This window comes from Bos javanicus, chromosome 14 (assembly GCF_032452875.1).
Source record: "Bos javanicus breed banteng chromosome 14, ARS-OSU_banteng_1.0, whole genome shotgun sequence".
Classification (NCBI taxonomy): Eukaryota; Metazoa; Chordata; class Mammalia; order Artiodactyla; family Bovidae; genus Bos; species Bos javanicus.
The window spans coordinates 2,292,487-2,414,465 of NC_083881.1; the positions used below are offsets into that span (position 1 = coordinate 2,292,487).

General features: G+C 57.3%; 2 protein-coding genes and 1 long non-coding RNA gene across 7 annotated transcripts; 1 reads left to right on the forward strand and 2 right to left on the reverse strand.

Annotated features, from left to right (window-relative positions):
* Positions 1 to 48,320: 48,320 nt before the first annotated feature.
* On the reverse strand, positions 48,321 to 54,076 carry C14H8orf90 (chromosome 14 C8orf90 homolog). The gene is made up of 2 exons (XM_061438504.1): positions 53,214 to 54,076; positions 48,321 to 48,839 (listed from the first exon to the last, which is right to left on the reverse strand). The coding sequence occupies exons 1-2, from the start codon at positions 53,278 to 53,280 to the stop codon at positions 48,364 to 48,366; spliced, it is 543 nt and encodes a 180-aa protein (XP_061294488.1). The 5' UTR covers positions 53,281 to 54,076; the 3' UTR covers positions 48,321 to 48,363.
* Positions 54,077 to 60,626: 6,550 nt separating this feature from the next.
* On the reverse strand, positions 60,627 to 61,462 carry LOC133260292 (uncharacterized). Its single transcript, XR_009740722.1, has 2 exons — positions 61,241 to 61,462; positions 60,627 to 60,763 (listed from the first exon to the last, which is right to left on the reverse strand). It is a non-coding gene; the product is annotated as an uncharacterized LOC133260292 (long non-coding RNA).
* On the forward strand, positions 60,763 to 121,599 carry LOC133260282 (maestro heat-like repeat family member 5). Of its 5 annotated transcripts, none has more exons than XM_061438464.1 (30): positions 60,763 to 61,103; positions 66,308 to 66,489; positions 67,764 to 67,909; positions 68,519 to 68,647; positions 70,934 to 71,093; positions 72,558 to 72,610; positions 80,026 to 80,133; positions 80,415 to 80,531; positions 81,346 to 81,465; positions 82,446 to 82,592; positions 83,296 to 83,418; positions 84,465 to 84,544; positions 84,755 to 84,890; positions 86,451 to 86,546; positions 88,017 to 88,121; positions 89,601 to 89,736; positions 90,042 to 90,214; positions 95,557 to 95,712; positions 96,592 to 96,746; positions 107,615 to 107,771; positions 108,984 to 109,165; positions 114,971 to 115,111; positions 115,550 to 115,664; positions 116,335 to 116,478; positions 117,423 to 117,599; positions 118,652 to 118,807; positions 119,353 to 119,475; positions 119,574 to 119,676; positions 119,995 to 120,069; positions 120,303 to 121,599. In XM_061438464.1, the coding sequence occupies exons 1-30, from the start codon at positions 61,024 to 61,026 to the stop codon at positions 120,398 to 120,400; spliced, it is 3,873 nt and encodes a 1,290-aa protein (XP_061294448.1). In that variant the 5' UTR covers positions 60,763 to 61,023; the 3' UTR covers positions 120,401 to 121,599. The 5 variants fall into 5 exon arrangements, with proteins under 5 accessions (XP_061294448.1, XP_061294449.1, XP_061294451.1 ...); XM_061438465.1 differs by having other exon boundaries at positions 114,974 to 115,111; XM_061438467.1 differs by having other exon boundaries at positions 115,016 to 115,111.
* Positions 121,600 to 121,979: the final 380 nt, after the last annotated feature.

Genomic DNA, 121,979 nt, shown 5'->3' on the forward strand with positions numbered 1-121,979 from the left:
TTTAGTGGCCCATCTCTCTCCCTCTGGAATTCTGCAGGGACAAGAGTGCCTGGGAGACTCCTCGGGGAGTTCCAACCTCAGGACCCAAGAATCTACCCAAGAATCCACCCCTGACTGCTGGGAACCCTCTGGCAGTCCTGAGGTCGGTCTGGAGCCCGGTGGCCTGAGCCAAGCCAGGGGACCCTAAGACTCCATCCTGACCCCTCCTGACACTCGGACCAGGGACCCAGGTGACAAGCAGGGGACCCAGCATGCAGGACACCCTGGAGGGACAAGTCCTCAGTGAAGCTGCCTTCAGGGCCCAAGACAATTCCAGGCATTTTGCCTGGATCTGTTTGTTGGAATTGTCTTAAATGCCTGCAGCTAGGGCCTTTATGAAATCGGCATGCATATTCATGCAAATCATATGCAAATCACACCACCCCCAGATCAGCTGGAGGAAAATGTCGCTGCCTCATCCTTCCCCCTCGCGGGTGGGAGGAGGGTCAGCTCCAGCAGAGCAGCTGTGAAGACGGAAGTCCAGGAGGGACCTCCCCATCCGCCCTCACACCCCACAGATGGGGAGACCGAGGCCCGAAGGAGGGGTGGACCCGGCATGTCCAGGCAGAGCATTGCAGCATCTCCCAAGCCGGGGCTTCCTCCTTCCCTGAGAGAGCGAGCAAGGCAGGACTGCCAAGCGGGCAAGGCCTAGAATTCTTGATAGAAGGGAGGGGCCTTGGCCGAGGCTCCGAGATGCCTCTGATAAGAAATGGTAATATTTGCTTCTTAAATCAACTCCCTGGGGCCAAAGCCAACAATACCCTCCCCAAATAAAAAGCCAGCTCCAAAAATAAAGCATCCGCCAGCCCCTGCACGGATTAAATGTCATGGCAAAGAAGCGGAGGCATAGGGAATCTTTCTCCGGGGCACCGAGTGCAGGGTGCTGACCGGCCGCACCCCTGCTGTAGGCACCCCTGGAGACTCCCTGGGCCCGACGCCTGCTCCAGGCTGGGCCTGTGTGGACGCTTAATGGCCTTGAGTCTCTTCCCCACAGGCAGGCAGGCAGATCCCAGCAGCCCCACTGTGCAGATGAGGCGCCCGAGGCTTGGGGACATGAAGGGTTCATGGTGCAGGGCTGAGACTGGAACCCGGGTCCCACGGAGGATGTGCGGACCCCCGGGTCTGCCCCTCTGAGTTCCAGAAAGCGTGTGTGCTACGGGCAGGTCCGTGGCCCCTCCAGTGTGGACCCTGGGGGTCCCACGATACACTGACACAGGCCTATAGATGGAACTCAAGCTTCTCCCTGTGCTGGCCGCACGCAGGCCCTCTAAGACCCTCGCCAGGGCAGGGAGCCAAGCGCAGGACTCACAGCCTCATGCAGGCGCCCGTCTGCAAAACGGGGTAGGAGCAGGACTTCCCACACTGGGTGAACATGCAGTTGTGGTGAGTCCAGACATGGAACATTAGTGCTAGAAAGAACCAATCAGGAGGAAGGGCTCGGAAAATTCCAGCGGCTGTGGCAGCCAGCTCCTCTGTGAGTGAGAACAGGAGGCCAGCCAAGCCACCAGCTCTGGCCTCCAAGGCTCCCCTTCCAGGCCCTCCAGGGCCCACGTGGAAGCCCACCCACACACCACCACAACCATCACCACCCCCACCAGCCCCCCTAAACACACACACACACACATACACGCCGGTTCCCAGCTGGCCCCCAGGCACTTCTGGGGACAAAGAGAGACAGAGGCGGGAGGTCTAGGTCAGGCCAGGCTGAGCCCGGACCTCAAGCTGGTCTCCTGCAGGCTCCTCCCTCCGCCCCTGCCCCCACTCCTCCCCCGCCCCTGCCAGTGGACCCCGCTGAAACCACTGTCGCGTCTGCCCTGCCCAGCAGCTCCTCCCTCCCTGAGGTCCACCCAGAGGGGCAAGCCGTCCTGCTGCCACTCACCGATGCCCCCGGGGCCGTCCTGCAGTGGCTGCTGCTTCACGACCGAGGATGGACACACGCTATGTCCAGCAGCCCCCATCCTTGCCTTTGCTCACACTGGTCCTTCGGCCTGCATTGCCCTCTCCCCGTTGACAGAGCAAATGCCTACAGTGCTGAATCCCTGCTGGGTGCCTGGGATGGGGGGCTCCCCACCACGTGCTCCCACACCTGGCCTGCCCTCCCTGCATGAGCTGTCCGGGGATGAGCTGGAGTCTCCTGGAGGTCCACGCCTGGCACCCGGGAGCAGCAATGCCCACGTGGCCATGAGCACAGGCTTTGACCTTCACAGTCCTTCCCCCATGTGCCCATCCAGTGTGGTCACTTCAGGAGCTGCCTGCTACCAGAGGGCAACATGGTGGCACCGCCCAGTCCTGATGATTAATGACCTGCTGGGTCCCCAGGGTTCCCAGAGAGGAGGTCGCCATGGAGGCAGCGAGGCTGCCTGGGAGGAGGGGGAGAATCAGGTTTATGAAATGGTGAGAAGACATCACAGCGGTGGGTCCCCGGAAGGTGTGAGCCCATAGGTCTCGCCACCGGGGCTGGTGTGAGAGGAATCACTCGCCATCTCCGCAGGAAGGCGGCACGGCCAACCCCAGAGCTTCCCGGGGCGGAGAGAAGACAGAGCTGGCAGGTGGACGTGTGGGGACGGGGACAGCAGACGCCTGGGACTCAGACACACACCAGGGCAGGCACTGTCCCCAGACACACGCTCGGCCGAGCCAAGCAGCACACACACACGCATCGGGGGTGCAGAGCTCGGGCTCCGAGCGGGAGGTGGGGAAGGAGGAGGAGGAACAGGTGGGGCCCGGACTCACCCCACCCCCCAAAAGGCCAAGTCGTCTCTGTGCCAGTGGCCAGCCAGGGGCGAAGGGCCACCTCCATGCGATCCTGTGAAGATTCTAGTCTTGCCAAGATGGGGTGATGGGAAAGTGGGGTGAACCCCTGGGAGGAAGGGATAGGAGCACCTGCGTCTTCATTGGGCTGGGAGGGAGCTGGGCTACTCTCAAAGGAGAGGGAGCCAGGATGCCCCCAGAGTGGGGAGGGGCTGGGGCACCCCAGAGGAGAGGGAGCTGGGGTCCCCCCAAAGGAGAGGGAGCCAGGGTGTCCCCAGAGTGGGGAGGGGCTGGGGCACCCCAGAGGAGAGGGAGCTGGGGTGCCCCTTGGAGGAGCTGGGCTGCACATGGACAAGAGGACTGGGCCCCCAGTGGTCCACTCCTGACCCCACAGGTCTCAGAGATGAGGCTGTGGGCACCAGCCAGGCAGCTCTAGCTGGGTCCCTGGGACAGGCAGCCCCCTGGACATGAGGTGGATGAGGGAAGGGCCTGCCAGATCGACAGCAAGGACTCGGGAAAGAGGGTGGTCACAGAGATGGAGCCAGTCTACGCCCCGACCATAGCAGCCCAACCAGCCCCCAGCAGCCCCACTCCCCGCGGAGAACGACTGTTGTTTCACATCCGTGGCCCCTGGGAGGCAGACCCTGAAACACACAGTGTCAGAGAGAGCTGGGTCCACCCATAGCCCCAGGCAGGGCACAAGGCAGAGTGGACTCAGAGGGGCCATCCAGCGGGGGTCTCCAGGGGTGGGCAGCCGGCTCTGCGGGGACCAACCTCATGCTCCGCTGACCGCCAAGTGTACTCCTTGCTGTCCAAACTCAAAAAGCAAAGAAGTGACCGCGGGGCAGGCAGGCGTGGACACCACAGTAGAATGGTCGTAGGTGAGGGTGACACCACGTGCCCCTTCTCAACTGGGGCGAGGACGGGGCCTTGGAAGCCCGGGCATCAGCATCGTCTGACCCCACACTAACGCCCTCCAGCTCCTGTGCCGTCCTTAGTGAGGGTCTTCCCAACTGAGTCTGGCCAGCAGAAGCGTGTCTGCATGTGCTTGCGTGTGAGCGAGCGAGTGTGTGCAGGCCCTCTGGGAAGAGTGGGCACTCCACCATAGACATCAGCGGTGTGTGACACTGTTCAGCGCGGGGGACCCACCGCTCTTACAGGAGCGGGCTTTGGGTCTCCTCAGAGATGAGCAGTCCGGGTTAGTGTGGGGAGGGGCCCACGGGCTTCCGGTGCTCTGGTACGGCCCCACCCAGCCTGCCCACCTCCCCAGGGCTCACGATCCCTCCCTCCTGGTTCACCGCGGGGCTCTGGCACCTGCAGCTCACTTAACAGGAAGCTTCCAAGAGCCATGCAGGAACACGGGAGTCTGGTCTGGCCAGGGGGGTGAATCCGAAGTCATGGGAGGCCTCTCATCCAGTTCACGCCCGCCTCCCCATTTCCGCGGCCCTGCAGCTGCCTGGCCGGTACCGTCTCCTCATGTGTCATCATTCCCACCCCCAGCAGGGCCCGCAAGCCCAGGCTGGCTCCTCCGAGTCGTGACCCGGCCTTGGGACTGGTGGGCAGATCCGAGGGGTGGCCCTCGGCGCCTCTGAGTAACCTGCTGGCAGGGGCAGGTCTGGGGCTCGGGTTCCCCAACACAGGGTGCGGAAACCCCCATGGCAGGGCCGCCCCCCCAACCGCATCATGTCCCGCGAGACGCGGGACCCGCGGCCTGAGAATTTGGCCATCAGCGTTCCTCCGCCTCCTACTAAGCTTCCAAACTCGTTCTGCCCCCGACCACAGGAAATGAGTTTCTCTTCCAGTGCTTCCAAGGAGGCCTCTGACCCTCACTACTCGCCTGAAATTGGTGATTAACAGACCCCAGCCTGTCATTTTCTCTCTTCGGTGCGTCAGCGGCTCTTAGCAACAGCTGCCTGTCTGCTCGTCCTCGAAGCTATATGAGTCTGGCCGGCTCCCGGCCAGGGGCTCGCCCCGCTCCCGCCCCTCCCGCCCCCTCCCGCCCCCTCCCGCTGCCACAGCCCGCTAGCCATCCACACCCCGCCTCCCGCCCCCCCACACCGCACCGCCCCCAGGAGGCCCTGCTGACACGCCCGGAAGCCCCCTCCCTCCCAGCCACTTCCTCGCCTCTTCTGGTCTGGTTCCCTGGAGTGGGAATCCACGCGGGAGAGCGCTCAGAGGAGGGGCTGGGGGTAGGGCCGGAGGAAGCGCCAGACACACACACCTGGCCTGAGCCCTCGGAGCTGGGGTGCCCGCGGCTCCCGCGCTGGCCCCTCTCGGCCGGGAGGCCGGCCTTCTGGGCTGTTGCCCACCTGTTGGCTGGGGGAAGTGATGGGGACAGTTTCCAGGCCAGGGGAGCCTGGCCTCCCAGATGAGGAGGGGACCTGGTCGGGGGAGAGGAGGGCCACCTGTGGGCAGCAGGGCTCTCCACTGCTCAGGGGCCCTGTGAGCGGGGGTGAAGGCGCGAGGGAAGTCTATCACTGCAGCCCTGGAGGGATCCTTCCCCAAAGCCCCCAGGGAGCCAGGACGGAGGTCATGCAAAGGCGTAAAGAGCCGAGCCCAAGACCCCCAAGAAAACGGTTCTGGGGCCACTGACAGAAGGTTCCTGCAGACCCCTCAGGACACAGAGCCTGTTGCCCCCCTGGACTGGCCAGGAGGCTGCCTCAGCAGATGGAAGGAAGGGGTGCCCTTGCCGTCTGCAGAGCGGGGGACCATTCCCCTGGGGATGGGAAGCGAGACACCTGCTGAACCTGGAAGCCAGACCCAGCCTTCCCGAGCCCCCAGGGAAGCTCCTGCCGGGGGGTCTGCACCCTCCTCACCTCGGCTCCCTGGACCAGCCCGCCCTGCACCCCAGATTCTACCAGTGTACTGACACCTGTGAGAGCCAAGGAGGGTAAGTCGCCCAGCCTTCCCTCACCTGGTCAGAAAAATGACCTGAAGTTTTTAATCCCTTCCGAGTGGGAGGAGCCTTCGAGGCCGGAGCCCAAAAGGCAGGGTGGTGATGCTGGGAGGTGACAGAGGAGGGAGCATGGACCCCACAGACGTGCACCACCTCAGGGTGCAGATCCCCACTCCCGCCGCCAGAGAGGCTTCATCTGCCCCACTGGGTGGGACAGTGGCAGGACACCAGCTGCCCCAGGAGCCGTCCTGAGGTGGAGCGAAGCCCGCAGGGGTCGAGCGATGGGGCTGGGGTCTAGCCCCTCATCATTCCCTTCCTCCCCCTGAAGCCCAGCCTCTACGCAGGACCCACAGAGTCCTCGACTCAAGGACAACAGTACTGGAATATGTGCCTGGATCATAGAATAAAGTAATGGGATCGCGGGAACCAAAACGGAGCCCTAGACGCCCAGAATAGAATCACCGCACACTTAGGTCTAACCACGGAGCTGAGTCATAGAACTGCGGAACAGGCCCAGAGGAGGTGCCACTCCGGGGACCCCCGTCTGAGCCCCTCCATTTGCAGTGAGGAGGCGTGCAGGGAGCCACAGGGCTGGGGTTTGGGGATCTCAGAGAAACGGCTGGACTGCGATGGGCTCCCTGCAGTTCCATCCAACAAGTGACTTCTGAGCACCCCGAGGGCTCACCCCCGGGGCCCCAAGCAGGAAAGCGAGAAGGAGGGGGAGACTGTGTTCTGGGACAGCCTGGGGTCCAGCCAGGGCCGCCTCTCAGCAGTACAAACACCTGGCAAGGCAACTGGGGGCCCAGTCACCCCGGGAGGTGGCACGTCCCAGGGTCTTCGTAAACTCATTCTCTGGCCACCTTCGGTTTTGCTTGTTCTGTTATGTGATTCTCTTTTTTATTTTTTATTTCTTCCTTGCAAGATGAGATCAAGGAAAGGTCTTTGAAACAAAATGCAACATTTTTCTTCCGTGACAGATCCTGTATTGATGGGCTCAGCAATGAACCCCACTCTGGGACGTCCCTGTAATTAGTGCTACACGGAGCGGCAACAGACAGGCAGGCATGCTCCTTCTCTGGTTCCAGGGGGCAGCCAGGCACCCCCCCCTTCTCCCGTCCACACCCGCCAGCCCCAACTCCTGCACCTCTGGGCCCAGCGCTCCTGGCTGCTTGAATCACACCTGGTAACCTTGGAGTGGAGCCAGGTCTGAAGGTGAGTCCCAGGCACCAGGACTGCACTTGGGGGTTCAGATCCAGGGCGGAGCCTGGGACACAAGACCTGTATCTCACACCCACCCACGTGGGAGAAGATGGGATTAACTAAACACTAGGCTGGACATTGCTGAGTCCAACCGCCCGATTACAAAGTGGGGCCAGGGAGGGGGAGGAGTTCTCCCAAAGCTCCCAGAGCCGGGAAAAGGGCCAGGATCCTATGCCAGCCATGTGCCCCTCAGCCCCCACCACGCCAGCTCACAGAGAGGGGGGCCAGCTGCAGAGTAGGGCTGGAGGCCTCTCCTCCTGGAGCCGCAGGACTGGAGGTGGACGGGGTGGGGCTACGGCTCTGAGGTTCGAGGCAGGCTGGTGGATGCAGGGTGGCGCTGTCCAAGGGACTGACAGAGTTCGTGTGGCTCTCCTTCCCTCAGTGGTGCTAGTGGTAAAGAACCCGCCTGCCAATGCAGGAGACGCAAGAGATGCGGGCTCGATGCCTGGGTCGACAAGAGCCCCTGGAGAAGGGCATGGCAACCCACTCCAGTATCCCTGCCTGGAGAATCCCATGGACAGAGGAGCCTGGCGGGCTACAGTCCACGGGGTCTCAAAGAGTCCCACAAAGGACACGACTGAAGCAGCTTCCCACTTGCACTCACACTCCCTCCCTCAGCCTGACATCTGGGGACCAGAAACCCCCGTCTGTGCAACCTCCATATTCACAAATGCTTCTCACCACCAAGCTGGCTGTTCTCCGTGACTGTCAAGGCCCAGCTTCAACGTCACTGATCCTCCTCCTCCAGGAAAACTTCGTGGATTGTCCTGAGTGGATGGCTTCCCGGACTTGCTGAGCACAGATTAACCGAGTCTTGTGTTATAATTAGCTATGTCTGGAACGTCCACCTCATCCCTGGGGCCAGACTGTGATCTCTTCAGTGGGGGCGGAGGTAGAGAGAAGGGATCAAGACACAGCCTGTGACCAGGGGCAGTGCTCAGCATGGGGCTTAGATCGGAGCTCAGAGTGTGACCAGGTTCAGGAGCTAGTGACCTCAGCACCTCCTATAGGGGAAACTTCCACAAAACTGGGAGAAAGTTTGGTACAGGCCCTCCCAACAGCCCCCCACCATTGGCTCTGTGTCCACTCGAGGGGCCCTTCCTGCAGGCCCCCCACTTTCAGCCCCTAGTCCCTCCTAGCCCCCTCCGCTGGAGCAGCCTTCTCTGGGGGCCCACAAGAGGAGGAGACAGGAGCTGCCCGCCCCCTCAACACCCCGCCCCTGCCATGCCCCACTGCAAACTCTGACTCCTTTTTTCTCCATCCTGGGGCTTGAATTCAAATAGCCAGCTCGTCAGGATTCTCACAGCACCCTGAGCTGTCTCCAGAGCCACTTGACCAAAGGGAAGAACCCAGCGCCTTGCTCATGGCGGCAGCTGAGGCCCAGAAACTGGGGTCCAGGCCAGACCACCACCCCGAGACCACAGTCTTTGGTTTGCCCATCATCAGAACGGGGCTGACCCAGGCGTCCTGAGAAGGCCAAAGGCGTGGCTCCCCTTCCTGGGGAGTGACCAGTCCATCCCTGGGGCTCTCACCTCCAGCCTGGCCCACCCCACCAGCTTCCAGACCCAGACGGCCCCACTCCTGGGGATCTCACGAGCCCCTCAAACTCAGCCTGTCCACCCCTACAGCTCTTCTGATTCCCCTTGGGGCGACCTTAATAAGAACTGCTTTAGGGGATGCGGAGCATTCAAGACAACAGTGACAAGTGTCCAGGGAGATGCTGGACACACAGCAGGCTCTCGAGACGGGGTCACAGCCTGGCACCCGCTAACTCACTGGAGAGAAGGGGTGCCTGTGGAACCACAAGTCAAGGTGATGGGATCCTAACGGTGGGGCATGAGGCTGGAAGTCTGCGGAGGACAGATCCCAGAACGTGTCCCCGAGAAGTCAGGCCCCGTCTGAGAGGAGATGTGGGGCCCCAGTGGGCTGTGCCACCGGGTCTAAGACTGGGAGCCGCCCCAGCAGCTGTGCCAACATGGACAGGCTCCTGGCGGTGTCCGCCTGTCCCTCCAGGGCCAGCCCTCCCTGCGCTCACCCCCTTACCCCCTCCTTGGGGCTCGGGGCTGACACCCTCCTTGTCCCCTCTCCAGCACACCCTCCTGGCAGGGCCTTTCTGCTTGGGGCCCCTTCTGTCCGGAGCTCTCTGCCCCCTTTCAGAGGGGCTCATGTTTTCACTTTATCAGGGTCTCGGCTCAAAGGCTCCCTCCCTTGAGAGCCACTGCAGCACCCGCCAGGCCAGCAGAGCCACATAGCATCTCTGCCCCTGTGTCTTAGAGCTTCTGGGGGCCAGGTTCCTATTTGCTTTCTGCCTGCATCCCATGGGGTTTGGGAGCAGGGGCTTCCGAACCAGCCTGCCTAGGTTCACAGGACAGCTCCCTGACTTCCCAGCTTCTTTACCCATGAAGTGGAGACTGCATTCTTGTTTCGAGAGTCGTCACCGGGACTGATTGCCTACGTATCCTCAAAGCGCTTGCTTCCCTGGTGGCTCAGATGGTAAAGAATCCGCCTGCAATGCGGGAGGCCTGGGTTCGATCCCTGGGTTGGGAAGATCCCCGAGAGGAGGGCATGGCAACCCACTCCAGTATTCTCACCTAGAGAGTCTGCAAGGACAGAGGAGCCTAGTGGGCTGCAGTCTATGGGGTCTCCAAGAGTCAGACACGACTGAGCAACTCAGCACAGCACAGCACACCCCAGGCTGGGCACAGGGGAAGGGCTGAGCGAAATGGAAAGGACAGTCCTCTCTCTGCTGCAGTGACGGCTGTCAGGGCAGAACAGTGTCTGGTTCCCAGAGTCCCCAGGAACCGTTTCTCAAATGAGTGGACAAACCTGGATTCTCAGAATCCTGAGACCATAAGCCCCAGCTCATGAGGAAAAGCTCCAGCTAGCCACGGGGCAGGAGCCACAGGGCCCCTGGGCCAACTTCGCCCCTGGCAGACACGTCCCAGGCTGCTGCCCTGCCTGAGGGTCCCCAGCTGTCAAAGCAAGTGGGTCAGTGAAAGGGGGAGCTTCTGGGCTGTACCCCCAGCAGTGATGGCAACCAGGACCCATCAGGGGGCCAGCAGCTGAAACCCCGCTGCAACACCATCCTAGCAGCCTCAGGAGACACGGCAACACTCTGGCATTCGAGAGGCGTCTGTGGAGCCTAGAGAGACCACTTCTGCCCAACACGCTGCCTGATACACCTTCCTAATGGGGCCTCAAGCTGTTTAATGTGACGTCTGCTAAAAAGTGATCGGGCCCTAATTTATTCAACTTGTCAGCTTCCATCTGCCACCCACGACTCCAGGCAAGTGTGCCAGGATTTTTGGAAGCAAGAGCAGAGCCTTCTCCCCGCCCCAGGGCAGGTTCCTGGAGGGAGTTTGGGGTGCCTGTTCTCCTCCGGGGGACGCAGAGGCCCAGGCAGGAGGCCAGCCTGGGTTCTGGAGGCAGAGGGACACTGCCAGCTGCGCGGGGACCAGGCTCTGGCTGAGGGGCACAGACAGGGCCTGCCCAGGGTGTGAGGGCAGATGGGCCCTGGCAAGGGGCCCAGAGAGCAACCAGGTCACCCCCTCCCCCTTGACAGGTGGGGAAACCAAGGCCCGGGATGAGAGGTCATAGTGCATGACCCACTCCACCCAGGAGCCTGGAAGCAACATGGCATCTGGCCCCAGAGAACCGGATTCAGGTCCTGACACTCCCGCTCAGTGCGACTGGCACCTCAGCTGGCCACTCAATCTCATCCAGCCTCCTCTGCATCTTAGGACTCCAGTTATCGAGGATCAGAGAGAGTGGGGACCGCAGAGTCCCCGGGCCCAGGGCCCAGCGCGCGCTCTAGAGGCACGTCGCCTCACTGGTTTCAGTGGTTGCTCAGTCAGGTATCTGCGGACAGAGCCAGCTGTGGTCGCTGGGCCATGCACCCCTCTAAGAGACGGTGGCGTCCCATGGTCCGTCCATAGGCCTGGACCCCCGCAGCTGAGCCACAGGGTGTTAGCACACCAGCTGAGGGGGGGAAACCCCTCTGTTTCCTGGGCAGGATGTGCATAATTCCACGAGGTCTCAGCTGCCTCTGATGTGGTCCCACCAGGGTGGGTTTAGGCTGTGTTGCAAAGACAAAGCAAGTGAGATGCTATGGTGAGCCTGTGGGAAGACAAACCTGGAGGGAAAGGGATCTGGGGAAAAGCCATGCAGTCCCTCAGCTGGAAGATCCACCAATAACACTCCCAACCCTTCTGTGCCTTGAATCAGAGTCGCCTCCGCCAGGAAGCCTTCTCAGATACACACCCTCTTCCCAGATACACGCCTCTCATCCCGCTCTGGACTCCCTCAGTGCACTTGCCCCCTATCAGTTCCTCCGTGGGGTTATTTGGAGCTCCACACAGCTGGACGGTGCCTCTGCCCACTGCACAGGCATGTCAATATGTACTGAATGCCCTTCCTTGTCCCTTCCTGTCAAACTCCTACTCATCCCTCAACACCCATTTCCAGAGTCCCCTCTGGGTTCCCATGAGCCCCAGGGCTTCCCCCATCATAGGAAATCCCCCTCTGGGCCGGGGCTGTCCATTGTGGCTCCTCTCTCCCTCCAGGACAGACACGTCCCCTACTCATTGCCTCCTGTCACCAGGTCTATCACACAGGCAGTGGCTAATGGAAGCTCGCTACATGAAGGAAAGGAGGAGGGAGCCCATGGGGCACCTTGGAGCTGCCTCCCTGAGCCTGATCCATGCCCCCCGGAGGTTGGATGAGGGTCTGTCCCCTCCTCAGGAAACAGCGTTAGCCCAGGCCAAGTGGATTGAGGCAGGTCCACTCCAGGCTCCGTGAACCAGCAGGTCAAGGTCACCAGAAACAGAGCTGGGAGGCTGGTATGGGGAGACAGATGGACACCACCAGGGTCTGGAAGGAGCAGGTGACCCCAGGGCCCCAAAGCCATCCCTCCCCTATTTATGAATCACCCCTGTCAGGAGCTGTGGGTTCACTCCAGGAGTCTCCTTGCTCAGAGGGGCCCCCATGTCCATGGGGAGGAACAGAACTAGCAAGCAGCTTTGCCGCTTCCTGTCGTCATGAAAGGAGTGCTCACCTCTGCCCAGACTCGGGGCTGCCTCACTCCGCGGGGCAGGGGTGGGGAGAGGACCCCATGTGATTGTGTGTCTGATATGCGGGCCCACTGGGCACCGAAGTCTGCTATCACAGCGATGTGACCCGCACCCGTTCGCGGTCCCTCGGAGCCTGCGCTTCCCGCACGCATATGGGAGGAGGTTCCTCCCCGGCCCCTGTGGAGGCTAGGAGGAGCTGCTGGGCACAGTGAGCCTGGGCAGGAGCTGCCACCCCCGGGGGACCACTGGCTCTGCCCACCTGCCTCCTGACAGACTTCCCCAGGCACTGAAGACTGGACCACCTGCCCAGCCCTGCTCGAAGCAACAGTGGCCAGCAGGGAGGCCCAGAACCAGCTTCCCCATCTGTGGCTTGGGGCCAAGTTCAGCCCACCTGGTCCCAGCATCCCTGCAGGAGGCCCTGGCACCTTCAGACCCCCTGCTGGCCTCAGGCCAGACACCTCTAGGGGGTGGCTTGGGCTCAGACACCTGCTCCCATGCTCACGACCAGGCTATGAAGCAGGCAGTGAAGTTTAATACCCAGAAAACGGCTTTAAATTGATTGAACTTTATGAGCAGTGCCAGCTCCATAATAATCAGGCCACTGCCTCCCTCTTGCCCTCCCTGCCCTGCCCCCACCCTGCACACGCCTGCATTGTTCTCAGACCTCAGCGCGTCACCCGTCCCCAACGCAGGCCTGGAGGCCACGGAAAGGCCAAGAGGCAGCACGCTGGCAGACGGAGCAGGGCAGTGCCTCCCGGAGGCGGTCGATGCATTCCACTGACCCGTGCCCCGGAAAAGCCGAGAAGGCCTGTCTGCAGTGTGTTTCAGGGCAGACTGGGCATTACCCACTGGGGAGGGACCCAGAAACCCTGGAGCCCTCCGCCAACACACTTCTGGCAAATAGGCCCCAGCAGTGAACTCAGGCCTGACTCCAGTCCTGAGACCGTACCTGTCTGCCTAGAAGGCTGTGGGGACCCCCAGTCAAGTGCCTGGAGGTTTCCACAAGCTGTCTGGAACTCCGGCACTCACGCTGGGCAGTGGGCTGGGGGTCTGCCCTGGCGTCAGGGGCTTGGGCAGGACAGTGGCCATTGAAGACACAGGTGTGGGTGCGCCCACCTGGGCCAGCGGACAGAACAAGGATGCTTGGTCCTCTCTCAGCGTGGGCCCCTCTGAGCTCCTGCTGAGATCTGGGAACCTCCCCTGGAGACAGTACACACAGGAAATCGACAGACGATTTCAGGTGGTCCTGGATGCTCTGAACCATCTGTGAGCCACTCAGATGAGAGCTCCGGAAGGCTGATAGCCCAAGAATTCAGGTTGAGGGTCCCTGGGCTCTGGGCCCTGCGGCCAAGAAAGGGGTTCTTAGGGGCTCAAGAGAGCATGTCCCAGTTGCCGTGGAGCCTACGCTCTGGACCCAGCCTGTGCCTGGCTCGTAGTAGGTCTGCAGTCTGAGGCTGTCGATGCTGCTGTGGTTGAACTGTCTTAGGAGAGGAGAACTGTCTTAGGAGATGGAGGGCAAAGTCCTGGGAAGAGCAGCATTTGGGCCAACAGCAGAAAGGGCAAGCAGAACGAGACAGGCAGGAGCAGCCACGGAGGTGAGGAAGTGCCAAAGGAGAGCAGACGCTGGATCTCGCGCCCACAGGGCACCTGCGAGATCCCCGCCTCCCCACAGCGGGGGATCGAGGAGGCCGCGTCCACTGGGGACTTGAGCCCAACACATCCAGCAGCTGCTCAGTCAGGAAGTCAGACGCCCGGGCACCGGCCTCCTGGGTCAAGGCCTCAGTGCAGGCAGGTCTGCATCGAGAGTGTGGTCTCGGGACTTCCCTGGCGGTCCAGTGGTCAAGACTTCGCCTTTCAATGCACACTGTGAGTGTTCGCCTCCTGGTGGGGGTAGCTAAGATCCCACATGCCTTGGGGCCAAAAAACCAAAACATAAAACAGAAGCAAAGTTGTAACAAATTCAATAAAGACTTTTAAAATGGTCCACATCAAATAATCTTAAAAAAAAAAAAGAGTGGTCTTTATAATCAGGACAGAGCCAGGCTTCCAACTTAGACCTGACATATTGCAGCCCTGCTGCTGAGGCCATCACGCTTGGCCGCCCCACCTCACCACCACCACCCCCGACCTTGCCAAACCTAGTCCATGGTGTGAGTAACCCTTCTCTTCCATAAAAACAGGCTGAGAGGGGCCTCTTGGAGGTATTGGGTAAACTGGTGGGGCCTCCCTGCTTCCACAGGCGAATCCCACCCCTTCCAGGGCCCCTGACCCAGTGGCCACACCCAGGTCAGCACTTGGTCCTGGCAGGGGCTTCTGCCCCAGACCCCTGGCCACCTCTCCTGGCTCTGCTTGGCCAGTGGGCCAGCTGGGCCCCTCCACACTCCTAGGGGATGCTGGCCCCTTCCCTTGCCTTGGTTCTGCCTGGGCACGTCTGGAGCCTCTGCCCGGGGTCGAGCCTGGCTGCCCCTGCCCCATGGCTCCCCTGGCCCCCAGGTGGTAGCGATGGGGCAAGGAAGAGAGCATGACTTTGCACAGGTTCAGCCACCCCTCTGAGTAACTGCATCATCAAACGGTGCGCGAAGAACAATGCCTCCCAAGCACAGACTCCAGGGCACTCCAGGTTGAGACGGGCTCAGACGACGCTGCCTCCCATCTCCTCTCCTGGACAGACGCGTGGGCATAAACCATCTGCTCCAACATGTCTGACCTGGGGACGCCAGCACCCCACACCCCTGTGAGACCACACGGCGCTCGGACTCCTCCTGGGTCAGGGCAGGACCACCCCCCCACTCCGCAACCTGGCACTGAAGGTGTACCCCAGAACCCCGGGCACCGAGCTGCACTGTCAGACCCCAGACACACCTGAGCACGGCAGGGAGGGGCCAGGCCCTGGGCCATGCAGCAGGAGCAGGTTTGCTGTCCCCTCTGTGGTTTTTCCCAGCCCCGCTGGCTAAGCCGACCACACACCCCTCGGGTCCTCAGCACACCCCTTGTCTGTCCCCACTGGACAACCCCCTTGGCCTCAGCAGACCCTCCCCCTCACTGACACTGCCATCCCCTGGGAGGACATTACTTTCCAGGCCACTCGGCTCCAAGGAGGAATCATGTCCCCCAGAAGTGACCGAGAGCACGCGCGGTCCCCGAGGCTGCACCAGGCAGTGACGGGAGAGAATTACAGCCCCTGTTTTATGAGGGCACATAAAGAGCCTGCGTGGTCGGCGCGCCCTGCTGCAGCCACGCGGTCATTAAGAGGGGAGGCCATATTTCTCTCCGTCTCCCCACAGGCCCCACTCCATACGCAGCACAGCCGAGTAATCCATCCAAGCCAGCCCGCCCTCCCAGACGGCACTTGCAAGCAGCTCTGCCCAGAGCAGGGCCCACTTCCCAGACTGACCAGGCAGTACGGGCAGCGGGCAGTGGCGAGGAGGAGGAGGAAACGGCAGGGCAGAGGCTGTTACCTCCATGGTACAGTTGCTGGGAGACTTTGAGGGGAGCCTGAGAATAAGGGCCCCCTAGCAAAACAGATGCCGGGGCTGAATAAGCACTGTGGTCAGCCCTCACCCGCCCCGCACACAGCACTCAAACTGCAGAGTCTCTTGTTCATCCGGTCTTATCTTGTTCTTTACCAACTGAACTATCAGCGAAGCCCCTTACCTTGTTCATCCTTCAGCAAAGCCCAGGGTGTGAGGTGTCACTGCCTCAATGCACGGATGTGGAAAGTGAGGCTCAGACAGGCCAAGAGCAGGCTCAGATCACCCAGCTGGTGCATTCGCACTTAGACTATCTACAGTCTGACTGTCACCCATGCCATGAGTAAGGGACTGGCCAAGCTCAGCAGAGATGTCACCATGGATGCACAAGGTCTCAGAGGCTATAACTCAGGAGTTGAGCAACCCTCAGAAGTGTCCCCTGGAGACAGGATGCTGGACATTTGTCTGCCCATAGATGGAGCCCCACCCAGGAGCAATGACCCCTCCATCCTCCAGGTTGCCCATGTGAAGGCTGGGTGTCCTGGGGGCTTCCAGGGACAAGCATGACCAAGCTGGTACAGTGCAGGGCAAGAAAGTCCCCTCCAAGGGGTCCCATGGAGCCTGCCTCTGACCGACAGTGCATGTTCCAGCGAGGGGGTCCCCCTCTCTGCTTCTCTGCACACAGACACTGCCCTTGCAGGCCACTGAGCCAGGGCATCCACCCACCTTCCCCCACTAGTCCTGCCCTGGGCCTCCAGCCTCAGAGTAACTGTGCTCACGGAGTCCTAGGAGGGTGCAGGATACTCTGCCTGCCCCAGTGGTCATCCGACCAGAAATCGGTCGCCCAGCATCTCTACACTTGCGACAACCCTCAAGCGACCTGCACATTCAGTGCCACCCTTTGCTGCCCCGGGCATCTTGTCCCCCTCTGAGGCAGCCGGCTCCCAGCCAGCAGCAAGTTCCGGCTTCTGGTGGTGCTGTCCATGGTGCTGACTCGTCTAACCCTGCCTTCTTTCTGAGGCTATCCGGTGGCCGATGTCCACCCTGCCCGGACCACCAGTGAGAGGTGGCGGCCTCCACAATTGCTCCCTGGTGTTCTGGAAGAGGGCTTGGCAGCAGCCACCCTCAAAAGCACTGGAACCTGACCCTCTTTACAGGGTCAAAGAGACGACTCAGAACACAAGACAGGCGATCAGGTGGGGCTTTCATCTCCCTCCTCAGGGGCTCTCACTGCAGAGAGCTGCCTGCTGCCAGCCTGCGTGTCTGACAGATCGATACCCCTTTGAGACTATCAGGGCCTCACGGTTTGATCTTAGAAAGCCTTGTTCTTCTGCAAAAGGATAGCAAGGTCCCTTTCCTTTGCAAAGCCCCAAAGGGAGGCTATGACCACAGCTCTTAGAAGAGGGCATGAAAACACCAGGCCTGGCCCTGGTGGCTCGGACCACATCACACTTGGGGATGGAACCCAGAAGCCCCACCAACAGAACTAGTTAAATCCAAGAGCCTTTTATAAGCACCTTGAACCTGTTATAAAGTCACAACAAATGTAGAGATTCCCAGCTAGGGAAACAGATTCCCTGCAGCTAGGGAAACAGGCTCAGAGAGACTAAGTAACTTAGCAAAAGCCGCACAGTAGTGATTGGAGGACCCAGGGCTTGAACCCAGGCAGCCAGGCTCTTGGTCTGGGTGTCTGTCACACCAGGGATAGGTCAGATCTGGGACCTGGCCCTCCAGCAGCACCCTAGAACGCCTCTGACAAAGCCAGCACCAAAAGGACCTTTGTCTCTCTCAAAGACAGGCTTCCTAGCTCAGGCCTAGAACATCTTTGGTACAGTGGGAAAACTCCTAGCTAAGAGACACCCTCGCCCACTTTCAAGGGCCAGAGTATCAACCCCTGTGGCCAGTGGGCACATTCCTCCTCAGACAGGAATGTGAAGGACTCAATTCTTGAGATGATTCAGCTACAGACAAGGACTCTCTGGGGGCCTCCAACAGGTGACCCCAGGAGTCCCCTGGCAACCATTTGGGGAGAGAAGGGAGCCCAGGAATATGGACACAGGAATGTATGTAGGTCTGAGGGCCACAAGTCACCCCCTATGCTAGGAGAGAAATGCCCTAAGCTCAGGATTTCAAGGTCTGGAACATACTGACTCCGGTGGGACTCCTACTGCAGGCCTGGCAGGGCCGCACCAGGCTGATAGCACTTGAATTCCCAGGAGGCAGTGATTCCCAGCTTACCTGCCCCTCCTTCCCTGCCTCCTCCCACCCAGAGCACAGTTTGAGGAACCTGCTGTGGTAGGGTCTGGGGGCAGAGGCAGCTGATGGGGGATGGGGCTGAAGCACTGAGGGCCTTTCACCTGAGTCCCTCCAGTCCAGTCTGAGGACCAAGGCGCTAGGGAGCTATAGATGACTCAGATCTGCTCCCACAGGACAGAGAAAGGGGCTTCAGGAGTGCATGAGGGAGCTGGGGGCCCAGCATCAGGGCAGGGCACTGGGGAAGGCCGGGGAGGAAGTGGCTGGAAGAGGAGAGCGGCTCCAGAAACCCACACCTTCAGATGCCACCAGGTTGGGAGCAAGCAGCCGCTGGTGGTCTCAGACCAGGGAGGGACGACAGTACAGTGGAGCTTTGAGATGGTAAAGATGGTAAAGGTGAAGATGACTGTGGCTGCGGGTGGAGGGGGCAGACAAGGCTGCAGGCGGGGGACCACTGAGGAAGCCACAGCGGTTGTCCTCATAGAGGAAACTGAGGCAGAGCCCCAGAGGTGGAGGGGAGGGACTGCATGCGTCAGACCACCCACCGGCCCCATGGAGCAAAGCTGTCCCAGAAGGCCTGCTCCACGGACCCCAAGAGGCATCACCCAGTGGGGGGTGCGTGAAGCAGGCTATTGGGAGAAGCCCAGGGGGCCTGCCCAGCAAGGCTCAGGGAGCCTCAGCTCCACGCCTGCTGACCCCTCAACCACGGCTTCTTGCCGCTGTTGCTGTTGTTCAGTCGCTCAGTCATATCTGACTCTTTGCGACCCCATGGACTGCTCCTCACTACCTCCCAGAATTTTCTCAAACTCATGTCCATTGAGTTGACGATGCCATCCAACCATCTCATTCTCTGTTGCCCCTTCTCTCCTGGCTCCTGGGGGCCATCAGCCTAACCACCCTGGCTCCCAAGGAGGTCAGCTGAGGGGTCTAGCCAGCACCCAGCCAGTCTGGTCTCAGCCTGGAGAGCCGGCTGGATGTGGGAAACTTCTCACCCAGAAATACAAATCCGGTTTCCTTCTCTCTGCTCCTATTAACCCCCCGCCCAGCCTCTGTGGCCCAGGAAGAGAACACAGAAGTCTGAGTGAACCCAGGAGGGGCTCAGGATGGGTAGGGTCTACACCCTGCAAAGACCTGGCATCTCTGATGCTGATGTGTGTGTGTGAGTGCCTGGCAGAGCCATGAAGGAATTAATAACATGGGCACACTCTGGGCTGCTTGTTAATTGCATGGGGTTCATTTGTCTTTCCCACACATGCCATCATTTCATCACAAACACAACACTGACGACGATGCCAGACACACTTCTCCGCAGGACTCACTGCCCCTGGACCCCAGGTCCCATTCTGGGCTGTGTCCTGGGTCCCTCTCAGGGGTGAGGAGGCTGAGGGGGAGTTTCACCATCTGGACAGTATTAATACGATTCTCACTTTGCAGCGAGAGCAGACTCCAGAGCCGGTCTGACCACAGGGGCTGTAATCAGGGGGACCTGGGGTCCATGTCACCTGCCCAGCTGCATGACCTTGTGGGGAGGGGGGCTCTGCTTCTCCACCTGTCTCCCTGCAGAAACAGATCAGTGCTGTGCAGAGAATCTTGAAGACGAGGTCTCTGACACCCCGGCCAGGCTTGGCCGGCCACAGCCCCGGTCCAGAGCCATCCCCTGCCTGCCACCCCCCACCCACCCACACGCCCACCTGCCCACCCTGTGCACAGGCCCTGGCTCTGGCCACATGCCCGGAGTGAGCAGGGTGGCCAGGAATAACAGATAATACCATTAGGGGCCAGGATGGCTCTATCCTTCCAGGGGAGAGAAATGAGGTTGTCAGGAGAGGGGCCTGGGGCCGCAGACCATGATTAACGGGACTGGGCGGCCCACATGCTGAGGCAGAAGGTGCCAGCAGATGATTGCTTACAAAATGTACCAATTACCGCCGGGCCTTCTCGCCCACCCCCGCCACCAGGCAAATAAACACATCAGCTGCCAGCCTGTGCCAGCCCAGGCTTGGCGAGGGCCCAGGGGCCGGCAGCCGGGTGGGGAAAGGCTGGAAAGGCCAGCTCGGAGGGTTCAGGAGCCCTTCCTGCCCTTGGCAACAGGAGGGACAGTCAGCTGGCACGGGAGGTGGCCTCTTGGCCCAGGAAATGTTCAAGCAGGTGTGCCTGGGAGAGGCCAGAGGCAAATTCAGGGCCCCTCACCCCACGAACCTCACGGGAAAGGCTGCCCCCAAGACTACGAGGTGGGCTCACGTGCTGTGTACACATGCCAGGCACTGCAAGGCTGCATTCTGGCTCTCCACGGCCACCAACTGTGCTCACATAACAGCGCGTGTTTCTGTACGTGTGATTACGTATGTGTGTATCTGAATCTATGAGTACATGTGTGTGTGCAAATGCATTTTCTGCACCACCAGCCCAGATCCAAGCGTGCAGGTGGGTGAAGGCTAAGTGCAAGCCACAGGGTACCACCCCATCCAACAGGAACTGCAACCAAAGTCAGAGGTCATGACACAAGAGCAGTGGTAACAGCGACAGGCCTGAGCCCTCGACCTCCAGCCAGGCTGCACAGACTGACTCGGGCCCGGGATTCAGTGATGCACAGGCTGGCGTGGCCGCCGTGGACAGGTGGTGCACGCACGCCGGGCTCCCCAAGCCAGGCGTCATCGTGCCAGTCTAAGAGGCTTATCTGCCTCCAGTAGCTGGTCCCCTGCAGACCAGCGCCTGCCACCCCTCATCCCCACCCGATGCAGGCATGCCTGACGGTACCCAGAGGTAGAACTGAATTTACAGCGAGGGAGGCAAGTCACCCCTGGGTCCTGGAGACGGGACATTCATCTTGTCTGACTGTTCTTGGAATGTCAACCATAAATGCCAAGATGAACGAAGAATAAAAGTCTTCCCAGAAATCCTGGGACAGCAGCTCGCCCTGGACGGGTGAGTCCCTGGGGTGTGGGGGAAGGGGCCTCAGAGGAGCAAGGATATTTGAGCCTTGGGTGTTCTTGGCACAGCACCCCTATGGGCAGACAAGGCCCTGCCTGTCCAGGTCCCAGAGACCATGGGACGAGCCATGAGGGGAGGATACTAGCTGCTGACCGTGTGCTAAGACTGCAACTTCTTCCTAAGTCTGACCATTGCAACGGCCAGTGAGCTTGGGGTCTCGTGTTTCTAGTCCTCATTTTCAGATGAGGAATCTAAGTCTCAGAGACGTTAATTCACATATTCAGGCCACAGACCAGGAATCATCAGAACTGAAGCTTGTTCTTTTAACCACGATGATGTCACTATCACAGGGATTATCCAAGCAGTAATAGTGACGTGGGAATAAAGTGCAGTGGGAACTCAGATGTACCAGTCAGCTGCTGCTGCTGCTGCTAAGTCACGTCAGTCGTGTCAAACTCTGTACGACCCCATCGACGGCAGCCCACCAGGCTCCGCCATCCCTGGGATTCTTCAGGCAAGAACACTGGAGTGGGTTGCCATTTCCTTCTCCAATGCGTGAAAGTGAAAAGGGAAAGTGAAGTGCTGCTTTAAAACTATCCCCAAATTAAGTCGCTTAAAACAACAATCAGTCGTTTGTTCACCATCCTGTGAGTGGGCCGTGTGAACAGGACTCCACCGAAGGCCCGTCTCTGCACCACTGACGCTGTCTGGGCTCAGGTGTGCGCGTGCCATCGGCTGGCCACACTCCTGTGTTCCGCATCTGGCTGGCTGTCCACAGGGGAAGTAGAGGTAACTGGTCCGTGTGCTGTTCACCAGCCGGCAGACTAACCCAGGCTCATTCACGTGGTCATCCCTGGCTTCCCAAGAGCTGCATGATACACGCATTCCAAAGCTGAAGCACTTTTCAAGCCTCTTTCAGGTCACGTGTCCCATTGGCCAAAGCAGGTCAAAGAGCCCAAACCATCAAAGGGTGGAAAACTGACTCTGCCTCTCGATGGGAAGACTTTCAAGCTCAGTTGCAAAGGGACAGGGACACAGAAAAGGAGAAACTCCAGGGATATTTGCAGCCTGTCACAATGAAAAAGGCAGCAATTAGCTTTACCCGGGGCAGGGGGTGGGGGGACACTCTGAGAAGGTTCTGGGCAGACCTACAGGAGGAGTAACATCAGCATTCACTGGCATAGCTGGGAAGAGCAAGAACCTGGGCCAGCCCTCAGTTTCAAACCTCACACAAAATAAAGTCACATGGTCCAGGGGTCACTATTCACATTAAAACTGTGAGATGTGAAACCTGAGCAGCTGTACATGGCAGTCCTGCACAAGGTCACCAAGACTCTGTTGATGGCACAAACACTGCCCGTGTGCTAATCCAGCATCTAATCCTGAGAGAGAGATAGGGTGTCTCCCCACACTCATCCAGCCCCAGCACCAAACAGGAGCCTTTCTGGCTGTGCTGTCAGGCCATCTTCCCCTCCGGGCTTGCTCACACTCCACGAGTTGAAGTTAGGGTTTTACAAAGATCCCTGTGGGTGCTGGATGGGCCAGCCCCTAGGCCAACTGTGTCCCAGGGAATCTGCCGCCATCTGCAAGGAGCAGGCAGATCTTCCTCCTGGCATCTCACAGGGGCATCTCCTCCCTCCCTCATCAGGGCAGCTGCGGGCACCGGGCTGCGTGACCAGCAGGCTCCTGGCTCCTCCTCTCACTCCAGCCAGCTTGCTCCAGGCACCCAGATCAACACCTCCGCTGGCCCTTCCTGTGATGCCACGGCCCCACTGTCCACAGCCGACACCCAGCCCCTTGGCTGGCCCCGCCACCTCACCCAAGAAGGGTCAGAGTCAGGTCAGGGATGAGGCTGGGCCTCACATCAGGGTCATTCTGCTCACCTGTGGTACATCCTGCCCACCGCAGGGTGCCCTCCCCAGTCTCCAGGTCACTGCCCGACATGGGGTTTGAAGGATAAAGACGGCTCTGCGCCCCTAGCCCCTTCCCCTCCCCCAGCCCTCCCCCTCCCCCGTCCCTCCCCCTCCCCGCTCCCCCTGCCCCCACGGCATGTATGAGGTGTCTGCTGGCATACTGCACAGGGCGGGTCCCCAGGCGTGGGGCTCCAGTGTGGCTTGGGGTGGGGAAGGGGCTGAGGCGTGATGCTGCTGCAGTCACGGGGGTCACTGGGGTCACTGGGGGTGGGGGAGACTGCAGAGGGATTGCCCTGCTCCTCAGAATCAGAGCACGGGATGGGGGGCGGGATGTGGAGCCAGCCCCCGACTCTGGGTCCCCACACCAGCCGTCCTCGTCAGAGCCTGTGGGGCTGCAGCGCAGACCACCCCTAGGCCCCCAGTGCTTAGGCCGGGTGGGTGAGGGGGGCAGATAACCCAGGGGTGGAGGAGGGAGGGGGCCCGTAGGAGAGGCCAGGCTGGGTGACAGCTGGCGAGGTGAGGGGTGGAACCAGCCCTGACCCAGTATGTGGTCCAGTCTGGGGCCTGAGGGCCAGAGCTGCAGGAAGGGCAGAGGGCCAGACCCCAGGCCGTTGTCTTGGCCCGCCTCCTTCCCTCCCTCCCCACAGGTGCCGGAGGACAAAGAAGCCTCGCGCTAAGCCCCCTCTGGACCCCTAAATCCTGCCTGTGCGTCTGCGCCAACTCCTGCATCCTGCTAATTTGCTGCCAGCCGCCCCCGGGAGCACTCAGCAGTGGCACTCAAATGTTAAGTGAGCCCCAGGCCCACCTCCTTCCAAATGTCACTTTCTGGAGAGGAGCTCCGAGCCTCAGGGCCCAGCCCGCCCCCAGTGACGCAGGCTGCTGCAGAACTGCCCCCCACAGCCCCTTCCCCACCCCAAGTTCCACAGGGCACAGGGTCCCCCAGCCCCCAAGTCCAGGCCCAGGGCTGGGCTTGACGCATGTATCAAGCGCCCTCTGACTCCACCATGACTGTGTTTCAGGTCCACACAGCTCAGCCATAGATGGGACCCGCCAATCCACGCAGCTAAGGAAACGGACCGGCTGGAGGTTCTGTCTTCCCTGCTGTGCTGCTCCCTTCAGAGCATTCTAGAAGGCGGAGCTCTGTCGTCCTGGGGCACTGGCTGACTCCGTGGAGCAGCCCCCAGCCTCACCCCTGCCAGTCTGCAGCAACTCTGAGTGAAAATAAACAGAGCTTTTCTTTGTTACATCACTGAGGCTGGGCCATCCACAGCCTGTGCTGCGAAATCATCCACCAGAGGTAAGAACTGGCTGAAAGGCAACAGGAAGGACCCAAAGTGCTCCCCTTGTGCTCGCCTGCCTTCGATCTCCACATCCAGAAAATGGGTGCAAGAGTAGGTCCTGCTCTACCCTGCTTCTCCCCCTGCAGAGGCTGCAGGAAACGGAGTGTGAAGGCTGCCCTTGAGAAAACACCCCTCCGATGGTCCACGTTGGCACCTGAAACTCCACCACTGCCGCCTTCCTGGGATTACACACTCCCGTCGCCGCTGCACCAAATGCTCGCTGCCCCTTCGGGCCCCCGAAGGAATGACGAGCACCCCCATCACCAACCTACAGAGCCTGCTTCTCAGGGAAGCCAACCAAGGAGCTGGGGAAACAGAAGCAGAGTGGCCAGGACTGCGCACCCAGGAATCCTCAGGGCCCTGCGGCTCTCAGCCACTCTCCAGGGTCTCCCAGGCCATGTCCAGCACCGTGCTCCTTCCAGCCTCAGGAGGCCGTGTGGAAACGCAAGCCCGCCCCAGTTCACCCTCTTGCTTGCTCATTCCTGGGTTTACTTAACACTAAGCACCGCCCCACGCAGGCCCTGGGTGCCAACTCACAAGGTCACACCCACTGCCAGCAGCCCTGTGCCAGGCCAGCGTGTCCCGAGGGGCGAAAGGGGGCCACACCCTGTTCTACACCCTGGGTCCTCAGAGTGGGGCTCAGGGCTCAAGCAGGTTTGTGAAAGTTTGGCTTAATTGTTAAACGCGCAATGAGATGCCACATGACACCCTTTAGGATGGCCAGAATCAAACAACGGATGGTAAGTGCTGGGCAGGAGGTGAAAAGTGGACCCTCACACACAGCTGGTGGGGGTGGAAAATGATGCAGCCGCTTTGGGAAAGCCTGGTAAAGTGGAGTTACCCTGTGACCAGCAATGCCACTCCGAGGTGTATACCCAAGAGAAGCGAAAGCACAGATCCATCCAAACACATGTACACGGATGTTCATAGCAGCCGTATCCACCGCAGACAAAGCTGCAAATGGCCCGAAGGCCCGTCCCCTGATGCTGGTGGAGACGTGGTCCAGCCACACGGTGGGATGTGATTTGGCCATAAAGACAGGACGAAGCCCTGACCCAGGCTACCACGTGGATGGACCTTGACAGCAAGAGGTTCGGTGAGAGGAGCGTACACAGGAGACCACACGCGTGTGACTCCATTTGTAGGAAACGCCCGGAACCGGAAATGCTCAGAGCCGAGGACAGGCTTGTGGCTGCGAAGGGAATGGGGTGGGGATTGAGGGGTGGCGGTGATAAGGTTTCTTAGTGAGGTGACGAAAGTGTTCTAAAAACGGCAGCACGCCTGTGAACATACTTAAAATCGTGAGTTGTGCATTGCAAGTGGACGGATTGTATGGTATGTGAACTATGAAAGTGAAAGTCGCTCAGTCGTGTCCGACTCTTTGCAACCCCGTGGACTATACAGTCCATGGAATTCTCCAGGCCAGGATACTGGAGTGGGTAGCCTTTCCCTTCTCCAAGGGATCTTCCCAACCCAGGAATCAAACCAGGGTCTCCCACATTGCAGGCGGATTCTTTACCAGCTCAGCCACCAGGGAAGCCCAAGAATCCTGAAGTAAGGTAGCCTTTCCCTTCTCCAGGGGATCTTCCCAACCCAGGAATCGAACCAGGTCTCCTGCATTGCAGGCAGATTCTTTACCAGCTGAGCCACCAGAGAAGCCCATAAACTATATCTCATTGTGAACTATATCTCAATAAATTATTTGGGGTTAAAAGTTTTCTTCAGAGTTAACTGGTTTTCCTCACGGGGATCCCTCTGGCCGTCTACGTGACCCACTGTGACTCTGAGGTGGCAGCCCAGTGGGCCCCTCACATTTGACCTCTTCCACATTCCAGACCACCTGACCTGCCTCTTGAGAAACCTGTATGCAGGTCAGGAAGCAACAGTTAGAACTGGACATGGAACAACAGACTAGTTCCAAATAGGAAAAAGAGTACATCAAGGCTGTATATTGTCACCCTGCTTATTTAACTTCTATGCAGAGTACATCATGAGAAATGCTGGGCTGGAGGAAGCACAAGCTGGAATCAAGATTGCCGGGAGAAATATCAATAGCCTCAGATATGCAGATGATACCACCCTAATGGCAGAAAGTGAAGAGGAACTCAAAAGCCTCTTGATGAAGGTGAAAGAGGAGAGTGAAAAAGTTGGCTTAAAGCTCAACATTCAGAAAACGAAGATCATGGCATCCGGTCCCATCACTTCATGGGAAATAGATGGGGAAACAGTGGAAACAGTGGCTAACTTTATTTTTCTGGGCTCCAAAATCACTGCAGATGGTGACTGCAGCCATGAAATTAAAAAGACGCTTACTCTTTGGAAGGAAAGTTATGACCAACCTAGACAGCATATTAAAAAGCAGAGACATTACTTTGCCACCAAAGGTCCGTCTAGTCAAGGCTATGGTTTTTCCAGTGGTCATGTATGGATGTGAGAGTTGGACTGTGAAGAAAGCTGAGCGCCAAAGAATTGAACTGTGGTGTTGGAGAAGACTCTTGAGAATCCCTTGGATGGCAAGGAGATCCAACCAGTCCATCCTAAAGGAGATAAGTCCTGGGTGTTCATTGGAAGGACTGATGCTGAAGCTGAAACACCAATACTTTGGCCACCTGATGCGAAGAGTTGACTCATTTGAAAAGACCCTGATGCTGGGAAAGATTGAGGGCAGGAGGAGAAGGGGACGACAGAGGATGAGATGGTTGGATGGCATCACCGACTCGATAGACATGGGTCTGGGTGGACTCCAGGAGTTGGTGATGGACAGGGAGGCCTGGCGTGCTGAGGTTCATGGGGTTGCAAAGAGTTGGACACAACTGAGCGACTGAACTGAACTGAACTGAACTTCCACACCCAGGCATCTACAGAACCACTTCCCAAAGCTCAGAACCAGGTATCTGAGCTTCAGAAATGGGCTCCAGGCTCCTCAAACAACTCAGGTGGGTCTGCCCCTGAGAAGAGCCCCCTCAGGGAGGTACAAAGGTGCTCATGGGGTGTGGGGTCACCGTGCAAACAGTCACATCCCTGCCACAGCTTCCACCAAAAAAAAGAGACTTTCCAGACGCCCTGCGTGTCAGCGAGGTTTTCTTGGAGACAGTGATGGGTGAGCTGCCTCTGCTGTCACTTGCTCAAAGGTGTCATTCAGTCTTTCCTTGTTGAATTGGTCAAAAAAATAAAATAGTATAATTTTTAAAAGAGGAAAGAAAAAGAACTCTATCTCTCTGCCCCTTTAGGATATTTTTACCATTTTATGATGCTTGTGCTAAGCATTCTAAGTCGCTTCAGTTGTGTCCAACTCTTTGTGACCCCATGGACTGTAGCTTGCCAGGCTCCTCTGTCCACGGGATCCTCTAGCAAAAACACTGGAGTGGGTTGCCGTGCCCTCCTCCAGGGGATCTTCCCCACCCAGGGATCAAGCCCATGTCTCTGAGGTCTCCTGCTTTGGCAGTCGAGTGCTTCACCACTAGGGACACCTGTAAACCCTTGTGAAGCCAGGAGGCAAATTTTGTAGAATTTTGTTTCTTGGCAGACCCTAGGTGGGGGATGAGAACCCCTGGGGCCCTCACTGGGGCAGGGAGGGGCCAGGCCATCAGAGCCAGAACCACCTTGACGACAGCATCCTGGGGCCCAACCGGGAGGAGAAGGCAGAGCGGCAGATGGGGGTAGGGGCGCTTCCTAGCTGATCTCCTTTCCTCCCCCTTTCACGACTGATTTCCGCCTCAATTTGGGTAATTACTCTCCACTCAGCATCATTTCTTTCCTTCATTCAAGGAGGGAGAAAAAAACACACCCCAATCTCTCTGGGGGCAGGACACTCTTTTAGACTCTGGCAGCTGCTCTCTGCACCGGTGGGGCTGGCGGGGAGGGGGTTTCTTCAAAGTCAGGCTGACTTTTGTGTCCCCTGAGAGAAACCCTGTCCTTTCTCACCTGCCCTGGGCTCTTCAGAAGCCCTGGCCTCACATCAGGGTGACATCTGATCCCAGATGCAGGCTGCCTGGTGGGAGGGGATGGTCATGGTCAGGCCTCCCCCTGCCAGGCAGTAGATGACAGACGGGGAGGCCTGGTGTGCTGCAGTCCATGGGGCCGCAGTCAGACACGACTGAGCTACTGAACTGAACTGATCTGGGACGGGGGACGGGCGCACGGTCAAGGCCCCACGGCCGCTCAGTGCTGCCCAAGGCCTCCCCGCGGTGTCAGCTGCTACGTTAGCCCTGAGCCACGTGAGGCCCTGGAGCGGAAGCGGATTCCGCAAAGCCCAGTGCTCAGACGTGGGGAGAGCCAGGCTGGCACCCAAGGGTGCCCTGTGCTCCAGCGCCCACCAGAGGGGGCGGGGCCCCGTCGGAGAGTCTGACCAACCTTTGCCAGGCACTTGTGGGAGGGGGACAGACAGGGGACACAGTGTAGAGTGAGTCCCCGAGGAGCTTCAGGTCTGGTAGCGGGAGGAAGCAGGAGCACCAGCCCGGTGGCTGGAGAGGGAGGACACTGAAGGGTGGAGCGGAGAGCTGGGTGCCCAGAGGCCCTCCCAGGACCACGGGCAGAGCCACGGGCGGGGTTACCAGGTGGACTTGGACCTCCAAGGTGGGAATCAGTGGAAGGGCGGCCAGGTCACAGGGTGGCAGAGGCAGAGGTGTGGGGCTGGGGCGCTGGGCAGAAACCACCAGCCTGAGCCCCCAACTGACTGCCAGCACCCAGCCTCAGCCCAGCCTCCCCTCCTCCAGGAAGCCCTCCTTGACCCCCAGGCTGGAGCAGGCGTCCTGCACTCCTCCGCCCATCCCAGAAGACTCCTGATGCTTCCGGGAGTATTGACTGTCTGTCTGTCTGTCTCTCTGTCTCCTGCTCCAGACAGGGAACTCTGCAGAGCTGTGTTGGTTTCCTAGGACAGTCTGGGTGGGTTCATGTAACAGAAACTCATCCCCACCCAGGCTGGAGACACAAGTCTGGAAACTCAGTGTTAGAAGGCAGACCTCTGAAGCCCTGGGGGAGGGAGGGCCCGTTCCTTCTTCCAGCCCCCTTGGCGTGAAGTCCTGGCTTGAGTCTCCACCTCTTCCCGCAGACTCTATGTCTCCACGGAGCCGACCCTCCTTGGTGTCTGTCTCCAGCCTTCCCTCTTCTGAGAGGTCACCCCACTCCACTATGACCTCACCTTGAATCCATCTGCTGAGACCCCATTTCCTAAAAAAGATCATACCCACAGGGCCGACCATATGAGCAGGGGTCCCCAAACCCCAGGGCCGCAGACCGATCCATCAGTGGCCTGTTGGGAACCGGGCCGCACAGCAGGAAGTGAGCTGTGGGCAAGCAAAGCTTCAGCCGCTCCCCATCGCTCCGCACGCTCACATTACCTCCTGAACCATCCCCTGCACCCCGCCCCATCCGTGAAAAAGTTGTCCTCCACGAAGCCAGTCCCTGGGGCCAAAAAGGCTGAGACCACTGATCCAGAGCACAGTCCTCCAAGTTGTCTGATGACTGACTGTCACACCAACTTCACGGCTCCCACACAGGACAACTCATAATATTTTATGCCAGTCTCCAGTCAACAGGCAGCCTGTTAGAATGAGTCTCCGTTTCCTCAGGGTAAAGGAACAGTTGAGTGGGGTCCTCGACACAGCCCTGGAGGGACGAAACCTCCAGCCCAGGGGTCAGAACGTCCTGCCCCATGTATCTTGGCTGCTCCTTCCCTCAGGGGACCCCCAGATGTGGACCCTGCAGGGAGGCGACTGAAGGTGCAGTCACCAAACAGACTCAAACCTCCCCCCAAACCATGCCAAATGCCAGAGCAGTTGCTGTGATTTATTAATCTGCCAGGATCTTTGCAAGATTTTAATGTGGTATTTGGAGTCTATTTAACTGGGTAACAAAAACACCCAAAGCCAGAAACCGTAAATAATTATCACATCCATCGGGCCTTTCATATGAAGACTGGTACTGGCTTCCCCTCCAAGCTGCTCAATTTTCAACTTTTTCTCTCTCCATTTGGAACAAGCTCCCACTCATCAAAGAAGGAGCCAACCCAGGGGTTTCGGGGAGCACCAAAGAGGAACGCTGCAAGTCTGTGATTAGAATACAAGAGGGAGGATCAAGGTAATTAATTTTTTTAACTTCAAAAAAAATTTTTTTAAGTTTCCCCATCAGCTTCTGCAAAGCCATGTGAATTATATCTGCTTATGTAAATAAAGCTAACGGGTGATAACATTAATTAGCAGAATAAAACTTTTGCTCATCCGGCTGGAGATAGCAGGTAGTTGGGGGAGAGGATTAATTTCTGTTTTAATTGGAAATTTACATGTGCGACAGCTTGGCCTCCATCGGCAAACAATCAGATTCCAGGTCCCTTCAAACGTGTTGGCTTCCAAAAGGGCAAGGGGCCCATCCGCCTTTCAAGGGGGCTCCACTTCAGTTCCCCAGCCAGCGTGGAGTTGGCTGATCAAAGCCTGAGAAGCATCCTGCGTGGGGCTGGCTCCTTCGGGGGTCGGCACCCCAGCCTCCCCCCTCCAGCAGACGGGTCTCCGGGTCCAGGCCTGAGCTGCCACTGGGTGGGACGGTGAAGCGATTAGGGAAGACCCCGCCATGGGGAGGGTCACGTGGAGAGGCCCCCACCCAGGATGCCCAGCCCCTCCAGGAAGGCGTCTGTCGGTGATGAACAAGGTGAGGAAGAAGCTGGCAGGGGGCGGTGGCCTGACCACACTTGCATGAGGAAGCGGGGCCCCCTCAGACTCTACTCACTAAGAGGGCACCTCGCTGGGCCCCCGTGGAGGTAGCCGGTGGGTCCCAGACCCTCCTGTTCTCCACAGGCGAGAGCGCACAGAGGGTGAGACCTCGGCATCAGGGCTTGATCCTAGTGGCTCCGAGACCCCTTCCACCCTGACCTCCCAGGGAAAAGGCTGTTTTCAGGTCGCTTGGAAGCCCTAGGAGGCCAGTCTGGGGGCTATTTGCCTTTGGGGCTCCCGAAGGCACCTCACCCCACAGATGGGGATGGCCCATCTCTCCCGGTGGGGGCAGTGGTTTCTGGGGAAGGACAGCAGTTCGGGTGGTCCTCTCTGAGCTCCCCGTCCAACCGCAAGCCTCCTGTGATGGAGAGTAAAGAGGAGAGTCCTCCTGCCTCCGTCCCTCCTCATCCGGCTCTGGGGGAGACAGCGGCAGGGCCGCCCGCAGCTCTCACATGACGGCTCCTTTCTCTCTTCCAGAAGCTGCTCTCATCTCCACTCCCTGCCAGGCTGCTTCCAGCTTCTCCATCAATAGCTCAGCCACCCAAAACACCTGGAGGAAGCTTTGTAGGAGAGCGTGCAGCCTCCTGAGCTGGGCCGGGAGCCCTTCCCCACGCTCCCCTGACCCTCCTGACTGCCATCCTGAGGCTCCAGAGAGGAGGCTGACCAGAGCTGCAGCCGGTGGAAGCCGGGACACACACAAGGAAGGACTCTGGAACCCCAGGGGGACGATTCCAGGGGTGTGTGGTGTCCAGCCCTGTTCAGACCTCAGATGTAAAGTCACATCCCTGACCACAGAGCCCGGTGGCCTCGGCCTCACATGGCATTCCATCTGATCAGGGCCCACATCACACAGGGGGCCCTGGGAGCACCAAGGAGGAGCCCGAATGGGGAGTGATGGGGCAGACTCGGGAGGACCGGGGGAGGGGAGAAGCAGGCTGCTTGGACTGAGAGTCTGGATGCACACTAAGGAGCTCAGTGGCCCCCGCAGCAGGCAGAGCTGGGGCGGCTACTTTCACTCTCAGCCTGAGAGTTGGGGGCGTCAAGTGGGCCCCCTCTGTATCACAGGGGGACCTGAGGCCCGGAGGGCTCCCTGCTATGGCCTAGGGCACAAGCGAGTGAGGACAACTTGAGGCTTCACTGATAGCTCAGTTGGTAAAGAATGCAAGGCAGGAGACCCTGGTTCGATTCCTGGGTCGGGAAGATCCCCTGGAGAAGGGAAAGGCTACCCACTCCAGTGTTCTGGCCTAGAGAATTTCATGGACTATATAGTTTGCAAAGAGTCGGACACAACTGAGCGACTTTCACTTTCAATTTAGTCCAGTAACTGATGGATGCGAAGATGGATGGACGGACAAAGGAATGCATAAAGAAGATGCGGTACATGTAGACAATGAAACACTACTCAGCCATTAGAAAAGAATAAAATAATGCCATATGCAACAATATGGATGCCCCTCGAGATTATCATACTAAGTGAGGTAAGTCAGAAAGAGAAATATCATATGATATCGCATATATGTGGAATCTAGAATATGACACAATGAACTTGTTTACAAAACAGACTCACAGACACAGGAAACAGTGATTACCCAAGAGAAAAGGGGGTGGGGAGGGATAAATTAGGGATTTGGGATTGGCAGATACAAATCACTATATATAAAATAGATAAACAACAATGTCCTACTGTATATAGTACAGGGAGCTATATTCAGTATCCTGTACTAAACCATAATGGAGAAGAATATGAAAAAGAATATGAATAGATATATGTATGTATAACTAATCACTGTACACCAGAAACTAACACAACACTGTGAATCAACAAGGCTTCAACTGAAAAAAAAGAAAGAGAAAGGAAGAGAGAAGGACAGACGGGTGAGTGGGTGGGTGAGTAAGTGGGTGGGTGTGTGGATGAATGAGTAAGTGGGTGGGTGGGTGGATGAGTAAGTGGGTGGGTGGGTGGGTGGATGAATGAGTAACTGGGTGGGTGGGTGGGCGGATGGGTGGGGAGGCTGTCCCACCCGCACCAGCAGCAGCACCCCCCTCGAGGTCAGCACAGCCAGGCTCTGCCCTTCCCCTGTGCGACCTCGCCCTCACGCAGCCTCTCTCCCTTCAGTTTCCTTACCTGGAGGAAGGACAGCAGCACGGCCTGCCCGCAGGTCCTCAGGAAGCCACAGGCCACAGACAGAGGTAAATGGCACACAGTAGGTGCCTCATAAGCCCGTCTGCCATCTCCAGTCAGTGCTGGCGACACAGACGCCCTCCTGGGGAGCGGCGAAACCTCCAGCCCTGAGCCCATCAGGGGCCTTGGCCCCTCCCTGCCGCCCCCCGGGAAGCAGCATATGTTCGTCGGCACCAGGCTGCTATTTTTGTGCAGTGTGTTCTTTCCAAGAGTGAATGTTCCAGGAGCTCTGACGCCCGGGGACAAGCCAGCCCTGCCCATCACTGCCAGAGGGGAGGGTCCCAGAATCCCAGGAAACAGAGGCTAGAGGGGCTGGGGGAATCCTCTGGCCCTTCACCAGCAAGTGGCCTCTCAGAGAAGGCAGTGAGGGTTCAAGGTCACTCGAAGGTCAAGGACAAGGCCAGTCTGGGAACCCAGTGAGTTCACGCCATGCAGGCTACCCTCAAGCCCATGTTCTGCCCAGGCAGCCTCAATCCACAGCCATGCAGAGCCCGGGCATCCTGAGCCTGGGAGGGGCGAGGAGGACCCCCACCCTCCAATGAGTCTGGGGTCAGATGGGCTCACTAAGCTCAGAGAGAGGCCCAGACCCCCAGTGTGGCCAAAGGTACCTGGGGCTCACAGGGCTCCCCGGGGGTTGGGAGTGGGAGAGAGGGACCTCTCACGGGACAGCATTTGAGGAACCTGGGATCCAGGGCTCCCCTAGGACTGTGGGTGCATCTCCCCCCTGCTGCCCCACCCCGAGCCCTGTGCAGTGCCCCCCGAGGCCTGCTCTCTCCTCCCAGTGAGCCCCCTCTCAATCGTCTGCCTGTCCACAGATCCTGACACCTCGGTCTGTCCATCCCAGTGGGTCCCACCAGGTCCAGGTCACCAGCAGGGCTACTGGGACAGGGCTGCAGCCTCCATGAAAAAAGTACCTGGAGGGGCCCCCAGCTCGAGGCTGGGACTCTGTCTGACGCCTGTGCTGCACCTGCCCTGAGGGACCCAGAGGCTGCCATCTGCCTCCCCCACCCCCTCCAGGGGCCCGGTCACTCCCTCTCAGTAGCGTCCTGTCACAGGCCGAGGCCTCTTTGCCTCCACTCCCCCCTTCATGCTGCTCTGTGGCCCATGAGAAGCCAGAAGATCCTCTAAGAATATCCACCCGAAGCCACCGGGACCCCCATCCCGCTCCTGGGAAAACCTAGGTCCCCGGCGTGGTCAAGACCTCCCTTGATCTTCCCCCAAGTCCCCATTCCTCAGTCCAACCCTAAGACGCCTCCTCTCCCTGAACACAGCAGATCATTCCCACCCCAGGACCTTTGCACAGGCTGCTCCCTGATGGAAGGCTGTTCCTGCACCTTCCCGAGACTGCCTCTGACACACAGCTTCCACCCCAGCACTCCCAGCCATGCAGGTCACCCTCTTTACCACCTGGGCTCATCTCCAAGCCTCCAGCCCTGACTCGGCCTTAACTGAAACCCTGCCTGGGCCACGGGATACTCGGGCAGCTGCCGACAAGCGGCCCCTTGGTCATCCCCCTGCTCTCATGTTTGCATCCAGCTTACCTGGTGCTGCGCCACGTGCAGAGAGCAGGGGTGAGTAACTGCCAGGAGCACTGGACGCACCCGGCTCCCTGGCTGAAGTCAAATAGTACCACGAGAAGGCCTAAGCCCCACTGTGATCCTTGGGGCCTGCCGGCTCCCCGAGGCTAGCCCTGCAACCCCTCTGGCCCCCTACTCGTGCCTGGCACAGGGAAGACACACACCCATCCATGGGACAGAGGTTCTCAGCCACCCAGAAGCTGTCTCCCCTCGCCCCTGCCGCCCCTCACCCCTGCTCGTTCAGGGCCCCTTTCCCTCTGGGCATCCAACCTGGCCCCCCATCAGCAGGATGTGGTGATGAGAGGGCAGTGCCCAGGACAATGCCCAGGAAGCCAGCTCCGGATGGGACAGCCGCCCTGAGAAATGGGCCCTGCAGGGCCTGAGCTACAAACCAGGTGCACGCCTGGGAGGGCCCTGGGGGTCTGAGAGAGCAGGCACGAAGAGGCACCGTGTGGCCCCAAGGAGTGGGGTGGCCAGCCTGGGCACCCCCGGATAGCTCAGCTCCCGCTCTGAGCCTCAGTTTCCTCCTCTTGAAAACAGACTATTGGGGTCCATCTCCTAATGTTTGCTGGAAGATTCTTCTTCCCAGTGACGACTGGGCCATTTTTAGAACCTCTACCTACGCCGGCACTTTACAAACACTTGGACTTAGGAGAAGACCTTGCGGAGGATGTAACTACCCCGGGTTCCCAATGAGAGGACACATCCCGGGAGGCCGCGACCCCCAGGGCCACTGGGTTTCGTGGGTGGATTTGGGTCTGTCCCCGTGTTCCCTGATGCTGCGGCCTTGCCCTGGGCTGTTCCTATTCCCAGCGGGCCTGTCCTCTGTGGTCACCAGGACCCAGGCCCAGGAGGGCCCTCGGAGGGTCATGAAGCCAGAGCTGACACCGGGATGCTGAGGCCACACTCGAGGATGGCCATCAGGGCTGTGTTCTCCCAGGGAAGAGGCAGCTGGCCAAGCTTGTAACTCAAAACAGAGGCCCAGGGCTCTTCCCGAGACCACCACGGTGGTGCCTCCCCCCACTCACAGAGCGCCTGCACAGACGGCTGCTTTCAGCTGAAAGGAGAGCCCCGAGCCTTAGGGACGCTGACTTTGGCTGCCCTTGGCGGGGCCTGGCTGCAGGTGTGCAGCCCGGAGATGCCTGTCACGGTAGCAGGAGTTGGCGCTGCCGCTCTGATCCATGCCCAAGCATCAGCCACTTTGCCTGTCACTGCTTTTGCACCATCTGTGCAAACACCAACACAGAAGAGGCAAACAGCAGCATCTGAGTGTTACCGAGAAGGCAGCTTTGACCTTGTGGCTCCCCTGACAGCATCTTGGGGACCCCTCTCAGGGTTCCACGGACCCCCACTTTCAGAACTGGGGCGCTAAGGTAGAAGCCCCAAGAGGGCAGGCAGACTGTCTGTTCTCCTGGAACAGCGCCCGGCTCGCAGGCTGGGCTCGCGGAGTGAATTATCAGCCCACCGCACACACAAAGCCCAGAGACGATGGCGCGGGGCCCCGCTGCACACCAGCCTGGGCCAGGTCTCCGGGCTCCCTCGGTCACTCGCCCCGTGCAGCCCTGTGCCCAAGGGCCGCTTCCCCAGCTCCTCTCCTGCCCTCAGGCTCGGCGGCAACATCGCATCTCTGTGTCTTCAACAAGTAGGAGCTGCCCCCTCACCCTGGCAGCCCCCATCGCCACCCAGGAGCATCTGCCCGTGTGCCCCAGGGACCTAGGCTCCTGGAAGGCGGGTCAGCCTCTCGTCCATGGTGTCGCCAGAACCCAGAACCCCTTGGCTCTTAGCAGGTCTCAATGAACGTCCACAGGAGGCCCAAGCCCACCACACTGCACTAGGTTAGACTCCAGCCTGCCTGGACAGGACCCTCAGTTTGACCCGGGCCGGCCTCCCCAGTGCTCCTGGGCTCAGTTCTTCATGGGCCTGGCTGACCTGAGCAGGGACCCAGCCTTGAGACTCTTAACCAGCTTGCTCATGAATTCAGAAAACTTGTGATAAAAGTCTCCTGCCTTCCAGGCTCAGAGCCCAGAGCCAGAACTACAATGGACAACAGGCACTGTCCCTTCTTCAGGGGTCCAGGGACCCATGAGGACAGAGCAAAGCACACAGTGTGCCCTGCATTCCCAGCCCGGTCAACCCGCAGGGCCGGGAGGAGAGTGGGTTTGGAGAAGGCAGAGGTGAGCAGGTGATTAGCTCAGCGTGGGATTCAGGGACCCAGGAGGGGGAGGTCTTTGAGGTGGGAACAGGGCCCCCCGCCTGGCAGCGCTGAGGACGAATCAGGGAGGGAGGGGGGGAGGAGGGGACTTCCTGGAGCCTTAAGCTTCCACCGGAGACACCAGCAAAGGGAGCGAGGGTGTCAGTGTCTAAGGGCTCAGTCTGTGAACATGCTCTGTGTTCCGTGCGTGTCTGGGATCAGGGTTCAGACCACGATCAAGGTTAAAGCTCAGTTAGTGCCCAGAATGTGGACTCAGCCTGAGATCACGATGGGTGTTCAATGTGTGGCTAGGATCAGGGCTAAGCCTGTGGTTGGGGAGCAGGGCTCAGTGTGTGGCCAGGATTCAGCTCAGTGTTCAGCCAGGGATCAGCGCTCATTCTCTGCCTGGGTCAAGGCTTGGAAGTGAAGGTCAGCGAGGGTGGCGCGGTACCAAATCCCTGCCAAGCTCTGGCGTCTGTGAGCCGTCACAGCCGTGTCTGCGAAAGGGGGATCCACAGAGCCTGGCTGTCGCTTCTCATGGAAAACCACACTTGTTTTGCCTGGTTTTTTTTTTTTTTCTCCCTTCCCCTACCCTCAGCCCAGCCAGGCAGCAGAGGAAGGTGTAATTAAAAATCAGGTTTGTTAACACGAACACGACGTACATAATATTTAAAACATCCAAGAGCCTTTAACTCGCTACCGACATGCATTTGCTCATTAAGCAGGAATTTTTTTTTTATGGCGACAACACCGCAAATAGCTCTTATTAAAATGCTCAAAACACCATCTGGTCCTTCGCTGAGACTCCAAAGCGTTGCGGAGGTGGCCCCACACGCCTGGAGACCTGGAGATTCCCAGCAGGGATGGGGGCAGGACCGGTTCCAGCTCCCCTCGAGTTCTCTGGGGTCCCAGTCGGCAGTCTCAGATCCCCGCCTCTCTTGGTCCCACACCACCCTCGTCTCACAGGGGCTCGGCGGCCTGGAGACCCTCGCCCAGATGGCGCAGCTAGTAAGGGACACGGCTGGGTGTGAGCCTGAGCCTCTCTGAGGCCGGGGCTCCGTGCAGGAGGCAGGAGGTGAGGAAGGAGCTGGGCCGCCCCAGCAGCGCAAGGACCAGGGGGAGGGGAGGATGGAAGCGGAGAAGCTGGGCCGTCATCGTCAAGCTGCAAGGCATTTAAGAAGGGACACAACCGCCTGGGGCATGAGGCCACTTGATCATGAGCTGACTGTCCACACAGGGTGCCCCAGCATGGAGAGGGCTGCCGGGCCTCTGGATGGCCCTCGGGGTCTGGGACCTGGGTCATGCCTGGCAGGCTCTGCTGAGCGCCCGGGCAGGAGGTTTTGCGCCCTCATCCTACCTGCTGGCTCTCTGGCTCCAGAATGCCTGGGGCCGGGGCACCATTGCCAGGAGAGCCGAGCGTTGCAGGGCCTGCTTGGGGCTGCCCACGTCACAGCAAGCCAGTTGGCGGAGGAGCAGAGAGCCAGGTGAAACCAGCCCAGCCAGGAGTGGGGCCGGCTGCCCGCCCTCTCACCCTTGGGGCCGGTCCCTGCGGCCCTCCTTGGCCTGCTCCCTCCTCCCTCTGCCCTGCCCAGCCGGCCCCTCCAGCCTCCATCAGCCACTAGGCGAGCTCCCGGCTCCAGGCCCCGTGCCGGACTTATAGACAAGAGAGCCACTCCCAACCTTGCCCCCAGGACTCCGCCTTCAGGTGGTGTCTGGAGGGGTGCAGGCCACTGCCTCCCCACCCACACCCACAGCAGACATTGCCAAGCCACCAGGGCGCACGTCTGGCTGCTCTGAGCACTCGCTTCAGGATCTCAACACGTCAGGAGAGCAGGCCTGCACCCACGGGCGGCATCAGCCACAGTGAGGAACCTGCCTGCAATCCCCCCAGGGACGGGGCGGGGTCAGAGCTGAGGGCCGAGGGTGGGGCTCCGACCTGGGCCTGAGGTTCTAGTCCAATGTAGGAAACCTCAGAGCATTTGCTTCCGCCCCACGCACTTGGACACGCAGCACTCAGCCTTGCCAGGAGCAGACAGCCACGGCAGAGCAGATCGCTCAGAGTGAGAACAGTCCTGGGGATCCCAACCTGGACTTCAGGAGGATCCACGGAGGCTTCCTGGAGGAGGTGTGCAAAGTGAGCAAGTGAGACGGGGAGACCGCGTGTGCCAGAGAGGTGGACAGGACAGAGGTGCCGGGTGCCCAGTGCGGAGTGTGGGGGTGAGAGATGAGTCACCGACCCCCCAGGGCCATCGGTAGATGGGGCCCAGGAAGACAGCAGCTGCTCTTCACCTTTGAGCCTCGGTGGGCTCTGAGTTGCTCACCCAGGAGCACAGGCTCAGAGTGGGGAAGACAGACCTGGGTGGGGCTGGTGAGAAGTTCCGGGACCAGTCAGGAGGGAAGGAGGAGACGAGGGAGGAGAGGATGCAGGAAAGGCCACAAAGCCTGTGTCCTGGCCCCCAGCCCCCAGCCCCTCCAAGCAGCAACCTCTGTACCTTCAAGGGGGCCTTATGGACACAGTCCCAGCTGGGCTGGTTCTCAGCTCGGGAGCCTCAGGAGAGCCCTTTATGCCCTCACACCCTCAGTGTCCTCATCAAGAAAATGGGCCTAAAATCACAAAGTTCAGAGAGTTGGGGGGGTGGGTAGAGGGAGTAGGCAGAGAAGGCAAAGGCACCCCACTCCAGTACTCTTGCCTGGAAAATCCCATGGACCGAGGAACTTGGTGGGCTGCAGTCCATGGGGTCAGTAAGAGTCGGACACGACTGAACGACTTCATTTTCACTTTTCACTTTCATGCATTGGAGAAGGAAATGGCAACCCACTCCAGTGTTCTCGCCTGGAGAATCCCAGGGACAGAGGAGCCTAGTGGGCTGCCATCTATGGGGTTGCACAGAGTCGGACCCTACTGAAGTGACTTAGCAGCAGCAGCAGCAGAGGGAGTAGGGGGACTTCAGGAACTTTGAAGATCTTTGTGTTATTTGTGTATAACGACCACAGACACACTCAGACAAAAGGCTGCATACACACGGATGCATGTGCACACACGCATACACGAGCACGCACACGGGCCCACATCTGCACACCCACACACGGGCACAGACACGCAGGCACATGCGCGTTCAGCCTGTGCCCAGCGGTTCTCACGCCCCAGTCTTCACAGGTGTGGCCTCAGGCAGGATTAACAAACATCAGATGCCATACTCTAAGAAAATACCGATCAAATATTCCCGTTAATAAGCTGATTTCAGGCCCAATAAAAATGAAAACGTAGAAACAATGGTCAACACGTGAGACATGCAGAAGCCCTCGGTGCATCCTCTGGGTCCCGGGAGGTGAGCCCCTACAGCCCACAGCTGAGGCCCACCCATCACCTCCCAGATACACCGCCCAGCCCGACCTCCCAGTAGCGAACCTGAACAGGCCGGTCCTGGCGGGCAAGCTCCAGGCTTGGCCTGGGGGGTCGGCGAGCAGGGGTCTCCCTCCTCTGCTCCCTCCCCAAGCAAGAAGTGGCAGTTTTTAGAGTGTCAACTTATTCCCAGCTGTTGTTGCCAAAAAGGGGAAAAAAAAGAAAAAACTCTCCTTGGTTTCAAGGAAACTCACAACAACTTCAGAAAACCACGTGAACATGATGGATGCGTTCACTCCCCTGAATATTCAGCAGAGGCCAGAGGCCCGCGTTGGTCACACGCAGTTTGGAGCTGCTGGAAGTGGGCCGGGTGGGCCGGGGCCCTCGCTGGGGCCTGGCGCTGTTCCCCAGGGGCCAACACCAGGCTTCCTGGAAGGCAGCGTCTTTTCTCTCTCTTTATTCCAAGGAATAATGGCTCTTGACATAAACGACTCCCGCTAGCAATTAGCGGTGATTAATGCAGAACTCGCTGCAGAAGTGGAGGAAGTTCGCCTGGAGGGGGTGGGCGAAGATGGCACATTCATGGGTTTGTGACAAACGCATGTGGAACGGGAGGTGGGTACTCCTGGGGGCTTCCTCCAGAGCTCTTGGGCCTGGGAACCAGCGGAGGCCAGTGTGGCCAGGGACTGATGACCGGGCTGGGGTCAGAGGACACAGGCCCCTTCCAGGAACGCTCGCCCACCACAGACCCAGGTGCCTGGGGCTCCAGGCGGGAGCCCTCAACGGCCAGGGGAGACCAGCTGTCCTGCGGCCGGAGCCCAGCTAAGCTCGGATTCACATCCACCCTGTCCTTCAGTTACAAGCTGACCCCACACGGTGCACCATCCCTCTGTCCCACAGACAGGAGACCAGGGACCAGAGAGGTCAGCGAGCTTGGCTGGCCTCGGCTCAGGGCCATCAGAGGAAGCACGGACACTGAACCAGGAACCTGCTGGTCACTCTGCCCGCCATGGTGGCAGACCTGAGTCTCCCCAGCTGGGAGAGTGGGGGATGATGGGACTGGCCTGGTCTGGGGCTGGGACACTCTGGGGCGGGCCCTGCCCTCTCTCCTTGGGCCACAGGAGCCGGCAGAATGACCTGAGCCTGAATGTCAGAACACCCTGCAAACTTCCGGCCCCCCTGCCCTCATTAACACCACCCCCCCGCCCCGGCCTGTCCCCAGGATCCCCATTAACTCCGTCACGGCGGGGGAGAAGGGATGCTGGCGGTCAGCTCCTCTTCTTAATTTAATTTCAGGGCTCGTTAGCATTCAGTAATTAAAGGCCATGAGAACATTCAACACCCCGGCAACAGCCCAGCACTGGGGCCTCAAACGGGCCTCAGCAGCTCCTGCTGGAGACAGTCCCTGCCCCACAGAGATAAACCAGCCTCAGGCCAAGTGACAGAGTGCCCATTTCACAGATGAGAAGCCTGAGGGCGTACCAAGCCAAGGGACTCCAAGTGCTCCAAGTGCACGCTTCCTCGGCCATTCAAACATCTCAGCCAGTACCAGGCAGGCCCTCCTCCTGCACTGAGCCTGGGTCCCCAGCACACCCATCTGTCTGAGGCCTCTGCCGAGCTGAGCCTGCCGCCGCCACTGGGGTCCCCCCGGCTCCCCAGACGCCCTCCTCTCCAGCCTCCCCATCCCAGAGGATAGAAGCTCCAGCTTTCCCCTGCCCCCACCCAAACTTTGGGCCTCCCTGACACCCCTCCTTCTCTAACCTTCAGGAAATTGCCCTGGAGCCGCACCCCTCTCCCAGGTTCCTCTCCGATTTCCTGCGCGGCTCATCTGGATTATTGCAATTGCCTCCAGCTCTCGTGGGCTTCCCTGGTGCCTTAGATGATAAAGAACCCACTTGAAATGCTGGAGACCTGGGTTCAATATCTGAGTGGGGAAGATCCCCTGGAGGAGGGCATGGCAACCCACTCCAGTGTTCTTGCCTGGAGAATCCCGTGGACAGAGGGGCCTGGTGGGCTAGAGTCCACAGGATCGCAAAGAGTCGGACGCGACTGGGCGACTAACACTTCCACTTTTCAATGCCTCTGCGGTACCCGCGCCCAAATCTATTTTCAACCCATTGCAGCAAAGTGATCCTTCTAGACCAGTGCTTCCCAACCTTTCTTTCATTTTCTGCCCCTCAGCACCTAAGGGGTCTTTCTAGACATGCTTTCCTAGTTTGCCCCCCAAGAAATTTTAAGACCACAGATGAACTGTGCATCTCTGTGTGAGTACTTTATGCATAGCTGTGCTTCAGACATAACAATTAAGATTTCTTCACTGAAATCTTAAGAACCAGATTTAAGAACTACTCCCCAAGAACCAGATTTTCCCCTTGGGGGTGAAATCAACACCACCCCTATGAATGCATGCTTTAAAGAATTAATGAGCTGCTGCCATTGCTCAGATCCAAGCCCACCGTGGAACAAGCCAAAGTTCTGTTAATTCTGTCCTGACCCCACACGAGAAGCCAGCGTCCTTCACCTCCTGGGCTCCCCTCCTCAGAGTCTGCCCCCCACCCTCCTTCCCTGGGGGCTCTGATCAAACCCCTCTCTGGTGCCTTCCTCCCCCACCTGCCTGACACCCCTCGAGCCTCTCAGTAGCCCTGGAAGGCAGCACTCCCAGCCCCACACGCCTAGGGCAGGTGGCAGAGCAGAGAGCCCGTCTAAAAAGGAGCAAGAACAGCTCAGGAACTCCACGGAAAGCAGCAGCAGGCGCCTGAGGACGGGCCGGGAGGATGGCGGACAGGGAGGGCGGCCCACGCCCTGCCCCTGCCACGGGCCCCGCAAAACCTGTCCCCACGAGGCCTGCTCACAGCTCCCGCCTCTCGTTCTACAGGGTCTGGGGCTGGTGACCTAGGCAGTCACACTCCAGGGCTGGTTTAACGCTCTGCTGTCGTCATCCTGCCGTTTTCCTGATTTTGAACAAGGGCCCCTGGTCCCATCTGGCTCTGGGCCTACACAGTCTCACCTGCAGAGGCTGCATCAGTTGGGAGGCGCTAGACCGTGCCGCGGGAGGAAACACCTCCGGATCTTAGGCGCTGGGGCAACGAGGGGCGATTTCTCTCTCGCTGCAGGTGCCTCCGCGACGCAGGACGGTGGAGGAGGCACTGTCTCTGGAGCCACGGGTCATGGGGCAGAGGAAGGAAGGACTCCTGAGGGTCTTGTCCCGGCAGGAAGGCCTCTGGCCCCAAAGAGACGCATGTCACGGTGACCAGGACTCGCTGGCCAGCACTAGTCACAGGCCCCACCTAAACACAGGGGGCTGAGGGAGCGGCCCCCACGCAGGGAAATTGCAGAGGCAGGAGCAGGACACACTGGGTGAAGCGCATACGCCGGGACGGCAGGGAGCCGCTCGGCCAGCCCACGGCCCGCTCCTGAGCCAGGGCCGAGACGGCGGCCCTGACCTGGGCTGGGAGCTCTTCATCAGGCTGGCTCCCGCCAGCGTCCGCCCGGCCCCCTTCATTGTCATTCCAGGCTGAGCACAGGCCGCATCTGAGGGGGAGGGATGCAAAGTGGTCCTCGAAGCAACTCAATTAATCCTCCATCGGAAATTCTAACACGATCAATTTGGGGAGCCGGCCGACATCGCAACACAGTAATTAGGAACAAGTTTCAACTCCCGGCTTCCTTTGAAGATTGTAATTGCAATTAATTAAACATTCACACTGTTCCTCAGAGTCTGTTCCCGAAGAAACTGGAGCAGACGCAGGGGGTGGAGGGACCCTGACCCCTGTTCCCAGCAGTGCACGGATCAAACGGGAGCCCTCTCCTTGGAATATGGAAGGACATGGCGTCTCCAGTCTCCCTGGGAATGCTGTGTTGGCTAGGAGGTTAGAGGGAACCTGCCTCGGGTTCTGAGCTGACACCCTGACTCCTGTCCTCCCCCAGGGACCCCCAGGATGCCCAGCCTCCCTGTTCAGCAAGCTGAGAGCCCCCGGTCACATTCATAACATTCAGAGCAGCCCCCACAAGTAGGTTCTAGGGACAGAGGTCCCACGTGACCACTGACAGGTCACACCCTGCCCTGCATGCTGCTGCACCAGCAGTGATGTGAATGAGCTGGCGAGGCTGCCGGTGCCCCGAGGGAGGGATGTGAAGAGGAGGTGTGCGCTGGGCTCCAGGGTGGAGAGGCAGGACAGAGGAGGAGCAGCCACCCTGGGTTAAGACAAGGGGACAAGGCTAGCTGCCAGAGAGTGCACAGTCCCAGCGGAAATAGCTGGCCTCTGTGGGCTGGCATTGCATGCCAGGCCGACCCAGGGGTCTAAACAATGAGCTCTCCCACCTCCCCTTCAGCGTCTCACCCGGAAGCACCATGACCATGCCCCCACCTACCACTGAGGACCTGAGGCCCTGGATAAGCGCTGACCAAGGGCTGCAGCACTGGGGCATAGAGGACGCAGCTTTCTAAAAGAGGTACGTTGTCTCCCAGAGCCTGGGAGGCAGCCATTACCCACCCCAGTGAGTACCAGGGCCCAATGTCACAGCGGTCAGCCCCTGACACAACACCCACAGTATTCAGTGCAGACCACCAGGCTTGATTCTGAGAATACGGTGGAATCTTCTGGCAAGTCAGAGGGGGTGAAAGGGTCTGCAACATTCAAAAGAAGGTATTGCTCTCCAATTTTCAAAAATAATTGGAAGCATCATTTTTAAGATTTTAGCCCCTCAGCCTAAGACTCGAAAGCCAGTCCAGGATGAAACAGTGAGGCCAGAAGGCAGAGGCACCGCACCTGGGAGATCACGCCTGAGGAAAGCTAGGGCGGAGGGCACAGGGGGCTCTGAGCACCCTAACAGCCAGAGCAAACAGGCCCGGGGAGGCTCCATGGCGCTATCTGCGAGGAGGGCAGCAGGAGACCCTGCGTCCCGAAGGGGCTGCCCAGACGCTCATCCAAGGGGCAAGGAGCAAGAGGTCCTGACGCCTCCCGACTCCCCCACCCACAGGTTTCTGATGCAGGAAGTCTTCCCACCCCCGAATGCCCCGCCCCCTCACTGAGTGGGAGGTCAGGAGACGAATTAGATGATCACCCTTGCCTCACATGAAACAGTAGAGGTCCCACTGTGGCCATTTCTGACCCAAGCTGCTCTCCAATAACAGCGTACTTAATTGGAAGAGAAAATGCGTGATTTAGCAAAAAAAAACGTCAGCCCAAGGGCCACACCCCAGGGCTCACACCTCCTGGCTGTGATGGACATGGGAGCCACCTCCCCAACATCCCTTCCATTCCCCTCAAGCAGATCCACTGTGCTGTTCCTGGCCTTATTCTTAGAATCCAGTCAGGGTAACCCCACCCCTGATCATAGGGATTGGTTCAGGAAACACATGCCTAGGTCAGTCAGTACAGGATACTCTCTGATTTAGGACTAGACACGTGACCCTACTGGACCAATAGGCCATTCAGGGAAGCTTCTTGGGGCTTGAGATGGATCCAGTCTTCCATGAGAGCTCTGGGAAGCCAGTGGCCTCTCTCCTTGTCAGTGGCCAGGGAGACTGAAAAGTCAGGAGGTGCATCAGGCATGGTGCCATCATTAAGGAAGATAGTCTGAGGGCTAGATCCAACCTTGAGCTCCTGGATCAAACCTTACCTGAATCTCAGTTTATTTCTAGATCTTCCAGTTACATGAACCATCCTTTTTAACTTTCTGCCATTTAAGCCTGTTGAAGCCAGGCCTTTTGTGGCTATAATGTGGAGTTCTAGTAACATGCTGGTTTATGCTCTTGAGCACGTCCCTTCCCCTCTCTAGGCCCCAGGGCCCTCTTCCACCCACTGACCTCATGGAACCACAGAGAGGATGAAAAGATGCAGTATACATGAAAGGGCTTTGGGATCCTAGAGTCTTGTGGGGAAGATTCTAGAGTCTTCCCCATAAGGGGAAGGCTATTCATCAATGAGAGTCTCTTCTTGCTCGTTGTGCTCTGGAAGCACCCCCTGCTTCCAGTCCTATGACCTTTGAAGCTTTTATTTTTAATTGCTCAGCCTTTGCACAGTCTGTCCCCTCTGCCTGAAGCCCTCCTCACTCTTCCAGTCTCAAATGTCACCTCCTCCAAGAGGCCCTGTGTTTGAAATGAGACCTGTCCTTACTCATTTTCTTTATAGTACTTACTGCGGTTTTTATTTTTTTTTAATCATGTTTGTTTCTTTAGTAGGTTACTTATTTGGTTACTTATCTTTCTCCCCTAGGTAAGTTCTTCTCAAACTAGAGGTGGTAAAGGGCCACGTTTTTATTTCCAACATGTCACAGGCGAATACTTCCATGCATGCATGCTCAGTCGCTCAGTGGTGTCTGACTCTTTGCGATTAGATTGGACTGTGGCCCACCAGGCTCCTTGCCCATGGGATTCTCCAGGCAAGAGCACTGGAGTAGGCTGCCAAGCCCTCCTCCAGGGGATCTTCTGGACCCAGGGATCGAACCCGCATCTCTTATGTCTCCTGCATTGGTAAGCAGATTCTTTACCACTAGTGCCACCTGGGAAGCCCCAATACTTCCATAAACTACATTAAAAATACATTTCTAGAAAATTTTCTATTTAAGGAATATACTAAATATAAACTCCAAATTCTTATCACACTTTACACTTATAAAGCTACTCTGGCACCTTTTAAAAGTTTCTAAACAGTTCCTCCCCGTGTATGCTGTTTCTGGGTGAAGTGCAGGCTCGGTCCCCGCACCACAAGGGAGGCAGAGCTTAAACACTGGCTTCCCTGTCCCGGAGGCAGGATGGCGGTGCGGCGGTCCCCACACAGTCTCCCAGGGGGCTTCCATCCGCCTGCAGGCCTACCTAGCCGCACAGCATGCCCCCCACTGGCTTCCTTCCCTTCTCTGTCTCACCTCCTCACTCCCCTACCTATGTGTCCAAGGGTCACCTCCCGCATCAGTCACCTGCACCCAAATCCACGTTTAGGGCCTGCTTCTGGGGGAACCCGAACAATTAGTATTCAACACAGGGACACTGATAGAGTCCCTAACGTCATTTCTGTTACCCCATCAGGATTCACACACATGAGGATTGCGGTGTAACCACCATCAGTTCAGTTCAGTTCAGTCGCTCAGTCGTGTCCGACTCTTTGCGACCCCGTGAATCGCAGCACACCAGGCTTTCCTGTCCATCACCAACTCCCGGAGTCCACCCAAACCCATGTCCATCGAGTCGGTGATGCCATCCAGCCATCTCATCCTCTGTCGTCCCCTTCTCCTCCTGCCGCCAATCCCTCCCAGCATCAGAGTCTTTTCCCATGAGCCATACGTCTCTGTAAAATTGGAGAGAGGGCCCACAAGGAGAAAGGGATCTGGAACAGGGTCAGGGGTCTTGAAGGGAGAAGCTGAAGACCCCTCTCGCAGAGCCTGAGCCCCTGTCCTCCAGAGCTGAGCATTTCTTGTCCCTGGTTTTCCTGCACACCAAGCAAGACTTTGGAAAAACCATCTCTGCCCACCACCAGGAAGCTATAAATAACTCCTGGATTAGAAGAAAGGGAGAAAAAAAAAAAGCTCCGATTCCATCTGTACTTGAGTAAGAAGGTGCCCTCCAGCCCCCTGCCTCCAGCCCCCTGCCTCCTGCACACCTGGGATCCAAGCCCCCAACAAGAGGAAGGCTGGGCCTTGGCCGGCAGGTGGCAGGAGAAGGTCACCCGGGTCCTGCGTCCAGCGGCTCTGCCCAGCACCAGGAGCCCACGATAGACTGGCCTCTGCCAGAGCTTCTCAACTACAGAGGGAGACACCCAGGATGGAGGCCAGGCCAGCAACGGCCTCAGCTGATCTCTCAGCCCCATAAGAGGGGTGGGGTGGGAGTGGGGGGCAGGAGGACCCTCTTCTCTGCAGAGCCAGCACAGAGGGCCGCTAGGAAAGCAGCGGCCTGGGAACTGGGCTCCCAGTGTGATGTTTGTGTCCTGGCACCTGTTTCCCCACCACATCCTCCCCGCCCCTCCCCCACCCTGCGCTCCAACTCCTGTGTCCCTTCCCTCCCATCTCTCCATCCATGCCCCACCGCGGACCCTGATGCCCCTCTGTTCCAGAAGACGGGACCCCTGCTGAACTTGCAGTCACATGGGAACCAAGTCGCAGCTGCTCCCGGGAGCGCTGGGACCCAGGGTCCTCACCTGCAGCATGGGGGTGCTAATGCCCACGAAGAGGCTGTGACGGGGTCTCAAAGGGCCATCCACCCCCGACTATCCCAGGTCCTCTCCCTGCCACAGCCGCTCCCGGCCTGGCCAGCCCATCCCGGCTGCCACTCCGACTTCCCGCCTTGATTCATTATCCACTTGGGACAAAGTGGACATCCCACACCACCGCGGACCCGGCCCCCGGGGATCTGCCTGGCACCAGATGCCCGCCCAGGTGTATCTGGCAAAGAGCCTCGGGGCGGGAGAAGCAGAGGCTCTGCACACTTTATTGACAATCTCGGGGCCGCGCTAGCCCAGCCGGGGGGCGCCCCCGCCGGGGGAGGCGGCCTCGGGCCCCGGGAAGGCGCTGCCCGCGGCGGCGGGCACGGGCGCCAGCAGCACCAGGCCGGGCCGGGGGCCAGCGCCCGCGTGCGCGTAGCTCAGCGCCAGCTGCTCCAGGCGCCGCTTGCGCAGCGCCGCCTGCGCCGTGCTGTGCAGGGGCCGCAGCAGCACGGGGGGCGGCGCGCCTGGGCCCCGCAGCAGGAAGTCGAAGCCCGTGCGGTCGTGCGGGTCGTAGAAGAGCGGCCCGCGGGCCGGGTCGGGCCCTGGCGGCCAGGCGAACGGGAAGGGCAGCGTGAAGTCCTCGGTGAGCACGCGGATGGCGAAGTCGTCCTCCTTGCCCAGCTCGCGGTAGGCGCGCCCGATGCCGCGGAAGTGCGCCTCCCACAGCTGCGCGTCCCCGCCGTAGATGTCCGGGAACGGAGGCTCCTGGGGCGCAGCGGGGCCTGCAGGCAGGGATCGCGGAGCGGCCAGGGATAAGCGACTCCCGCAGCCACCCGCGCTGAGCCAGAGAAGCCAAGGCGGGCCACGTGGAGACAGAGAGGGGAGGGGTACCGGAGAGGGAGACTAATTTCCAGGGACAGCGCTAAGGAGCTGTAAGAGGCAGAAAGGCCCGGAGAGGTGTGTTAGAATATAGTCACTACATACTATTTGGGCGGAAAGTTCCAGAAGGGGAAGAGTCTGGATAGCTTGGCGGGGACCACGCAGAGCCTGCTGTGGACCTGGGGTCATCCCCAGAGAGCAGGGGTGACCTGACGACTCTTAGTGGAAAGTCGATCCTGGGCCTGGGCAGAGGATGGACCTCGGGGAAGGGGGAGGGGAGACAGAGCCAGGTGAGGGTGAATTCAAAGGAGGACTCAGCAGGCCGAGCATGGAGGGGCCAGAGCCGGCCTGTGTCAACAGATGGAGGGAGGGGGGAGCCCTGCCTGGGCACAGGGATCAGGGGCCGACCGGCTTGACTGTCTTCACCAGGGAGAAGGATCCGGTTGGAAGCTGGGCTGGTGCTGTGTCTGTGGGACACCCCCCTCCCTCCTCACTCCAGGAGCACATTCCAGGAGAAATGGGGACGTGTCTGATCGCTGGCTCACACATGGATTCCCAGGAGGCAGGGGTCTGGTGAAATCCAAGAGTCTGCTCTCAGATATCACGTGTGTATGGACGCAGCACTGTGCCCCTGGTTGGGGGCCTCTGCACCCATGAGGCCCATCCATCCATGGCCCCAGCCAGCAGCCCAAGCCACCACTCCAAGCCCACACCTTCTGTGAGCTGCTAGGAGAGACCCTTCCCCCCGCTGCCTCCTTGCTTCCTTCAGCAAAGTGCTTAGCTCTGGGGGTCCTGAACTCAACAGTGCAACCATGGGCCCTCCCTAGGTATAGATAAGCCTCTGGGACACAGGACCAACTGGGCAGCTCCTTGGAGACAAGGCAGGACTCAGGGGGAGGGCCTGAGAGGAGGTGATGGATGAACCCATACAAGGCTCTGACCGTGAGTTCTCAGGTCCTCACCCCGCACCCCTGTGAGGGGCGACAGCACTCAGACTGTTTTCCTGGTGAGAATGCAGACCCAGAGAGACCCGCCCTGAACTGATGGCCGCAGGAGCGTTCCACCATGCCACACCCTCCTGCTAGGAGCCCGTGGACAATGACTCCCCTCCCCTTGTAAGTGCCCTGGTGCATCTGCTGTGTGCCAGGCTCCGCCACAGCTGTGTACAACACACACTCGGCTTCTCCTAGGCCAGGGACAGGAGCCAGCAGACCTGGGTAAGAGGTCCTTCCTTCACCTGGGAGAGCCTGGTCTGGGTTCTGGATTCCCTGAGCCTCAGTTTCCCCATCTGAAAAATGGAAACAGTCAAGCCTGTTCTGCCATCCTTGTGGATGAGGTTATGAACTTTTGTGAACCTCTTTGTCAGTGGGAAGTGCCTTCCTAGCTCAGCACCATAGCAGTTGCTTCCAGAGCCACAGACCCAGGTAGGAGAGGCCGTGGACCAGCTCTGAGCAGGGTGTGAGGCCAGAGGGGCTGGCTCAGGGCCCAGTGCACTCAGCACCTTGGACAGCTCTGAGGCAGCCCTGCAGGGGCCTCAGGTTCGATGGGCAGCGTGGAGGTGCCCCCACCCCGGGCAGCCTGTCCTGTCCACCAGGACGCCTCCTCCCTAAAGGCCTCCAGGGTAAGTGGCCGGAGGCACAGCACCACACTGATGTCCACACCACTGGCCCGGCCTCACACTTAGTACCAACAGGCGGGTGGGCTGTGGGGAGAGGCTTTGGGGTGTTGCTATGGGCCAGGGGTGAGGAAAGTTGTGGAGAAGAGGGAAGGGCCCCGGGCTGGGGGTGGGGCAGGAGAGGACTGAACACCCCTGACTGGCATTTAGCCAGCTGGGTCTGGTGTTTGCGGAGCAGACAGGTAAGGGGTGAGGGCTGCCACGCAGACCACAAGGCAGCCAGGGCAGCGATCCGGCAGAGGGGCTGGGGCTCAGCAGAGAGAAGTGCTGGTTCTACATGTGTCTCGAAGATGGAGCCTATAGGCTCTGCCGATGGAGGGGCTGGTGGGGGAAAGGGAGGGGAGCAAAGGGAAGACACACGGTTTCTGGCCTGAGCCACTGGACGAAAGGAAGCCCCATGTACTGAGAGGAGCAACCTGGGACTAGGCTCAAGAGTCTAATTCTGGACCCGAGATGCCTTCAGACAGACTGGGGAAGAGGTGGAGAGCAGAGTTAGCTAGAGTCTGGGCTTGAGGTAGGGGGGCTCCAGGCTGAAGACAGACAGACAGACTCCTGAGCGATGATGGCATTTAAAGTCTGGTGGTCCAGTAGTTAGGACCCATGCTCTCACTGCCGCAGAACTAGACGTGACTGTGAGAATAGAGAGGGAGAAGCCTGAGAAGCCGGCCTGGGCCCCCAGCTTCCCCAGGTCAGGGAGAGGAGGTGGAGCGGCAGTGATGCGAGAGGAGAAGGGGAGCCTGGGGCTCTGGGAGTCAGTGGGGAGGGGGTCCTGAGCCCTGAGCTGCCCCTTCGAATACACTGCATGTAAGCCTCTCAGTCGTGTCTGACTCTGTGCCACCCCATGGACTATACCCACCAGGTTCCTCTGTCCATGGGATTCTCCAGGCTAGAATACTGGAGTGCGTTGCCATGCCCTCCTCCAGGGGATCTTCACAATCCAGCGATCAAACCCGCGTCTCCTATGTCTCCTGCATTGGCAGGTGGGTTCTTTACCACTAGCACCACTTGGGAAGCCCCTGAGCTGCCGATGGGTCACGTCAAAGGGCACCTGAGAACTGACCTCGGGTTCAGCAGTGTGGAGGTCACCCCCGACCCTGACCAGAGCTGCTGTGGCCAAGTCCAGGAAGGAGGGGCTGGGTCCACTGCGTTCCAGAGCAAACGGGAGGGAAAGACGGGGAGGCAGCATGTATAAATAACCTTTTCCAGGATTTTTGCTAAAAATGGGGAGCAGAGAAATAGGGCGGTAGCTACAAGGGAAGTGGGGTCAGGAGACAGGATGTATAGCTGTGTGCTTTTATGTTGGTGAGAAAGATCTCGTAAAGAGAAAATGTCAGAATGCAGGAGAGGACGCTGGAGAGGTGCTGGAGTGATGGCCGTGGGCAGGAGGCCAGGCTGGGCCTCGGCTGGGGAGGGGGTGGTTCATGCAGGGGGCAGGCGGGGGAGCACGGGGCCCGGGGGCCCAGGTGCAGGTGGGCGGCCACCGTGCCCAGAGCCTGTGGGGGTCCTCTTTCTCCGTGAGAGTGGGAGCAAGGCCAGCAGCTGAGTGTGCAGAGGGAGAGGAGGGTGGGCGCTGGGAGCGGAGTTGCGAGGCGGTTGCTGGGAGAGAGGAGGGGCTGGACGGGAGGAGGGATGCCGTGGGACCCTGGCACAGAGCACCCCCTGCAGCTCACCACCAGGAATGTAATGGGAGCATCAGCCTGGTTGAGTTGATCCCCAGCTGTGCAGGTGCCCGCAAGGAGTAGGCAGAGAGCTGGGGCGGGGGGTGCCATCAAACGAGAGCGGGCCCAGGGCAGGAGGGTGTGGTGCGGGTGTGATGATCGAGAGCTGGACGGGGGCGTCGGGGTTGGGGGGACAGGGCGGGGAGGAGGAGGAACCGGCTGCAAACAGCGGACTACTGTTCTGCCCACAGAGTGCTGGAGTCCTGGCCCCCAGATCAGGGTCAGCGCCAGAATGCAGTTTGGATGCTGGCAAGGCACGACCACCGCATGGGTGGCTGGGGGCCACGTTTCTCAGAGGGGCGTCTGGGGGGCTGAGGGGCCAGGAGAAGGGAGAGATCGCCCATGCGATGGCAGCAGATTTCGAGAGAGGGTCAGCGTCCCGGCCCCAAAATCCCCGGGAGGCTAAGAGCCCTCCCCGCGTGGGCAGTGGGTGTGTACCTCCTTCAGTTATTGCTGACCACGTGGCATGTGGGGTCTAGTTCCCTGACCAGGGATAGAACGCACACCCCCTGCATTGGGAGCACAGACTCTTAGCCACTGGTCCCCCAGGGAAGTCCAAGAGTTTGTACTTCTGAGGACCTGGGACTCGCCCTGGGCTTTTAGGGAGGTGGGAGAGGGGGCCGGAGAATGAACTGGAAGGGCTTGGAGGAGTGAGGAGGACCCTGGCCCACGTCCCAGCTCAGGGTCCAGGGGCTGCAGGACAACAGAAAGGAGAACTGTCAGGAGATGGGGTGCTCGCCCCCACCCTGCCCTGCCCTGCTGTGTGACCCTGGGGAAACCCCCCAGGAAGAGGTGGGGGCGCTGCCTTCTCTCCCACATTCTCAGAGCCCAGCTGCCACGAGCACCCACTTCTCCTCCATCCCGACCCCCTCCACATGTCTCACCTGGAGTGGCTACAGGACACGGGGGCAGACCTGCTGGGCTGGGGTCCCCGGAACAGGGGGAAGCCATGTCAGCAGCCTGGGATCAGGCTTGTTTACCTAGCTGCCCAGGAGACTGGGGGAGGGGCCTTCTGGGGAGGAGAGAACCTTGCATTTAAAGTGACCCCACCCGGAAGTGCCCTGGGGCTGGGGGGGAAGGGTCAGCAGGCACAGGGGCCTCTCCCCTGACCCGCCACGGCTCACCTGGCCCTTCTCAGGAGCCGTGGGGACCCTACCCTGGCGCTCGGAGACCTCCATCTTCACCCCAGTGACCTGCCTGGGCTAATCCCTCCCTGCTGGCTCTGAACCTTGGAGCCCGGCAAGGGGCTGGACAGCCTCCAGCTCTCCTCTGGAAGCCCTGGGGAGCGTGTTTTAGTTCCACTAACAAAACGACGGGGGCAGCAGAGGACACAGAGAATTGCCCTGTGTTCCTCAAGCTGGCGAGAGAGGAGCGCACGGCTCCCTCCTATTTATCCCGTGTGAGCCCCCAGCCCAGCTCCTGACGCACAACGGCCAGGTGCTCTGGGCACAGGCACCTGGGGACCAGTTCCTCCATCAGGGAGACCCGGGTCCCGAGTGCCGGTGGCGGCCCTGAGAAGCGGCGACCCAGAGCCCAGGTGGTGCTAGTGGTAAGAGGTAAAGAGTGGTAAAGAGTCCTCCTGCCAATGCAGGGGCCACAAGAGACACGGGCTGGATCCCTGGGTGGGGAAGATCCCCTGAAGTAGGAACTGGCAACCTGCGCCAGTGTTCTTGTCTGGGAAATCCCATGGACAGGGGAGCCTGGCGGGCTACAGTCCATGAGGTCACAAAGAGTCTGGCACAGCTGAGCACACACACAGAGCCCTGCCTGGCACTCCCTGCCTCCCACCCACCAATGTGTCTGGAGCCCCTGGCCAGGAAGGCGCTCTCACGGAGAAAGAGGACCCCGCAGGCTCCGGGCACGGCGGCCGCCCACCTGCACCTGGGCCTGCGGGCCCCGTGCTCCCCGCCTGTTTCCCAGGGTCCTGTGGGACCTTCCACACGGGCCACCAGATGCCAGCTCTCAGGGCGGACGTCGTACCAGCTCAGCCCAGCCCGGTGACCCTGGGCGGCCGCTTGCTATCCGCATGGTGGGGACAACGCAGGAGAAAAACCAGACACAGACCTTCTGCAAATGGTCACTGAACACTGTGGACAAGACAGGCCTGTCAGTAGCCACTCAAGCCCTGCGTCATAGGGTAACCACCAAACCATGGTAACAGAGAGCAACTTCAATAAGTTGGTGCCGGCCAACGGTCCAGGCCCACCTGCCGCCATCCAGCCCATCCCAGGCTCCAGGGCAGGCCAGGCTCCTTCCAGCTGTGGCTCCGCCCCTTGAGGCGTGGTCTCATCCACTGTCTTTCCCATCTCCTTCTCAACCAGGAAGAGGAGGGTGGAGGACCCTCTCCGGCCAACAGTTTCCCTGGTAGCTCAGCTGGTAAAGATTCCTCCTCCAACGCTGGAGACCCCAGTTCGATTCCTGGGTCAGGAAGATCCCCCGGAGAAGGGATAGGCTACCCACTCCCACTCCAGTAGCCTCGGGCTTCCCTGGTAGCTCGGATGGTAAAGAATCTGCCTGCAGTGCAGGAGACCTGGGTTCGATACCTGGGTTGGGAAGATCCCATGGAAGAGGGCATGGCAACGCACTCCACTATTCTTGCCTGGAGAAGCCCAAAAACAGAGGAAACTGGCAGGCCGCAGCCAGAACCTGGTGACCGTGGGGTCGCAAACAGTCGGATACGACTAAGCAACTAAGCACAGAAACTGTACACTTCACTTCTCAAGTGCCAGGGCGAGAATCAAGTCACCTGGTTGCTCTTGGCTGCAAGGGAGGCTGGGGAATGTAGTCGCAGCTGGGCGGCCGGGTGCTCAGCATTGGAAGGGACAGCTGCTGGCCGGCCTGCCTCCACGTTTAGGACAGACCCAGTGTGTGCAGTCCGGTCTCCCCCTGAAGCAAGTTGTATTGCTTCCTAGCGCTGCTTCAACAATCACCACAACATCAGTGGTTTAAAACAGCATCACTGGGTGTAGTCAAGGGCCATGCTACCCCCACGGCTCCCGGGAGAACCGGCCCCTCCCTCTCCCTGCTCCTGGGGGTTGCCCACCCCGCCCAACCCCCACCCCCGCCCCTGTGGGCACACGGCCTCCTCCTCTTGTGTCTGTGATAAAGCTCCCCGTACCCTTCTCTATAAGGATGCACGTGGTTGCTTTAAGGGACCACCCAGATAATCCGGATAATCTCCCCATCAGAGGATTCTTAACTTAATCACAGCCACGAAGCCCTTTTTTTTTGCCATATAAGGTAGCAATTACAGGTTCCAAGGATTGGAACAGAGCTCTCTTTGGGAGGCCATTATTCAGCCTAGCTCCAGGCCCTAAGGAACGATTTGAGGACAGGACTTGACCCCAGGGCATGTGGTAGGGACAGAGGGAGGCGGGTGATTCAGGGTGATTCAGGTTAAGTGGTCATCTCCGGGAGCCGCTGGGGCTCAGCGCCCCCGCGTGAGCCTGTCTGAAGGTGAGGGCCCAGTCACCCACCCACCCTATCAGTCATGAGTTAAGCACTGCTCCCCCGGAGAGGTGATGCCCTGAATCTCCCACCAGCGGCCAGAGAGCCCTTCAGACAAAGAAACATGGGCTGGCATGGAGCTCCGGGGACAGGAAGAGCCCAGCGCATGGGAGTGCGGCAGACCCATAGTTCCCCAGCCCCCGCCTCAGGGAGCTCACAGCCTAACTGCACAGAGGGTAAAGGTCAAATCCATGAAACAGACACCCGTTGGGATAAGGATGAGAGAGGAAACTCTCAGGGACCCGTGGGGTGGCAACGGTAGGGGTGACCCCCAGAGACCATCGCGTGGTCAAGGTCAGCCTCTTGGAGAAATGACACTGACACTGAGAGCCGAGATGGGACGTCACGTAGAGGGAGGGAAGGAGGGTCTGAGGATGGGCCCCTGCAGACACCCTGTGGCGGCAACGAGCACAGTAACCCGGAGATGAGAAACTGCCCGGAGGGGCCAGGTAGCTGCTGAACAGAGAGTCGCGGGAGGGGCACCGAGGGACAGTGGGGGCCTCCTGCAGCCTGGGGTCCCGACCCAAGCGTTTCTGCCTCCTCCATCTCCACAGTCACCTCCCTTCTCAGCAGCTCGGCCCCCCCACCCGCCGGCCCCCCACTGCACAGAGGGAAGGGCAGGGCGAGGGGGCCAGACTGAGTGTGACGTGGGCACAGGCTGCTGGCTGCGGGCAGGGCACCCGTCGAGGAGGAGGGGCGGGCAGGCCCCCGCAGCCCAGGCTCCCCACATAATCCCCTCCTGGCGCTGCACCGCCTCTTGGTTATTTTTAAAATCTCATTTTCAGAAAATGGAGAAGAAAACCTCTTTCTTTGGACTTTTTCCCCCTTTTTTTTCTGTGAAAGATTAGGAGAGGGGTGTGGAGGGAGGAGAGAGCCTGGAAGAGCGGGAGGCACCTCTGGCAGCGCGCCCGCTTGGGGGCCAGGGTCTCTGCTGACTGCCCCCCCCCCACCGCTGCGGCCCTAGAGACACAAGGCGGGACCCCTCCTTGGGCAGCCAGGTCTCAGCTGCTGCCTTTGCCCAGTGGGCGCGTTGTCGGTGCCGACTTTATACTGGAGCACAGCAGGGTGGTGGCTCTGGGTGTCCACCCTCATGGGGTGCAGGGCCTGTGGGGAGAAAGGGCCAACAGAGATCCACCCCCGGGCTGGGAGGCTGGGGGAGGGGCAGGAACTGCCTGGAGCAGGGCCGGGTGGAGGGCAGGGAGGGTTCTAGAGGCGAGGACTGCATGCATGGGCAGAGCCTGGTGAGCCTGGGTGGCTGGCAGGGGCTGACCTCAGGGACCAAGGAACCAGAGGGCCCGTCAGGCAGGTACCCTCACTGATGCCCCACAGGACACTCCACAGGGGAGGACCTCCCTGAGCCAGGAAGGCCTGGAGCCCGGGACTGGACTCCCAGCTCTGCTCCTGAGGCTGGGCCAGCTGTCTGCCAGCCTGCTAAGTTGCTCCCAGCTCTAACCCTATGGACTGAAACCCACCAGGCTCCTCTGTCCATGGGATTCTCCAGGCAAGGAGACTGGAGTGGGTTGCCATTTCCTCCTCCAGGGGATCTTCCCGACGCAGGGGTCGAACCCGCATCTCCTGCACTGGGGTCCCCAAGGGCGAATAGGAGAGTGCGGGATTTTCTTTAGGAAAGCAGGGGTGTGGAGGGGAGGAGGTGACTCCGGGTGAGGACCAGACCGCGCGGGCGGTTATGGCTGCAGGCGCAGAGATGGGCCTTGCAGGGGGAGAGACCGGGCTCAGCTCTTGATGCAGTGGGGATTTACAGCCAAGGAGCAGGGCGGAGGGGGTGGGGGCAGTCAGTGGATGGAAAATACCTAGCAGGAGGTATCAGGAGTAGGGAGAGTCTAGCTAGATCCACCTACCAGGGTTCTCACTGGAGGCAGGCCTGGTGCTCACACCTCACCTGGGAGAGAGCAGAGGATGAGGACCCTGAACAGAGGCAGGGGGCGCGGGGCAGGGGACAAGGAAGGGGGGGTTGTTCTTGCTAGAACTGCACTTCATGAGGAAGAGCAAGGATGGACCCAGGAGAAGGTTCCGGAGCCCGGCTAAAGTTTGGTCCAGCAAAGACTCTTTGTCAAGGGCATTCCAGGAGGAAGGCATTGCAGAGCCTCAGAGGGCTGGCCTGGCTGCGACTGGGAACTGAGGGGGCTGGGGTGGGCATGGAGGGGGACAGAAAGAAGCAGCCTGGGTAGCAGAGCAGGGGCTGGGCTGCTGGGCTCTGGGTCAGGCCGGTCCTCTCTGGGGCAGTAGCAGCAGCCTCCTCCCCAAAGGGTCCAGGCTGGAGCCCGCGAGCCGGAGTGTGCCAGGGGCCTGGGGAGTGGGATGCTGAGGCCCCCTCCCCACCGACTTGCGACTTGCCGTCTGCGCTCAGGAGGGCTGTGGCCCCAGGCGAGCCCATCTCTGCGGGAATGCCCGGCCGGCCCGCCCCTCGGGTCCCCCGCCTCGAGTCCTGCCTGGGCCCGCAGCGCCATCTGCCGGCGGGACGGGAAGGCTCGGGCGGAACTGGCCCGAGGCCCCTGGGGAGGGACGGGTACCCTGTGGAGGCTGGTGCGTGATGGTTCACAGGCCTCGTGCTCACCCTGGAGTGAGCTGTGAGGGCCTGGTTTTGAACCTGGCTCCACTGTTGACTGCTGTGTGACCTCCAGCCAGTTCCTGACCCTCTCTGAGCATCATCCCAATCGCAGGGAGGTGAGCACACCCGGCCTCCAGATTACTATGAAAAGTGGCCATGAGGCTGGGAGCCCACACGCGGCAGAGGTGGTCCCCCCCGGCGCTGAAGGTGCTCCCCAGTTTCTGAGAGGTTCATGGGGAAAGCAGGCAGGCGGCATGACCCAGCCGGGGACCTGCAGCCCTGACATCTCACCGTTTTCAAACATGGTGAAGGGTAGCACGAGATGGACAAGGATCAGACCCCAGGTCTCAGTGTCCCCTGGGGCTGGCACCTGTCCTCACAGGAGGCTCATCCACTCCCACCCTAACATCCAGCCCCCCTTGGACCCTGCAGGAACAGGAGTCCCCCCCGTCCCCAACCTCGCCGCAAGCAGCTCATCCATTGTCCATCTGGGGCTTGCTGGAAAGTTCTGTGGAAAACCTGCCTCCCTGTAATCCAGGTACATTCCAAGAGCCCAGAAGGCCCACTGGGAAGTTCTGGGGCCAGGACCCAGGAACCGACCCCTGCCCCCGGCTCATCCCCTTGGGGGCCGGCCTCTCTCTGTACCCTGCTTTCTCCTCCCTTCTGCCTGGAGCCCTAAGGAGGGGTGGGCAGCTATAGAGAACCCCAACCCAAGGCTTCCCTCTTGGCCCCGATTCCAAATTCCTAAGGGGAGGACCTGCTTGGCCCACCTTGCCCGGTCAGCCTGGTCGATGTCCAGCAATGGCTCACCAAAAAGAAAGAAGCCAAAGGCCCTGACTTGCAGCATTGCCCACGACCATGGTGTAAAGGCTCCCACACGGCTGGTCCCCGGCTGCCCCTGTGATGGATGGCATACAGAGTCTGGCAGAGATGCACGATACCGCCCCGTGACAGACAGAGACACGTAAATAACCTCTAGGACACAGGTGACAGTAAAATAGATGCAATTAGCAAGAAGTGATGGGCTTGGGGCACTTATTACCTCTGTTTATTAGTGTCCCTTCCGTTGTGGGCTTCTAAGGTGGTATTTAACAAGTAACCCTCAACTTGCTGAGCATTTAAGCACTGATCACACAAGTCTGTAGGCCACCAGACAGAGTGGCTACAGGGAGCCACCCTGGAGGCGTGGGGGCCCAGCCCTGAGAAGGGTCACTGTCGACACCTGTTCTGGGAGCTTTGTGGGATCCAGTCTCCCAGGGACCCTCCTTCGTGATTCATGGACCCAGCTTTCAGCAGTCCCTCTCACGGTGCTGAAGGATGGGCGAGGGCGAACCGGGCGACGAACAGGACTGTCCCAAGTGCTCCCATCAGAGTGAGCTGAGCCAAAGGCTTGGGGAAGACCCCATCCCCCAGCTGCCTGGACGAGCAGGACCCTGCCCCCCCTCATTCTCAGCCTCAGGCTCCTCCCCACACAGGGTGCGTATCCAGGAGCCCCATCTCATGGGACATCCTGAAGTTCTGCTGCAGTTAGCCCTGGTGCGGCTGCCCACCGAGTCGGACAGCCATCCTGTGTTGGGCACCCATCTCTTACCAAGCCCCTTTCGAGGAAAAGTGATTCAAGTCTCAGAACCAGCTGGGGAAGGGGCATCATCAGCTCCTGTTTCTAAAGAGGTCACAGCCTCGGAAAGGTCACCTGCCTGGCAGAGCCAGAGAGGCGGGGCTGACCCCCGGAGCAACTGCAACGCCCCCAAGGCCCCCGCGGTAGGCGGTTGCTATCTGTTGACTCTCTGGCTTCCTGCACACGGCCAGGGTCCCACACGTGTGTGTCTCCAGGATGCAGGGGCTGCAGGCACAGCACAGCTGCCAGGACTCCTCGAGATCAGGGCGGGCTGGGCTGGGGGTGGGCCGCCCACCAGCAGGTCCAGACACCAACCATCCGCTGCCTGGGGCCTCCTCGCCCCTCCACACGGGAGGACCCTGGGGCCTCTGGCAGCGGAGTCTGCTGACAAGCGTCCCTGTTGGGAGCCCTGGTCTGTCTTCGGGACCCAGCTCCCCTGTAGCCACGCAATTGGACCAGGGGACAACGAGCAGGCAGCCCACTGCGGACCCACCCAGAGGGCTTCCACCGGGAGGCCATTCAGTCCCAGCTCTGCTGCTTCCGGCATGGAGCACACAGTAAGTTACCCGTTGCTGTGGAACAAACAACCGCAGACTCGGGGACTTAAGACCACGCGTTTACTGCCTTGCTGCCCCTTGGGTCGGGAATCCAGGCAGGCTTTAGCTGGGCCTCCTGCCTCGGGGGGTCTCCAGGGTGCAGCAGCGTGTCAGCCGGATCCACAGGTGTCCAGAAGGAGACACCTAAGAACCAGAGGTGGAGGGGCACGCTGAGGGCATAGGTGTACACGCGCGCGCGCACACACATACACACGGGCTGTGCCCAGGACACAGTGTCCGATTCCACAGCCCTGTCTTTGGCAAGGTGCGGTGGGTGCTGCAAGCATTGTGACCTCAGGGGTGAGGTCAGGGCTGGCTGGGGCGGGGGAGGGGGAGCCCAGAGATAGAGCTGCTCGGCCGGGCATGAGGAGAGAGTGGGCAGTACCTCCAGACTGCACCCCAACATGGACGCGCAGCATTCAGAAAAGCCACACAGCCACGCCAGCACAGGCAGGACCTCCTCAGCCAGGTCCCAGAACCCCAGGTCAGCCCAGTGCCGGGCAGGGGCCCCCTGCAGGGCAGGGCAGCAAGGGGTGGACCCCCAGAGCCTGGGCCTAGGACGGAGGGGTCCTACAGCATGCCAGCAGCCCCCTGGAGTGGGAGTTGGGGGTGGACACTGACCTCACAGCCCTCAATGTGGTGGAGAGGAGGCTGGGGGGCGGCAGGGCGGGGCGATTGGGTGCAGGGAGAGAGGGGGTCTCGAGTTCCAGCATGGCCTTTGCCGTCACATCGCCTGTAGCTGCCGATGCTTGTGGGGACCAGCGATGTGAGATGGCGTGGACAGATGGACAGACAGTGGGCATGCTGTCCCTCTGCTGCCCGGAACCTCCACCTCGTCGAGAGGGCACAGCAGCCTGTTTCCTAAGAGACTTGAGGGATGTGCACAAAGGGGAGGCCCTCTGTGGCCTTTGTCGTCTGGGGTCCCTGCGCCCCAGGTGGGCACAAGGGCAGCTCTGCCTCCTGAGTCCAGCGGCAGGTCGGAAGCTGGCAGGCAGCCTCCCTCTCTGGGTCCCCAGGCCCACGGTTTGCTGCGTGGGGACTGGGGCACGTCGACTCTCCAGGCTGTCCCTGAGGGGGTTCCCAGGTGAGGTTCTTGCCTGTGCTTCCGTGGTCGTATCTCCCTGAGGGAGCCGCCCGACCCGCCTCAGAACACAGCTCTTCTGTTCTGCACCGTCGCTTCTGCCCGCTTGCTCAGGCCGGTCTCCCCTCTGCCGCATCCCGCCTCACGTCTAGGGCGAGAAAACGCTCCCCCTGCAGCTGTCTGCTAACTGCGTTCCTATTCTCCTGTCTTTTAAAATACACTCAATCCTGGTCGCTGTGGGACTGGGAGGCAGGTTTGGGGTGAGACACAGATCTCGCTGGTGGCTGTGGTCAACCCTGCCAAGGCCCCTCCAGGGTGCAGGGGGGGCCAGGCTCGGTGTGAAAGGCTGAGCCCTCCAGGAGCAGCACGGGAGTGGCTGGTTTTCTGAGAGGCCATAGGAAGGAGCGGGCTTCCCAGGTAGCCCTCGTGGGTAAAGAACCCACCTGCCGATGGAGGAGACTTAAGAGGTTCGATCCCTGGGTCAGGAAGATCCCCTGGAGGAGGGCATGGCAACCCACTCCAGTATTCTTGCCTGGAGAATCCCATGGACAGAGGAGCCTGGAGGGCTGCAGTCAATAGGGCCACAGAGAGTCAGCCACAACGGAGAGACTGAGTACGCACATAGGAAGGGGGGCCTTCCAGGAGGGGCGGTGTGTGTACTGAGCCCCAGTGGTCACATCCCTGGGATGCAAGCTTTGGAGTCGGATCCGGTCTGAACGGACGCTCTCCTGCAGAGGCTGTGTGTCCTGGGATGGGTCGCTGAGCCTCTCTGTGTCTCAGCACCTCGTGGGGTTGGTGTGAGGACATGGCACCTGACACAGGCCCATCCTCGTTGGCAGCGGTGGGGGCGCTGGTGAGGTGGGTGGTGGGCCAAGTACAGCCGGGAGAATCCCCTGCTGACCACACAGTCACTGGTCCCCAGAGAGGCAGACGGTGGGGAGGGGCAGAGGGAGCTCAGGCTGGATGTGGCCAGGGAAGGGGAAGGCCCCACACTCCAGGCAGGAAGGCCAGCTGGGAGGGGAGCTGAAGGTAGCAGCTCCAGGTGGCCGGGAGGACGGTCCCACTGTCCAGGGCTGACCTTGGCTCCTCCCAGGAGCACACCCCCAGCAGCATCCACTCACTCGGTCAGTCACTGGGCCTTCGCCCAGGCCCTTCCCTGGGACATGTGGGGGACCCAGAGAGAGATAACCAGCACACCTCCAAGGGGACTGGGAAGGAAAAGGCCCAGGGGTTGGTCAGTGGAGCCACCAGGGTTCCTGTGAGTTCAGCGGGAGCCAAGGAGGGCCATCAGTCATCAGGGAGCCAGGGGACACACCCCCTACTCTAAGATGCGCTGACCATGGCAAGCAGGCTGAAGGCGACTTCATGTGGCCCCCACAAGGGGTCGAGGAGGACGGGGAGGGGAAGGACACACGCTCTGGGCAGACAGAAGAGCGGAGGCCCAAGGTCAGCCAGAAGGGCTCAGACAACTGACCCGGTGTGGAGGCTGCAGAGGACAGACCGCCAGGATCCCAGTGAGCTGGAAGGGCTGGACCCAGAAGAGCCCAGCAGGGCTGATGGCTGCTCTGGACACATCACTCCACTGTTCTTTCCACAAACGTTTGCTGAGTTCCTGCGAGGAGTGCCAGGCATGGTTCCAGGTGTTGGGGACACAGCTGGAAACAAGACATGAAGAGCCCTGTCTCCTGGCTTGCATTCCGGTGGGGGAGACAGCAATAAACACCAGACAGGGCCCAGAGAATCATACAGTGTTACAAGCTGGAAAGGGGCGTGGGAGGAAATCGACCGGTCAGTGTGGGGCGAGGGTCAGATTTTAAAGAAGCTCATAGAGAAAAATACAACTGAGCAAAGAAGTGAAGTGGGGGTGAGGGGCTGAGCCGAGCAGCGCTCTGGAGGGAGGTTTTCACCAGATAGGAACAGCCAGTGCAGAGGTCCTGAGGTAGAAGTGTGCCGGCGGGTTCAGAAGTAGCGGGAGCCCTCTGCACCTAGGGTGGGTGGAGTGAGCAAGAAAAAGCCAGAAAAAGGGACTTCCCTGGTGCTCCAGAAGTTAAGACTCCGAGCTTCCACCGCAGGGGGCATGGGCTCCATCCCTGGTTGAGGAAATAAGATCCTGAAAGCACCAAAGATCCTGCATGCCACGGGGCATGGCCAAAAAGTGAAAAGTAAATAAATATTTAAGAAAAAAGAAATAGTAGAAGGAAATGAGATGGGGGGGTCATTTTTGTTCTTATTTCTTTTGTTCTTGGTTTGTTTTTTTTAGCTATGTTGTTGTTCAGTAGCTAAAGTATTTCTTATTTAAATGCAGTAAAATTCACCCCTGTTAGTGTCCAGTTCTACAAGTTTTTTCTTAATTAATTCAATTTTCTGGGGGCCATACTGCACGGCATGTGGGATCTTAGTTCCCTGACCAGGGATCGAACCTGCGCCCCCTGCAGTGGAAGTCCCAGTTCTAGACTGGGACTCATCGAGAGTCCCAAACTCTTACAGTGGTGCAGCCACGACCACACACAAGCTATGAAACGGCTCCATGCCCCCCTGCAAATTCCCCGTGCCCCTTCTTGTAATCAATCCTCCAGCAACCCCGCTATCCCCAGAAACTAGTGATCTGTTTTCTGCCTGTATAGTTTCACCTTTTCAGAATGTCACAAAAATGGGACAAGGCCGCACGTCGCTTTGGGGGTCTGGTTTCTTTCACACAGCGTAACGCATGTAAGCCTCCTCCATGTGGCCTCCGTCAGTCACTCCTCTCGTTACCACTGAGTAGTATTGCTGTAGGTCCTGAAATGCAGTTTTTGGTGCATTCACCAGTCGAAGGACATTTGGATTTTTTCTGTTTGGGGTTATTATAAAGCCACGGTAAACATCTGTGTACAGATTCTTGTGTGACGTTGTCATTTCACTTCGGTAAATGCCTGGGAGTAGAACAGCTGAGTTGGATGGTAAATGTAGGTCTTACTTTCCAAGAAAGTACCAAACTACCCTCCACGCTGGGTGTACCATTTTGCATTTCCGTGGGCAATGATGGAAACTCTAGTTACTCTGTCTTCTCACCAGCACTTGGTATTTTCTGGTTTTTCTTTTCTCCATTCAGGTAGATGTGTATTGATATCCCACTGGGGTTTTAATTTATTTCCCCCATGGGGAATGGTGTGGAACAGTTTTTATGGGCTTATTTGCCATCTGCTTTTCTCCTTTTGTGGAATGTCATTTGAATCTTTTTACCTGTATTTTCTTAGGTTGGTTGTGTTTTGTTCGTAAGGTATTTGTATATTTCAGGCACAGTCTTTTATCACGTATGTGATTTGCAAATTACTCCTCCAAGTCCAAAGCTTATCTTTTCATTTGTTGTAGCTGTCTTTCAAAAAGCAGACATTCTTAATTTCGGTGAACTTATTTACCAATTTTTTATTTTATGGATGGTACCTTTGGTGTCATATACGGGACTGCTTTGTGCAACTCAGGATCACAGAGATTTACTCCTAAATGTTCTTCTAAAAGTTTTAGAATTTTAGGCTTTACTTTAAGTCTGTGATCAATTTTGAGTTAGTTTATGTTTGTGAAAGTGATGTCGCTCAGTCGTGTCCGACTCTTTGCGATCCCATGGACTGTAGTCTACCAGGCTTCTCTGTCCATGGGATTCTCCAGGCAAGTGTACTGGAGTGGGTTGCCATTTCCTTCTCTAGGGGACCCTCCTGACCCAGGGATCGAACCCAGGTCTCCTGCATTGCAGGCAGATTCTTTACCCTCTGAGCCACCAGGGAAGCCCTAACCCTATGTTTATAGTGAGATAACTTTATGTTTGCAGTGAGATATAAATTGGGGTTTATTTTTTACATGTGTTTATCCAGTTATTGCAGCACCATTTATTGAAGAGACTGTCCTTTCTTAATTGAATTGCTTTTGTTGCACCTTTACCATAACACACGTGGGTCTTTTTCTAGGCTCTATAGTTTGCTCCATTTGTTTATATTTCTGTGCTTTCATCAATATCACACTGCACTGATTACTGTAACTTTATTACAAACCTCCAAATCAGCAGTGTCAGTGCTCCAATTCTTCTCTCAAAGTTACTTGGCTATCTTCATTCCTTTACTTTTCCATATAAATTTTAGAAACAATTTGTTGGCTACTACAAAAAAAAAATGCTTCTGGGATTTTGATGAAAATTGCATTGAATATTTAGAGAAATTTAGAGAAAATAGACAACAATGTTGAGTCTTCCAATCTGTGAACATGGTGCATCGCTCCATTTATTAAAGTCTTTATGTCTTTCAACAGTATTTTATATTTTACAGTATATAGATCTTACAATTATTTGATACATTTATACCTAAACATCTCATGATTTTTAGTGCTACTGTTTATAGTACCTTTTTATTTTAATTCCCAGTTCATTGCTGGTACCTAGAAATGTGACTGATTTTTGTACGCTGACTTTATATTTGCCAATTTGCCGAATTCACTTTTTTGTTCTGGTAGGGTGTTTTTTAGATTCTTTGGAATTTTCTAGTTAGATAATACCATCCTCTCGGCCTCTCCAGCACCTCCCTCCGTAAACACACGGGGCCATTCAGATGCATACACCCAAGGCCTCTTTTCCCTTTCAGAATCTCCTCCCACATCTCTGAATTCACAAAGAACCAGTCCTACATGACGGTACCTCAGAATTCTGCCCGTGGGGACAGACAGAGGCACCCCACCACCATCCTGCTCTGCAAGTCACAGAGCAGCCAGGCCGCCCTGATGCCCAAGGAGCACACGGCGTTCATCGAGGAAGCCTACAGTGCAGGTGATCCCCGGCCCCGGGACTCGTCCCAGCAGACCCCATCAGTCCCTCCACCTAAGGAAGTCCCGGGAACGAGGGCCAGAGCAAGCCCACCCTCCAGGACCTTGGGGTGTCAAAAGGCATGGATCTAGTGCAGCTTTCAGCAGGGCCTCCTGCGCATCCTCTTTGGCCTCCTCACACCTCCTGAGACACCATCAGAAGCCCCAGATGCCCTCTCTCAGCCCTTCCCTCCACACTCCTCCAACACCTTTCACACCCTAGAACCTCAACTCACACCTGGCCCTCTCACTGGAATGCTTATCCCCTCCTTCAAAGGATGACCTGCCTTAATCCTTGTAGGCAAAGCTAAAATGCCACCCTCTCTGGGAAGCCAGTCCTGACTGCCTTTCTGTCTTAGGATTCATCACCCCTCCACTCTCTGTGTGCCCAGGGCCTTTTAGACAACTTCCCCACAGAAAGTCCGCTGATACTGGGTAGGGCTCTCCTGGGCTGGAGGCTCCTTCAGAACAGAGCCGGGCCCTGACTCCCCTTGGAGCCACGCACATAGTCTTACAATAAATGAACACCACTGAATGTTGGGTGACTGGATGGAGGATGAAGCGGTGAGGAAAGAACAGATGGAGGGATGGAGGGATGAATGCTTAATTTATCAACAGATAAATTAAGGGTGGGTGGATGGGTAGATGAATTTTTAAATGGGTGAATGGTGAGTAGATGGATGGATAGATGGATTTAGGAATGGAAGGTCGGATGGACCGAAGGTGGATAGATGGATAAATTTATTCATGGATGGACTGATGAATGAGCATAAGGATGAGCAGGCAGGTGGGTGGACCGGTGGATTGATGGATAGAAAGACATGGATAAATGGGTGCATGGACAGATCGACGGACACATGGATGACAGACGAATGGGTGAATGAATGGGGGAAAAGGAGTGAACCGATGAATGGATCGAGTACTGCACGAGCGAGCGAGAATGCATTCCCTGCTTGCTTTCTTGCTTCTGATCTTCCCTTGAACCTCAGAAGGACTGGCAGAGCGGTTAGGAGCCCCAGGATCGCCAGCGTGTCCCCAGCCGAGCCCCGCCCCGCCCCACCCAGCCCGTGCCTGCCCTACCCCGCCCGTGCCTGCCCTACCCAGCCCCGCCCCGCCCCGCCCCTGCCCACCCAGCCCACCCCACCCAGCCCACCCCGCCCCGCCCCTCCCCTGCCCGCCCAGCCCTGCGGGTGCACCGTGGCCCCCACAGCGCACCCACCCTCACTCCTTCTACCTCAGCCATCTGCTTCAAGCTGCTCCGGGACCTCAGTGGTTCAGACTCCCTCCACCTGAGATACATCATCAAGAAAATCAAGAACATGGCGCACGGGGCCCCCAACCTGGTGCTAGAAACCATCCACGACTACTTTGTAAACAACCAGCAGGTGGGAGCTGTTAGGGCTCTTCAGGGCGGGCGTGGGGAGGGGAGGGCAGGGCTAGACCCAAAGCAGGTTCAGACCTTGGTTCCTCCGGACAGCAGAGCCATGATTTGGGGCAAGTCAGTCTCCCCATGTGTCCAGCGAGCCAGCAGGGGGTGGGTGGAAACTAGACCAACATGTGTGGATCATCCTCTGAACAGTCTCTATAGACTATCATGATTCTCAGAGATGAGAACGCTGAAACTTAGAGGAGGGAAGTAATTCGCCTAAAGTCACAGGGGAGGGATGATTGGGTGGATGATTAGGGTTAAGCTCTATCTGGATTTTTTAATGAATGGATAGATAAAAGAATAAATGGATGAACTGGTAGAATGCTCTTTAGACCCCCTGGTAGTTACCTGAGGATGGGGACAAGTGTTTATTCATCTGTGTCTGCAGAACCTAGTTCAGGGCTGTTCACAACGGTGTTGCTGCATGGATGACCAAATGTGTCCACTATGCTATCTCCTCGCTGGCCTCTTTACGCGCCGCCCCCTAACTGCTGCTCCCACGGCGACTCCCCACTTAATCAGACCCAACTTGTCCCTGAGCCTGTGTCCACCCTGCCACCCACAGATCTCCACCCGGCACAAGTTCCGGCTCTTCCACGTCCTAGGGGCAGTCATTGGAGCCACTGAGTCCCTGGAGGAGACCTGGGAGAAGTCCTTCATGCAGCTGGCCCTGGAGAACATGACCAGGTCCACGGTGAGTCTCCCCCACCACCCACCCCCAGCAAATAGGCCATTCCACAAAGGCTTCTGAGGTGCAGGCAGCTGCCCCGGGGACCCAAAGGATGCTGGCAATGCCCAGCCTTGTGGCTGACCAAGCGATTCTGCCCATTTTCTCATTTTCTTACCACCAGCCCCTTCAGAGGGACAGCCTCATGCACTCACTTTACAGCAGAGAAAGGTGAGTCTCAGAGAGTTCTTGGCCGGTCTGGGCGTCCCACGCATTCCCCAGGCAGTACCTCAGCCCTTGGCTGCCTGGCTCTGGGTCCCCGCCTATTGAAGACCTCAGGCTTGGACCTGGACCGCACATCCTCCAGCAGGTGGGGCAGGCGCTTCTCTGAGTGCACAAGCTGGTCCAGGACTCACAGGGAGAGCAAGTGCCTCCTGGCGCCTCCATCCTGCATGATGCCCAGCACATGCCTGGCTCCATTTTAGCCTCTGCTGGGTGGTCCTGCATCCTTTCAGTCCAGCTGCTTGGGTCCTTTGCTTCTGGAAGACGCTTCCCTGATTCCCCAGGACATCGTCCCCTGTGTTGCTCTGTACTAGGCTTCAGGAACGCCTGACTCTCAGACCCAGAGCTCTCTATAGTTCCCCATACTCTCATCCCACCTCTCTTTTTCCACCTCTCTGTCCTTCATTCTCCTCTCTGAGGAGCCATCATCTTCCAAATCTTTGACTGCATTTTCTATGCATATCCATGAGCCTTTAACTTTCAAGAGATCTTGGTCTTTGTCCTCAGAAAGTTCCCATTTCATCCTGTTAATAGCTTCACAGATGCAGTGTCTTCTCTTATCTCTCAGGATATTAAAGGGACTGTTTTGCTTCCAGTTTTCTCTCTCTGTTTGGCCTCTCTTTCCTCTGAGTAGCTTTTCTCTGGGTTTCATCAGGTTTGTGGTTGTGGCTATGGTTTTGATCCCTCCCATATGCATGGCCTTCTCTGTGTGGCCATCTGCCTGTGCTTAGGAGCTGCTGAGGTGCTCTGGGCACACAGGTGGGTGATGAGATTGGGGGTCCACCACAGAGTTACAAGGGGAGCCCTCTACTGTCCTCCACGTGTCCCTTGTCCCCATATCAGCACCTCAGTGACGTTCCTCTCGGGCCATCCAGATCTCCCAGGGAAGACCTGATCTGGGGCTCAGCCCCGCGTAGCAGAGTGGAGAACCTGACCCAGGAAGTGTCTGTCCCCTGCACTCGCAGGCCTGGCCTCCCCCGCCAGAGACCCTCAGCCTGGCCTCTCCAGAGACCCTGTGGGTGTGCAGGGTGGGGATCTGGGCGCTTGACTACTTCGCACACACTCCACCCTCTCTCCGGCCTCCCTAGCTGTAAGCATCTGGGAGACACACGCCCCGGGATTTCTATCAGACCATGTGTGGTGTCGGTGGAGGCCGGTTCTCAGCTTGCCCTACCTCCAGCTTAGGGCTCAGCCCAGTTACCTCACCCAGAGGGGTGGCTATCACCCTCAGTAAAAACCTCCTAAATGTAGAGTACTTGAGGTCTTTTCCTGAAAGAGCAAAATCAGATTCAACCCACCATCTTAACAAGAATCCCTCATAATCACCCTTTCAACAAATCATAAATGATATAACGATTTCACTTGATGACTCAGACAGCACTGAGAAAAGCCCTGGGTGTGGCAACACAGCGCCGGACAGTCTGAGGCTGCCCCTCGAGTAGAGCATGGTGGGCCTGGCTGGGGTGCAGGGAGGGTGAGGGGGCTGGCCAGCTGGGCCTCTGCCCCCGAGACGCTGACACTGACTCCTCAGGCCAGAGATCTCGGGACCGAAGCAGAGACTCTGTTTCTGAATCCCTGGTGGTTAAGACTCCAAGGCTATGATGTTGTCTTAAGCTCTCAGGAGTTCCGGAAAGAGGTGACATCGAGTAGAGCCTTCAGGATGCATGTCTAGAGTGTAGGTGTTGGAGCAAGCTTTCAAAATGGACTAGCGTTTGGATAGACAGGATGAGTGGGCACTGTGTTCCAGGTGGGAGACACGGCATATGTGCAAAGGCTCAGCAGCACGGATAATGACGATGGGTTTCTGGACCAGGAAGAGGCCCAGGGATGTGGACATTCACGTGTGATCCTGAGCCCTGGGGACGAGCCTCACCTTCACCCACCCGCTCTGCGTGTCGGGCTTCCTCAGCCTCAGTTTTCCATCCAAAACCTGGGTTGACAGTAGCTGTCTTGCCCACCAAACCAGACCCTGTGTGTGAGATGTCAAGGCTCCATCTGACCACCCACTCTTCCTTTCCGCCCCCCGCCCAGGAGCTGGAGGAGGCCTACCAGGACGCGGCCAGCAACGTGCTGGTGGCCATCTGCAGGCACTCGTGGCAGGTGGTGGCCCGGCACCTGGAGACTGAGGTCCTGTCGGGCGTCTTCCCGCACCGCAGTCTCTTCTACGTGATGGGCATCATGACCTCTGATGGTATGTCCTGCCCGCGGGGCCTGGGCCCAGCCACCCTCTGTCCGCAGGCTAGCAGGGGGCGGGGCAGGCCGTGAAGAGAGCAGGAGGGGGCCGGCAGGGCTGCTGACCTGTGGGACATACTCGGGACTGAGCATCAGCTGCACAACAGGGAAGCCAGCCAGATGGCCCCAAGCTGCGGCCCGGACACCCCCACGGCATCTGTGCTGCCCGTCCCGACGAGGCCACGCTCCTGCCCTTGGCATTTCAGCTGCCCGCCTGGACACAACCAGGGCGGAGCAAGGAGGTTCCAGGAGGAAGGGCTGCCCTGCCGTGGTCCGTTGGTTCCTGGCAGACAGACAGGCCGAGCTCACAGAGACTGTGCAACAGGCCTGGGCACCCAGCTGCACATCGCAGGCCCGGGAGGTCCATATTTCTGTGCCTCCTCCGTAGCTGCTGCCTCTGAGCCACTGGAAGGGCCACCTTGGATAGTGGGGGGTCTCTGAGGACCCCTGGGGAGGACTCATGTGGGGAGGTCTTACCAGGATGAGGCTCAGCTAACACTCTTTGAGTTCCTGTCGTGTGCCCGGCTCTGCCATCACAAGCTCACAGCCTCGCCAGGGAGGCAAACTCCACCTCTCATTCATTCATTCACAAGCATGAGCTGAGCTCACTGCTGCCCAGCTGTGGGGGTACTTCTGCCCTGGTGGCCATCAGGGAGGACTTCCCAGAGGAGGCAGCCAACTCTGAGCCATGCCTTGCATGCCATGAGTAGGGGTTGGAGGAGGAAATGGTGTGAGCACACCCAGGGGCCTTAGGGAGGAGCTAGTCAACAGCCTCAGCCCGAGAGTTGAGGTAGGGGGAGAAATGGATGTGGCGGTTCTGCTGTCTCCAGGGCGACCCAGAGGGGAGGCCTCAGAGGCTGTGCTTGGGAGGAAGGCTGGGAGGAGGCAGGCGTTAGCTTGGCTCGGCTTTGCACCCCTCCCCTGGAGCTGACAGGCTGGGTGGAGGTCCCTCTGTGCCTTGGGTCACCTCTGAGATCCCCCCAGAGCATTCCCTGAAGTGGCCCCTCTTTCTGAGGTTGGGTTTCCAGCCTCAAGCATAAAGGCTTTCCAGCGCCCCAGTGTGCCCTTCCCTGGGCTTTGTTTTCCCACCGTTGAGGAGACCCAAGCACGTCCCAGGGGACCATGCCCAGAGGGAGCCCTCTGTACCACTGTCTGAGCCTGAGGCCCAGAGAGGGAAATTAACCCACCTGAGGTCACACAGGATGGATGGCAGGACCACGACTCCAGCCCAGCGCTCTGGACACCCAAGTCCAGCTCACTATCCTTGGAGCTCACCTCCCCCAAGGAGCCAGACAAACCCAGGACAATGTAGTCCTGACTCAGTCATGTCCAAGGGATGGGGGAGATGGAGCCCAAGACCCAGCCCCAGCCGTGGACATAGGACCTGGCCTCCAGTGACCACCACCTCCACTCTCTCCCTCAGAGACTCTCTTCAAGGAGGGAGAGAAGGCTGGCTGGGAAGAGCAGCTGGCCAAGGTAGGGAAGGAGCCCAGCCACGGGGGCCTTCTGCAGGGATGATGGGGGGCGAGGGTGGGCACCCACTCAGCCCTGGGAGGGTGGAGGAGGCTCAGGATGGGAGGCAGAGGGCGGGCAAGGCTGGTACCGAGGAGCAGCAGGGTCCCTGGGGGTCAGGACGTGAACTTGTCTCTAGACACCTGGCACAGAGCAAGTGTCCAGCGCACACAAGGCCCTTCTCGCCACACAAGGCCCTTCCTGCCCGTCCTGGGATCTGGGTCCATGGCTGAGGGGCCCAGAGAGGATGCAGAGGCCAGACGGGAGAGCAGAGGGGCGAGGAGGAGGGCGGTGGGGACTGAAGTTGTCACAGCGAGGACGGGTGTCACGCTGCTCCCACTCCAACCACACACCACGTGGCTGGGAGAAGGGACGTTGGGCCCTGGCAGGCCTGGATTCCAGTCCAGATTCAGCCAACCACAGCTGTGTGTCCTGGGTGCCTACTTTGCCTCTCTGTACCTTATTTCCTCCTCTATCAAATGGGGGTGAAAGTGCCAACCTCCAGCGCTTGCTGTGAAATGACAGGAAGTGATCTACATGGTGTCTGGCACTGGGCGTGACAGACAGGAAGCCCTCACTCACTGCATTAGTTATTATTATCATATAGTAGCAGCAGAACAGTTGTAATTAAGTAGCATTTAGTGGAAATAACACCGCTAGCAGCAGCAATACAGGTAATTAATAGAAAAATAAGACAGAAAATCACTAAGTACATAGAAGACTTCAACAACATAATTAACCAAATTGATCTAATTGACGTTCTTTTCGAATGTAAATGGAACATTCACCAAGACAGATCGCTTGCTGGGCCATATATCAGGTTTCAATAAATTTAAAAGGACTGAAATCAAACGGAGCACATTCTCTGCCCAGAACGTCAATTAGAGATCAATACCAAAAATATGTCTGGAGAAATTCCAAATATTTGGAAATTAGACAACACTCTTTTAAGTAACCCACAAGCCATAGAAGAAATCACAAGGAAAATTAGAAAATATTTTGAAATGAATGGTAAAGAAAGCACAATATGAAAATTTGGAAATTTGGGGGACTCAACAAAAAACAATGCTTAGAAGAAAATTATATTTGTAGTGCCCATATTAGAAAAGAAAAAAGATAAAATCTATCATCTAAACTCCATTTTAAGGAGCCATTCCCCAAAGTGCAAACTAAGCCCAAAGTAGAAGAAAGAAAATAATAAAAAGTAGAGGAAAAATCAAATTTTTTAAAATGGACAAACAATAGAGAGTGAATAAAACCAAAAGTGGGTTTTTCAAAAATATTAATAAAATGATAAGCTCTTTGATAAGCTGATCAAGAAAATAAAAAATATTCATTATCAGTAAAGGTGGAATATCAGTGAACAACCTTTAAACATCTGGAGAATGTTTGGATAATAAAATATGATTCCAATAAATTAGGCAATTTAGATTGAATAAACAAATTCCCTAGAAAACACAAACCACAGAACTGACAAGAGAAGAAACAGAGGATCTGAGTAGCCCTGGATAAAAGAAATTGGCGTCATATTTTATAAACCTTCCCACAGGCTTCGCTGGTTAATGCTATCACAAGTTAAAGTGTCAGTTGCTCAGTCGTGTCTGACTCTTTGGGACCCCAAGGACTGTAGCCTGCCAGGCTCCTCTGTCCACGGGATTCTCCAGGCAAGAATACTGAAGTTGGTTGCCATTCCCTTCTCCAGAGCATTTTCCCAACCCAGGGATTCAACCTGGGTCTCCTGCTTTGCCGACAGATTCTCTACCGTCTGAGCCACCAGGGAAGCCCATCACAATTTAATGCAGAAATAATACCAACTCTGTCCAAATTCTCTCAGAAAATAGAGGAAGAAGGAACACTCTTGAAACCATCTGATGGAGCCAGCACAACTCCAACACCAAAGCTGGAAGAAAACATTACAAGAAAGCTACAGACCAATATCTTTTATGAGGATGAATTCAAAAATATTTAGCAAAAGATTAGCAAGAAAAATCTGCCTTTTTGTTCACCCGCCTGGAATCTCTAGCATCCCAGCCCTTTGGGGTTTTTACAGAGACCTTGTTAATAGGTGTGATTCACGAAACCGCCGACAGCTGATAATGAAAGTCCACCTGTCACCCTCTCTGAAGGTGCAGATGTGGGTCAGAGTTCCAACCGTCGATCCAGGATGGGTTCTCCTGGCAACTCGCCCTCATCCTGGGTGGAGAGCCAGGGGCTTTCCAGAAGTGGAACCAGGCTTCTTGTGAACAACAAAAGACCTTTACTGCTCTCATCACTTAGGAAAGGGTTTCAGAAGCTCTGTGCCAGAAGAAGATGAAGACCACGTGTATATTTTTATCATAAGTCCCAGCGTCACATTGAGGAAGGCCCTTCACAGAGCAGGAATAGGAGGGAACGATCGTCTGTGGAAGCCCAGCCACTCACACACCTAATGATGAGTGAGTGACGCCTTCCCACTGAGATCAGAATGAGGCAAAGAGGCCCACAGTCTCCACTTTCGGTCAATATTGCACTGAAGTCCTAACCAGGGCAGTAAGCTAAGAGACAGGTGAAAACAGATGTACGGATTACAGTGGAAAATGAAAAACTTTCTTTGCAGACAACATAATTGCATACACAGAAAATCTCAGTTTTTTAAATTCTGGAACTATTAATTACTATTAATTACTAATAATTGAATTTAGCAAGATCTCAGGATATAGAATCAATATGCAAATGTCAACTGAATTTCTGTGTACTAACAATAAACAATTGGAAAATAAACTTCTAAAAAACTATGATGCAGTCACATTTAAAACATGAAAGACTCAGACAAATTTAACAAAATATGGGCAAGATCTTTACAAAACACTGCAAAAAGAAATTAAAACCTAAATAAATGCAGATAAATGATCATGGATAACAAGAGTCAATAATGTTAACATGTCAATTCTAAAAATTGATTTGTGTATTGCCAGTGTGATGCCAACCAACTTCATTATAGAATTAAATAAAATCTATAATTTAAAATTTTATATGGAAATTTCAAAAGACCTAGAATAGCCAGAACAATCTTGGAAAAGAGCATAATTACAAGAATTACACTAGCTGACTTCAAGATTTCCTATATAGCTACAATCAACAAGATAGTGAGAATTGACAGAGATAGAATAGAATCGCCAACATAAAACCACACTTACGTGATCGATTACTTTTTTATTAATGGTACCAAAGCAATTCAATAGGGAAGGTCTTTTAAACAAATGGCTCTGCAACAATCACCTATCTGGGGGGTAAAAAGGAACTTTAATGCCTGCCTCGAACCATTCACAAAAGTTAATTTGAGATGGGCCCAAGGCCTAAATATTAAAAAACAAAAAAGCTTCTTGAGGAAAACACAGGGGCAGGTAAATATTTCTTGGAACCCAGAAATCACTCAGCATAAAAAATTTTTTAAATGGATGAATTGGATTCTATCTGAATTAAAGCTTCTGCTCATCCCACAATACTATGAGGAAAGTGAAAAAGGGGAAATCAGAGACACAAAGAAAATATTCACGAGACATATCTCTGACAAGAGATTGTATCCAGAATAAATGAAGAACTCTTCCAAAAATCAGGGAGAAAAGACTAACAGCCCAACTGCAAAAGTGAACAGATTTAAGTAGGCATGTCACAGAGGAAGGCAGATGAATGACCAAAAGCCAAAGACACAACCGTCAGCATCTTGAATCCTCAGGGAAATGTCAGTTAACATCCGGGAGCAGCCTCTACGCACCCACGGACAGACCTCATAGGAGAAAGAAAGGCTCAGCCAAATGCTGGTGAGGAAGTGCCCGCTGTAGGTGGGATGGGGAAACCTGCTTGGAAAACTGGCATTTTCTTATACAGTTAGGACTCGGGAGTTCTACTTTTAGGTACTAACCCCAGAGGCACGAAACACTCATACACAAAATTACGCACAGAAGCATGTTCCCGGCAGCCTTATTCCTAAGAGCCTCAGACTAGGAACAACCTGTACTAGGCAGACTCATCCCCTCCCAAAGACCTGAAATCAATTACTTACTCACCCACCGAGGAAACTGGAGAAAGGAGAGCGAGTTACACTGAAGCTGAGCAGCAGAAATAACAAAAGTCAGAGCAGAAATAGAGGCGTCAACTTGAACAAGCATGCAACAGCACGGCGAATCTCAAACACACACTGAGGGAAAAACACCAGACACAGGGCTTCCCCGGTGGGTCCGGTGGTTAAGAATGGCTTCGCAATGCAAGGGACATTGGTTTGATCCCTGGTCCGGGAAGATTCCACATGCCTCCTCTCTGGAGCCGGCGAGCCGTAGCTATGGAATGAAGCCCAAGCTCCTAGAGCCCGAGCCCCGCAAGCAGAGAAGCCACTGCAGTGAGAAGCCCGTGAGCCACAATTAAGAGGAGCCCTCAGCTAGAGAAAGCCCACTCACAGCGGCGAAGACTACAGCCGAAAAATGAATCAACACATCTCTTTAAGAAACATCAGACACAGAAAAGCACACATCACACGATTCCAGTCGTACGAAATTCTAGAAGAGGCAAAATTAACCTTATGGCAGGAGAACTAAATCAAACCGGCCTTGTGGGGATGGAGATTAACTAGGAGGGAGCACGAGAGAGCTTTCTGGGGCAGTCAGAAATGGTCCAGATATTGACGGGGTGAGACATTACTTTGCCGACAAAGGTCCGTCTAGTCAAAGCTATGGTTTTTCCAGTAGTCATGTATGGATATGAGAGATGGACCATAAAGCTGAGCGCCGAAGAATTGAAGCTTTTGAATTGTGGTGTTGGAGAAGACTCCTGAGAGTCCCTTGGATTGCAAGGAGAGCCAACAAGTCCATCCTAAAGGAAATCAGTCCTGGATATTCATGGGAAGGACTGATGCTGAAGCTGAAGCTTCAATACTTTGGCCACCTGATCTGAAGAACTGACTGGAAAAGACCCTGATGCTGGGCAAGATTGAAGGCAGGAGGAGAAGGGGGCAACAGAGGATGAGATGGTTGGATGGCATGACATTTAGTTCATGTCCATCGATGACTCGATGGACATGACTTTGAATAAGCTCCGGGAGTTGGTGATGGACAGGGAACCCTGGCATGCTGCAGTCCACAGGGTCACAAAGAGTCGGACACAACTGAGCGACTGAACTGAACTGAGACATACGTACGTTTGTCAAAATTCATTGCACTACACACTGATGATACACGTGTCTCACTGTACGTTAAATAGACCTCAATATTAAAATATTTTCCAAGCAAGAGTACTGGAGTGGGTGCCATTGCCTTCTCCAATTAAAATATTTAAAGCTTTAAAGAAAATTTTGGAAACAGATGTGTTTCAAATTTCAAAATATTTCAAAATATAAAAAGAAATATGGGGCCCGCCTTATATATTCTGTAAACATTCTTAGCAGGGTCTAGGACTGATGCAGAATCAGATAGATGACTATCTCTGCTACAGAAACATGCAGAATTCACACTAATTCCCATAAATAGTGTTGTAGCAGTTTGGGCTCCGCTTTGGCCACCAGATGCTGGTACATGATGCCATGAAAAAAAGAGACACCGAAGGTTTGGGGGAGGGGACAGAAGCCCCTGGTGCTTCTGGAGAAATTAGGAGCTTCTAGGAGGCTGGGGTTCCCTGGGCATTCAGCAGACACCTGTCCTGTGGGCATATGGGAGAGCCACCCAGGTGTTGCTGCACCCTAGCAAATGGACCAGATGTGGGGCACGACTGAGGCAGACAGGTTCCTCTGGATTCTGCCCTGGTGTGCGTGCATGCTGAATTGCTTCAGTCATGTATCTGACTCTCTGCAACCCTATGGACTGTAGCCCATCAACCTCCTCTGTCCATGGGATTCTCCAGGCAAGAAGGTGTAGGTTGCCATGCCCTTCTCCAGGGGATCTTCCCAACCCAGGGATCAAACCCGCATCTCATGCTTCCTGCACTGGTGGGCTGGTTCTCTACCACCAGCACCACTGGGAAGCCCTGGAGGAGTGGAGCTGGCCAATGTGCAGTGAAAGCATTAGTCACTCAGTCACGTCCCACTCTTTGCCACCCCATGGACTGTAGCCCGCCAGGCTCCTCTGTCCATAGGAATTTCCAGGCAAGAGTACTGGAGTGGGTAGTCATTCCCTTCTCTAGGGGATCTTCCCAACCCAGGGATAGAGCTCAGGTCTTCTGCATTGTACGCAGATTCTTTACCATCTGAGCCACGAGGGAAGCCCTAGGCTAGAGCAGTTTCCATTTCCAGGTCCAAGGGTGCATCACCAGAGGGGGTGCAGACAGTCCTGCCTGCAGAGGGCGCCCTTGTCTCCGAGTATGGCCCTGCTACTGCTCCTTTAGGGTAGATCCCAGAAACGGAATTAATTGGGGAAATGGATGCATATAAACTATAAATTTTAGTTACCATTGCCCAAACCTGCACTTTAACGTGATCCAATCACCTCCAAAATGTGATGCTTTTACTATTTCTCAATCTTGGCCAAAATGATACATCATCTTTAATTTCCATTTCTTAAATATTAGTAGGGTTGAGTTTGTATATCTCCATTTTTAACTGGATTGTCATCTTTTTCTTATTGGTTTATAAAGTGCTCTTTATCAATGATATTAACTCTTGGCAACAGATCACAGAAAGAAAAAAAATTCCTGTGTCTTTCAACTTTATGGTGATTTGGCTAAACAAACTTCTTGAAATTCTTATCTTCACATTTACCAATCCTTCTTTTAAGGTATTTGTGTTGGGAGCATAATTAAAAGGAGTCTCTCCATCAGAAAAAAATCTTAGGATCAAAATCTTAGACGACTTCTATTGTGGAAACCAGGAACACTGAAAATAGAGAGGCTGTGTATTTATCATCATAAAATGATGCAATGTTAGGGCTTTTAGGACTTTATGTTTAGAAGGGACTTCTCATTCATTTATTTGATCATTGGTTCATTCATTCCTTCATTCAAAAATACTAAGAGTGTCAACTACTTGTCGGGCACTGTTTTAGGTACTGGGGAGACATCCATGAGGAAACAAGACCAACCTTGCCCCCAGGCACCCACACTCTGGTGCAGCCACCTTGAGGGGACACGCCACTGGGCCTCTATGACAGCTGAGCCCTGGCCCAGCCCTGGGGACATGGTCAGGCTCCTGGTTTCTAGCCCCTCCTTGAGAATCTTCAGGGAGGGGCAGCTTGAAGAATGAGTTTCTCGTCCCCAACAGCGAGCAAACAAGTCAGAGAGCAGGCCCTGGAGCCTCAGGAGACGGAAGCAGGGAGGAGGACGGGGAGTCAGGACCCCAAGCGGTTAGGGGCGGGCCAGGCTGGGGGAGACTCACAAGGTGGAGACAGAGACCCTCTGCCCGCCCACCCATCTGCTTACAGATGGCCATCAAGTCGGTGCCGTTTCTGAACAAGGAAGGGTGGTCCAAGGAGCTGCTGGGGGCACTCACGAGGCCCGACCGGACACAACAGGAGCAGCCCCCGGAGAAGGTGGGCCACCCCCACCCCTGGTGCGCACCGCACAGGCCCAGGGGCTCTGTCCATGGGCCCATGCCCAGCGCAAGCCCCAGGCCCCCGAAAGAAACAGAGGGCGGGGGCCAAGCGGTAGGACTTGCAGCCACACCCTTGACGCTTCACCACCAGGCCAGCGATTGCTGGTCACAAAGCAGAGGGGTGAGGGGGCCTGCACGGGGGAAGTGGCAGCCTGCCCAGTGGACAGGGGTGCAGAGAGGGGGTTCAGGCTCAAGACAGGAAGCTGAACGCTTCCCCAGGCCTTCCTGTTCATCTACTATGGGCTGATGCTTCAAGCCGAAAAGAACGGCACCAACGTCAGGACACACCTGAAAACCCTGCTGGAAACGTCCCACCAGTGGCCCAAGCAGAGGGAGGTAAGGCTGTGGCGGCCACTCAGTGCCAACTGTCTGACCCTGACCACGAGATTAGCCTGAGCCTGGCCACACTCTAGGCCCTGACCTGAGCCCTGACCCTGGTCCCACTCTGAGCCCTGACCCTGGTCCCACTCTGAGCCCTGACCTGGTCACACTCTGAGAGCCCTGACCCTGGTCACACTCTGAATCCTGACCCTGGTCACACTCAGAGCCCTGACCTGGTCACACTCAGAGCCCTGACCTGGTCACACTCTGAGAGCCCTGACCCTGGTCACACTCAGAGCCCTGACCCTGGTCACACTCTGAGCCCTGACCCTGGTCACACTCTGAGCCCTGACCCTGGTCTCACACTGAGCCCTGACCCTGGTCACACTCTGAGCCCTGACCCTGGTCCCACACTGAGCCCTGACCCCCATCACACTCTGAGCCCTGACCCCGGTCCCACTCTGAGCCCTGACCCTGGTCCCACTCCAAGCCCATCACAACTGTGTCCTCTTCCTTGTCACCTGGACCCGCATTCTGCACTCTGGCGCAGGGCTTGAGACCTGGGGGTGGGGAGGCAGCAGTAGCAGGGCTCCACAGAGTCACCTCTCCCCCAACCCTACCCTCGCCTCCAGCCCCCATAAAGAGACGCCCCATAATGCTCGGCTCAGATGTGTGTGTCCTCCCAGCCTGGTGGCAGGCAGGTGCCCTGTGCCCTCTGATAAATTCCCTCCCTTCCTGGGCCTCAGTTTCCATACACCCAGGTGAGGGGTAGGCCGGATCCTACCAGCCCACGTCAGTGAGCCCTGCCCCCCGCCCCCTGCCCCGACAGGGCATCGCGCTCACCGTGGGGCTGGCCGCCACCCGCCACCTGGACCACGTCTGGGCTGTCCTGGAGCAGTTTGGCCGGAGCACGCCCATCAGGTGGAGCCTGAACAGCTTCTCCCCCAAGGTGCTGGCTCTCCGGCCGCTGGAGGCCTGGACTGCAGACAGGGATGCTGGGCCTCCGTGGGGTGGGGGCTCCTGGGGCCAATTAGGGGGAAAGGCTGTGGGCCAGGGCCCCCGGCCTTCGGCCCACCTCTGCAGCAGCGGCGTGGCCCCTACGTCGCACTTTCCCCCTCCTCAATGGTGCTCCCTCTTTCCCACTGGGCTGCAGGGAGCCCAGCTGTGAGGCCAACACAGGATAGCTCCCGCGTGGCTGCCTGCCTGCCGCGTGGTGGTTAGTGGCTCTTTGATCCTGGGCCTCGTCCAAAGCAGGAGACAAGGGCCCGAGGCCAGCCCCGGGGAGCTCCCAAGGCGGAAGCAGTGGCAGCAACCCCAGGAGGCGAGCCAGGATAGGACAGAGGGGGGATGAGTGAGAACCAGGACCACGGCCGAGGTCCGGCCTCCTCCTCCCAGTGCCGCACGTGGCGGGTGGTAGAGCAGCAGCTGGGACCCGAGGCTCAGACCCCCAGAGAGGGTCTAGTCACTGACAGACCGCAGGATCACAGTGTCCTCAGGGGCATCGAGGGCCCCCACTCTCTGGGTCTCACCTGGAGCCAACGTGCCGGGTACCCCATCACTGTCTGTCTAGGTCCAGACACGCCCTCCCAGGCCCCCTACAGCCTGAGGTGGGACAGAAGGGGGCCAGGTCCTGGGCCCCTGGGGAGGGGCCACCCCAAGGCTGGAAGGGTGAGGGGCTTAGATTCTAGCCTGTTCTAGCAGAGACAAGCACCCCCGGGTACACCTCCAAGTGACCCCACGAGACCCAGCCCACTGCCCCTAGGGAGACAGCCCCATCTCCCCTATTTCCTTGTGAGATAAACTGAGGTCCGCCCTGCCTCCAGGACCCCGCTAGTGGCTCGGGTACCTCCCGTCACCAGACCCCCAGGGGAAGGCTCAGCAGGGCCCCCATGCGCCTGACCTGCCCCGCCCCCACCCCACTGTGCCCAGAACTCGGGGGACCTGCGGTGGAAGTGGGCGAGCAGCACCATCCTCCTCGCCTACGGCCAGATGGCAGACAAGGCCAAGGCCCAGATCCTCCCGTGGGTGGACAACATCCTGTCCCGGATGATCTTCTTCTTCCACTACAGCTCCTGGGTACGACCCCCGGCCCACTTCAGAGCCCACCAGAGTGGGGTCAGGATTAGACCTCCCAGGGCCCCGGAGACCACCAGAGCAGGGTCAGGATTAGACCTCCCAGGGCCCGGGAGCCCACCAGAGCGGGGTCAGGATTAGACCTCCCAGGGCCCAGGAGCCCACTAGAGCGGGGTCAGGATTAGACCTCCCAGGGCCCCAGAGCCCACCTCCCCACCCCACCCCAACGTGGGCCTGGCCTCCTCCTCATCCTTCCCACCTAATGCTTCATGGGTTTTCATGAGGATCCCAGCCCTCTGCCTCCCCCCGAAAGCAAGCCCTGGGTTCTCACTTGGGGGAACTGGATGCCCCATGATGACAGCCCCCTGACCCTGCACCCCGGGAACAGTGAGGGGCCAGGCAGCCCTGTGAGGCCACCGCACACTTGATCCTTTGGGCCTGGGGTAGCCGCATATCATGAGAAGCTGGACACTGGGCTTCTTACAGCACTTCCTGATGCTTAAGCATCATCAACTATTCACATTGTTAAAAAAATCACATGGGTCGTCCCCATCCCGGAGCCTGTGCAGCCCCAGCCGGAGTTCTCTGCTGTCTCCCCCATCAGCAGTGGCCCTGCCACCACCTGTGACAGTGGCCCTCCTGCTCTCCCACCCCTCTGGTACTCCCACTCCCCGACCTGCCCCCTTGCTCCACTGTCCGACCCCAGGACGAGACCCTGAAGCAGAGCTTCCTCACGGCCATACCCATGCTGGTGGGGGCCATCAACCGCAACGAGGGTGCCCAAAGCTACGAGTTCTCGCAGGTGTCCGAGCTCCTCGAGTGTCTGATGGTGAGTGCAAGGTCCTTGGGCAGGGGAAGGGCTCCCCAGGGATGGACCAGGCACCCCCCTCAAACAGCAGCACTCACGAGAGACACCAGTGGAAGAGATGGGCCAGCTGGACTTCTAGAGCGTGGACAAGCCCCTCATAGGCTTTCACACCTGGAAGCACATCCACGGCCCTCAAGTGACTCACTCCCTACAGTGACCCTGAGCTGGCCAAGGACATCCACTGCACAGCTGATGTGGCTGAGACCCAGGAAGGCCAGCACCGTCCATCCATTCTGCCAATACTGACCTAGCTTGCACCACCAGTTACTAGGGGTTTGGGCCTCGCAGAACCTGTGGGATAGTGGAGGAAACTCACAAGTGATAAATAATTATGCAGTAGCAAGGAGAAGGCAATGGCACCGCACTCCAATACTCTTGCCTGGAAAATCCCATGGGCGGAGGAGCCTGGTGGGCTGCAGTCCATGGGGTCACGAAGAGTCGTACACGACTGAGCAACTTCACTTTCACTTTTCACTTTCATGCATTGGAGAAGGCAATGGCAACCCACTCCAGTGTTCTTGCCTGGAAAATCCCAGGGACCGGGGAGCCTGGTGGGCTGCCGACTATGGGGTCGTACAGAGTCGGACACGACTGAAGTGACTTAGCAGCAGCAATAACAAAAATAACAGGCGCATTTTCTGAGCCCCTCCTGTGACCCAGACACACTGCTTTGCATGCCTTGCTTCCCACCTAACACAAGGGCAATGTGAATACACGAAGCTCAGAGCAGTTTGGAGGTGTGCCCAGGGTCATGCGAGCTCATGTGTGGGTAGCTAGGATTCAGGCATGATCCATCTGATTCTAAAGTCTATGTTCTAATTGTCTGAGGTGGCAGGGGGATGTGGAGGGTCAGATCACAGAGGCCCCCCTGTGCAGATCCAGAGCAGAAGCAGAATCCTGCAGGTTAGAGGGGTGCTGGGCACCCAGGCCTTTAGGCGGGAAGGAGACTTGGTGTCAGGGGACAGGCCCAGGCATGTGGAAAGACAGCCTTCACCTGGGATTTGCAGCTTCTGATGGAGAAGGAGCCCCAGGACACGCTGTGCACCCCGACTCGCCAGCAGACCATTCGCATCATCTCCAGTCTCTGGTAGGCTCCCCGGCCCCACGCAGTGCCTTGCTCATCATCCACCATCAGCCTCACAGCTCAGGCTTGGCGCCCCTCAGGACAGCGAGGTGGGAGACATCAGGCTTCAAGGCCCTCCTGGGCAGGGCCAGGGACCTGAGCCAGCGCAGGCCACCATGGGAGGCGGCTGGCTGTCTTACAGAGGCCCCCGCCCTCCCTGACTTGTCCCCACAGTAAGCTGAGGCCACAGCTGGACCTGGAGAAGAAATCTCGGCTTCTGTCCATCAGCCTCCGCAGCGTGATGTCCCTGCCGCTGCTGGAGGTCCTGGAGAAACACACCTGCCTCTTTCTGGAGCCGCCCAACATACAGGTTCAAGGCTGGCACCTGCACCCCTTCCGGAGGGGGGCCCCCGGGGAAGAATGTCCAGTCCCACGTACTGCTCTAGGGTTGGGAGGGGGCCGCTGAGGCACCCGCCTCGCACCGTAGGCCAGGGCTGGGGGTGTTTCTTTTAACTGTTCTGAGCCCACCTGTAAAAAGGGGATGATGATCCAAGAGCTAGTGCCACTTAGCACTGAGGCTGAAAGGAAACCCTGGATGTCCCACGTGTGGGGCAAAGCAGCGCTCTGTACATAGAATGGGTGGCCTCCCTGCCTCTTGCCGGCACTGAGAGCGTGCAGCTCAGTGTCACCCACGCCGCTACTGCAGCTGGTCTGGTCCTGCCCGCGCTAGTGGCTGCAAGAAGGAGCTCTGATGTGCGCTCCACGGCCCTGGCCGGCCGCCCACCCTCTCAAGTTCTGTGCAAGGGAAGCCGCACTGCGGGGAGATGCCGGCCATTGCGGGCAGCCGCCACCGGGGGGCGCGTGCAGCCTCAAGCGGCCGCGCCCCGCCAGGCGCCCCGCCCACTGCAAAGGGCAGGCAGCCGGTGCTGAGCACCCGCCGGGCGCCAGGCCCACCCCCATCTGCGTTAGCTCAGCTTCCCAGCAGCGACCCGTCCAGAGAGCGGAGGGAACCAGCTCGGAGAAGTGGAGGTGTCGGGAGGGAGAGGCAGGGCTGATCTCCGCCCCATGCCCCCGGACCAGGCTCTTCAGGCCACCTCCCCAGGCTGAGTCCAGGATGGAGCCGGCAGACAGGCAGCTTGGGTGTGGGTGACAGTGAGGGGCCCCCTAGACCCAGGGCGACACTACTGCAGTGGCTCTCCAGAAGGGGGATGTCTGCCTAGACTCCAACCCTGTGGGAGTCCAGGGTGCCCGGGTTACCACGTGATGACCCCATGGCCAGACCCTCAGCGAGTGCAGCCAGGAGCCAGGCGCGGGGCTGGGGCTTCCTGTTCCTTCTCACCCTGTGTCCACGTCCACCCTGACAGGGGTCTGGCTCCAGCCCAGTTCTCAGGTGACAAAGGTAGGCTCATCGAGCTGAAGTGGCCCCCAGAGAGATGACGGCCAGAGCCACAGGGCTCTCCTCCAGTGGATACTCTCTGTGGCCCTTCCCTCCCTGGGCAAGCCTGACTCGCCAAGCGGCCAAGATTGAGGGTCTCCTGTGTTTGCAGGACCAGTGCAAAATGAAAATGAGGGGCCTTTGTTTAAACCTTTTTTGAGAATTTCAAGATGGCAATGGCAGAGCATTCAAGTAGACACGAGAGCCTTCCGGGCCAGGTCTTGAGCGGATTACACACTCGTGAATCTTCTCGGCCACTGAGAATCCTGTGCCCTGGGGCAGGCCCCAGACCACCCATGCTCCACGGCTGCCCAGTGCGGGTCCTAGGGGGCCCTTCCTGGGCATGATGTGAGCTCGCTGGTGTGCAGTCCATCCTGGGGAGCATGCAGGGAGCGGGCCCCGAGAGGCTGACACACACAGGCCCCCAGGAGGCCTCAACCGTCCCTCTGGCCCTGGGGCTCAGCTGCCCCCTGACCTGCTCCATGCCCCACACAGACCCTCTACAAGGAGACCGCGGGGGCACTGGAGCAGATGCTGCAGACCTTTATCATGCAGAACCCCACAGCTGAGGAGCTGCACTTCCTGCTGTCGGTGAGGGCGCAGGGTAGTGCGGGGAGGGGATGGCGGTGGGGGGGGGGGGGCAGAGGACGCAGGGCCTGAGCCAGGCTTGGGACTGGTCTAGACGAGGGCTGTCCGTCTCTAGAGATCACCGTGGTTTAGGACAAGTGGGGCGGGCAGGTGCAGTGAGCACAGCCTGGTGGCAAGTGGGCCAGGTAGGCCACAGCAAAGCGAGTTGGTGAGGGAAGAGGCCGTGGCCCTGCCCTGGAGGGACCTGCCCTCCTTCCCACTGAGAGAACTGCCCCTGCAGCAGGTTCCCTGCTTTGAGGGCGTCTCCCAAGCCTACCACCCCCACTCCGTCACTGCCCTCCAGAGTCCTTCCCTGATAGGAGGGAGAGAAGCCAACAGAGTCAGGGGAGGCCCAGACAGGGGAGGCTGCCTCTGCTGGGAGGGTGGGGGTCAGGGCCAGCAGGCCTCTGCAGAGGAGGGGCAGAGAGGGCCCTGGGGCAGAGGGCACACAGGAGCAAAGCTGAGCAACCCCAGCGAGCACACTGGGCCGGAATGGAGGGAGGTTCTGCATGGCTGGAGCCTGGGGTGGGCGCAGAGGTGGGGGCAGTGGGTCAGAGTGAGGTTAGGTCAGCAGGGGCCAGGCCATCTCAGGCTCGGGGCCCAGTGGAGCTGAGGGGACTGCTGCAGGGACTGCTGACCTGGGGTGCACAGATGGACGTCAGGGTGGGGTGTGTGAGCCCGGCCAGGAGAAAACGTCACAGGACACAACCGAGTCACAGAGTCTCCCAGCTCTTCATCCTCACGCAGCGTCAGATCGTCCAATCCGTAACAAAGAGGCTCAAATGAGGCTTAAGAAGTGTTCAACCTGTCTCAGTATGCGTTTGTATTTCTTTGTAACTCTGTGCCTTTATGGTGTGCACAGAAAAGCATTGTTCTGGAAAGATATACATTGCAGAGAAACGGGTTAAGAACCTGGCGCCTCAAAAGACTTTCAGCAGGAGGGGCGTGTCAGCTACAAGAGAAAGAATTAACACCTCCTCTTGCTTGGTGGTTCAGACGGTAAATTGTCTGTCTACAATGCGAGAGACCTGGGTTCGATCCCTGGGTTGGGAAGATTCCCTGGAGAAGGAAATAGCAACCCACTCCAGTACTCTTGCCTTGAAAATCCCATGGACGGAGGAGCTTGGTGCAGGCTACTGTCCATGGGGTCGCAAAGAGTCGGGTACGACTGAGCAACTTCACTTTCACTTTCACTTGGGTAGCAACGCTGGCCTGGAGCAGAGGGATTAGCCGAGGCAGTGAAAAGAGAGGAGGAAGGCTGGATAGGGCGAGTGGCGGACCGCGCTTGGGGCTGGAACTGGGAGGGACCTGAGATGAGGGTGTGGCCTGGCCTTGAGTGGGTGTGGCTTAGGGTGCGGTCTGGGCTGGGGGCGGGGCCTGTAGGGAGCTGGGGTCCCAAGCGGCCGCTCCCCTCCCTTCCCCCACCACCTGCAGCACCTGTACGTCTGGCTGGAGTCGGAGAAGGCCCACGAGCGGCAGCGGGCTGTCCACAGCTGCATGGCCCTCCTCAAATTCCTGAGCCACAACTTCTACCTGGACGTGAGTACCATCTCTCCGGCCCGAGGCCCACACCCGCCAAGCCGCCCTTCTCCCCAAGCTGCCAAGGCGCATGGGGTCCCTGCCCCCAGGACAGGCAGGATCCCCGAGTCCCCTGTGGCCTGGCCAGGCACTCCTCCTCCTCACACACAAGGAAACAGCCGGAGTTGGGGGGCCCCAGCTGAAGGCTGAACCCAGGCTCCCTGACGCCTGACTCAGGACACTGGGCTTTTGCCAACGCAGCTTGAAGCCTCAGGCAGGTTATCCACCCTGAGCCTGTCTCTCAGGGCAGTGGGAGGAAAGGAGTCCTCCTCGGAGGGACACAGTGGGCGTCAGATGGGAGACTGTGAGAGTGCCGCCCTGCCCCAGACTAGGGCAGGCAGCTCTGCTCGGAGCAGCCACTGTCCCTCTGCCCTCGTCCATCACCATCCCCATCGTTTCACGGATCACAGCTTAACCGCCATCTGTCACTAATGCCCTTGGGTTGAGTGAACATCAGCACGCATTCAGGAAGTGAGTGGTTCTGCATTTATCAGCCAAAATCAGCATCGATTCCTCAGGGAGACTCACAGGGAGATGAAATTACTTCCTCGGCCTGGTGCCTGACGGGCGTGCCTTTCTAATGAAGGTGGACAGGCAGGCGGGCGGCTGGGAAACGGCCACATTCTGCCAAAGGCAAGCTTCCAGTGTTCCAGGCAAGCTCCAGCACTCCTTTGGTGAGGAGGACCCCTCTGCAGGGGTTCAAAGGGTCTTCCATTTACTCAAAATCAACTTCTGCAACGTAAGACTGATCTGGGAGAGGCAAGTCAGGCACTTGCCTAGGGCACACTTGTGGAGGCACCAAAACACTCTGCAAGAGAGATAAATATTTTAATGGGATGTTTTAAACAAATCAGCAAACGTTGGCCCTTGGGCTGGCCACCTGTTGTGAATAAAGCTTTATTAGAACCAGGGCTGGGATTAGGGTGAGGTGAGTGAGGCAAGGTCATGGATGTGCAAGCTCAGATCCTGTCTTTATTTAAAATTTTGGAACGTTTTCATGACAGATTTTTTAGCATTCACTTTGATTTTGATAAATATTGCATTAAGATAGTTTTCTGTTGTGTCCTGAGCTTTTTTGGCATCCCCTAACATTTTGGCTGGGGAGTTTCCCCAGTGGCTCAGTGGTAAAGAATCTGCCTGCCAATGCAGGAGACACAGGTTCGATCCCTGGGTCAGGAAGACCCCCTGGAGAAGGAAATGGCAACTCACTTCTGTATTCTTGCCTGGGAAATCCCAGGGACAGAAGAGCCTGGCGGGCTCCAGTCCATGGGGTCGCAAAAGAGTAGGACACAACTGAGCAACTAAACAGAAACATTTTGTCCAGACCTGAATCCCGGTCCTGCATAGAGTTTGAAGGGATCCTTTCCGACGCCAGCCGTGCTGGGGTGAGTGCGTGGCTGCTAGGATCTGCATAAGTGGTTCTCTGCACTCTCACTACAGCCCAAAGAGGACTTCAAACGGATTGGGCAGCTGGTGGGCATGCTGGGGATTCTGTGCCAGGACCCGGACAAGACTACCCAGTGCTCCAGCCTGGAAGGGCTGGGCCATCTCTACAAGCTCCTCTTGCACCAGAGAAGTGAGCCTCTGAGGGTCCCCACGGAGGACCTGCTCCCACCACAGCCACAGCCTCAGCCCAACCCATGCCAGCACTCCTGAACCCAACTCCCCCCAGACCTCCCCCAGACCCAGACTCTAACCTCAGCCGTCAGCACAGTCATGGCTTTGTCCCGACCTGCAGACCCACTGACTCCCCACCCTAAACTTGGACCCAGGCATGACCCTGACTTCAGATGACCCCACTGCACCCACTGCAGGTCCCGCCCTAGACCACAAGCCTGCCTTTGCCCACCCTCACCCCTGCCCCATCCCATCCCTGACCAGGAGGAGAAGCTTCACAGGAGCAAGCACCAGCCCCCCAGGAGCCTCCCCAGGCCAGCAAGGAAGGAGCCCTGCTCTGGAGCAGCGGGGACCAGGAGGCTGCTCCCCCCAGCCCCTGGGAGGTGGCACTCTTGAAGGACCACATCTCGCACCCCGGCAGCTCCCAAGTCATCAAGGTCAAAGCCTTTAGAATCCTGGGCAGATCTGGGTGGGGGGATGTGGCCATGCTCTGCTCCGACCCCTACCACTAACCCTCTCCCGGGGCTCCCCCTGGGGCCAGGGTGTGAATATTAAAACCGAGGCCAGGATCTCACCTGCATCTCTGGTGATTAACTAGAGCTTTGGAGGACCATGTCTCCTGGGAACGAGGAGTTGGGGGAGGAGGGGCTGGAGATAGATGCTGGAGTCAGCAGCGCAGGCTTGAGTCCCAGCTCTGTCTCTCACGGCTGTGCAATCTTGAACAAGCTCCTTCTGTCTGAGCCTCAGTCTTCCTCGTGAAATGGGCAGAGTGATGCCAATGAAGTTCCAGCCGCCAGGAATTCCTAATAGACGGCGCTGGCTGGCTAGCTCCCAAGGTGGGCGTCCTCTGAGGCACTGAACAGTGTCCTTCTCGGTGACCCTCTGCAGATACAGCCTCGATTTCCTCACTTGCCTGAGGTTTCTCCCCACCCTCTGAGAGCCAAACCTCCTCCTTTGAAGGCATAGCATGTCTCCCCTCTTCGGCTGTCATCTGACCTCCTACAGGCCCTCCTTAGTCAGTGGCTTGGGGTGTCCAGCAGCTCCCTGGCTCCCTTTCGTCATCTCAGTGAGATCCCGAGTCTCTGGGACCATCCATATCTGTGTGAACTGTGCCTTTTCTGAAGATGAGCGAGGCTGGGACCCCGGGTGTGGGCTGGATGCTGGCATTGACTGGACTGGCCGAGTTTCCTAGAGCCGCATGTTTGGAGTGATCAGTTCATGATGTCTCCTCTATGGTGGCCCCTCTTGCTGTTGAACCTATGACTAATGAAGACCCCTGTATGGGGTGTGCCTGTCAGTCTCCCCATTAGACCTCCAGGCCAGAAGTGGAGTCCCACCTGGGCGCAGCACAGGCTCTGGTGGTAGAACCAGGCTTCAGTAAACACCCATTCAGTGGAGCCAGGTTGAACCGAATGATGAAGGGGCAGTACCTGGCTAGTAGGTGCCCAGTGGGTTTTGAATCCAGCCCTGTCTGAGTCCAGAACTGTGCTCTCTGCAGCTGTAGTGGCTGTCAGCCCACTGAGGCCAATCCGGAAAAGTTTAGCAGGGAAAAACTTAAAGCCCTGGAGCCAGTGCATCAGTTGTCCAGGGCCAGGATGGGGAAACCAGGCAGGGCTTCTGTTTACACCTGAGGACCTGGACTAGGGGAAGAGACAGGGCTGGAGGGAGGGTTCCCAAGGGCCAGCTCAGAGGCGCCCAGGAGTTAAGGGGTCCTGGAGCACTGGGGTTCTCAAGTGGACAGAGTGACTAGGAACATAGGGTTCAGGACCTGGGAAGAGCAGTCTGCCCCACTCTGCATGGCCCCCAGCACACAGGGACGGGGCACTCAGCTCAGCTTCTGAACAGGAAGCAGTGATGGACAGAGCACAGAAAGGGGAGAGGATGGGAGGGTCTGCTGACCAAGGGATGATGGTTCTGAGAAGGTTTGGGCTGGAGAACAGACCTGGGTTCTTGTCCCAAGTCTGTCCTGAATTCCCCATGTGGTCTTGTAAACACTATAACTTCATCACTACCATGAGCCATCTCCACCTTCACCACCACCTCCAACAGCATTCCTGTCACCACCATCCCTACCAACACCACCATCACTAACAGCACCACCACCACTACCATCACCATCACCACCATCATCACCACCACTAACAACACCACCACCACCAGCACTACCATCACCATCACCACTACCATCACCACCACCACCACTAACAGCACCACCATCACTACCATCACCATCACCACCATCATCACCACCACCACTAACAACACCACCACCACCACCACCACCATCATCATCACCACCACCACTACCATCACCATCACCACCATCATCACCACCACCACTAACACCACCACCACCACCACTACCATCACCATCACCACCATCATCACCACCACCACTAACAACACCACCACCACCACCACTAACACCACCACCATCACTACCATCACCATCACTAACAGCAGCACCATCCCCATCCCCATCACCACCACCACCACCATCACTACCACCACCACCACCACCACCGTGACTAACACCACCACCATAACCACAGAACCACCATCACTACCACCATCACTACCATCACCATCACTGCCACCATCACTAACAGCAGCACCATCCCCATCCCCATCCCCACCACCACCACCATCACTACCATCACCATCACTACCATCACCATCACTAACAGCAGCACCATCCCCATCACCATCACCACCACCACCACCACCATGACTAACACCACCACCATAACCACAGAACCACCGTCACTGCCACCTCCAGCTCACATTTTTTCATGCCCTGGGCTAAAATAAAATATTCACAAGTACTTAGCAAACCTGAGATTGTAGTATTCTGGGATTCTGAGAGTCTAACCATCATTCCAGATTGAATTTCTTCAAAAACATTCTAATACTAGAACTTTAACCAAAATTTACCATTTTAGCAAACAATTTTAAATGCAATCTTAAAACAAATGGTCTAACCAGATTTATGTAGTACTCTAATATTCTAACACAAAAAGTTACTTTTAGCTACAAGTATACCTGTATGCCAGTCAAGAAGCAACAGTTAGAACCGGACATGGAACAATGGACTGGTTCCAAATTGGGAAAGGAGTACGTCAAGGCTGTATATTGTCTTCTCTTATTTAACTTATATGCAGAGTACATCTTGTGAAATGTCCGACTGGATGAAGCATAAGCTGGAATCAAGATTGCAGGGATAAATATCAATAATGATATGCAGATGACACCTCCCTTATGGCAGAAAGTGAAGAGGAACTAAAGAGCCTCTTGATGAAAGTGAAAGAGGAGAGTGAAAAAGCTGGCTTAAAGCTCAACATTCAGAAAACTAAGATCATGGCATCCAGTCCCATCACTTCATGGCAAATAGATGGGGAAACAATGGAAATAGTGACAGACTTCCTTTTCTTGGGCTCCAAAGTCACTGCAGATGGTGACTGCAGCCATGAAATTAAAAGATGCTTGCTCCTTGGAAGAAAAGCTATGACAAACCTAGACAGCATATTGTGAAGCAGAGACATTACTTTACCGACAAAGGTCCGTCTAGTCCAAGCTATGGCTTTTCCAGTAGTCACGTATGCATGTGAGAGTTGGACCATAAAGAAAGCTGAAAGTGAAAGTGAAGTCGCTCAGTTGTGTCCAACTCTTTGCCACCCCTGTAGCCTACCACGCTCCTCCGTCCATGGGATTTTCCAGGCAAGAGTACTGGAGTGGGTTGCCATTTCCTTCTCCAGAGGCTCTTCCTGACCCAGGGATCGGACCTGGGTCTCCTGCATTGTAGGCAGACACTTTACCGTCTGAGCCACCAGGGAAGTCCCTAAAGAAAGCTGAGGGCTGAACAATTAATGCTTTTGAACTGTGGTGTTGGAGAAGACTTTGAGAGTCCCTTGAACAGCAAGATCAAACCAATCAATCCTAAAGGAAATCAGTCCTGAATATTCATTGGAAGGACTGATGTTGAAGCTCCAAGACTTTGGCCACGTGATGCAAAGAACTGACTCACTAGAAAAGACCCTGATGCTGGGAAAGATTGAGGGCAGGAGGAGAAGGGGACAACAGAGAATGAGATGTTTGGATGGCATCACCAACTTGATGGACATGAATTTGAGCAAGCTCTGGGAGTTGGTGATGGACAGGGAAGCCTGGCGTGCTGCAGTCCATGGAGTCACAAAGAGTCAGACATGACTGAGAGACTGAGCTGAACTGAACAAATATGCCATTAAAATTATCCTCACCTCCTAATCAATAACTGGTAAACTAACATTCTCACAAACACTACCAAAATTTTAGAACAGTAAGATTCTGTTAATAATAAATATTCTAACATTCATATATTTTTATATCTAATGTACATGCAAACATCCTAACAGACTGTCAGACATCTCAACAAATACTCTGACATGCCCAGGAACATTTTATCATCTGACCATCTTCGTGTTCCGTCAGCCTTCCCAAGTATGACTTCACCACCAGCATTCCGTCTTCCTTTGGTTACCAGTTGCTCAGAGTCAGAGCTGTCCCCGTGGGAAACTTTCTAGAACGATGAAGTGTCTGTATCTGCACTGTACATGTGGCCACTGTCCCTGTGTGACGATTGAGCTCTTGAAATGTAGCAGTGCAGGGAGTGCCCTGGAGGCCCAGAGGTTAGAGCGCAGTGCTTTCTCTGCTGGGCCCCAGGCTCAGTCCCTGGTCAGGGAACTAAGATTCCTCAAGCCGAGCGAGTACAGCCAAAGTAAAAAAAAAAAAGTGGCTGGTGCAGCTGACGAACTGAATTTTAAATTTTGCTTCATTTCCTTTTATGGGCTCACCACGTAGCTTGAGCTACGTACGATTAGTTCCCAATCCTACACCCTAGGCGGTGAACGTGCAGAGTCCTAACCACTGGATCACCAGGGATTCCTTGAATTTTTCGTAATTAAATTTAAACAGCTGGGTATGGCTGGTGGCTACCATATTGAGCAGCACTGCTCTAAGTCTTTCCAGAAGGTTCCACCTGGGCAGTCTCCCTCTTGGAGACTGTGGTCTGAGGCTGTGGAGCAGGGATCCCACCCCCTGACCTTGCATTCCCTGAGAGTACCCTCATCCCTCCAGAGCGGCTCAGGGTCTGGGGTAGGAGGTGACACCCACCCCACTGGACGCCCCCTCCCAGGAGAATGTGGGCAGCAAGCAGAGTCGGGCTCCCTGGCAAGCCCTGCTAGGGCATGGGAGCCCTGGGTTCTGGACCCAGCCTGGCCCTGCCTAGCCCTCCCGGGCGCCGTGAATGAGGGCAGCTCACCTGCCTTCCCAGGCCTGGGGCTTGGTGAAGGTGACCCTGAAGGTCCTTCGAAGATCTGAAGTTGAGTTGCTCTTGATTAAAGCTCTGTGAGGAGGGGAGTAGGGAGTGGCCGCCTGGGCGGAGGCTAACAGATGAGGTGATGACTGGGCAGAGGAAGAGAAAGGTCAAGGCTGGCCAGGTCAGGCGTGCCCCAGAACAGCCCTGAGGCCTAGTGAAGAAGAGCACCATGTCCCCGCCCCTCTGCTGGTCATCACACCCTCTCTTCCTGCCCCTGGGCTGTGGCTGGCTCCGAGAGACGTGCAGGAGAGCACACTGCAAGATGGGTGCTCTTGCTGGGGCCCCAGAGGCATGGGGCTCAGGCATCTGGCAGTGCTTGGAGACTTGGGGAGCCTGGAGCATTGGGATGGGGTATGAGTGCAGCCAAGCAGGCGGGCGCCCAGCACCAGGGACCATGGTGACGGTGCCTCCCTCCCACCGCTACAGGAGGTCATGAAGCATCTCACGATGGCAGAGCTGACCGACCTCATCTGGACGGCCATCGATGGCCTGGGCTCCGCCAGCCCTTTCCGCGTGCAGGCGGCCGCTGACATGCTGCTCACTGCCATCCAGGAGCACGGGGCCAAGCTGGAGACTGTGAGGGTAGTGGGGCCCCCAGAGGGTCCACCATGATGGGGCAGAGGGCAGGGGGGCAGACCCAGCATCAGCACCCAGGGGCTAGAGCCGCGGGTCCCAGGCGGCATCCCCAAGCTTGGGCCTGAGGGGGAGACCCAGGCCCCACCCTCTGATGGGTGAGTGAATGCAGGACAGAAGGGCCCACACAGGTGTCCAGGGCCCTGGGGGGTGTTTGCAGGGTCTGGGGCAGACATGGGCTGATGGAACAGGGATAGGATGGGAGTTGGGGGGAGGAAGGCCCAGCCCAGACCCTCCAGGAGCTCTGGATCTGACTCCAGACTGATGAGGAGGAGCAACGCAGGGCCCTGGGGGCACTCCCAGATAGAAGATGACTGATGTCTCAGGGGGGTGCTCTCGGAGCCTGGCATGAATGGATGAGTAATGAAACCCAAAAGTGGAAGGGGAGGGGCCTGCCAGACATCAGAGCAGCAGGTACCAAAGTGATGACCAGGACACGACGTCATCTGAACATAAGGCAGACGCCCTATGTCCCCCCAGCCCCAAGACGGGCTAGAGGCTCTAGCCCCTGGGTGTGTCTGAACCTTCAGCAATTGGGCAATGTTTGGACAGACTTGGATGACCCCAAATGCTGCACAGATGGTGCTTGTCCCCCAGCCCTGGGGTCCCCTTCTGACTCGTGTCCAGGGCAGAGAAGAGCCTCCCCCGTCAGACCTCCCTCTTAGAGCCCCCAGGGCAGGGCTGTGTGTCCCCCTCAGGAGAGCACTCTACCTGAAGGGGCTCCATGCCCATCAGGGCAGCTCCTCCCTCCCCGTTCAGGCTCCCCGGGGTGGGGTCTGGCCCCCTGCCCAGACCAGCCCTCTCCCCATACTCTTCCTCCCCGCACAGGTTGCCAGCCTGGGCCGGGCCATCCACCTGCAGCTCTGCTCCGTCCGCATTCCCCAAGCCAAGGAAAATGCCCTGCAGGCTATCACCCTGCTGGCCCGGAACCACACCTCTGAGCTGGTGGCCGCCTTCCTGGACTTCTCCATCCCGCTGGACAGGTGCTCAGCCCTCCTTCCCTCCCCACCCCAGTGCCCACCGTCCATCCTCCCCCAGGCAAAGGGCAGGACTTCTGCACCCTGCCTGCCCTCCTGCTTGCCCATGAACAGGGCTGCAAGCCCCGAAGGAGTACTTATCTGTTCATTTACTGTGCCCCTCCTGGGGCCATCCCTGGGGAGGCACCACACACCGTCCCTTCTCTCGGTGACCCCATAAAACACCCCACCCAGCCACCACCACCCATCACCTGGCAGAGAGGGGCCCGGGATCCTGGGTGCTTCCGGCAAGACCCCTGTTAACACCAAACCCTCTCTACCCTTCTTGTTCCTCCAGGGACCCTCACCCTGCCCCCACATCCCAGTGGCACCACAGTCCCCAGGCCCCTGAGCCTGGAGACAGTACTTTATCTCTAAAATCCCAGTTCTGAATCCCAGGTCTTCAGTCTATACCACCTGCTTACCCAGCCACCACGCACCTGCCCTGGGTCACTCCTGGAACCTTGAGGTTGTAGCTCCTGGTCGCCGACACCCTCTCGCTCACTCCCACTGGCTTGATCTTGGGGACGCCAGCATCTTTCGTTCACCCTGATGCCTCAACACCAGGACCTCCTCTCCCATCTCCCTCAGCCTCCCCCTCCCACAGTCGTAGCCTCGGCTCAGCCACCTTCGGTTTCAAGCATCTGTCCCCTGGCCTGACCCCCTCCCGCCTCACTCCATCTGGTACCCACCCCCCGACCAGTGAGCCTCTGCCCTCCGGGACCTCCATGTTCACTGCTCATGGCCCCTCCCCTGTCCTCACCTCCCTCCTTGCCAGCATAGAACCTACCTTCTGGTGTCAAAGGAACCCCCTTGAGCACACCCCAAGCCCTTTGGCCCCTCTGTCACACTCAGCTTGCAAAACTCAACTGGCTCCGTCTGCTTCACACCTGCACCCGTGCAGCAAGTGCCGGAAAGCGTGCCGCCACCCCTAAATTGCCAGCCACGCATCTCCACGGAGCCCTCGGGGCGGCCCAGAAACCACATTTCCCCACCCTCCCCTCCCCTCAGCCCCAGCAGCTCTGCCCCCACCTCACACTCGGCCACCGACCTTGCTTCCAACCCCTGAAAAATCGGAAGCCAGCAGAAGAGAACGCTCACCAGCTCCCAGCTCCCAGGACCCTGTTTTCCAGGAAGATTTCTAATTTTCATGTGGAAGGGACTTTTAGTTTTTATTAGCAATGTCTAGTTTTATTGCATTGTGATCAGAGAATGTCATCAAATATTTCTGGTTTATGTAATTTACTGATCTTTTAAACAATTTTTGTGAATATTCTATGGGCACCTGAAAGGGTGTTTTTTTTTTTTTTTTTTTTCTATTATCAGGTATAGGACTTGCTATAAAGATTTACTTTATCGATTCTGTTGCTTAGGTCTACCTCCTTACTTAACCTGTGTCTATTTGATCTGTCTTGTACTGAGAGTGGTGTGTTAAAGTTTCCTGTTATTAATATGCTTCTATCTATGTATCCTTCCATCTCCTGTGGTTTTTATTAATACTTCATAAGGTTGTCATGTTATTTGGTGTATACATATTCATAAGTGTTACATCTTCTTTATGGATCGTGACTCTCAGCAGTAAAAAGTGCCCTGCCTTGTCACAGTTAATGCCTGAAGGGCTTGAATTCCATTTTGTTACCAGAATCACGTCCCCCACTTCCCTGTTTTTCCCCATTTGCCCAGTATTCATTTGTCTGTGCTTTCATTTAACCCTTCAGAATTCATCTGTTTTAGGTGTCATCGTATATACAGCACACAGTTCCGTCTTGACCTATGATCAGGTTGAAAATCTTTTTATTTTAATAGATGAGCTAAGTCCATTCACGTTTATTGATACGACTGACGTGTCGAATCTCAGTTCTGTCATAATATTTTGTAATGGCCTGTGTTTTATTTGCTACATATTCTTCTATGAGATGCGTATTCTTTGATCTTTGGCTGTTTTTTTATTTAGGAAGAGTTGTAATTTTGTTCTAATTGTTACCTTTGTATCCTCACCTACTTTAGTGTCCTTACTCCCTTGTTAACTTTTTAACGTCTGGCTTAGCCATTTTTGCTGATATCCTGAAACTCCCAGCCACGCCCATGGAACAGCCAGTGAGATTATTCATCCCCATCCAGCTGTGTTTTCATTTGCACAGTGCTTTGTCAAAATTTGCACTGTACTCCTCCCACACTGGTTTCTAGAGAGTACACACACACACCCTAAGTCCTTTGCCAAAGAGTCTAGGCCATCCCTTAGCTTGACAAAGTTAATGCTCTGACAGTTTCCTCAAGAAGGCTCGTGGATTCAGAAAGCCCTAGCTTCTTTTACGTTGAAAGTTGTTTACTTGAAAGGTGGCTTGGCTGAATATAAAATCCTTGGTTCACATTTTCTTTTATTAACTTTTGTTTTTTGGTGGGTTTTTTTTTTTTTTTTTTTTTTGGCCACACCATGCAGAATGCGGGATCCTAGCTCCTGCAAGGATTGAACCCAAGCCCCCTGCTTTGGGAGCATGGAGTCTTAACCACTGGACTGCCCGGGAAGTCTCTAAGTAATTTTTTTTAGTGCTGCTCAGTTGTTGCCTTGCTTTGTTTTTGAAAAGCCCCACGACAGTTGTTTTGTTTGGTTTTGTTTTGTTGTCTTTGTAAGTTATCTTTTGGCCTGGAGACTTTGGAAATTGTTTTCTTTATCTTTGAAATTCAACAATTTTACTAAGAAATGTCTAGATGAGACCATTCTGTGTACATTTTCCCAGGTACCTGATAAGTCTTTTGAATATGTAGATTTAAGTCTCTACGTTTCTAGAAAGTTCTCTAGGTTGTAATTTTTCTCTTCTGGTTTATTGAGACATAATTGGACATACAGCACTGGTTAAGTTTAAGGTGTACAGGATAATGATTTGACTTACATATATCATGAAATGATTACCACAATAATTTAGTGAACATTCATCATCTCATATAGATACAAAAGAAAAAAAAGTATTTTTCCTTGTGATGAGAACTCTTAGCTTTCCTTTCTTTGTAACTTCCACGTATAACACGCAGCGGTGTTCATTAATCATGCTGTACGTGGCACCCCTCGTCTTCTTTATAACTGGAAGTCCTTTTGACCACCTTCATCTGATTCCCCCATCCCCACCCCTCACCTCTGGTCTCTCTTTCTGTGAGTTTGTTTGTTTTGAAGTATACTGCTCTCTGCTAAGGCGCTTCAGTCGTGTCCGACTCTGTGCGACCCCATAGACGGCAGCCCACCAGGCTCCCCCGTCCCTGGGATTCTCCAGGCAAGAACACTGGAGTGGGTTGCCATTTCCTTCTCCAGTGCATGACAGTGAAAAGTGAAAGTGAAGTCGCTCAGTCGTGTCTGACTCTTATCGACCCCATGGACTGCAGCCCACCAGGCTCCTCCGCCCATGGGGTTTTCCAGGCGAGAGTGCTGGAGTGGGTGCCAGTGCCTTCTCCCTGACCTGCCACACTGCGCCAGTTCCTGATGCACAACGTGCTGATTCTGTGCTTCTGTACTTTTCAAAATGCTGTCAGCGTGCAAAGCCATTACCTTATCACTGACTGTATCCCCCACCCTGTACATTCCATCCCCGTGACTTATTTTGTAGCTGAAAGTTTCTGCCTCTTAGTCTCCCTCGCCCACTTCTCTCTTGGTTATAATTTTAAATATTGGTTCCGTCCCATTGTTTTTTTCCTTTTTCAGAGACTCCAGAGATTCACATGCTGTTCTTTCCTTGCCTGTCTTCCATTTCCGCTTCTTTCTCTGTGACCATTAGAGCTTCTCTTAAATTCATCTTTATTGTCTTGGTGGTCTCTCTACTCTTCCTCAATGTTCCTTTCTAAATTTTCACTCGAGTTGTATCTCTCTTGAGGACCTTATAATTTTTATTCACTTCTGAGTTCAGTCAACTGTTTTTTTCCTTTCTTATTAGAGGGTGTTTCTTGGTCCTTTTTGAATTTATAATTCAAGGTGGTTTTTCATGTCTTTAAATGCTTGCTTGAGTATATCAACCTGCAGGAGAGGTGTTGTCTTACACTTTTTTTCTGCATCATGACTATCAGGGGAGGAATTTTCTTATTGGATCTGTGTTTTCTGTTTTCCAGGGAAGGGTTGCAATAACTCTGTGAATCTGTTAATTTTTCTCCTGTTTGTATACAACACTGCTGCTGCTGCTGCTAAGTCACTTCAGTCGTGTCCAACTCTGTGCGACCCCATAGACGGCAGCCCACCAGGCTCCCCCGTCCCTGGGATTCTCTAGGCAAGAACACTGGAGTGGGTTGCCATTTCCTTCTCCAATGCATGAAAGTGAAAAGTGAAAGTGAAGTCGCTCAGTCGTGTCCGACTCTAGCGACCCCATGGACTGCAGCCCACCAGGCTCCTCCGTCCATGGGATTCTCCAGGCAAGAGTACTGGAGTGGGGTGCCATTGCCCTCTCCAATACAAAACACTATTGGAGTGTTTTGTAGGATTTCAAGTTCAATGGCACCCTCTTCTGTCAGCATAACAAAGACCAGATAACTTAGCAGATTTTTAGTTTTGGTGGTAGGTGGGAGGGTTGTGTGTCCTCCACTTTCGGGGGTGCTCTTTTTCTCGTGCAGGTCTGTGAATTTTTCCTATTTCACACCTTTACCTTTCACTAACCGGTTTCAAAGGGTACGTCTTTCTTTTCTGCCCTTTCTTTCCTCCCCAAAGCTGTGTGTCTTGGAGGCTGCCCTTCAGATGAGCATCCTTTGCGGTCCCTTTCCTGGGATCCATGCTTTGGTTTACTTATTCTCCTTCTTTTTGTTGTTTCATAGTCTCAGACTTAAGATGGACCTCGTCTTCCTGAAGATGATTTAGATCAGCTCCGAGCCCTGTGAGCAGCTCCCGTCTCCTCTCCTCTCCAGGGTTTCTCTCGCCCTGCCTTTATCTGCCGCAGAGCTTTGTGGAGGAGCAGGGGTGGGTGAGAGAACGAGGCACTGCGGGCGGGGCTGGCATAGCTCTCTCCTGCTCGCAGCGCCCCTCACGGCACACCGTGGTGTGGAGTAGCTTCACTTTTCTTCTCGCTGTATGGTTTCTCATACATAGAGGGGAGGCGAGGGGACCCCGGCAGCCACTTCTCTCAGCTGCTCAGGTCTATAGATCAGTTTTATGCATAGTGGAATTTATATCTTGTTTCCTCAGTGCTAAGAAGCACATTTTTCACACGTCAACATCTATGCCGTGGAAGCACATTTTATACTGACGGCACCTTCACCTGGGCTGACGGGGGTGGGGGGTTCTCAGTCACCTGGGGGGACTCTCAGCCGGAGACCAGTGCAAATTTTAAAGTCCCTGCTGGAGGGTTTTTGGGGGGGCCACACTGGTGGTGTGAGTTCAGAGCCCTGTGTAGGTTTCGTGGTTCAGATTCTCAGGCGCACCCTCCTTCTTCCCTTCACAGGCTGAGCAAGCACCGGGTCTTCTCGCTATTTCTTCCTGCAGGACAGGCTCTTTATCTTCTCTTGTTTTATCCCGCTCACCGTGTACACACAGCCCATGGGGTCCAGCCTTTATGATGGGGTCCCTATTAGACTCCCATCTTGGATAGCTTCCCTTTCTTAGGAGCACATGAAATAATGGTGGTGTGTCCTAAAAGTATCAACAGAATTGTGTGATTCCTGCCCTTCCAGTATTCTTTTGTTGTCTGTTTTTTTTCCCCCTCAACATTTTGTGTTTAAGATTCATCCCGTTATGTTACACATAGTTGGAGTTCATTCACTTTGAGTTGCTGTGTCTTGTCCCATCTTGGTAAACACCAGTTACCCCTGTAGTGTGGACGGACGTTTGAGTTTGGGTCTGTGCTTAACACTGCTGTGAAGCTGCACATACGTGTGTCCTGAGACACACCCACACTCAATTTCCCTGTGCAGGCATGTCAGTCACCTCAGTTCAGTTCAGTTCAGTTGCTCAGTTGTGTCCAACTCTTTGCGACCCCATGAATCGCAGCACGCCAGGCCTCCCTGTCCATCACCATCTCCGGGAGTTCACTCAAACTCATGTCCATCAAGTCAGTGATGCCATCCAGCCATCTCATCCTCTGTCATCCCCTTTTCCTCCTGACCCCAATCCCTCCCAGTATCAGAGTCTTTTCCAATGAGTCAGCTCTTCTCATGAGGTGGCCAAAGTACTGGAGTTTCAGCTTTAGCATCATTCCTTCCAAAGAACACCCAGGGCTGATCTCCTTCAGAATGGACTGGTTGGATCTCCTTGCAGTCCAAGGGACTCTCAAGAGTCTTCTCCAACACCACAGTTCAAAAGCATCAATTCTTCGGCACTCAGCTTTCTTCACAGTCCAACTCTCACATCCATACATGACCACTGGAAAAACCGTAGCCTTGACTAGACAGACCTTTGTTGGCAAAGTAATGTCTCTGCTTTTCAATATGCTATCTCACGATGCAAGATAGTCCCAACATGTTTAAACCATCTCTCACACCCACAGTATTTTTATGTATGTAGTTCCTGTTACTCCACATCTTCACTGACACTTAACATCAATCTTTTAGCCAACCATCAAACTTTTAGTCAGTCCGGTGAGTGGTATTAATCATATTTCCATGTTAATTTTCAGTTTTCTGATTAAATAATGAGATTGTACATCTTTTCATGCAATTTTTGGCCATTGGGGCATCTTCTTTGCGATGCCTGTTCAAGTATCCTACAGATTTTTCTGTTGGGTTGTCCCTCTTTTTCTTATCAATTTCTAGGAATTCTTTACGTAATCTGGGTACAAGGGCTCTGTTGATTATTATATTACATATCGTCTCCACTTTGCAGTTTTCCTGTCTCTCCCTCACTAGGTCCTTTCATGAAGAGGAGTTCCCAGGTCCATCATTTATTCTCAGACGTTATCTTATAAAAGTTCTAGAGTGTGGGAACTTCCCTGGTGGTGCAGTGGTTAAGACTGCTCTCCCAATTCAGGGGGCCCTCAATCTGTCTTCGAGGAACTACCATCCCACATGTCACATGGCCAGGCAAAAAAAAAGCCCTAGGCCTTGCCTTCCTCATTCATCCCGCCAACCGACCGCCCAGCTGAGGGCCATGTGCAGGGCCCTGCCCTCAGGCTCTCTGCCCGGCACGGCTGCCTGGGCCAGGCCAGCACCCAACGTTCTCATTCCTACAACTTTAGAACGATTCACCTCCCTGAGCCAGAAAGCCTCTCCTTCCTCCTCCTCCCCCGCCCCCTCCTCCTCCTCCTCCTGCGAGGCTGTCCTGGCCATTCGTGGCCCTTTGCCTTTCTCCGTAAACTTCAGAATCATCACCAAGCTTCCTCGTTCTCTTTTTCCTCGCCCACCCTAGGGCGACTGTTTTATTGGACCGGCCCTCGGAGCTGGACCGGGAGTAACCCTTGCTTTGTCACCCTGGCTCACCCACCCTGGCTCTGGGTGTGGCCGGCTTTCTTTAATTTAGTTCTTTAGGTAGAACAGGGATTCTTCTCGGCAATCAGATGCACACCTGGGAGGCCCTCGTCGGGACAGAAGCCGGGGCCCTGGTTACGAGCTGCGCCTGAGGACCAGGCTGCCCGCCCGCACTGGCTCCATCCCCTGCTCACCCACCCAAGGGTCTCCATTCTTCTTCTTTCATTTTATATACTGTGTTTGCATCCAAACACATTCCTAAAACATTTTATTTGCAGTTTCTATAATTTATATAAAGAGCATCACAATGCATATAGTCTTTGAAGACTTTTTTCACTGGCCTTATATTAATGTAGATTTTTAGGTCTAGATTCTCTATCTAACCTAAATCTAGTAACATCAGTTCTTCTTTCTTTAGGATTGTATTGTATGTCTCTTTCCACTTTTTTTTTTTTTAATAGACTTTTTTTTGGAGCTGTTTTAGATTTACAGAAAAATTCAGCAGAAGTTGCAAAGTTCCTATCTACTTCCCTCTCCTGCCAGGCTCTTTTCTTGGTAACATCTTGCCTCAGTGTGGTAGGCTTATTACACTTGATAAACCAATATTGCTATATTATTATTAACAGGTCTATAGTTTACATTACAGCCCGCTCTTGGGGATGTACATTCTATGGGACAAATGTGCAATGACAGGTATTGACTATTATAGTATCAAACAGAATAGCTTCGTGGCCCCCGCCCCCTGTGCTGTCTGTTCATCCCTCCCTCCTCTAAACCCCTGGCAACCTCTGATCCTTTGACAGTCTCCATGGTTTTGCCTTCCCCAGGATGTCATAGAGCTGGAATCATCCCGTGTAGCCTTTTTAGGTTAGCTTCTGTCACTTTCTGATAAGCTTTCAGGTTCTTCTATGTCTTCATGTCAACCACTCTCACCCCCTAGGAGCTCTTTCTCATTTCTTTTTTGTTGGGGGCGGTGTGAAACGATCCCCACAGTAAGTCTAGTCGTCATCATTCCTAGTTACAGATCTCTGTCCTTGTGACGAGAACTTGTAACGTGGCAGAAGCTGGAAATACGCAGGACAATGCTGACCGTTGCAGTCGCCCTGCACTGTGTTACGTCCCTGTGGTTTATTTCCCCATTTCGCGTACCTCCGACTCCTCACGTCTAGCAGCCCCCAGCCTGTTCTCTGTAGAGAGGAGCTTGGGTTTTGTTTCTTTGGGTTGGATTTTGGTTTCATTTAGATTCCATGTATAAGCAAGATCATGTGGTATTGGTCTTCCTGTCTCTGATTTATTTCACTGAACATAATACCCTCAAGGCTGATATGTGTTATCTCAAATGGCAAGATCTCCTTCTTTGTTACGGCCGAATGATATTTCATTTTATGCACACACATACACACACACACACATATAGGGTTTCCCAGGTGGCTCAGTGGAAGAGAATCTGCCTGTCGATGCAGGAGACGTGGGTTCGATCCCTGGTCAGGGAAGATCCCCTGGAGAAGGAAATAGCAACGCTCTCCGGTATCATTGCCTGGGTAATCCCATGGCAGAGGAGTTTGGCAGGCTACAGTCCAGGGGGTTGCAAAAGACTTGGACATGACTTAGCATCTGAACAACAACAGCCTGCGTGTGTCTGTTGACGGGCAATTATTTCTTCTCCATGTCTTGGCAATTATAAATAATGCTGCTATGAACATGGGGGCTCACATATCTTTTCAAATTAGTGTTTTCATATTCTTCATATAAATTCGCATAAGTGAGGCCATGTGGTGGTCTGATTTTTAGCGCTTTGATGAATCTTCATACTATTTTCCATAATGGCTGCACCAATTTACATTTCCACCAATAGAGTGTGAGGGTTCTATTTCCTCCACATCCTGGCCAGCACTCATTATTCCCCGCCGCCTTGATAACAGGTGTGAGCTGACAGCTCACTGTGGTTTTGATTCCCGTGTCCTTGATGATGAGAGACGCAGAGCATCTTTTCGTGGACCTGTTGGCCATCCGTATACCTTCTTTGGAAAAGTGTCTGTTCAAATCCTCTGCCCATTTTTTAATTGGACGGCGTGGGGAGCTTTTGTTTATTTTTGAAATTGAGTTGTGTGTGTGTTTCATATGTTTTGGATATTAAAACCCATTTTCATAAGTATGACTGGCAAATATTTCCTCCTGTTTACTATGTCGCCTTTCATCTTGCTGATGGTTTCCATTGTCGGGCAGAAGCGTTTCAGTTCGATGCCGTCGCTTGTTGATTCTTGCTTTTGTTCTCTCTGCTTTTGGTGTCAGATCCAAAAACTGATTGCCAAGACTGACGTCAAAAGCTTACCGCCTATGTTTTCTCCTAGGCGTTACACAGTTTCAGGTCTTACATGCAAGTCTTCAATCATTTAGAGTTAATTTTTGTATTTGGGGTAAGATAGAGGTCTGATTTTATTATTTTGCCTGAAGCTGCCCGGTTTTCCCAACACCATTCGTTGAAAAGACTGTCTTTCCCTGTTGTATGTTCTTAGTTCCTTTGTCGTAAATTAGTTGAGCACGTCTGTGTGGGCTTATTTCTGGGCTGGGAACGCTTCCTTAACGTGGCTTCCAGGCCCACACTTGCCTGACCCTCCCTATACCTCCCCAGCTGTTACTGCTCAGCCTCCTGGCTGCTCCCTCCTGTCGCCTGACTTCTTAGCTCGGGGATTGAAGGGCTGACCTCAGGCCTCATCTCCACTTACACTCCTTCCCTGATGGCCACACCCCAAGACCAGGCAGAAAGGCCATGGGACTAGACACACCTGACCTCCAATACCAGCTCCCGGTTATGAGGCAGGGCCCTGATCAGGGCACACCTTATCTCTAGTCCTCAGTTTCCTCACATGCAAAATGGGCACAAGGACTCTGCAAAGCCCTACACACACCAGTGATGGCCCCTAAGTTGGCCCAGGTCAGGCCCCAGGGAGCTGGTGGCCCCCAGCAAACCCAGGCCTAGAAGGAAACGTCCACTGTATGGCAAGCCCTACAGGCTGCGCGGGAACAGGCCCTGTGAGGAGGCCCAGAGGCAGGAGAGGAGGGAAGGCAGGCAGGTGCTGGAGGTCAGAGGGCAGGGGTCAGAGGGTGATAGCTTTGGGTATCAGTTAGACTTATCCTGACTGTACTTAGGCGCCATGGAGGGTGACAGAGTCTGCCACTGGGATGAGAGGGGCCTGAAAGAGGGAAGACCGGGGACCACGGGCCAGGGCAGCCAGCCCCACCTCTGCTGCAGCCCCCGGGCCGCACACACCGCTGTCCAGGCCCCAGCCCTCACGCCCCTCCCCCATCTCACCCACCCATCCTGCCAGGGTTCAGCTCAGGACCAGCCTGGCTTCCTCCCAGGCACCCCACTGCAGGCACCTGAGCCCTGAGCACGGTGGCCGCTGCTGTGACCTAGGCTGGGCAGGCCGGAGTCTCAGTGCCGCCCTCACACCACCCTTTGCCTGCAGCCACGCCTTCCGATTGTGGAGGGCCCTGGGTGCCGAGCAACCCGTGAGCCACCTGGTGCTGGCTGTGCTGCTGGGCTGGCTGCAGAAGCGGCCCCTGCCCACTAGGACCAGCGGCAGCAGCCCCCAGCCCAAGAAGGCCTACCTGCGCTCCCTGGCCGTGAGTCCCTGCCCCACCACCCCAGGTGCCATCCCAGCTGCCTTCTCGAGTGTGTTCAGTCACACATGGGTGTGAGGCACCCACCACGTGTGCCAGGCCCCAGGGAGGGGGAGCCCCATACTCAGGCTGTGAAAGCCCTGGCCTGCCCAGCCTGGCCTGGACAAGGGGGCCTCCGAGGTGGCCCCAGCCAGGAGCTGACCCTGGGTCCAGGCCCAGCTCCCCACTTCCCGACCGAGGGCCCTGGACCCCTCCCGCCAGGTGTAGGCAGTGAGGAAGGGCATGGAGAGATTCGTGAATCTGCCCCCATAATAGGGTTCTGGAGGAATCTTGTAGGCTGCCTCCAGCGGCTCCCACCCTCCTGTAGAAGTCCACACCCACTCCCCACCCCACCCCCTAGCTTTCCCCACAAGCCTAGACCCTGCTTGCACAGCCCCCGGAGCAGGAGGCTTGTTTCCTAACATGCCTCACCTGGGCTGGACTCTGACAGGGCTGCAGCTGTGCCCCAGCCCTGTTTGATCCAGGGCTGAGAACCCACTTGCACCCCCTAGCCCCCTGAGCAGTGGGCAGAGCCTCCTAGGCAAGCTGCTGCCCCCAGCCGAGGGGTGTGACAGCCACACTCGGTGCTCGGGGAAGCCCACCCTGTCTCCATGCCAGCCCTCCATCAGCCTGGCCCCTCAACACCCCCAGACCCAGAACCTCCCTGTTGGAGACCAGACTCAGCATGGGGTCAGCAGGGCGGCCTTCCTGGGTCCCGCCCTCCTCTTGTCATCCCCCCCACCTTGAGAATATTCTGGACCCAAGGCCCCTCTCCAGGTGTGGGAGGCCCTGGGGCTGCTGTCTGGTAGCTCCCCCTTCCAGGACCGTGTGTCCCCCACCCAGCATTCATTCACGGGCATGTGCCAGGCTCTGTGTTGGGGGCATTGCAGGGAGCACAGCCCACGGGGTGGAGGGGCCAGGCACGAGGCAATGACTGAGGGCGGAGGGCAGAGCAGACGGGGATGGTGGGCTGGAGGACCCACCTGCAGGGCCAGCAATGGGAGGGAGCGGGCGGGGAGCATGCAGGGTCCAGAGAGCACGCCGCGACCCCCAGAGGTACGTCTCACACGGGACTTGGCTGTGGTCCCGGAGACAGCAGGCAGGCACAGGGAGGTGAGGTCGGCAGTGGGTTTTGTGGGAAGCCCGGCCCCTCAGCGTCCCCTGCCACCCCCGCAGGCCATGAACACGCTGCACGAGCTGCAGTTCGCCTGCGAGTTCAAGCAGGCTGTGCAGGAGGCCTTTCCCGAGCTGCTCCTGGCCCTCCTCTCCCAGACGCACTACCTCCTGGAGCTGAACCTGCCCGAGGAGCCCCAGCCCGGCAAGGAGGCCCAGGAGACCGCCCTGTTCGGCCCCCAGAGGTAAGGCCCGGGCCCCAGAGAGGCGGTGTGCGGGCTTCCCAGGGCTGAAGGACAGAGCTCCATCACCAGGCAGCTTAGAGCCGCAGGCGGGTATTCTCGCGCAGTGCCAGAGGCTGGCGCTCCAGATCCAAGGTTGGCAGAGCCGCACTCCTCCGAAACCTGCAGGGGAGGCTCCTTCCCGCCTCCTGGGTGCTCCCGGCTTGTAGACGGCCTCCTCCAGTTTCTGCCTCCAGCTTCACCGTGTATCTCTTGTCTCGATTGCTGTCTTCTTATGAGGACGTCAGTCCTGGTGAACTAGGGCCACCCTGACCTCTTCGTAACTTGATTCCATTTGCAAAGACCCAAATGAGGTTATGTTCCTGGGTACCTTGGATGGTTTCTGGGGACACAGTTGGATCCCCAACAGATGTGATTCCAAACACGGCTGCCTCCAGCAGTCAGCGTGGAGGGCAGGTGGGTGTCCCGCTTCCTTGGACTGTGGGTGCCTGGCAGCCAGGATGCCCAGTGGCAGCTGGCCCACAGGGACTCCCGGGGCCGGCACAGTGCACCGGATCTTACCCACATGTGGTCCCTGCGGGGATTCTGAGACGAATATTGCCTTCCCCTTTGACGGATGAGGAAACAGGCTCGGAGCGAGCCAGAGGCTTCCCCAAGCCACACAGAGTGTCTGTGTGCTGCCGACCTAGAGCCCATAGAATGGCAGGGGTGTCTGCCCAGCGACCACTTGGCCCTGCAGGCAGATGCCCACCAGATGCTGTTGCACAGGGTGCTCGACCCTGACACCTTCTGGCTCTGAGGTCGGGGACAGTTGTCAGCCTCCCCCACGCCCGCACCTTGACCATGTGGACAGGACTCGTGCGGGAGGGTCCATGCCCCACGCCTCGCTCGGGTGGTGGCACTGGCTGGCCGCCTGGCCTTCCCCTGCACGAGGGTGCATCTTGAGAAATCCATTAAGCGAGTCTTTAAAAACCGCTGGGGCTGACTCTTTTCATTTGTTTATATTACGATGTGCTTCACACAATTTGTCAGTTTGAACAGCTCTCCCCAAGGCACATCACTGAAAAAAAAAATGTCACTTCTCTCATATTGCTTCTGAATTCGAATGTGCATAAAGTTCTTTTTTATTCAAATCAACCATACAAAATGCATGAATCTTCCCTAATAAGCTAATAAAACGTTCTCCTCCCCGAAATAGGAGGGTTAGGAGAAAGCTCTGATGAACCGCCTCCACCCATCAGCTTCCCTCCCCTGCCCCCATGGCGCCAGCCTCCACCTGTTCCTCCCCTGCCCCCTCCTTACTGCCCTCCACCCCAGGTCAGATCAGGCCTCACCTGTGCTTGGAACCCTCCCTTCCTCTTCCCCTTCTTTTAACTCCAAGAAGGGCTGAATCCTTCCAGCAGTCCAGTGGCCCTGCATCTGGCTCCCCATCACCTCCAGAACCTCATTTCCTGCCACACATCGTCATCCTCTACATGAACCTTCTGCTCCAGCCTCAGCGTCTTCCTGCCGTTCCTCGGAGCCCATGCTCCTGCCTCAGGGCCTTTGCACTTGCTGTGCCCTCTTCCTGGGACGTTCTTCCTGACGGCCTCACCTCCTGTGGCTCCCAGCCACCTCCTTACAACAGCAGTCCTGCTCCTCACTGTTATGTTCTCCCATCTACAGCTGTCATCTGTGCCCCGTATGATGGAGGCTCTGGGGAGCAGGGACGTCTGTCTGTCTCATGTAGGGCTCTCCCCCGGAGAGCAAGGGTGTCTGTCATCTCACTGGGGAGTCAGGGGCCTTCTGCTCAGAGCCAGCTGTACCAAGATGCTCCAGCAGCATCAGCCCTCCCCTTCCATCTCTCGGGTCTTGGCTTCTCTCTGGGCTGATTCTTCTGAAGAGAAGGGTGGGGGTCCAGCAACCACAGAACAGACCGGCACCCTGGTCTCAGTCCCTCGGCTTTGATGGGCCCAGCTTAGCTCACACACTCACCCCTGAACCAATCGCCTTGGCCACAGGGGCAGGTGGGACTCCTACTAAGCAGGTCTGGGTCCACACCCTCCCTGGAGCTAGGATGGGACCTGGGCCCCCTTCCCCAGAGGACAGCTACAGTACTGGTACCATCCCCAGGGACCCGGGAGTGGGGCAGGCCAGTCAGCAGTGATGCTGGCCAGCCGTCAAGGACATTGAGGAGGTCTGCAGCCGCTCCCAGGCCTCAGAGGGCGGGAGAGGCCTCAGAGTGTAAGCGGAGCACTGCAGTCCCAAGTCTGACGCCTGGAGGATGCAGAGGATCGAGGGAGCTGGGTGCCAAGGAGGAATCTGGGCGCAGCTGTTGAGAGGCCCACTGGCCTGTGGTTGCCCCCGAGAGCACTGGGGGGAGGGGTTGCAGCCGTACCTCTGACAGCCATGCAAGACTCAAGGCAGAGTCAGGCTAGTCCTGGGCCTCTGAGGTTCCTGGCATCCTGCTGAGCTGGGCTGGCCCCTGGGACCAACAAGTGAGGGTTTGGTTCCACTTCCTGCCAGGACACAAGCACCCATTCCAGCCCTGACTGTGGGACCCTCCCCTTCCTGTGCATCTCTGATGAGCAGAACCCCTTTCTTGTAGAGACATTTCCTGCTTTGGTCAGTTCTCAGCAAGCTCCTTCTCAAGTCGATGTCCATCCCACCCTACGAAGGACTTCTCATTCCTCTTGTTTCATCCATTATGGGCTGAGTCTCTTTAACTCTAACGGAGCATCTCATTTCTCCTCATTCCAAAGACATGCCCATCAACCACTTAGAGGTATAAGCCAACATATTTCCCTTTTTGCCCTGGCTGCCAGGAAGCTTGTAAATAAAGTTCAGTTCAGTTCAGTCGCTCAGACGTGTCCGACCCTTTGAGACTCCATGGACTGCAGCAGGCCAGGCTTCCCTGTCCTTCACCAACTCCCAGAGCTTGCTCAAACTCATGTCCATCAAGTCAGTGATGCCATCCAACCATCTCATCCTCGTCAGGCCCTTCTCCGGCCTTCAATCTTTCCCAGCATCAGGGTCTTTTTCAATGAGTCAATTCTTCGCATCAGGTGGCCAAAGTATTGGAGCTTCAGCTTCAGCATCAGTCCTTCCAATGAATATTCAGGACTGAATTCCTTTAGGATGGACTGGTTTGATCTCCTTGTAGTCCAAGGGACTCTCTTGAGAGTATATGAAGTTACTGTTGAGTAATCTCTCACTGTGACACAAGGTGCTTCCTTTTGTTTCTTACTTCCTGATTAGTCTTCTTTTCAACTTAAAGCTTTAAGTTTAATTTAAAGCTCTTTTATTTAAAACTGTATTCGCAGCCCTAGGTTTTGGCAGTTGACAAGTAACAAATCAGCAATGAATAATAACATGCTGTGTGCCACCTGGATCTGAGATCCAAGATCGCCTCCTAACCCTGCTGTGAGCGCTCCAGGCTGGTCGCTCATCTCACAGCCTTGGTTTCTTCTTCTGTGGGAGGGGCTGGTCCCTCCCTAGGTGTTGGGAGGGTCAGGAGCAACAGAGGACTGGGCAGCCTCTATGCTAGGGCGACCCTGGGTGAGCGGCCGACACTCTGGGCCTCAGTTGAGGGTTGGAAGTCAGGACCCCAGCCCACCTGTCTTCTCTTGGATTTGTCCAGTTGGGGTGCTGTGGTCTCGGGCCCTGGGGGCCCCCTGACTCCTCAGACTCGCGGTGAGTTGTGACATCACAGGGAGTGAGCTGGGATCCCTGAGCAGGGAGGGATGGATGGGGAGGTGCTATGCCCCAGCCTGGAGTCCCCACAGTCCTGCTCGGACCCGCCTCCTTTCCTGCCCTCAGCCTTGGCCGCCCTCCCGCTCTGAGGTCGAAAAGAAGAAAGGATTAACAGACCGTGGATCATTCGGTCGAAACTTGCTAAGTGTACTGGGGGCCCCACTCTTACTAATGAATACAGACGGTGTGTGCTGTGCCCCTGAGCGTGCTGTCAGCAGGGAGGCATCCATGTGCTCAGGAGCTCAGCCCCATGGAAATGCAGACAGGGTCCGGTGACGGCCCGGTGACGATGCCTGGAGAGGGCCACGAGGTGAGGCAGAGCCTCGCAGGGGAAGACACAGGGGTGCCCCTACCTGTGGGTCTCTGAGGACCGGCTCTGAGCACAGATCTGAAAGATGGTTAGAGGTCACTGTGTGGGGAAGGAAGAGTGGACAGCCTTCCAGGCAGGGGGACCCCAAAGTGGAGAGACAGGAAGGAGGGGACCCTGAAGCGGGGGGAGCCATGGGGGCTCCATGCCGAGGGAGTGACAAGACCTGGTCGGCACTGGAGAGACGTGGAAGCGTGAGGAGACCCCACACTGCCTCCGGAGGCTCACGTCCGGCGGCGGGGCTCCAGCTGGAGAGGAAAAGTCCCGCCCCAGTCCCTCATCAGCCTGGGGACGCGTCCCAGGGTGCTGACGCACAGGAAGCCCCAGCTCCGGGCGGACCCTGCAGGCTCCCCACCTCCGCACCTTGCCCTCCAGGCCCCGCCTTATCTTCAGGGCCCTCTGCCCCCGGCCTCCCAGGGCGAAGCAGGAAGGGAGGGGAGTCCTGCGCGGCTGGCCTTGGACCCCAGGGGCTCTGCCGTCTGCTGGTCACGGGGCTGCGTGGGTTTCAGGTGACACAGGTCCTGGTGCAAGGCCAGGGGTCCCCACAAGGGAGGTCATTCACCCCGAGAATCAGCAAGGGAGCCCCAAGGACGCCCTGGTGCGGCTGTGGGGCACAGTGACCCCACGGTGCCCCGGGACCAGAAGATTCCAAGAGTCCTCACAGAGCAGACAAAATGCCACTCCACCCGGAGCCCCCTTCCCCCAAAGCCGTTGTCACTCCGGCTGAGACCAGTGACCCCGAAAACTCAGCCACTTCTCGGTGGCACGGCTTGGGGCGAGAGGACAGGCTCGCTGACATTTGTGCGGGCACCACCGGGGACTCACGGAGTGGCATTTCATCCCTTCACATCGAGTTTTGCAAATCTGATCAGAGTGGCTGGCCCCTGGTCAGAGCTGACAGCCTCGCTCCGGGGGCCGCTCACAGGTCCAGGGGGAGCCACCAGGCACGGGGTGGCTGGGCGGGGAGACAGACCAGAGAGCTATTCCTGGGCCCTCGGCCCTGCAGGGCCTGGGGCAGCCCTGGGCCTGTGGCTCGACAGCACCGCGCAGGCGTGGAGCCCGGAGCCTGGCTGGACTCTGCTTCTGCGGGCCCTGGCCGGGCTGTGTGAGCAGGACAGGGCCCCCGGGCAGCACAGTCCCTGACCCACAGGCGGTCTCACCCTGCTGCAGTCTGGCACACTGTCTTGAGCCCACACAAACACGCCGCCAGCGGAACCCGGTTTCCCGCATCTTCAGGGTCCCAGCACTCTCTGGGCTCCCGTAATGCCACACCCCCAGCTGCCCTCCCACCCCGTCCACTCCCCCTGCATTCTCAGTCCCACATCCAAATAGCACAGTCTGTCAAGGCTCAGTCAGACCCCCTCCACCCTGCAACTTGGGGAATCACTGGTCCCCTGGTATCTCTACTTCTCTCTCAAGCCCTGTCCTCTCAGCTTCAGCCCTGAAAAGCCAGCTGCAGGCATCTCCCACTGACCATGCGCCTAGCCTATCTGGAGCTTCCCCCTGGAACCACCCCCATCCCAGGACAGCCCCTGCCCATCCTACACCCCAACATTTCTGCTGAAGGAGGGCAGGAGCAAGCTGCCCCAGGGAGGCTTGGTGCTGCCAGGCCCGGAGCAGGGACAGAAGCCAGGAGGCACCTTTCCACCCAGGGCAGGTGGGCACTCTCCCCGGGGCCGAGGCTGCCCAGTGACCCCTCTGCTCCCCAGCAGCACGTCACTGGAGGCGCTGAAAAGCCTGCTGTCCACCACCAGGCACTGGCAGGACTTCGCCTACATGGAGCTGCAGGGCGCCTGGGACCTCTTTGCCACCATCCACACCTACCCACAGGGCGTGGGCCTCCTCGCCAGGTAGGGGCGGGGTGGGGCCAGGGGAAGGGGCCCGTCCTGGGTCAGCCCTGCCCAGGAGGCTGGGCTACGGACTGCAGCGACCCCCAGGACCTGCCATGAGCACAGCCCCAAGGACTCACACGTGTGCACACAGGGTGCCAGGGTACGGATGGCGCGGCTCACTGGCACACCCTGGGAGCCTAGAATGCAGACCTCTTGCCCGACGCCTAGCCCCCATCTTGGCCGGAGGCTCCTAGGGGACTAGGGCCAGGTCCACTCCTCTGTCCATCCCACGCTTGGCCCACGCCAGTGGGTGCAGAAGGAGCAGGAGAAGGTCAGACAGAGGCGTGCCCACTCCGCTCAGCAACACTTCTGGCCACCAGGCCCCTGGGTGGGTGGTGGCAGGAGGGTGGCCAGGGGCTGTGCCCACGAGCCTGCCCGCCTTCACCCTGCGCCCAGGGCCATGGTGCAGAACCAGTGCAGGCAGATCAAGGCGCTGACCTTCCAGCTGCTGCCCAACCTGCAGAGCCGGGAGGAGCGGGAGCGGAAGGCGGCCATCATCATCTTCACGGAGGTGGGGGCCTGCACCCGTCTCCAGCTGAACCCATCAGGACCTCCCTTGACCAACAGATTCCTCACACCTCGCCTTCCCACTCCCAGCTCCTCGGGGCCCATGGTCGGGGGCCCCTGGTTTAGGCCCCTCTCCACCTGCATCCTGGGGGACCGTCTCTCTCCTCCCTAGTCCTGATGTCTTGGGGTCTCACCCCTGGAACAGTGAAGCTGAGAGGGCAATGGCTGGAGCCAGACAGGCACTGGGTATACCGGGCCCTGGGGCTGAGAGATGGGCCATGGCCAGACAGGTGGGGGCCTTTGTCATTTCCACAATGGACAGAGCCTGGTGTGACTCCACACACCACCCCTGTAGTGAATCTGGCTCTCCCTCCATGGGGCTGGGTCTCCAGGTGCCCTATGAGCCAGGCTGCATTGAGTATGTTGTTCCCAGCTTCGCTGTGTGACCTCAGACAAGGCCCTTTCCCCCTCTGGGCCCGTTTCCCCAGTTATGCACTGAAGGATTGAAGCAGCTTGGCACTGGGTTTCAAACACTCATTAACCAAGATACCCAGAGAGGGGCAGGTCAGCCACCCTCCCCGAGCCCCAGCCCTGGTCCTAGAGTCCAGATCCCACAGACACAGGCCCCCTACGAGAGGCTGCCAAGCCTGACCCGCCTGCCCGGGGGCTCCCAGTTCCTCTACAGCCCCACCCTGCTGGAGGTGCTCCCCAAAGAGGCCGCCCTGTCCGTGCTGGTGCGAAGCCTCAGGGACCCCAGCCCCGAGATCCGCGTGCTGAGCCTACAGGGCCTAGGGAACATTCTTTTCCACCCGGAGAAGGTAAGCGGGTGCGGGAGCGGTGGTAGACGCCCCGGAGAGCGGCCGGGTGCACAGGGCTTTTGTGTCGTTGCCGTTAGAAATCTGCCCTCCTGGTCCAGTCGGTGGTCGGACCCGCATCCCAGCACCCAGGTGGTGCTCAGAGAGGGTTTGTGCTGTTAAGTGACTCACTGGCTGAAAACAGATCTAATATTGTAGAACCAGACAGAGTTTAGGAACCCAATGAAGCTGCCGAAAACTTGTTTGAAAGTTGCAAAACCAGCCTAGCTTGCACAAGGAGTCCCTGATAAGGTCTTTGATGGTAGAAACTGTTCATTTGCTGACATGTCACTTCCTGACAGTTCATCCAGACAGTTCACACTGCACCCAAGAGGAGCAGAAAGAACTTGTGGAAAAGGAACTTAGCTTTTCCTTTTTAAAGTAATGTAAAGCTGGGAAATGGTCATTGCCACTTAGAAGGTCTGGGGTCATCACTGGTGCACCCACCTCCCTGCGACGTGAGATGCCAGTGACTTCAGTGGTACCCACCCAACCAAATTTGTCTTGTCTAGCCCCCAAGACCCCTCTGACCCCTGGGGAAGCCAGGAATAGGGGCAAAGGCAGGGTAGGGCGGAGGAAAGGAAAGTTGGTCTCCAGGACTTGGCGGGGGGCCCTCTGGCCAGAAAGGGGACAGACAGGAAGGCCCTGGCAGCCGACTGACATGGGTTAGTGCTCCCCTGACCCCAGGAGGACCGCAGGGTCTCAGAGAAAGGAACCCTGTCCCGTCTGTCCACAACTCCCAGGGGACAGACCAGGGCTAGGAGCACATCTCCCCAGACAGCAGAGCCAGGGCGAGATGGAGTGGGGTGGGTACAGCGTGGGTGCCCAGGCATGGATGGGGGTCTGGGAAGGGGCCGCAGAGGGAGCCAGCCCCGGCTCACACGGCCCACCGGCACCCGCCCCCGCAGGGAAGCCTGCTCCGCGGACAGCTGCCGCCCTTCCTCAACGGCTTCTTCCAGAGCAGCGGGCAGGTGCTGGTGCGCGTCATGGGCACCGTGTCGGACGTGCTGCACCGTCTGGGCGCACACAGCACGGAGGCCCAGGGCCTCAGCATTGCCATCAACGCCCGCTCCTTCTTCGATGACGTGAGTGCGCCCGGGAGGGGCGGGCACCCCATCTCGTGGCCCTCCAGCGCCTCCCCTGGCTCCCTTCCTCGAAGGCCGCTGTCCCACTGGGGCAGGGAGGTGGAGGGGCAGGGCAGCTCCCCGGGTGTGTGGCGTGTGTGGCACAGGTGGGCTGGCCAGGGGCTGCCGCTGGCACTCGCCCTGCACCTTCAGCTGAACGCCAACCTTCATCTCAGCCCCATGTGTCCCCACCCTCCTGACTCATGAGCCCCTGTGGATAACAGATTCTCCTTCAGGGCAAGTCAGAGGGATAAGCCTGCCCTCCCAAGTCAGCATCCGTGACACCTGGGTTGTCAGGATGCGACCATAGGCATGAGAGAGGAATGAGTGTAGGTCCCTGAGGATGGCTGTGACCCTCCCCAGGAGCTGGCGGAGGTGGGAAGCACAGCCCTGCCCCGAGAGGTGTGTGAGGGGGGAGGCGCAGCCCTGCCCAGAGCCCTGTCTGAGGGGGGAAGCCGAGTCCTGCCCCAGAGCCCTGGCTGAGGGGGGAGGCTGAGTCCTTCCAAGAGCCCTGTCTGAGGGGGAGGTGCAGCCCTGCCCTGAGCCCTGTCTGAGGCGGGAGGCCGAGTCCTGCCCAGAGCCCTGTCTGAGGGGGGAGGCCGAGTCCTGCCCAGAGTCCTGTCTGAGGGGGGAGGCCGAGTCCTGCCCAGAGTCTTGTCTGAGGGGGGAGGCCGAGTCCTGCCTCAGAGCCTGTCTGAGGGGGAGGTGCATCCCTGCCCCAGAGCCTGTCTGAGGGGGGAGGCCGAGTCCTGCCCCAGAGCCTGTCTGAGGGGGGAGGCTGAGTCCTTCCAAGAGCCCTGTCTGAGGGGGAGGTGCATCCCTGCCCCAGAGCCTGTCTGAGGGGGGAGGCCGAGTCCTGCCCCAGAGCCTGTCTGAGGGGGGAGGCTGAGGTCTGTTCCTGGAGTCTGGAGCCCCGATGAAGGAGTCCTGCTGAGGGTACTGGGCCACACGTCCCGCCTGAGTGGAGGGTCCCAAGGAGGGTCTGGCTGGGCTCCAAGCCTCTTGTCTTGCAGGAGCGGGACGGGGTCCGGGCGGCGGCCATGGCCCTGTTCGGGGACCTGGTGGCGTCGGTGGCAGGCCGGCAGCTGGGCGGGCTGCGAGCCCAGGTGCACCAGAGCATGCTGCCCGTGCTCCTGCGCCTGAAGGACCCCTGCCCCGCCGTCGTCACGGTCAGTGCCTGCGCCGGGCCTTCGCCTTGGCGGGGCTGGGGCCCCACGGCGGGCAGGGTGCTGCTGAGAGCCAGGGACACCCCCTGGGCCGCGGGGCCAGCCCCTCCCTGGGTTCCTGCTCCTCCCTGTGTGCACACACGTGCCCATGTGTGGCTGTGCATCTGTGGTCAGGACACCGTCTGTCCTGCTCACTGCTGTGTCTCCAGCGCCAGGCATGTCCTCGGGTGCAGGTGGTTCATTGAACTTGAAATATGGGCTGAGCCCTGCGTGTGCCAGCCAGTGCCCCGCACCGGGCCATTAAGAATTGCTCAGCCTTCCTGCAGCTCCCGGCCACTGGGGGGATAAACAAGCAGCCAGTTTCTAAGCGGATAGGGACTGAACACTGCCTTCAGTCCAGCGGGGCCGTGGTGCTGGCCAGGGAGGCGGGTGGGCTCAGGGTGCAGCCTGAAGACAGCGGGAAGGAGCCGGGGAACCCAGGAGGGCTGCGCCTGCTGCAGCTTCCTCAGAGCCACCACCCACGCCCGGCCCTCCCTGCCGTCCCGCAGCAGGCCAAGTTCGCCTTCTACCGCTGCTCCGTGCTGCTCCGGTGGCGGCTGCAGCACACCCTCTTCTGCACGCTGGCCTGGGAGAAGGGCCTCAGCGCCCGCCACTTCCTCTGGAACTGCCTGGTGAGGGCCCGCAGCGGGGAGGGGACGGGAGGCTGGCCGCCAGGTCCCTGGGGCCGGCCAGCTCTGGCCCCAGTGAGTGACAGAGACGTGCTCCCCAGATGAGCCACAGCCAGGAGGAGTTCGGCATCCACTTGGCGCAGGCCCTCAGCTACCTGCACAGCCGGCACAACCACATCAAGACCTGGGCGGCACTCTTCATAGGTGAGCAGGGTGGGGGGCCAGGCTCAGGGACCCCCAGGCCTGCCCTGCCTGAGCACCCTGACCCTCACCCTCACCCATTCCTCCACTGCAGCTGGAACGTGGGTTCCGCTGGCAAGCGAGGAGAGGGGCAAGTGAGGGGGTCTCAGGGGTTCAGTTCTTTGGGCTGGGCCCTTCTATGTCTGGCCCTGTCTTTCCAGCGGTCCCTCACACAGGAGAACTCCTTCCCTATGCCAGGGAGGGGGAGAGGGAGCAAGGGAAGAGGGGAGAGGTTCGGCAGCCCCCTCCCACTAGCCAGCATGCTCCTCGTCTGTCACACAGGTTATACCATCTGCTACCACCCCCGGGCCGTGTCCCAGATGGTCAGTGACGTGGACACAAAGCTGCTGTTCTGCAGTAAGGGATCATCCTTACTCCATCCACCCCTATCCGTGTCAGCAGGGAGCACGGGCCCCCAAACACAGTGGGCAGGGCAGGGAAAGGGAGTGCCCAGGCCTGGAAGGCCGAGGAGGTGGGGTCTGGGTGCCCAACTGCCCCTACCCCATGTGGGAAGGAGGGTGCTACTCCACCAGGGCTGTGGGCAGACAGGGCGTGGAGGGTACCTCTGATTCGTCCCTCCTTTCCTGGAGCTTTTGAGGATCTCAAAAAGAGCCCTGAACCCAGCATCCGAGACTTCGCCAGCAGGCAGGCCTCCTTCCTTCAGAAGATGGCAGCCAGACCGCGGTGACCTCCAGCTGTCATCCGCCCCGCCCCCCCGTCCCCCTCCCCCGTGCCCACCACACCGCGCAGCCCTGCCCTGTCTGCACAGAGCTTGGCTACATGACATTTTTCCATTTGAAAGAAAGATCTAGATTCAACAAAGAAGCGTCACACCTCTGCGCTCCCTGCCCACCATCCCATGGGCCCCCCAGAGACACTGGCAGGCCAGGGGGTGGGCACAGACGGTGTGTCCCCCAGAGACAAACTGTGAAGTCTGGGCAGGGACTCCCACTTGTGGCCACCAGGTGGCTTCCCGGTGACTGGAGCCCAAACCACGGCCCGCCGATGTCCTGGGTGCTGAGTGGGCACTCCCAAGGCATCCATGGCCCTCGGGGCTCACGGCTGAGTGGAGTCACCCACCATGGCGCCCCCGCAGGCTTCAGTCTGTCTCCGGCTTAGAGCTCCGTGGTCACTGGGAGGCTGATGGTGGGGAAGAGGTCCCTTGGCTGGTCTCCCTCTGCCCAGGGGACTCGAAGTCACCCTCCACCCCGTCTCTAGCCTCCTGAGCCCCGTCAGGGCTGGCACCTGGGGTTGGCAGCAGAACCGGCCTGGCTCAGTCAGATCTTCCAGGTGGGCTTGGCCCACCCTGAATGACTGAGGTGAGGGTCTCAACACTCTGAGCCTCAGCTGTCCCATCTGTAAAATGAGTAGTAAAACCTTCCTCCAAGACTCCTTGGAAGGTTGAGTCCAGAAGAGGTCCCCAGACTCCGAGGGAGCCCCTGAAGACCCACCTGAGCTTCGGCGGGTCTTTCCCCTCCCAGCCTTGGTTTTCCCACTTGCGCAATGGTGGGGGTGGCCCCTTCCCTCGCCTGAGAGAGCCTCCCTGCTAGAGTCCTCCCTAGGGTCTCCCCCAGCTGGCCACTCTCCAGCAGGAGGTCCAGCCCCGCCCAGCCTACCCCCTGCCTTTCCCCCCACGCGCCCTCCCAGGCCCTCCCGACGTGGCCCAGGCAGAGCTTCTACCCAGAGAGCTCTCCCCACATCCCCTGCCTTGGGACCGCCACGTGACCTGGCCCTCGAGGGCCTGCCAAACAAGGCCCCCCACCCCTCGTCAGGCTGTCCCACCATTCCCCATAGACTGTGAGCCCCTCAGGACAGGCCTGGGGTTGCACCCAGGAGGCCCCACAACTTGGATGGTGGGTTGAAAAAAATACAGCAACTGCAGACTCACTGGTGTTGTTCAATATGACCGGGGAGAGGAGTAAAAGACCCTGGGCAGAGCTGGGCCCCTGCCCGCCCGTCTGCGAGTCTCTGAATGGCACCACTTGAGGAGGGGCTCTGGGTGGGTTTGGCTTTTCACAGCTCCCAATTTTGTCCACAGGCCCCTGTGGATGCCCTCCACCCCACTTCTGCTACAACCCCTGGGTGGGAAGAGGGTCCCCTGAGCCCAGCTCGGGGGGGATGCCATCTCCCCTAAAAGGGAGGCTTTCCTGGTTCCCCACAGTGGGCAGTGGGCAGTGGGGCCTTCTGCACGTCCCCCTGCCCCACCCCAGTTCATCCTGCCCCTGGGAAGTCTGGTCTTAGTAAAAGTCTGGAGCTGGGTAGGCCTG

Coding starts and splice junctions, on each gene's coding strand:
- C14H8orf90 (XM_061438504.1), bottom strand. CDS start 53,280: ATGGCTTCCCCCTGTTCCGGGGACCCCAGCCCAGCAGGTCTGCCCCCG. Junction 48,840..53,213: donor GTGTCCTGTAGCCACTCCAG/GTGAGACATGTG, acceptor CCCTGCCTGCAG/GCCCCGCTGCGCCCCAGGAG.
- LOC133260282 (XM_061438464.1), top strand. CDS start 61,024: ATGGACGCGCAGCATTCAGAAAAGCCACACAGCCACGCCAGCACAGGC. Junction 68,648..70,933: donor AGAACATGACCAGGTCCACG/GTGAGTCTCCCC, acceptor CCCCCCGCCCAG/GAGCTGGAGGAGGCCTACCA. Junction 107,772..108,983: donor CCTACCTGCGCTCCCTGGCC/GTGAGTCCCTGC, acceptor CCACCCCCGCAG/GCCATGAACACGCTGCACGA.